We start from the raw sequence: 144,179 nt of genomic DNA on the forward strand, positions 1-144,179 counted from the left end.
ATGAATATTTGCTTCGCCTGCATAATTTATACACAGCTCACAGAATGCAATGAACTTTGTGCTCCCCCTAGTGGTAGGAGTTTTAATCTGAAAGCAAAAAATGGTGTTTAGCAAGTATTAATAAGTGACATTATTGCTCACCAAGTTGGTAAACCTGCTCTGGGCTGTGCCATCAATCTCCATCAAACATAAACCCCCACACATAGGAAAGTAGCTGTTCAGATTAAGGGTTCTAGCCCCTAATATATTTCCCCCTCATTTGCCAGAAGACACCAGGTTGTCACCTTGGTGAGAACTAGGGTGTAGTTGCTCCAGTTAGAATTGGGTTTGGGTATCCTTAGTCTCCTTAGTCATATGCTTGCCCAGTTCCCTGTGGTGAATGCCGCAACTGTGTCAGTGTGTGTGGGGTGGATCGTTTCGTGCCCAATCAAGAGGGCACCAAATACTTGGAAGGTCTTTAGGATGGTTAGCTGTTCATTGGTTTTTAGTCAGGGAAAGGTACTTTGCTCTCCGAGAATGGAAAAGCACACCAAGCTGAATCTAAAATGGGAAGTGGGTGGAAATTGGGAAGGATAAAAAGATCCCAATGCCAAGGAAGCCATAAGATGCCAGATCTCCGCATTTATTAATTAGCCTCCAACTAGAGTAGGGAGATGCCTAACCTTGGATCTCCAGATGTTGCTGGACAGACTACAACTCCCATCATCCCAACCATCATGGCCATCGGCAGGTACAGCCGCCAAAGGGGGCTAGCCTTTGGTGGCGGCCTTCTGAGCTGGGACTCAGGGCTGGGGCCAATTGATGGTTTTAGACTCCTTCCCTGCAGTTATTGTCCGGCTACATACAACTATATGTCAGGGCTCTGGTACAGGACAGGGAGCTGGGGGCACTTCTGGGGGTCTGGAATAGCTATTACAGTAGTGGCAGGGAATAGAAGGTTTGGTGTTGGCAGCTCTCAGGCTGGGGTAATGCTCAGAACCTGACTTTGCACCTTTGCAATGCCAGGTCAGTTCAAAATAAGACCAAAATAATACATGATTTGATCATGGATACAGGAGCCGACTTGGCTTGCATAACTGAGACCTGGTTGGGGCGGCTGGTGACCCAAAAATCTCACATTTGAGCCGAAGCCACTGTTATGGCAGGGTCGATTGTAGAGGTGCTGAGTTGTTACTCTGGTTCAATTAGAATGGGACAGCTTCAATTAGTGACTCCTGAGGATGTGGACAAGCTCCTTGGAAGTGTTTGGCCTACCACTAGTCCTTTGGACCCATCTTCAACATTGCCTATAACATCTATCGGAGGCTGTTAGAGGTAGCCTAGTTGACATAAATGCCCTGCTGAGGGAGGGGAGGATGCCAACATGTTTGAAGGAGGAAATTATGATACCTTTACTTAAGAAGCTTCAGTGGAGCCCTCAGTGATGGATAATTATATGCCCTGGTTGGGTGAGGTAGTTGAGAGGGTAGTGGTTGATCAACCCCAGGCAGTTTTGGATAATGCTGGTTATCTAGATCCATTTCAAACTGGCTTTAGAGTGGGCTATGGGATGGAGACAGCCTTGGTCATCCTGATGGCTGATCTCTACCAAAGAATGGGCAGAGGGAGTGTGACTCCGTAGGTTTTTGTTTGTTTGTTTTTAAATCTCTCTGTGGCTTTCAATACTATTGGCCATGGTATCCTTCTGGATCATTGGTAGGGATTTGGGAATAGGTGGTACTGCTTTGCAGTGGCTCTGTTCCTATCTCTCTGATAGATTCCAGATGGTGTCACTTGGAGATAGCTTCTCTCTGTAACAAGAGCTATTGCATGGTGTCCTTCAGGGCTCCATCCTATCTCTGATTTTTTTAACATCTACGTGAAACTGATGGGTGAGATCATCAGGAGGTTTGGAGCAGGGTGTTATCAATATGCTGATGACACTGAAATCTGTTACTCTATGACATCATCAGGAAATGGCCCCCCAACCCAAAGCCTTCCTACATGCAGTGATGGACTGGATGAGGGATAAAAAATTGAAAATGAATCCAAGCAAGACAGAGGTACTCATGGTAAGGGGTCATATCAAGGAAAGTGATAGAGTCGCACTCCTCCATGCATAGCTTGGGAGTGTTTCTGGACCCAGGCCTCACTCTGGTTGCTCAGGTTAAGGTTAAGGTCAGGAGCACCTTCTATCAACTTCAGATGATACGATAGCTACATCCATTCCTTGAAGATAATGATCTCAGTCTGTGGTGCACCCTGGTAACCTCTAGCCTTGACTACTCTAATTCACTCTACATGGGGTTACCTTTGTTTGTAGTTTGGAAACTTCAGTTGGTCCAAAAACTTCAGCGGCTAGATTGGTCTCTGGGATTTCTCAGAGTGAGAGACCATATTATGCCTGTCTTAAACAACTGCATTGGCTGCCAATTCTGTCTGATCTACGATCGTAATAAAGTTAATCTAATCTAATCTTGGCTGCCAATAGGTTTCCAGGCAAAAATACAAAATGCTGGTAATTACCTTTAAAGCCCTAACTGGCTTAGGACTGGGTTACCTAGGAGAGTGCCTTCTTCTGCATGATCCCCACTGCACGTTAAGGTCATCAGTAGAGGTCCGTCTCTGGATGCCGCCAGCTTGTCTGGGGGGGACGCAGGAGTGGACCTTCTCTGAAGTCACTCCCAGGCTGTGGAATGTGCTCCCTGTAGACTTTCGTGGCTTAACATCTTTAAAGGTAAAGTGTGCCATCAAGTCAATTTCAACTCCTGGCACCCACAGAGCCCTGTGGTTTTCTTTTTTGGTATAATACAGGAGGGGTTCACCATTGCCTCCTCCAGCACAGTGTGAAATGATGCCTTTCAGCATCTTCCTATATCGCTACTGCCTGATATAGTACCAGCAGGGATCCAAACTGGCAACTTTCTGCTTACTAGTCAAGCATTTCCCCACTGTGCCATTTAAGGTGACATTTTTACCCGCCTTCAAAAGAGCCCTTAAGATACATTATTTTAGCCAGGCTTTTAGTAATCTTTGGGTGTTTTAACCATTTGTCTTATTTTGTTTTTGTTGTGTTTATTTTTGCTCATCTCCTAGAGCCTTTGGAGTCAGGCGGTATATTAAATACATAGATTAAATATTTGGGGACCCAAGGTTGGAATCGCAGCTTTAGAGTTCAAACGCAGCATGGTGGAATTCTTCACCCAAAAGTTCTCAAAAATAATTGGGGGGGGGGGGGAGCCAAAGGGCATTGTGGCTGGGGATGATGAGAGCTGTAGTCAAACGACATCTGGAGACCCAAGTTTGAGAACCCATCTTCAAGCTAACAAGCATGCTCAAATCAGGGTTCAGATCTGCCTATTCACATGGACAGTTTGGGACAAGTTATCAAGAGAGAAGAGCTTTGGCTGAGTCAAATGAGGGCATTTGACTAGGAAGGTCAAGGAATTGTGTAAGGAAATGAGTGTTGAGCATCACAGTAGGGTTGGTTATATTTGGCATTATTATTAAGCATTTACAGCAACAAATATTTACAGCTTGGACATGATGCTGGAGGCCAGGAATCTCAGTTGACTGCTACCAACTGGACAGAACAGCACACCTGAAAAGTTGCATGAATTCCAGGTTCACCTGAAGCGGTCACTTGTACACCTGTTTTGCATGCAAGATTAGAGTCCAATCTAGCATTTTCAAGGCAGGACTGGGAGAGGCCCTACTGTGAAACCCTGGCAAGTTGCTGCTGGTCAATACAAGCAAGATTGACCTAGACGGGCCAATGGTCCAGCTTAGTACAAGACAGCTTCCTATGTCCATCTATCAGCTTAGAATGCACAGCTTCCACCTCTAATCCCAGCTGGATGAAGCATAGCTGCAATAATTCACTTGAGGGAAATGCAATCTGCTTGTGCTCAGAGGCTACATTATGGGCTGCTAAAACCAAGTTCCTGATCTGAGGCCTATTTTAGAACACACAGTTTAAGAACCAATAGAATGGTCAATGGACCATCCGTAACTCCCGATATCACTTTCAAACTGGTTCAAGAGACTATAATGAAAATCAAAATGCTGAAGTCAGAAGTCTCTTTCCTGTTTTCATCTGCTTCCTTCCAGCACCTATTTGCACTGCCTTAACAGGGGCAGAGTTCTCACTAAGATGGCAAACTCATAAGCTACATCACTTCAAGTTACAGGTGGAGGCTCACCTAACTGAATAATACTAAGGGTCCCCAACTCTGGGTTCCTTCTAGCAGTTGTTGAACTACAACTCCCATCATCGCCAATCAGAACAACCAAAGTGTATAAATATTACACGGTTCTGATCTCCATGGCGACAGGGTAGGTGAAACGTGTGAAAAGAATGATATGCAAATCATTTGCAGGAGTGGCAGTGAGGAGTCCTGCCTCAGAGCGCCCAATTCCCTTCCCCGACCTGAGCCTCCATGCAATTAGAGTATCATTTGTGGAAGGAAGGAAAGGGCTTAAAGGATGTGTGCTGTAGCACATGTGTCCTCTCTAAGCCAAATTCCTCCCCCATCGTGAAGGAAAGCATGAGGACAATGGCTCTCCACAGCCCTTTACCCGTTCAATATTAGTTAGCCTGTTCAGTGTTAGCAAGTGTAAAGTGATGCACATTGGGATGAAAAACCCCAACTTCAAGTATATGCTGATGGGATCCGAGCTGTTGGTGACTGACCAGGAGAGGGATCTTGGAGTTGTGGTGGACAGCTCGTTGAAAGTGTCGACTCAATGTGCGTCAGCTGTGAAAAAGGCAAATTCAATGCATTAGGAAGGGGATTGAAAATAAAACGGCTAATATTATAATGCCCTTATACAAAACTATGGTGTGACCACACTTCGAGTACTGCGTACAATTCTGGTCACCACATCTTAAAAAGGACATTGTTGAACTGGAGAAGGTACAGAAGAGGGCAACCAAGATGATCAGGGGCCTAGAGCACCTTTCTTATGAGGCAAGACTACCAACACCTGGGGCTTTTTAGTTTAGAAAAAAGACGACTGCGGGGAGACATGATAGAGGTCTATAAAATCATTCATGGTGTGGAGAAAGTGGAGAGAGAGAAATTCTTTTCCCTCTTACACAACACTAGAACCACGGGTCACTCCATGAAATTGATTGCCAGGAGGTCTAGGACAAACAAACGGAAGTACTCTTTCACACAACGCGTGATCCACTTATGGAACTCTCTGCCACAGCCAACAACCTGGATGGCTTTAAGGGGTTTGGATGACTTCATGGAGGAGAGGTCCATCAATGGCTACTAGTCGGAGGGCTGTGGGCCACCTCCAGTCTCAAAAGGCAGGATGGCTCTGAGAACCAGTTGCAGGGAAGTAATGGCAGGAGAGAGGGCACAACTCCTGCCTGCGGCTTCCAGCAGCATCTGGTGGGCCACTGTGAGAAACAGGATGCTGGACTAGATGGGCCTTGGGCCTGATCCAGCAGGGCTGTTCTTATGTTCCCCACCAATTTGAGGTGCTTCGGGGGAGTTGTGGAATCATTCAGTTCCCCTGCCCCAACCTTTCTACAACAGTAAGGGGTAAACTACTCTTCTCACCCCTGTTTAAACATCTAGGGATGCCTCTGGTATACACCACACTTGGAATGATGATAAATATTTTGGAGTAGTTAACAGAGAGAGAAGAGACACTTTTAGCAGCAATATCTCAGTTTATTGAAACAGATTGATTTTTGCAAGTATGTCTAAGCTAATCTCATGACAAGTCAATATATCAAAGAGGCAGGCCTCGGGCATGCCTAGACAGACCAGGGAGTGTGAAATCACCTAGAAAATAAGGTCATAGTTACCTGAACTACACTGACAGAAAAAATCAGTACAACACACAGTTGTTTCTCAACTGACTTCTGGGTACTAAAATCTCCCCATATCCCACCCCCCAAATATTAAACAATGTGAATACAAACACAGGTTTATAATAATATATAAAGTCAGTATAATATAGAATATTCCCAGCAAAAAAAAAAAAAAAGTTTAAACACTGTCCTTTTGTTTGCTTTAGTTATCTTTATTAGACGGATTTAAAGCACGCTGAAAAATAAATAAATATATATATATATTTATGAAAGCACACACGCACACATTCACACAGCACCCTCTACTATGAAGGAATTCTAAAAAAAAAAAAAGGCAGAAATCCAAACCACACAGTAGATAATCTAAAAAATAAAAAGTCATAAATTCAGTATGGCTTAAGATTTGCACATGTCACAGAATGAGCTAACATAAGATTATCTTTAGTAATATTCCAAAAAATTTCCCCCCTCCAGTCCTTGTATTTTTTTCCAAGGAGTTTCTCTTTAAAAAAATTTAAAGCAGGAATATGTGCAAAGCTGGAAGCATTAAAAACCCATGTTGGTAAGTCCAAGTTCTCCTCTGAAGGTGGCCATGTTTGATTCTCCATCTGGATTTAGCAAATCAGATCCAAACACATACAGGCTCTGGACACAAACTAGTGGCAATCTCTCCTGTGTTTGCCTCATTAAAATGAGAGATGCACTCTCCTAGGATTCCCACTTAATTATCACGCAAATGGATGCCCCAGTAGACCCTCTTTGTAAGTAAATAAATCCACATTATCAGCCTTGAAAAAAGTTATACTAGCCACTTCTGACCTTGTGCCTATCTATCTGTGGAATGATCAATGGCCTGAAAGAGGAAGGGGAGAAGCACAAACACACCCAAAAGACAGAAACTCCCCCTTGGAGGGCATGCCTACTCATCAAGGAGAGTGGCTATTTACAAGCTTGTGGTAGACTCTGCTTTCCCCCTCCCCCCAAGGCCCGAAGTAGATTGAGAGAGAAAATAAACCCCAATAATATATGATGCTAGCATGAGTCTCACTCAATGAAGATGACCAATAGAGTGCACACTCCACTAGGAAACCTTTGTGCTGAAGTCCCTTGCAGAAATGCAGAAGAGCTGTTCAAAAACATTGCATTACCTCTTCTGAAATAACACGCACGAAACCTTCCTGGTGGATTGTGCCCAAAGGCATTTTTGAAAAGATACACACTGCAGCAGATTCCTTTTTGTCATCAGAAAATGTTTCCTTAGTCTGCCCTTTTTTTGGTATGTAAAACAACAAAACCCTTTTTTTGGTATGTAAAACAAAATATGGATGATGTTAAATCCCTGATTAAAGCAAAAGCAAAAAACATTCAGTTGTTTTTTCTTAGCAATGCTAAATGCCAGTCTTTAATGTGGCAAGTGGCTGGAGCAGCTGCTCTCTGTGCAGAAGCAGGCGGAGTGTCAAACAGTAAGTGATCCTAAATGCATCATTAGGGTTTCTATTTCTTAACCCCCCAAAAATGGCCACAGGAGGGGTACAATCAGTATCACAGCACAGAGTATTTCACTCCTCCCCTCTGTGCTGCAGTCTTGATGAAAATTACTGCTTCTGAAGCTATTTGTCTTGGGGAGGAGAGCCCACAGCTCCTGGAGGAAAACTCTTGTAGGCATCAAATCAAATAGCAGAGTGTGTGTGTGGCGGGGGGGGGGGGAGGAGAGCAATTTTCTTCAGGACCTCTACAAGAGGGAACCAATTAAATGCCCCCTCTGCACACACTGGAGTCCTGATCCTGACCACACACCCCGCTTCACAGTTGCTATTTTCTTTTTAAAAAATACACATGGTAGCCCTGACACATTTTGCAATGTGTGACTGAATCCTTGGGATCTCTACTTTAAAAGGCTATCGGCTGCCTGAGGCCCTGGAGAGCCATTGCCAATTAGAGCAGAGGGGACCAGACTAAACTGACTTGGTATAAGGCAGTTTGATATGTTCAAAGAAGTAGGAATCAGTCTTTTTTTAAAAAAAGTACAGCCAAGTAATAAGAAAAAACTTCAGAGCAAATTGAAAAGGAATCCTCCAAGCACTTCTCATGTGCAACACTCAGTGAAATGAATTTTTGCAGATGCAGAACAAAATTTCTGCAAAATTCTCTGGGTGCTTGTTTGAAAGGTGCTTGTGTAAGAGAAGTTCCTGAAGTTATAATCTTAACATTTTCTTAAGAACTTTCCTTTCATCAGATGCAACAGGGCAGCTCCTGAAGCTATTTTGTATATTATTTACTTAGTATATGCAGGCAACACTGAAGTATCTGCTTGGTTATAATTTATATTAAAAATGTTCCTAATTTTTGTTGCTTCCCTGTAGCATCTTTAGCCAGAATAGCAAAGAAATGGCACTATTAAAGCTGTAGCAAAGCCTGATGGCTTATCTCCTATTTGGAAAAAAGAAAGCAGCAGCAATTAAGAAATATATATCCAAAATAAAGTTATACACACAGGGAGGAAACAAGAAAGGGGCAGGCAAATGGGGGAAGTCAGTCCAGAGTTAATGATACTTTCAGTTCTCTAGAACATGAAAGAGTCATCTACATGGGAATTTGGAAAGGGGCCAGGTTTGGATGTCCCATGAGTGAAGGTGCCTGTACTGCCCTGGGTTTCTGCCTCTCCTGGCAATCCACAATACAGAGGGGTCAATCGAGGGATAGACATGGAGTCAAAAGTGGCTATGGCGTCTACAGTGGCCAAATGTATTCAATAGGTAGGGTAAGGGCAGGGAGAAAGAAGATGGGCCAGGAAGGCTCCCTCCTGAAAAAGCACTACTTGCTTTCTCCTCCCCGCAAAAGGAGTCTTCCTGCATTTCTGATTCAAGTGGTAAACAAGTCAAACAGAGCATGCGGGCAGCCATGGGGCAGAAGTATCCCAAAATGACAGAAAGCATGAAACCTAACTTTCATGTCAGGGTGGGAAGAAAATGGAATGTTTCACAAACTCAAGAGGCACCCCCGCCACACACACACACTTTTAAAACAGCCTTATTAAATGCCAACCTGTTTGACTCCTCACATCCTGACCTTCTTGGCTCCAAGAAAGAGGTAATAAGTTAAAACAGAGCGAAATCCTCATCTCCACTCTTTACAAGACAGACCAGTGATAAATTGGCAAGCTGCTTTTTGACAGGCAGAAGACAGCAGAGAAGTACAAGACAAGGGTCTTTAGTCTGCAACGTGAGGGTAACTTGATTTCTCCTGCACTTAGAAAAAAGTATATAAAATAAGTCTTCCAAATAAAGTACAATAAAGCTTTACAACAAGCTAAAAATGCAAGAAGACTCTTACAGTTCTGTAAAAATTATTCTTCTCATCCTCACTGTCCCTTGAAGATACTGCAAGATTTGGTAGCCATTTTTGGTTGACTAAATAATAGCAAAGGTTCACACTGAAACATGCTCTTTATTCTGTTCTAGCAGCAGAGCATACCACAACTGTATAATAAAAAATTTCCTTTTGAGTTAACGAAGCACACATGGAATAATTTGGGGGTGGGGGAACAGTATGTGTCTGAAACAGCATCCTCCAGTGAATCTGGAAAGCTGGGAAGAAATAACACACATTGACAGAAAAGTGACCTGCATAGTCACAGTCTGTGAACTCATCTCTCGGTTCCTTTTATTAGGATAAATTCCATGGCACATGGGATAAAGGAAGATGAAAAATTAAATTAGTAAAGCAACAGCTGCAAATCCAGTAGGAACAATGGAGCTTATACCAGCAGAACGCTTTAAGGAAGCTGTTCATTAGTACAAGATATGCTGTAAATTCCTATTCTAAATACTATCACCTTTAAGCAGAAGGCATTTTAGCCCTGAAAGTTTGACAGCAGCGGGGACCCCAATGCAGATGACGTATTCCTTGCATTTGAAAAAGCTGGTTTTGATATTCCGCCAGGAGTGAAGCATGATGTCTATGCAGTAAAACTGCATGTTTTTGTTTGGTTTTGCAAATTCTGTCCTCAGGCTGTGTACACATGTTAACTTTCTGGAGTGTCTGAAGCAATACAGCAGTCACTGCCCCCCCCCCCCCCCGCACACACACTCCCTCACGGGCTTGCCCTTCCATGGTCTCTAGTCAAGCAACTTCTTGTTAACATTTTTATTGTGCATGTCCCAAAAATTGTTTTTGCAGGATTCAGGTTGTGCTTCAAATAGTGTGCACTTGGAAGCTGAAACTAACTCTGTGCAGTGTAACCAGCAGTGCTTCAATAAGGCATGTGCACAATTTTGTGCAACTGTCGTAGACACCTATTGGGTAATGCCAATCATAAGCACAAACACACATCAAATTGCTGGAGCAGTTTTGAAATCATTTACAATTTTGCTAGTACATTAAATGAGGAGTGTATCCACATATCTGCACATGTAACCCTTTCAAGAAGACAACAGACAGTGCAAGGCTACCTTGCCTGCTTGGCAGTGGCCCAGCACTCAAGAAATTCTCTTTTGGAGAAAGCTGATAAAGCCAGAAGTGTTCTCGTTCTCTCTCTCTCTCTCTCTGATTTAGTCAACTTCACATCTCCATTAACTCATATGGAAGAAGGGACTATGATAAGAAGTCAGGATAAGTGTAAGTAATTCACACACACTCCTCACAGTGATGGCCCTGCCTTCCCCCATTACATTATTACAGTTACCAAGATACCAATGCTGAACTGGGGAGAATGCCACGGGAGTGCTGCTCCACTGTTTTCCAGAAATGATCATCTGTACAGTATCAAAGGCCTGTCCTTTTTACTGCACCAAAAAATAGCACCTTTAAAAGTATCTGACTCCTGGTTCTGAAGCTTGCCACCTGTGGCAAGTTTTAGGCTTAATATTTAGCACACAGAGCATTCTGTATAAAATTCTGTTCCACAGGAAAGAACAATGATGGGTTTTTAAAAAAAAATTCTTCCGCCTCCTGACATAAAGCAGCGCAGGTGAAGTGTACAGGTAGGCATAGGCTAGTTGACTGTTTTCAGATTTTATCAGAAAAGCAATAGTAACCACTACAAGTCATATCATCCATCAGCTCTTCATCATGGCCCCAAGTACATCTTTGTAGATGCTACAGGGTACAAGCCTGCAGCCAGATATAGCAGATCCATGCAGAAAATCTACTTGGTTGCTTAAGTACAGAGACTGCTGATCCAAACTTAGGGGCAGAACTACACAGGTACACCCCAGTCTGGTGCTATACATGAAGTATAAGAGCATTAGCCAAAGGAGGAGGAACTTGTGGAATTTTGCAACACCCCTTTTCAGGACTCACCAAAGGCATTTGGGTGTCTGCCGTAGAAAATCAAATGGCAACCCAAATTAAGATGCAGGACTACCATGGCCTTGTGCAATTCTTCTAATTTTCAAAACAGATTTGCATAGGGCAACTTCCTGGTGCACTATGTCTATGGGGCAATATCTCTCCTCCCTCCCCATTCTTCTGGCCTTAATGGCATCCCCAAATCCTCAGCCACCTTTCATTGTTCCAGGGACTGTGCCATTGATGAAGGCCTCACAGTTTGCCTGGTCTGCTGAGCACCAACAAAAAGCCTACTCAGATATATCCTAGTAGAACCTGGCAAAACTTGGCAAACAAAGCAATACATTGGTTCCTCATATTGCCAGGACGCCCAATTCAAAATTGCATAAATTGTTAAACAAGAGAAAGATAAATACAGAAAAAGGAAGGTAAGTGTATTTATGTGACGCTGCCACAAGGGAGCACTTTTGCAGCAGATATTCCTGCATCTTCTAACATCATGAACCAAGCTGAAAATCTGGGCAATCTTATGTTACAAATGCCAGTGGGACAAATGAATCCTTTAATAAACTGCCCCATTCTAAGGAAGGCTGCAAACCTGAAAGGTTATTTGATCTCACCAGCTTATCAAAATAGTTGCATCATTAAGAGGGAAATCCTCCAACACCCAGACTGCTTTATTGCTGGTAATCTTGTTACCAAGTTCCTTGTTGGTGGACACAGAGTTATTTTAAAATATTTTGATGACGGTATGAAAAACAAGAGTTCCCCATGTTTAAAAGTAACAGTGTAGAAACATTTGAAGGCCAGAGGGACTTCAGGCTGCCTGCATGCAATCTGGCTGGCTCAGACGAAGAGACAAGGACAAATGTTTCAGACTACAGGAAGGGCAAAGGTCAAGAAAGAGGTACCATTAGGGGAAATGTTTACTGATACAGGATCTGGAGGAACAGATAAATAACTTGTTTGCTTTAAAACCCTGCAAAGATGAGGAGGGTTTTGTTTGGGGTATTTTTTTGCACACAAGGACAACCACAAGGCTACTTGAGCTTTTCCAAGACAACCTACCCTTCCCTGCCTCATCCCAAACAAACCAAGAATATACAAAATCCTATGAAATCCAAGTGAAATCCTTGTCGTTCTCCTCAGAATTCTCATGCTCCTGTGGAGAGTGAATGCCATCTTTGTCATCTTCCAAGATTATGTCATCATCTTGAGAATTTTCTATGTCGTCTTTCCACTTTATGTCATCGTCCTCGCCCATCTCTTCATCTCCTTCCACCTTGAGGTCATCAGGATCCTCCATGTAGGGGCCTTCTGTGCCATACAACTCATCGGGCGACCCGTCTCCTCCACTTGCATCCAAGTGACCAGCCATGCCTTGGCCAGAACAATCAGTGCAGATGCCATGGCGGCGGGAGCCGTGCTTGATCCCCACACTGGCGGCAGACATGAACACTCTGTTGCACACTTTACAGACGTATTTTTTGTCTTTGCTATGAACCTTGGGAAAAGCGGGGGGGGGGGGGGGGACAAAGTTAATGCAAGTCAGTCTAGGTTTTAGGGTGAAACAGCTGCTAGGCCACACTGTACCAGATACTGGAACTTTCTAAGCAGCTCCCCCTTATTTTCCATTCCAGATAACCTTTTTTCTGCCAGCATCAGGAATGGATGCAAGAAAGCTTGAAAGCAAAAAGACTCTCCACAGTGTTGCTTCAAAACTAAGGTGTAAGTTTCACCAGCTGTATTTTGTTGTTAAGGTATCCTTGCGGAGACTACTACACTAACACCTTTCCTTGACTTTTGGGAGGCTTATATCAAGGAGAGAGAATCCTGGTTTTGGACAAATTCCGACTTAGTGAGCTCCCTTAAGGCAAGTTGCCATCATGCCTCACATTTCATTAAGATGGGCAGAGCATGTTGTCAACAGTAGATGAAGTGTAGAGGGCTGGTGTAGTGATCAGCCACCCCTCCCTCTAAAGAGTCAATTGGAAGTGAACGCATCCTGACTGATAGGCTAGTGAACTCCAGGGCTCAGCCAATCAGCACTCCAGGCGGGTGGGATCTAGAGAGCTGTTGGGAGGAAGGCAGTTCTTTGTTAGAAGAGAGCAAGACATGTGGCCATGGAGGCTGGCTGCAGTAGAAGGAATGCAGCTCTTGGAAGATAGAACTGCAGGGGCTTGATTCTCAACCGGAGTTTGGAGAGTTCAAGAAAAAGGGAAGTTTATTCTAAGGAAAACTTTGTTTAGTCAGACTTTGCATTAGAATTTCTGTTTCTTTGGTGTGTGCTTTTGTATATCCCCGATACTAGCATTAATTACCTGCAACATAATTAAAATCCATTCTTCTTAGGGCATTGCAAAAGACTATAAACATTTAAACGCGCATTAAGACAACCTATTTTTGTAATCTTACTATGTATTCTTAACTGTATTTATAAGCTTGGAAAGCCGCAGACGGAGGCAGTCTGTAGTAAATGAAACTGGGTTTTTTAAAAGTTATTTTCTTTTTACCAGCCTCTCTGAGTTGTTTTTTAACTCAGGAAATGGTGTGTGTGTCTGTGGGGGGGGTGGGGGGTGGATTTTCTCTGGTGCAAACACGTCCTCAGACGTTCAGCAACTACCAGTTTTCTCACATGGAAGATTTTTGTACTTGTCCAAGAGCAAAATAGAGTTTTCCCTGGGATTCCAGCCCAAGCCCAGGGAGATTCAAGCTCTGTCGATAAGCGAGGTGGTGGGGGGAACATTTTGAACCTACTATATTACATAATAGTTTTAGGAGAAGCCTAGACAGGAAGCTCAGCACGCATGATTCAGCATTTCTTTCCCTCACGTGAGCTTGCTCTCAGACAAAGGTTTTAAACCACTACAGCTGGTTTTATCCACCTTCGAAAAGCATAATAAGAAATGTTGTTTTGTGTTGGGATTTGTTGCCTTGATTTAATCCAATACAGGTTTCATTTTAAATTTAATGGCATTTTATTTTTATTTTTTGTTAAACACTAAATGAGCAGAACACAAATGAAATAAAATACACCTTTACATATTTTGAAAAGCCACTAACAGTTTTGGAAGCACTTCATATTTGTGCCTTATGCTGTACCTTAAGCATTGGGGAATATCAAGTTCCAGTTTACACTCCCTGTAAATTTCAAGATAAATAAATGTAACTGAAATTCAAGCAGTATAACAAGGTGTCTACATTTGACAAAGAAGAACAGACTCTGCAGCATGTCTCTCTGTAGCTGGATTAAGCTCTGGGGCTATCAGATGGCATAAAACAAACCCACCTCGAAGGCTGCAAATCAAGGGACATCTCAGGGAGCAACCAGTCCCCTGACCAGATGGCTGGGCAGTCATCCGAAGTGGACAAGTATTCGCAGAAGGAAGGAGAAGGCAGTGGGGTTTTGGATACTATGGCAACAGATATCAGAAGCCCCCTCTACTTTGCTGTTAAAGTAGTCCAGGCTAGCTGCCATCTCTAGAAATGTTGCCATTTGGCAAATGGAGATGCGTTGCTCACACCTGCTGCAGGCAGACAGTGGCAAATCAGCGAGCGATATTGCACAAACTTCCCTGTAAAAGCGGAGAGAACTGCTCCAGGAGGCAGTTGTGGAGAAAGACTGGCAGTCTGCAAAATCTACTGCTTATTACACAATTAACACTGTGGCTAAGTCAGAAAGCTTTAGAGGCATAGCAGTAACAAGGGAAACTGCTACTGAGAAGTGTAGAAAAATGTTTCAGTTTTCCCCTCCTTTCATTAGAGTAGCTTGGAAATACTTCTAATGATAAGGGCACATGAAATTTCTCCTGGACCTTGAAACAATCTTTCAAGGGCATAAACATTCATTGGACAATAGAACCATATTAACCAACACCTTTCCAGAAAATGAGGAAACCTGCTGAATTTCCCTAGTAATGTAGCATTAGTGCATTCAGGGCTGAACACACAAATCTCTTGTGCTCATGTAATTGATAGGTGCATGTATTAGCCTTCCTGCAGGAGACTGCAAGTTCACAAAGAGGAGATGCATGCTTCAGTCTTGGCGAGGGAGGGCACACAGCCTAAAGACAAATTAGGAAGGAGGGAAAGGGGTTCCACAGAATGGCAGGGCAGTGCTAGGGAGAGTAGGTTGTGGTGTTTGTCGGATACATGACACAGATGCTTTTGCTGGAGTGGTACAATGTAGAGCATTAAACTTCTAAAAGGGCATTCAGACCCTCACCTGCTGTGCTGTCTAAAGTGGTACATGCCAGCAACAGACATATTGTGTGGGATTGCTGATCAGGTATCTTGGCTGTCATGGTGCAAGAATGTTTCTTTATATTGTGATAGATTTTTAATGACCCTGCCATGTACCAATATTGTGGGACATGTGGAAAATAAAGAGCTGTATAAGGTACACCTGATCCTTCTCAGACACTGGATTCATAACAACTGCTTCTCTTCTCTACAGTAACTGAGTTCATTAGAAAACCTCAGAGCTGAATGCACAGTGGATCAATGTGCACAACAGCAATCAGGATCTACCTTACCTTTCCATGGTACCGTAGAACATTTTCGTATTGACAGTGCTTAAGCACAGCCCATAGGATCAATGAATGGGAACAGACCCAGAGGGTAAGTTGGCCCAACCCACAGCCATAAGATAATTTTTAACTTCTCTTTTTAAAATGCCTCCTTACAAAGAAGGAGAGTCTACAGATTCCTTAAATAGCCAATTCCAATACTGAATTGTTCTAACAATTAAGAATTTCTTCCTCTTATTTTAATCTTTCCCCCCTTGTTTAAGCCAGGGTTTTCTAAACTTGGGTCCCCAGATGTTGCTGGACTATACCTCCCATCATCCTCAGCCGCAGTGGCTGAAGACCCATATGTAGTCCAACAACTGCGGATCCAAGGGAAGCCCTGACTTAAACCAACTGCTTCTTGCCCCTAAGTATCATCTCTGCTTTCTGACAACTTTTGAAGACCCTCTCCTAAAATATTAGTTTGCCCAACCTAAAGGATACATGTACTTTTATAGTTTTTAAATTAAATTTGTTTTATGTTTTTAGCTTAATATTTTAATTGTCATTTTCATTGTATGTTTTTTAACTTTTGTAAACCACATTGGGGTTGTTTTTAATGAAAGGAGGTATATAAATTCAACAATAAATAAATAAATAAATCTCTTATCCGACTCTTAAGCCTATTGCAAGCCCATCTTATAGTAGCCTCTTCTAACCAGGCAATGACTACAAAGATCACCACACAGTGGGAGGAAAGAAGTTTGTAGGTTCACACACACAGGCCAGCCATATTTCATTTTCTCCTTTCATCTGTATTTCCCAAGCAATATTCCTCCACCCGCCAAAACAGCTCCAAAAACTCACCAAGGTGTGCCGTTTCATATGCTCCCGGCGAGTGAATTTCTTCCCACAAATTTCACAAGGGTAGGGTCTTTCTCCTGTGTGGGATCGCATGTGCCTCTTCAGGATGCACTGATGCATAGCTGAGAAACTGCAGTAGGGACACCTGAACTTCTTTCTGATCACAGTGAATTCATTTACTGGAAGGAAACCACAGCACAGGTTACAACTCTGCATTTCCTTGCTTTTCAATAAATGGCATACATCACCAGTAATCTTGGAGAGGCACTCTGTTCTTTTCTGCTACTGGGAATATGTGCATCATTGACAAAGCTTCAGGAATTTTCTTTGCAACTGTATTTTAGAAGTGCCCATTACTCTCCCTACAATGTTGTGGTCACATTATGGACTGCAAGAGGAAGGGTGTGGAACTGCATATCACTTGCATTCCAATCTTGCCCAGGTTGAAGTCTCTAGGACCCCATGACAAATGCAATGATAGGGAGCAAGCAAGTATGGACTGACATCTTGTTTCTTTCATTCTATGTTGCCTTGGCTATTGTATAGAGAAATGACAGATACACTTCAGGGACAAATGTACACTGAGCAGTCTTCTCACTTATAAGGAAGCCTAGTCACTCCCCACAAAGACAAACTACCAAACTGCACTCGAGGTGTCCTATTAAAACAAAGGCTCCCTAAAGACTGCTTTCACAAAACATGGCATCCAATCTTACCCACCAGTCTAAAATACTCATTCACACTTAACCCTTCCAGGGTCCCTCAAAGAGAAGACTAATTATTGTAATCCATTTCAAGCTCACAGAGAGGCAGGGTACCATGGTTTGTGCCACACTGAGCCCTGGGGCAAGGCAGGGATCTGATCCCTCATCCCGCCAAAGGTGCACTGGCAACTCCTCCCATGGCTTATAGGGTGATGCAGCAGCAGCAGCTCCAGCTCCTTCCCGCTCAGAGGGGACAAAGAAGGACCACTGCTCAGCCCTTTGGGCAGTGACTTCTCTCTGTTCCTGCTCAGAGTGTCGGGACCAAGAGGAGCTGGAGCAGAGGCCTTCCATGGCAGATCCTCCTTGTTCCACTCTCCCAACCACTGGCCAGTGGAAACATCTCTCTTTTCTGAGTCTGCTCCCACTGGCCAAGCGGGGGTGCCCAGTGGTGATGGGAGTTGTCTTGCACTTTGCTGCCACCAGCTGCAAAGTGGTCAGTCAGTCCTATGCCCAACTTGGTCCACCTCTAACACAATATAATATGAATAAAATAAGAATATTTCTTATTAACATGAATAATTGTCATAATGGGACACAACTTTCCCTGAAAAGACACATTGTTCTGCATTATTGATCTTCCCAGCTACAACATGAAGCCCAGGATTGCACTGGGCATGTTCTAGAATGTGCTCTCTCTATTCAGGTAGGACAGCAGTGAGGCCCACCTAGCCTTGTCAGTCGCCTGTATCTCAGAATGAAAGAAGAGGTGGGCTTCAAACTGGTGTTAGAAGTCAACTCTTTATCCTGTGAGAAATGTTTACATTTAACTCAACTCACATTCAGCTTCTCAATGCTTCTGTTGGGGAAAGACTCATACAATTTCACTGTGTGTGTGACCACAGGGAGAAATGCCCAAAACAGCTTCATCAGAAAGGGGATTCCTTTTTGCTACAGTTGTCAGCTTGCTATAGTTGAGAAATATGTCAATATTTCCAAGGTCTACTGAGGCAGCAATAATCTGTGAAAGCATGTCCTCAACTATGCGTCCTACATACAGGTGAGGTGTTTGATGGTCAGGCAAAGCCTGCCAGCAACAATGACCCAGTGCCCGGAATCAGGCCATAAATATTCCACTGTGAACACATAAATGCAGCAGTTGGTTGCAGGAGTCCACTCCACGCTCTTGGACTAGCCCAATAGCAAAATGATGTTTGTGTGGCAATATTGCTATTAACCATCCGAAACAGAAATGCATCGAGTGAATAAAGGAGCTCAGCAATCATTCAAACGGCAACCATCTTTAAACCATTAGTCCTGTTGCAAGTTAGAGAGCATACCAACAATCAGATTGAGTTCAGAGTTTTCTCTCACCCTTCCTCACAATCCCAACTAAATATGCTTTTCTATAAAAGATTCAGTGTTTATATTTTGTGACTTTGACCCTCTTTTTAACCTTTTTATTTTGTTGTCAGTAGGCCTTCTCCCTGTTGCCATGCTTTTAGAGGAGAAGAGCACTCAGACAGATTCTAGGGAAACGTGCAGCAACAGCAGCCCTAGGGTCTAATTTGCCAGCAGAATGCACAGAGCAGCTGGGTAAATACTGTTCCCTCCAGACAAGATTGGAAATGGAATACACACTATCTAAACAGGTGAAAGCGGCAGTTTACCCCTTACTGAAAACCAACTGTGTATATTAGTGGCAGTACATCCTTCCTTGTAGTTACTCTGTTAAAACATAACCTGTTTAGCATTATAGTCACCAAATCTATTTTGCTGCTGACAATAATCTGGGTCCTAATACTCAAGAGCAGGGTTTTAAAGGATGATCTCAAATCTCTATAGAACTAATATGCCACTATTACTGGTAGAAAGACAAATGCATTTAAGACAGAGAAAACAAAAGCGGTCTTCTGACTAATATGAACTCTGCCGCCGCCCCCCAATCAACAAAACAAGGAACCCCAAAATTATCCCTTCAGGTAATTTTTTATACCTGAAGAATTACACATCAACAAAGCTTCAGAAATTTTCTTTGCAACAGTATTTACAAATGCCCATTACTCTCCCTACAATGTTGTGGTCACATTATGGACAGCAAGTAGAAAGGGTAACTTCAAGGTAAAGTTGCATATATGGTTCCAAATATTCTGGCTTGCAGAAGGTGCAGTTTCTTGGCAAGAATTGGTGTGCAAGAGAAGAATTGGAGAAGTGCACAGGGACTGGATGACTAGTAGCAGAAGAGCAGCAGAGCAAAGCAGCCAAGGGGAATAGCAGGTGTCCCAGGTCCACTTACAGATCTCTACATGATGCATATGTATTGCCATCGTGTTTGAAGCAGCTCCCATGCAGAAATGTGTATATGCTGTGAGAAAGATCAGTAAAGCAGCTTCAGACACAAGTATCCTTTTTAAACATTATGCTCCCAATGTCTGCTTACCATTTTGCAAGTTACTGCCCACACGCTTCAGTTGAGAGCAATTGCCTACCTCACATGGCTGTTTGGGGGAAAATCAAAATACAGGAAGGCCTGAAAACTGTCTTAAGTCAAACATAAGTTGGAACTGATTTCCCCATAGGAAACAATGTTATAAATGAGGGTTTGGTTACTGAACCAAGGCTGGATACCCCTTTTTTGTTGCTGTTGTTGCTGCTGCCATCAAAGCTGGTGGTGTTTTAGTCACAGACATGCAGCAGCGAAGTTGATGGTGAAGAATCAGAAATTGCTCACCCTTGCCACCCATTCCTTCCTGGCTCTCTCTCACTTTTCCATGGAAGGAAGGGAGGCAACAGGGTAGCTCATCTCCAGTTTCTCCTCCTCCAAGTGCTGTAAAGATGGGAACACAGTTGCAAAGTTGAAACAAGGCAGCAATTTGCAAACATCCTAAGTGCCATTCATCTTAACTCAAAACATATTAAGTAAAATACCTCCTGTAGTAATATTGTTAATACAGAGAAGAGCTACCACTTTTAGCAGGTAATTTTTGACTCCAGCCTAGAATTTGACTGTAAAATCCCTCCAAAACCAAATAATTCAGGTATCGAACAGGGGGATGGACTGGATGGCCTACAAAACCCTTCCAACATGACAATTCTAACATGAAGGGAGTACAGAAAGATCATTCCCTTCCTACTGAAAGTAGTTGATCTATGCCTCTCTCCCTCATCCTACCTTTTCTACCAGCCACTAAACTGGCAGTTGTTTAAAGCAGCTTTCAGAACTGTCATAACAGCTACTTAGTCCAGACAAACTGTTTTCTTTCACCTACAGCACAGCAGAGAACAGTGGGGAAACCAGATTAAGATGATTGTATGCTCCCATCAAATGCTACTGCAAGCAAGCAAGCAAGCAAATTTTGAAAGGCTGGTTACACGCAGATATATGGCACTGCCACATAGCCTGGGGGGGAAAGCTTTAAAAATATCCACCACTCTGTAAGCAAGTTCCCACCACAAGAGCTAATCTGACTGCCTGAAACTCAAGTGTTTAGCCTGCTTTTATTTCATGTTTAAGGGACTGACTGCTGTTTTGTCATCAAACCGGAAAGCACAAGTACGAAATGTATTTTGACTACACTCTGCAGGGGACACAATTTCTCCCTTTGGAACAATGAAACACCACTCAATTGATTCATCCTAAAAAAAAAAAAAAGTGCAGGCATCAGCAAATAAAGCCAATTTATAGCAGTTTAACCCACTTCCAGTTTGAATAGGGGCAGAAAAAGGATCTTTCCGCTGCCTGATCACTAGCAATAGGTTATGCAAACAAAATGGTTTGTACTCCGTAGGATCACCATAAACCAATTACTTCAGAATCTAGACAAGGTAAGCAAGACATAAGCTGCTCAAGAAAGGTCACCAAGGGGCACTTCTAAGCCTGCTCTTCAGCTTCAAAGCTATTTTCAACACTATTCAATTCCAAAAATAAAATCAAGAAACTTTTTAAAAAGTGCCTGCTATTTGATTGCCCCATTTCATAAAGCTTCATTATGAGAACAGAACTGAAGACAATTTAACAGAGCCACTGCTGTCCATGGTGTGCACCGTTTTCCCACCATCCTCTTGAACTCAGAGGGGTTTTCAGATTTTTATAGGATTTCAAAAAGTCTACAAACCCTGTCTGAGCACAAGTGCACACACCATAGACAGTGGCGGTTATAACTGTACTACCTTCAACAGTACTACCTCTCCAAAACTATTGTTGACTTCCAGCATGTTGAACTTGAGAACGTGGGGCTGCTGAAGTGGTTTTCCAGTCAGTAGGCAATAGTTTTAGGAGGCAATTCATGCTGTACTATAGTCTTCAGTGCAGAACTTGACTCCTGGCTCCACAGACAAATATAATATTTGCTTGCTGCTCATGACCTTCCAAGTGAAATTAGAGAGAAATTGTTTCTCCCATGGTTGATTTAGTGCTGTAGAGCCGGGTGGTGGGCGTAGAATGTCTTGATATGCTGGCACTGCCTTGGTTCTTGCCCCTTTGCAAGCACTGAGAAGTTCCAGAGGGCTTGCAGTATGCTTTGGATTCTGATTTCCTTCAGGAGGAGAATCTCTGCAGATTTACAGTTGCTTTGTAATACTTCACTTATTTACACAGATAAATAAGTGATGTGTTCCTATGATCCACAGGGTCATAGGAAGCGACCTTATACTGAGTCAGACCATTGGCTCACCTAGCTCAGTACTGTCTACACTGATTGGCAGAGGATCAACAATCAGGTTTCAGGCAGGCGTCTTTCCCAGCCCTACCTGGAGATGCTGCTAGGGACTGAACACTGGACCTTCTGCATTCAAGCAGATGTTCTACCACTAAGCTACAGCCCTATCCCCTAAGAGAATATCTTATAACAGACTGGGCTCACATATAGACATCCATCTGACTGCAAACCAAGGTAAGTTCTGCTTAGCAAAGGTAACAATTCATGTTTGCTACCACAAGACCAACTCTACCATTGCTGGTTCCCATCTCTTTGCTCATCTGACACTCAAAGCAGTTTGCACCTCGGAAATATAAGTTACAAAAGAAAATATGGAATCCAATATTAAAATGCAAACCAAGTGGAAATTAGGGCTGTGTAAAATGTTTCAAGCTCAAAATGGGCCATTTCAAGTGTTCTGAGCTTGAACCAAAATACCCTTCAAATGAAGGACCTGTTTCAAGCTTGAAATGGCCTGTTTTGAGTTGCAATTTTTCAAGTGTTCCGAGCACCATTTTCAAGGGTTGTTTTTCTGGGGAGAGCTGGTCTACCAATTAGGATCAGCAGGTAGACCAGTCCTCCAAGGCAGGCTGATGCCTCAAGTCCAGGGCAGGTGCCTAGTCTATCTGCCTCATGCAACGAGTATACCAGCCTGCCGAGGCAAGCCAACGAGCCGTCCAGAGTGGAGGCCTGGTTTACTCACCTACCTCAATCAGTAGACCAGCTCTCCCTGAAAAAACAGCCCTCCAAAATGGTGGTTGCAATGCTCAAAATGTTTTGTTGAAACAGACGGCTTGGCCGCTGTTTAGATGAAATGTTTCAAGCATTTTGCATTTCATTTAAAGCTCAAAACAAAATACAAAATCTGTTTCATTCACATCGCTAGTGGAAATTCCTGGAAGTAAAGGATAATTTGCTCTTCAACCAAACAGCCTGCATGCTGCTGTGTTTCAAGTGACTACCATACCAACGGATATGATCAGACACTAGTTAACTGAAAAGGCTACTATTGAGAGCAATTGCAGAACAACACCATTTCAAGGGATCATTCTGGTAGCTCAGTGGGATTTCCTAGTGTTGGAGTAACAAGAGAAAGTATAAAAGGATAGTTCCCAGAAAGAGAGCACAACCACAGTCCAGGGCAGAAAATGACAGACAATTTTCTATATTTGTTTAAATTATGAACCCTGCAAGTTGCTTCTCTATAAAAATACCTGAAGTTATATATAATACAAATATAGCAATGTACACAGCATCAACTAGTGCATGCTATAACTTTCAGGTCCAGAAAACTGAATTAAACAATTGCTCCTCTTTGTTGTTTAAAAAAATGTGGCATTTTGCTGGCCTTTGTTTAAAGATATGGATTATTAACAGCAAACAACCTGTCAGCTAGAAAACATTTCCTTAGTTCAGGCAACTTGTGACAATTCATTGGTCAAGAAGAGACAAAGGTCAACACATTTTGAAGTTAAAATTTTATTATTTAAAAGACATAGTTCTAGCTCTGTAAAATAGAGTACCACAAAAAAGTATATTCCACAACTTGTTTCTGAGTTTCACAGTACTGGAAAAATATACGCCTAGAAGCATTTAACTGTTTAGTGAAGATGCTATACCATAAGCATTATGACAGACCTTATAACTAATGGACACAATCAAAATATACAAATATTTTGTCCTAAATAAAAAGGTTAACTACTAACACACATGATGAACATAACAGCAGCATCTGTACCTTAAAGGTGATCACTAATAGCACATGGGGATGAAGGCAGACAACTATTTTTGAGTCAGAAGTATCATTTGGAAGATTCCTGACTGAGTTCAAACCATAACCTACTTTTTCCTCTAGAGGGCTGAGCTCTAAAAAAAAACACACTAGTTCTGCAAATTCACAGCAGAATTCAACTATGGATAGCACCAATTGACTGGTACTCATAAGGTCACCAAGAACATCCTTCCAATCCTAAAACTGTTTTTCACTTCTAAAAAAATGCATGTGCACGTATGTGTGCATACACTTTTAAAAATGTTTCTAGGACAATGAATTGACCAAAGCAGTGCTTGACTAAACAAAAGTAAACAGCCCACTTATACCATGAAAAGAGGAGACTCATAAGCTGAACAAACATTTGATTTGAATGACATCTCTGTCTTTCAAATTGCAAGAGGAAGAAGAATCCGAGCTCATCCTCTACATTATGTCTGTCTTCATCCAGGGTTGCTTTCAGAAGCCCTCGGAAAATGAATGGAAACTATATAAAAGCAGAATACATTAAGATTCGGCTTTTGCATTCCCTACCTAAATAGATAAGGGTGATTACCAGTGACACAAAGGATGGACAATGACACAGTAACACAGTACAAAGAATAGCACCATGATACGGAAGCAGTGCTGGCAATCTTTTAAAAATTTCAAAAATTCTTTACTTTGCAAATTTATTCACATAAAATGTTTGCTTCATATTTATTTTTAAGTGTTCTAGTTATCAAAGAAACTGGTTAGTTTGCTCAAGTAATGTTTTTGAGGTACTTTTTATGGCTTTAACATTTAAAAAATCTTTGGTATGAAAAGTTAAGCACATTTTACTACACTTCAGTATGGAGTTTTACCACAACTCAAAAACTATGTTCAGTTTCATCTACAAGCCACACTCCACAATTTTCACCCCAAATCCAGAATGATTATTGCTGTCAGAGGTTAACACAGCCTCCTTAGGAACATAGGAAGCTGCCATATACTGAGTCAGACCCTTGGTCCATCTAGCTCAGTATTGTTTACACAGACCGGCAGCAGCTCCTCCAAGGTTGCAGGCAGGAATCTCTCTCAGCCCTATCTTGGAGAAGCCAGGGAGGGAACTTGGAACCTTCTGCTCTTCCCAGAGTGGCTCCATCCCGAGGGGAATATTTTACAGTGCTCACATGTGGTCTCCCATACAAATGCAACCAGGGCAGACCCTGCTTAGCTAATGGGACAAGTCATGCTTGCTACCACAAGAAAGCTCTCCTCTCTTTATCTTCAAGGTGGTCTAATAGCACGAGACCTATCTAACAGCAGGTCTAATGGCACAAAACCCAGTTAAATTAGATTTGCACTAGAAGGCTGTTTCTGAGCTAAGACCTAAGACATTTTAAAATACAGCAGTCACAGGTGATGAACTTGAACAAAAATGCACTGGATATTGCAGATCAGAAACAACATCTCTGGCATGACCCACCTAAAGCTTCACTATGGAACTATAATGCTCACTATGCTCCCATCCATAATGCACACCTGCTTAATCAACTGGGAAAGCATTCATTGGATTTGCTGTAGTGAAATAAGCTCAGTAGTTATTTTTCTAACCTCAGCAACACAAAGGAAACCTGAGAAACAGATTAAGGTGTGTACTTGTGCTGGAGTTCAGCTTACTTGTTCCCCATTCATCCCAGCAAGTCCTTTCCAGTCCTGGAGGTACATTTTTCAGAACAGAAAATTTAGATTAAAACAAATAGATGCAGCATGAATCAAGAAATCTGTTTTTTCAGTTATCCGCCAAACACTGGATATTCTTGCTTATCAAGATGCCAAGTCAAACAATTGTTCAAGTTTTTAGGATTTAAAGTTTTATTTATTTATTTATTTATTTATTTATTTATTTATTTATTTATTTACACAGTCAAACAGGTGTTATTGACTGGTTTGTTTGATCCAGACATCGAGTCCTTCCCAAGGACCTGGGATGGCTGAATTCTATCATCAGTACTGTTGGTTATTATAGATATTGTCACAAAATATAAGCTGTTCCCAGTAAAGTTGCTTTTTGTAATTGGCTGATGGTAATTTCTGTGGCCCCTATGGTGTTGAGATGCTCTTCAAGGTCTTTTGGAACTGCACCCAGGGCGCCAATTACCACTGAGATTATTTTGGTCTTTTTCTGCCACAGCCTTTCAATTTCAATTTGCAGATCTTTGTATTTTGTTATTTTTTCTATTTTTTTTCCGTCTATTCTGCTATCCCTTGGTGGTGGTGGTAGTAATATAATAATAATAATAATAATAATAATAATAATAATAATAATAATAATAATAATAATAATAAATAAATAAATAATACTAAATACTAAACAAAACAGGCCTCGGATACCAAACATCTAAAACATCAAGCAAAATCAACCATCTGCTGTACATGGACGATCTGAAGCTGTATGGAAAGTCCCAGTCAGAAATCGAATCACTGCTAAGCACTGTCCGTATATTCAGTAGCGATATAGCAATGGAGTTTGGACTAGACAAGTGTGCTGCATTAATAATGAACAGAGGAAAAATAAGAAAAACAGAAGGAATAGAACTGCCCAATGGAAGCAAGATCAAGAACCTGGAAGAGAAAGAACATTACAAATACTTGGGCATTCTCCAGGCTGATAACATCGCACACACTGAAGTTAAAAGAAAAATTGGAAGTGAATACATCAGGAGAGTTAGAAAAATCCTCAAGTCCAAACTCAATGGTGGGAACATCATACAAGCCATAAACACCTGGGCTATACCTGTTATCAGATACACTGCAGGAATAATAGACTGGACCCAGGCAGAGCTAGAGACTCTGGATCGTAAGACCAGGAAAATAATGACCATCAATCATGCTCTGCACCCCCGCAGTGATGTCGATAGGCTATACCTCCCTCGCAGCTCAGGCGGAAGAGGAATGCTGCAAGTCCATCAAACAGTAGAGGAGGAGAAAAGAGGCCTTGAAGAATATATCAAGGACAGTGAAGAAGATGCACTTCAAATGGTCAATAACGCGAAACTATTCAACACCAATGAAACCAAGCAGGCCTACAAGAAAGAACAAGTCAAGAAACGAGCAGAAAAATGGAAAAAGAAGCCCCTGCATGGTCAATATTTGCACAATATAAGTGGAAAATCAGACATCACCAAGACCTGGCAATGGCTTAAGAATGGCAACTTGAAGAAAGAAACAGAGGGTTTAATACTGGCTATGCAAGAACAGGCACTAAGAACAAATGCAATAAGAGCAAAAGTAGAAAAGTCAACAACAAACAGCAAGTGCCGCCTTTGTAAAGAAGCAGATGAAACAGTGGACCACCTAATCAGCTGTTGTCAAAAGATCGCACAGACTGACTACAAACAAAGGCATGGCAAGGTAGCAGGGATGATACACTGGAACATCTGCAAAAAATACAAGCTACCTGTAGCCAAACATTGGTGGGACCATAAAATTGAAAAAGTTGAAGAAAATGAAGATGTAAAAATATTATGGGACTTCCGACTACAAACAGACAAACATCTGCCACACAATACACCAGATATAACTGTAGTTGAGAAGAAAGAAAAACAAGTGAAAATAATCGACATAGCAATACCAGGGGATAGCAGAATAGAAGAAAAAGAAATAGAAAAAATCACCAAATACAAAGATCTACAAATTGAAATTGAAAGGCTGTGGCAGAAGAAGACCAAAATAATCCCAGTGGTAATTGGCGCCTTGGGTGCAGTTCCAAAAGACCTTGAAGAGCATCTCAACACCATAGGGGCCACAGAAATCACCATCAGCCAATTACAAAAAGCAGCTTTACTGGGAACAGCCTATATTCTGCAACGATATCTATAACAACTGACAATAAAATTCTGGCATCCCAGGTCCTTGGGAAGGACTCGATGTCTGGATCAAACAAACCAGTCAATAACACCTGTCTTGTTACACAGTCAGACAGGTGTTACTGACTGGTTTGTTTTATGCAGACATCAAATCCTTCCTAAGAACCTGGGATGGGTGAATTTTATTATCAATGTTGTTGCTGTTATTATAGATATCGTTGCAGAATATAGGCTGTAAAGTTGCTTTTTGTAATTGGCTGATGGTGATTTCTGTGGCCCCGATGGTGTTGAAGTCCTCTTCAAGGTGTTCTGGAATTGCAACTAAGGCGCCAATTACTAATGGGATTATTTTCGTCTTCTTCTGCCACAGCCTTTCAATTTCAATCTGTAGATCTCTGTATTTTGTTATTTTTTCTATTTCTTTTTCTTCTATTCTGCTATTAATGAAGCAGAATAGAATGTATTAATGCTATTAATACTATCTTTTAATGAAGATAGTATAATACTAAATTCCCATATGGATTTTTTCTAATGAATAAACATGGCTGAAAACACCCCACCCGCAAATTCATGTTAGGTAAAGTGTGACGTCAAGTCAATTTTGACTCCTGGAGCCCACAGAGCCCTGTGGTTTTCTTTTGGTGGAATACAGGAGGGGTTTATCATTGCCTCCTTCTGTGCAGTATGAGATGATGCCTTTCAGCATCTTCCTATATTGCTGCTGCTTGATATTGTACCAGCGGGGATTTGAACCGGCAACCTTCTGCTTGTTAGTCAAGCATTTCCCCGCATGTTAGCTGCTTATTAACTACTAATATATGAATCTCTAATGAAACAAGATAAATCTTTCCCATTAAAACCATTCCTTTAACTATACTTTAAATATCCCTTGCGAGTGTCCTCAAAATGCAGTACAATCATTCCAGCCTACTGTTTGCTTTAAAAATTTAACTAAACTCTTCATAGCTATGCCAGAATAAAACAGTTGTCCAATAGTATAAACAAGCTACAGGGAAGCACAGAGAAGTATGAACCAAACTGAGAAATCAGCACCTTAGGAAGCAACTGGAGTTAGTGGAAGCCCAAGATCATTGTAACTGGTCCAATAGAAGCCAGTAAGTATAATGGAAACTAGCTTAACCCACGCAGAGCATCTGCGTGCTAGTACTTGATTGCTCCCCTCACCCCCTGCCACAGCCCCCCTCACCTCAAAGAACTCTCCATCCTCACCTGAGCTGCACTCCTGCTCCCCCTCCTCCATCCAGTTGCTTTCATCCCCCTCATCCATCTTGGTCACTCCTCCATCACTTTACTCCATGCCCCTCACCCCTCTTGGTCACAGCTGCAGCGTTGCTGGCGCCTATTGGCCAAGCGGCAGCCCCCCAACCCCAGAGCTCTCCCCACCCTCACTCTGCTCCTCCCCACAGGAGCAGCAGCAGTTGACCGGCCCTTCCTCACTGCCACCACCACACCACCTCATTCCCCTCAGGCCGCTGACAGGCCCTGGACCGTCCCTTGCCTGCCTCCCTCCCTCCCTCTGCCAATGGCCTGGGCAGCCCCAAACAGCAGCAGTGGTTCACTAGGCCCTTCCTTGCTGCCAATAGGCACCGCCATGGCCGCTCATTCCCCTCAGGCTGTTAACAGGCTTGGGCTCGTCCCTTGCCCTTCCTTCTTTTTTCTCTCTCCTCCACTCGCTCTTCCCTTCTATCTTTCGTTCCCTCCCTTCTTTTTTCTTTTTCTCTCTTTCTCTCTCTCTTCCTGAGTTAACAAATCTTGTACATATTGTTTCCTCATCTAATTCACACAACGGCAGCCTCCTTCTCCTGAAGGGGCTCTTTCCTCCCTCATGACCCCTCTCTTTGCAGACCCCTGCCCACTATCCTCTCTCTATATATTCCTCTCCTCTACAATCAAGAACATCTTCCAACTAGTAACAGTAGCATTCCAACTGACCTTAACCATCACAGGCTCCTCCTCCCTACAGGCTCCATATGAAATCCCCACTGCCCAATCACCATGGTGTTTCTGTTCTCACAGGCTTCTCTTCCCTATCTGCATATGGCATCTGCACCCACGGGATTAGCCATAGGTATGCCTTAGAGAATTATATTTATACTCTCTGGGTTAGAAACTGAGTAACTGTTCTAGAGGAGGTGTAAGTGTACTATACACACAGACAGATGAGCACCTGTCACACGTATCCAGATGAAGTTCAGAAATTGAAGCAGAGCAAAACAGAGATTCTAAGTAGGAATACACATTGCTTAAGAAGTGTTGCTGCAAAGGTGCTTGATGCTTTTGGATTTTTGGACGGTCAGCAGGAGAAGAATGTAGCCAGCTTTATTGTACTGGTAGGCATAGCCCATTGGGAATCTCTTGTACTAGCCCAAGACGTGCTGAGTTCATTTTAGTGGGATATGCACAGGGGATCTTCATGGATAGCCAGTGTTCTTTTGGCTCCAACACCTGATCCTCCACCTCCTTCTCAGCAACAACAACAACGAAATTTCTTCAAGGGTATATAGTTCCCCCCTTCTCTCTAAATTACTACTTGCTGATCTTTACCCTTCTTGCTGTGCTTTTCTTCTCTCCTCACCTACTGTTTGTCAAAGAGCAGTTTAAATTATTTAGCAGTTGCCAGATTGTAAAATGGCAGGCTAGCTGTGCTAATTGGAAGAGCAAAAGTATTTGCCTGCACACTCACATAATGCAAACATGAATTTTTGCTAGTCAATAAAGAGGACAAGAAAGTTTAGAAGGTTTTTGCTATTCAAAAGGAAAAGGTCCAAAGGCTGTTTTTCTGTTTTCAACTGGATTGTTCCTATAGCATCGCAAGAGAGGATGCTGTTACGAGGCCAATGTAACTTCGGGATTGGAAATCTAAAGGAATCTTTAAGCACGAATGATTATGAAGAATCAGTTTTAAAAGAATTCTGAGTTACTCAGCTTCAATTCCTCAAAACACCTGAAACCAGGGTGAAGATGGGTAAAGCTAACATTAACAGAGTCATGTCTCCAAGACTTGATAGAAATTTCTCTGCAGGTGAAGTTTCTTCACTAATTATTTCTACATGCTTTAACAATTGATCAAATGAAACATTTTCACCTGCTATTTTACAGGTACAGTATATGCAGCGAGACTTGCACAAATAATGGAGATTTGGTTCTTTACTTGTAAATCTCAATTTTTTCTTGATGGAGTTGAGCAGTAGCCTAGTTAGGTGGGAAGACGCTCCTTCTGGGGTGACAGGAAAGAGGCTCAAAATTGATGACTTCCACCCAGGGAGCAGCTTCCACACAAGGCCAGTGTGTGGAAAGTCAATTTTGGGAGAAAACACTGAACAACACATAACCTGAAACTGCTTACAAGTACAGAGAAGGAAAACTGTCCTCCAAGAGCTTACAACAGTATGAAATTCTAAATGGTTTGCCCCTGAACCTTAAGGCCTCAAAACTGACAGGGTGTGGTAAGCTGTCATCCTGTTCCTCTAAAAGAATATGAGGACTGATATTTCTCTCCCCCTCAGCCCTGTACACACTGTGAGACATTCAAATGCTATAATTACTATGTAGGGCTCTTCTCAAAGAGATAGATGTATCCTTCTCCCAGGGGCAGTTTCAGAAGATGACCAGGAGGTCAACTTTATAGTTAAATTTGTAGACAGCTGACCAAGCAACGTCCTTGCAATCTCCAAGGAATAGGCTGCAATATCTTCAAACATTTCCACCACCAGGTAATTGGCATGCATTTGCAATAACTGTCACAAGTCACCTAGACAAAACCGGATTTTGATACCCCCTTATCCTATGTACAAAAAATATAGAACGTATAAAGGATTTTAGACAAATTATGTAGAATTTCAACACCCTCTTAATGTTCAAGATACTGTATGCCACATATCTTTTGGATATTTGGGATCAGAACAGGAAAGAAAGAATCCACTCTCAAACTCCATGAACAGCTGAATTTACTTTTGGCATAAAAGGTAGATCTGGACATAGAATGACCTTGTGATAGTAGCAAACACATCTCACCAATAGCACCTCTAACTCAAAAACCCTGCAAGTACAACTAGAAGAACAATCTTCCACAACAGCTGTTTAAGATGAATTTTACAGAGTCAGAGAAGGATCTGGTAAAGAACCAGAATGAGATTCCAGGTCGGATAATGGTGAGCAACCAATAGACAGAGAAAGGAAGTCTCTAGGGCGGAGGCGGGTGGGGTGGGGAAATGTAGCATTGGAATGATTGCTAAGCCATTTCCTACATTTTCATGAGAGAAAAGTACTGACAGCAGTGGCTTGTCTTATGAATGCTAGCCTCACAACATTGCTTGAGTCTCTCTTGAAGCAACATCTCCCTCTTTTGAACCCCATTCAAATAAAGCAAGTTCAGCTGTTCTCAAAGTTGTTAGAAAATTTTTATCAACAGCTAGTATGGTGTGCAATACCTACTCAGGGTCAAGGAGGAGTGTTGCTGCGGTTCTTCATCTCCAAATAACTAACCACAGAAATTCCAATTTGGGATAAAGAACTGGTCCTTAAGTTAGAAGTTTGGTAAGCTGAGCAGGGATCATGAATTGCTAATGATAATTCCTTCAGGTGTGGAAACTAGCTGCTACCAGAATGGTACCTCCTTGCTTGTTGATCTACACTTTAGCAGTTGCATTATGCACAAATATTCTCAAAGATCTCCTTTAATGCATGAAACAAAAAACAGATGTCCAGAACCAGCAAATGTTCCAGTGCAATACATCAGCTTCAGTGCTATGCACTAGTGGTTGAAGCATGCTCTTAAATACAGTAGCTAAGCATCATGACTCAGCAGACTTGCAGCAAATAGCCAATCCTATTACAGATCTCATAATGAGAAAGTGAAAATACACAACCTTGCTCAACAGCCAATGAATTCCATAGTTTCCCTCATTTCCAATTTATTTATGGTGGGACAAAGCTGTTTTGTATACATTGCTTCCTTTATCTTCTGTTTCCTTACATCTGCCTCCACAGCCAAAACTGTATTTTATGTACTCCACAGCTACTGTATTTAAGAGCATGCTTCAACCACTAGTGCATAGCACTAAAGCTGATGTGTCACATCAAAAGGTTTGCTGGTTCTTGACATCGGTTTTTTTGTTTTATATATTAAAGGGGGTCTTTGAGAAAATTTGTGGATTTTGGAAAATGGGTATTTCATTGCCATTCAAAGTTGTATTATCTATAAGAATTAGACATGTCATTCAGAATTTGCTCCAGAAATAGACTAGGACAAGTAGTACAATTCATAACTTGAGCCATCTGCTGCTCCTTTTAGCCTTGATTATACTCATGTAGGTGACTAGCTTTTTGCAATACATTCCCCAGTTCATGAGATTCACACTTGTGGTTATCAACAGTCTTTTGGGTTCCACCAGAGGTACTTCCTAAGTAAGTATCTATGTCTCTGCCACTAGTCCAGCAACTTGTGAATCAGATGGGGAGATGGAATTGCAATTTTCACCAAGTTGGAGATCAAAGATTGGAATTGGAGAAGGAATCACAGTAGAGTTCAGCTGCATCTCCTCAACCACAAAATTACATCCATACAAGAGACCATCATGCTCATTACCTAGCACTAGCACCTAGAACTGTGTACCAAATTCTTTTAGGTGATAGGCTCATAAGGTCTTTTGAGTATCCAAGAACAGCCTCAGATGAACAAGCTATTTTCACCTGAACAAGCCTTTTCACAATCAAAAATTTGCTGCTACAGTCTGCCATCAAAATCTTCCTCCGTGACAGAGATCTCACCAAGAGGTCATTGAGGTATGAGCCTGTAAAGACCTTGGTGAAAACTCACAGTACTGAGGCAAAGTCATAAAGAAGGATACATTATTGGCAGGTCTTGCTGACACAATGTAAATGCAGATACTGCTTATGTGCATAATGGATGGAAACATGCAAGCAGGATTTTGCAAGAAGTCCCTTGGTTCCACTACCCTTACTGTGGATCCAAGAGTCTTCATTCTGAAGCATTCCCTCACCAGACATGTTGAGATACTTCAGATAAGGAATAGCCCAGAATCTTCTTTTCTTTCAGAATGGCAAAAAAACCCAGAGATCACCCAGGACAATGGATCTTGAAGCTGCCTGTATAATATGAATCTGCAACAGGCAGTTGTTGGAAAAGGAATTTCAGAAGGTGGAACTATGCTAGGAAAGGTTTTGCATACCACCCCTTGCAAAGATAATGAGATTACAAATAATCTTCTTAGCAAATTATCAAAAACCTCAGGACAGAAGAGTCTGATTTATTGGTGCTGTTCAGGCTCTTCCCATTCAGACCTAGGTAAGATAATCCCACAGCCTCCCTAGCTCAGGGAACAAGAGAAACTCCTTCAGAAACATTTGTGTAGTCTCTCTTCCCCCAACTACTGGAGGCACTGTTAAGATAATCATACTTTAAGTGTGGATGTAGAGAAAAGCTGATCCCAAGAACCTCCCAACTTGAGGGGAGAGGGCTATGTAGCATATGCTGGGGCACTGTGTAGCATATGCTGGGGCACTGTGCACCTTCCTCTCTGACAAGAGTCAGAGAGGCCCAACTATCTTCCTATGGACTTTTCCATGCTGTAGCTCCACCTCTGAGAGCACTGGCCCACTTATTTAAGTATATATATATTTATTTACATTTATATCCCACTCTTCCTCCAAGGGGCCCAAAGTGGTATACATGGTACAATAAGCCTGTGGGGTAGGTTAGGTTGAGAGATGTGACTGGCCACCCAGTGAGTTTCACAGCTGAATGAGGATTTGAACTTGTGTCTCCCTGCTCCTAGTCAAACACCCTCACCACTACACCATGTTGGCTTCCAGCATTCTTATGGCATTTATAAGAACACTCTTTGTCATTCAGATCAGGAACACCGTAGTTCCTAGAACACTCTTCCTGCTTTGTCTTTTTATTTGATCTCCATTCCTTTTGGGCTATTAGGCTTCTAGTTCAAGTCAAGGCCTAAGGGTGGATCCACCCCCACCCTTGGGAGAATGAGAACTCTTAAAGAACCTGGGATCTGGGGGGAGGGTACTTAAAGTGGTGGCTTCCCAGGTGTCCAACATACACCCAAAACACCGAGTGGGGCTCTTACAGCTTTGGTCTGCAAGACTGGTCACTTTGATGGGCGGCAGGGACATGTTCACTGGCTAGATATCTGTAGCTGGAGTTACTGTTGCCACTGCTGCTACCTCAAGAAAATGCCCCTGAACCTGCATGGGTTGGAATGACCATCTGGTACCCTTCTAGTCTTTATATGAGAAAATTCCCAGAACACTTACTGTCTGGCTCCTACCTTGCATATGTCCCATCAACTATATTAGGGTAGGGGGTGGAAGAGAAGAGGGAAAGAGAGTGTAAAAAAGAAACATTTTAAGAAGACTCAAGGTAGAGCTCAATTGAAATTCCACAGTCTCAAAGCAAGGAAACTGTTCAGCTTTGAGGGGAAGCCCACCATTTTTGGAGCAAGTAATTGCCTTCATATTTCTGCTATAATGAAAACAAAAACATTCCACAAAACATCAAAGTTTACAGTCATTTTCTGACAACCTGCAAGCCAAAGGTTCATTCTAGAGACATAAAAAACAATGCATTTGTAAATGCTTCACATGAGTTATCTTATAATCTTTACAACAGTTCTGTAAGGCAGGTATTATTACTACTACAAATATTTATATACTGATTTTTGACAAAAGTTCTCAAAGGGGTTTACATAGAAAAGCAGTAATAATTAAAGATGGCTCCCTGACCCCATATTACAGTTGGGTGGCTGAGGCTGAAAATAAAAAAGTTAATGCTTAATAATGCCAGTGAATTCACAACAAGATTTGAACCAGGCAAGTCCTGATTCAAAGCTCAGTTTCTTAGTCATGCTACACCAGCTTTCTATTCTCTTATAATACTTCCCATGACAGAAGATGTGTCATGTCTCAATACTAAAAAGCAGCACTCTGCTGAGTCACTAAGCTTATATTGCACTGGACTAAGACAAATTATCTTTCCCTTCTCCCTTGTTCTAGGCACTTTCATGCACTGACTGCAGCTAGTCTACAACTCCAGTGGGTGCAGGAGTCTGTTCCTGCTCCAGATTCCACCAGCCTTCTCAAAATAATTGCACACAACCCCTCTGCTGCCTTCTTTCTACACCTTCCTTACTAGGCTTATTCTAGGCTGCACAACAACTATATGTTATGCATGCATGCCCACACACCCCTCTCTCATGCTGGTCTCAGCTTTTCAAAGGATTTATTTTGAACACATTACCACTACCATCGTAGACATATTACTTCAATGTAATAGCAGCATAAGTGGCTTGGTTGTAAAATACCAAGTAAGTACAAAAAAGCTGAAAGCAAGCTAGTTTTCCAAAAGCCACTTTCATGGGTCTATTCACATCTTACTTTTCCCAGCTCTGTGTGTGTGTGTGTGTGTGTGTGTGTCATTTTTGTGAACAATTCCCAGATACAGATACCCATGAACTTATAATGCAGCACACAATATATTCTTTGTGATCTGTGTGCAGCCAGGGCCTGGTGTCCACGAATCATGTATGAGTGGAATCAATGAAAGAAATTGCTTTTCTGAAAACAAAGTGGAAATTTTATGAGCAGTCTTTATTTGTTCTCTGCACAGCAGTCCTCTCTCAGGCTCGGCTTCACCAACAGAAGAGGGAGAGGAGAAGCCCATCAGTATTTTGTGCAGCATGATGGAGTGCACAGTGTTCTCACCAGGAGATTACTTTGAAGGAAGGAAGCTGCTCAGCCTGCCATGATGAGCAGCAACCTGAAATGCTTCCTTATAGAAGATCCACCCAGGATCTCACAAAGCCTTCCTTCCCCACCTTACACTAGAGACTTTCCTCTTTAGCAACAGTTTTCTCTCTCATCAGCTCTGCCTATTTGTCAGAACTGAATGTTAGTCTTGCATTGGAGTGGGGCATGTTCAGTTTGGTCCAGAAGTCAGGTCTGGAATACTGTAGACAAGTCACACTTTTGGACAGTTTTGTTTCAAGGAAAATTACAGCCTGGATAGACCCCTGAAATCCAAACTTTTTCTACGGAAGACAATGCTTGCTTGCTGTCAATGCTTTATTCTACAAATGGCTGTAAATATCCTGTTTCTTTGTATGCACAAGGTCTGTGCCTGCCTTCTTATAGGATAAAAGTGAAACACAGTCTTGAGCATTGTTCTCTCTAATTTTTTTCCATCTATGTGCAGAATGAATTTTGTTCTGGGCAGCAGTATCAAGGCAGTGTGCGTGCACATGCATTCAGAGTGAGGCCCTCCTGATTCAACCTGATCAGGATCTAAAATTATCTGAGCAGACATCAAAAACGTATGAGTGTGTGCACATCTTAGAGGGAACACTGATCTTGAGTACCCCTTTACACATCCCATGGGCTTGCATGCACATGACAGGGCTTGTTAACATCACTCCCAAACATGAGCCTCCCACAGTATGCTGGAGGCAGCTTTTTAACTCCCAAGGAATATTAAAATCTATTTGTGATGTGACATAGCAGAGAGTTATGTGACAGTAAAAAGATCAGCTGAGTGTGCAGATCTGCATACATTGCCTGTAATTAACTGTATCAGGGACACAGAAAAAACAACTTCAAGACTGCCATCTTTATAAGAAATCTGATGGATAGTGTTTTGTGTAATGGTGCTTCTGGCCAAGGGTAAGAGCAAACAGCTCAATGGCTGTTACTAAGCTCTAACTTTCTATTGTCTTCTGCACAATCTCTCCATCAACACAGTTCTTCAAAGCTACTTTAAGTGAAGACATAACTGAGAAAAGCAGAACAAGTGTAATTAACAGAGTGAAGAAAGAGGTGGATTTGGATCATCATCAAGAAGCTAAGGAGTTTTTATAATCCTCAACATGCTCAAGACTAACTGTACTGAATACTTTGATAAGCCTGATTTACTAAATTTAGGACCTAATAGACTTTTGATCCTACACCTGGGATTTAGTTACAGTGAATCTGTTGCAATAAACACAACTCGCACTTACAGACCCGTAACCTTTTGACAGCAGAGTGATTTGTCTCCCTTTACAGCAACTTTGCAAATAATCATTTCAATAATGGTCACCCACCTCCTGCTCCACTTGTTATATGTAGTACACTTCACTGCCATCATGATGTTATATTCTCTCTTTCAGCCTTACATGGTTACTAGCTCTTTAATGCTAGAGATAAAAAGAAAGCAGGAATCCACGCAGGAAACTACATCAGTGCTGCATTGTATGAAGTATTGCAGATGTGGCTTGGGTTCTCTCCCTTCAAGCCAGCAGATTAGAAGAGACTTCCATGCAGCCAAATTCTGCATTAACATAGCACTGTGCTGCAGAACATGCAAGTGGAACTCCCCAGAGTGTGTGTTCAAGCATGAGCAAGCACATGCTCCCTCTCTTATAGGTGCAGTTCACCACTTGGGTCTCCACAACTACTACTTGTTCCAGGTAGGCAAAGTGCAAATGTATTAAACAGTTATCTTTAAGTACAGATAAAATGAATGGTTTATCCTTAGATCAACTGATGCCAGGGTCAGCCCACTGATGAGGTGCAGGGAGATGACTGCGTCAGGTGGTGGTGGATGGTGGAGGGGGCAGTGGGCACCACTACAGATTGTCTCATCTGATCTGCTAGTGGCAGGATGTGGCTACTGCTCCTCCCTCTCCCACATCCTGTCCTGCTTTTTCAAAAAGCCAAGGGCAGCAAATGGTTTGGCAAGGAGTTCTGCGTGCTTCCTGCCAACGCTTCCCCCTCTCTCTTTTCAAAAGGCAGGGCAGGAGAAGCATGCTGCCTCCAGCATGAGGGGGCTTTAGGCAAGGCCTGTTCAAAACTACTGTGAACATTTCAAAACACACATCTTTATAGAGTAGACACTGCTAATCGAACAAGACTACAGTACTTCTTTAGGATGTCCATAACAAACAGGTACAGTCTCTTAAACATCTTTAAAAACAGGATACAAAAATATTTTTAAATGTTTGGTCTTAAGACAATTATCCCTGAAAGATAGAAGCCTATCTGCTCTTGAGGCTTAAATTTTAATACTTTTTAGAACTGTAGCATCACTTGCTTCAGACATACAGGCTTGTATCCAAAGACTTATTCAAGCTCATGCAAGGGCTTGTGCTAGCCCAGTGGAATTCTTGACCTTTTTTTCTTTGAGCTGTTGATGCTGACACTATGTTAAACAACCTGTTCTGGAATATCCAGTTTCAAAAGCAGCTTTCCTGCTATTTGAGACAAAACAAGTCTAAAGCCCTCTTACTTGCATAATTCTTTCTATCATGGCCACAGAATCTGGAGAAAAGAGGGATATCTTGAAGTTGATCAGCATTCACAGTGTATTGGCACCGGAGTAGTTGACCAAACAGAATGCACTATTCAGTTTAGTTGCTAAGAAGTATTGTGTGCTTAATTTTGTGAACCCACTACTCAATAGCCTTCTAATTTTCTTACTCATCATCAGACTCCTGATTTTGATCAATACAGTTCAGAAACTCTTCAGCCACTGCTTGTGTAGAACCCAGATAGCAAACTTTCATATGTGTAGTGAGGTTTTTCTGTGTACCAAAGCCCTTGCCACAGAAGATGCATGTGAATGAACGTTCACTGGAGTGCACAGACATAAGATGTCGGTTTAAGTCCGTCTTGTCTCGGAACAATTTTAGGCAACGAGGACACTGCATCTTCTTTCGGTTGAAGTGGATTGTTTTTTCATGCCGATCCATATTTGATTTTAATGTGAAACTTGCGGGACACTTTGGACACTGGAAACGGGTAAACTGACCAGGGGTTATGTGCTCAGTAAGACCAGCCAGCACTGGCTGAGAATAGTCAATTACATCAAAAGGGACAATCATGGGGAAAGTATGCTTGTGCATATGTTCCTTTAGCTTTTCCACACATTCAAAAACTTTCCTGCAGAAAGCACAGGTCAGCCTTTTGGGAACAAGAGAATCCAAGAGCAAAGTATCATGACCCAAGTCCACATCTTCAGATTGTGAAGTGTTCAAATCTAAAAACAGGAATGTACAAAAATTAAATTTTATTTTTATATGTGGAATAATGAACTCTCAAGCTTTGTCCTTTCTATTTACCTGTGTCAGAGCTCTCTAACTGCCACAATGCTAAAAATCCATCATAGGTGACCTGAAAAATAAAAATAAAAGTTAATTAAGTTAATGGATATTCAGAGATTACTTTTATGTTAGACTTGACTTTTTTTACACACCTTACTAATACCAATGCAGAACTGAATCCAGTTATAATCATTTTCCTTTTGAATGTTTTCACTACCAAAGTTTAGATACTCCAGTCAGTTATTTATTATTTGCTTAATTAAAGCTAAGCTCCAAATAATGTACATATCTCAAAACATACCCAACCTCCTAATTTTTAATATGTCCCCTTTTCCACGATTATTCAATGTATCGGTACAGAATGAGGCAGCCAGACTGGTCTCTGGGATAATACTAAGAGACCACATTATACCGGTTTTGAAAGAACTGTACTAGCTGCCAATATGTTTCCGAGTGAATTACGAAGTGGTGGTTATTACCTATAAGGCCCTTAACGGCTTGGGTCCAAGCTATTTAATAGAGCACCTCCTTTGTCATGAACCCTCCCGCCTGTTATAATCTTCTGGAGAGGCCTGGTTATGGTTGCCACCAGCTCGTCTGGTGGCGACTCAGGACCAGGCTTTCTCTGTGGCTGCCCCAGGGCTTTGGAATATGCTCCCTGCTGAAATTAGAGCATCTCCTTTTCTGTTTGTTTTCAGGAAGACCCTCAAGACTCTCCTGTTCTTGTAAGCTTTTAATTAGAATTGATTATAATAATGTGTTCTATCTATTTTAATCTGTAATTTTTAATATTAAAATTTGTACACTGCCTAGAGAAGTACATATCAAGCAGTATAAAAATATAATTAATAAATAAAATAAAGTGTATGTAACTGAAGTGGACTCTAAAAGGTAAAGTGTGCCACCAAGTTGATTTCAACTCCTGGCGCCTACAGAGCCCTGTGGTTTTCTTTTGGTATAATACAGGAGTGGGGTTTACCATTGCCTCCTCCCACACAGTATGAGATGATGCCTTTCACCATATTCCTATATCTCTGCTGCCTGATATAGTACCAGTGGGGATTTGAACTGGCAACCTTCTGCTTGTTAGTCAAGCATTTCCCTGCTGCACCATTTGAGGTGACTGCAAAGTGGGCCCTAGTCACAAAAAAGCCATAATAAATGTGTTAGTTTTTAAGGCGCCACAAGACTTTGTTTTTTCCTCAGGAAAGGTCTTTGCTCAGGAGCCTCTGCAGAGAAACAAAGCTTCACACATTGCACTTCTACGTGAAAAATGTTTCCATGTAGAAAACAATGTGAAACCAGTGGAGAGATAATCATAAGCGATGACTACATAACTCAATTTTATATGGACAAGCTTCCAGTATAAAAAACCTATAGAATGTGGAACAGCCCTTCTTTTACACACAGACATAAGAGCATCAATCACAGTGTTGAAGCGGTTGGCTTGATCTATGACTTTGAGAGAAACTAGTGTTTGCTTCAAAGAAGAGCAAACTTTCCTTGGGCAGCAGAATATAAAGAGATCTCTGCACTCAGTTTTTAGACAGCCTAAAGTTTTCTTTAAAATTGAGTATTTCCAAAGTATAACCATATACCAAGTTATTTGGGTACAGGAAACAGAACCAACGAGTTTGCAAGGCCTTCTGGGGACTACTGTATCCCCCCTCCCCCCAATTATTACCATGCTTGATTGTTCTCTGCCATGGGGCATAACAGATGATATAGTCAGGTCAAGTCTTTTCAGAATTTGGGGCACAATGGAGGCACATTTATCCCTAAAAACATCCACCAAAGAGACTGCAAATAAATGACTGTTTCCTCTTTCAATTTTTGTTACATATGAACAGCCCTGCTGGATCACCTATCTAGTCCAGCATCCTGTTTCACACAGCGGCCCACCAGATGCCTCTGAGAAGCCCACAGCAAGAGGTGAGGGCATGCCCACTCCCCTGCAACTGCTATTTAGAGGCGTCTTGCCCCTGAGGTGGGAGGTGGCCTATAGCCACCAGACTAGTAGCCTTTGATTGAGCTGTCCTTTGTGAATTTGTCTAAGCCTCTTTTAAAGCCATCCAAGCTATTGGCCATCACCACATCCCCATGGCAGAGAACTCCACAGATTAATTATGTGCTGTGTGAAAAAGTACTTCCTTTTATTGGTCCTAAATTTCTCAGCCCTCAGTTTCATGGGATGACCACTGGTTCTAGTGCCTGCTCTGACTGCCAGAAATTTTGAAATATTTTTCTAGTTCTGCGTATACAGTACACTTTTATATTTTATTAAAATACTTTTTTTAAAAAAGTATTTATATTATAGAGCCAGAAGGGCTCTAAAGGTCATCTAGTCTAGTAACTGTACTACTGCAGGATTCACACTACAAGTTTCAGCTTCTGTTTGTGAAGGAAATCACCAACTGGTGTGTGCAGTTTTGTATTTTGACAGAATTCCATGATAGCAGTAAAGAGAGGTGAAAGCATTACGAAGGAACAAATGAAGCTAGCCCTGGCACAAATTTCAATAATTCTGCACTCTTAAATATGCTAGCAACCAGAGCTTGTGCTACTAGCTGGACACATCCTCATGCAGATATTTTATAGCCCTCAAAGGTCTCCTGACAACAAGCAGCATTTTAAAACATTACCTCACTCCACTATGATCTTACCTGAGATGAAGATGTTACTCTTTTAACAGCTTCTGGCAACATATCACCAGAAGAGGTGATGATGGCAGGGGGGCTCTGAGTGGCAAGGTGTGATGAAGACAGCAGAGGTGGTGGTACTTCCACACTGCCATCACATTCGCCCCTTGAACGATTCAAGTTGGTGCCAGGCCCTGAGGAACACAGGAAACGAGTCTCACCCACATGAACTAGCACCAGCCGGTGGTTTTACAAAAGGCAGGGAATGAACAGTTGTAGCTTAATCTTCTGTCAGTGGAAAGGGAACGTGGCAGCGGAGAGATTCCAGGCCCATGGTTTGTTTTAAATAGCTTCCCTACCCAAAAGTCTGGTGGGATTATATCAAACAGCAGCAAAATGGTCACTAAAGAAAATCAAACAGGAAAAAGAATACAAAGCAGCACAAATATGAGAGCAAAATGTCGAAGATACAGTGCATTCATAGTTGTATTTGATTACTCCATAGACACTTCCTGAAGCGTTTGATAAGCGTTTGATCAAGAAAGCTTCCAACTGCATCTCTCTTTGGAAGTTCTCCCAAAACATTTGAAAGTTATATATTTTAAATCATAACAGCAATGATTTCAATACACCTCATGTTCACATATTTTCCTTCAAATAAAAAGCAATCAATACAATTTTATTTATTTATTTTACTGTTAAATGTATATACCACCTTTTATTAAAACAACCCCAAGGTGGATTGTTAACACATAGGAATGAAGATTGCTTTAAAATACCAACTGAAATAAACCCAATTCAAAATAGTTACATCTTAAATGTTAATAAATAGAATATCAGCCACCTATTAAAAAGGTTATTAAAAAGCAACACCAGGGACAATCTTTTGCTCTGGCCGTCATAAAGCTGCCCCATTTGTAGCTACGGAAAGGAGAAAACTTGTGGAGCTCCACTACAGTCAGCATTGGGGTAGGCAGGGTGGACCCATGGGACTCCACTCACAGCTAGTGTATTTACGAATACGACAATTATTTATATACTGCTTTTCAAAAAAAGTTCCCAAAGCGGTTTACATAGTTATAACTAACTAACTAACTAAATAAAAGCAGCTCCATATCCCCAAAGGGCTCGCAATATTAAAAAGAAACATAAAATAGACACCAGCAACAGCCAGTGCTGGGGCCAGTTGCTCTCCTCCTGCTAAATCAAAAATCACTTTAAAAAGATGCCTCTTTGCTCAGTTAGAAAGGGCCTCAATTTATCAGAAATCTAATAAACAGTATCATTAGAACATAAGAACAGCCCTGCTGGATCAGGCACAAGGCCAACCTAGTCCAGCATCTGTTTCACACAGATGCCTCTGGAGAGCCCACAAGCAAGAGGCATGCACATGCCCTCTCTCCTGCTGTTGCTCTCCTGAAACTGGTATTGAGAGGCATCGTGCCTCTGAGGCTGGAGATGGCCCACAGCCACAAGACTAGTAGCCATTGATAGACCTGTCCACCATGGATCTGTCTAAGCTCCTTTTAAAGCCACCCAAGCTGGTGGCCATCACCACATCCCATGGCGAAGAATTCCACAGAATTGGAATTGCACTCTGTGAAGAAGTACTTCCTCTTGTCGGTCCTAAATTTCCTGACCTTCAGTTTCATGGGGTGACCCCTGGTTCTAGTGTTGTGAGAGAGGGAGAAAAATTTATCTCTGTCCACTCTGTCCACTCCATGCATAATTGTATACACCTCGATCATGTCTTCCCCTTAGCTGCCTCTTTTCCAAGGTAAAGAAGTTGGTGTTTTTTGCCCCAATGTGCATCACTTTACATTGAATTGCATTTGCCATTTTGTCGCCCAGTCCCCCAGTTTGGAGAGATCTCTTTGGAGTTCCTCACAATCCATTGTGGATTTCACTAACCTAAATAGTTTAATGTTATCTGCAAATCTGGACACTTCGCTGTTCACCCCAGCTTCTGGATTGTTTATAAGCAAGTTAAAGAGCACTGGTCCCAGTACCAATCACTGGGGGACCCTCCCTTCCTACCTACCTCATTGCAATGGGGCAGAAGAGGTAAGTAGTACAAAGCCCACAAGCTACATACACATAAAAACAAACATATCCCACAATTTCTGAAAATGCAAATAGATTACATGGAAATGATAATCAATACATATTGTTTACTGACTGGCAATAGTTGATACCACAACAAGGAACTGGCATAGTTGATGGAAAATGTCCCAGAAGGGCAGAATTTAACATATTACAGTAAGAAAATAGTCTTGATCTGAGTTAATTCAGAGTTCTGGAAACACTGCTAAAAGACAATCTTATACATGATCTGGAGGGCAAAACCCCTTGCATTCACAAATAACAAATGCTATATTTTCTTTTGCAGCGGGCACTGTAGCTCAACACACACAAAAGGATCACTATTGAGAGAATGGAATTAAGTATAACAGCTTATTTACAACACATGTAGGACTTAAGGACAAATCAGAATATTATGAGACACTTGGCTAAATTGGCTTGTAAGATCCTCTTTGGGCTTGATCCCAAGATGTGTAATGCTGGGGGTGGGGGAATAGGAGTAATATATGTAGAGTGAAAGTACTCATAATTTCAGATTCTGAGGTTCGAGAAGGCAGATTTAGCAACATTCATAAGCTTGTGAACTTATACTAATACAGTAAAAGCAGCATGAAAGATTTGAGCATTTCACACAGTTAATTGCTTAATATGTAGAAACATGGGCTGACAAGTTTTATAGGTGCCACACAGAGAAATAATCAAATGTTCTCAAACACCAGTATAGGAAAGAAGGGGACCTCACCACCATCTCCCTAGCTGGCATTCCTATAGAGACTGCTCCTGCATAGCTTCACAAAACAATACAATATGCTGTCAACAGATGCAAACCGACAGCTACGCCAATGTAAATTTTAAAGGATGTCAGCATTTCCCTGCCCCCCACTTCCAGAGCAAAGTTAACACTATTGGGTTTGAGTAGATATGCAACAGACCAGTAATAGTCACATCCTGCTATATGCTGTCCTCTCCCACCCTCCCAATAAAACTGATTTGGCACAGCTATGCTTGAACATCCCTAGATACATTTAAAGCAGTTTGTTGAGGGGGCGGGGAAGACTTGAAAAATCTGTAGAGTTCTGTGCTTATAGTCAGTTTTCACTTCTGCTAAAGTAGTTAACAGATGTGATTATACCCAATAGATACAATAGCACACACTCCCTATTTCTAAAAAAACCAAGAAGCAACTCCAATAACCACATACGAGTAGCAGAAGGACAAACAGCTAAGACTACTCAGTTGTACAAAAATCTGTAAGGATTTAATATGGTACAAATGCTCCACCATTATAAGCCTTGAAAATTCTATTGCTTAAAAAATCAAAACCCTTTGTCTGATCCGCCTGGTCATCAGCACACATTATATGTATATTCCCCAGGACCCAATTCACAACTATTTTACAACTGATCTTCAACTGATCTTGGGTTTTAAGAGGCAGAAAAGTGCATTTTTAGTGCTAACAGCAAGTTTGAAGTTACCGTGCCCACAGTGCAGCCCACAAAAACATGGTGGTTGACCATGAGGAGCTTTGCCCCTCCAGCTGCCCGACCCTGCAGACTGCTGCTGCCACTCCCACCTGGCGTTCCCTGCCAACTGCCCCAATCTCTGCCCCTAGGGCTCAGATGGCCTTGGTCCATGTGCAGACTCTGTACATGTGTGGAGGTCATCTGAGTCCTGGAGGTGGGGCAGCCAGCAGGGAATGCTGGCTTGCCAGGGACGAGAAGGAGCACACTGGAACATGGAGGAGGGGCACCTGCATGCGTGCCTGCAGGCAAAACGAAGTACTCATTTAAAGTGAACACAAATTACCTGCTTCTTGTTGTGTCCTTATTCACTGCTGAATAATCATGAGGTGGGATCATCACACTGTCATTATTACTCAATCCACTAATTTCATTTACTTGTGTTTTTTCAGGCGGTGGGGTGTAGGGAGTGCAACTTTATCTTAGTTGAAAGTTTTACAGTTTTTGGTTTTGAACACCAGGTTTTTTACCTTGTGGTTTGGGTAAGCTCTTCCCCAGTGTCTAATCATATTTTCCTTTTTAAAGTGCCTGGAAATTCAGAATTCCAAAAATCTTCAGTTTAAAATGAGCGCTAAGCTGCTTTACATTTTCACTCGTGCCCTAAAAAGAAAAGAAATGGCAAGTAAGGTACCCATCTTAACTTCGTTACTTAACTTTGTACAGTCTGGTATATGATGATGGCTTTAGAAATGAGTCTCGATGCACCCATACTTTGCCTTGATCCGAGGTGTATCAGGCAGAAATTCATCGGGGCATCTCTAGGAAGTGATTAGGAAAACTGTACCTGTTAAATGTCTGCCTGGATACATCCCTCCCCAGTCCAATGTCCAACTGAAAGACCAAGGCAAAGTGTGGGTGCATAGAACTTCATTTCTAAAGCCACCATCATATACAAAGTCTTTACAGCTTATATGGCGTGGAAGTTAAGATGGACATCTTAACTTTCAATTTCCATTCTTTTTAGGGCATGAGTGAAAATGTAAAGCACCTGAACTTTCATTTTAAACCAAAGGTTTTGGATTACTGAATATAGTTCACACTTTGCCAGATAACACATGTACTCTGAAATGAAATTATGCATGTGATCAATTTCTGAAAATAATCATTCTAGGCTAGCTATAATTTGATGTCTAGTACACACACAGTTTTAGAAATACATTATACCAGTAGTTTTTAACTGTGTTCCAGCAGGGTGGATCAATTTAAATCAAGTTTCCCATTACTTTTTTCACATACTACTTAAACTATGATGCAAATCTGATAAATAAAAAATGTTAATTTACAAGTTCAATGGGGCATTTACAATATCTAGTGCATACTCTGTAAGTTTTTAGGTTACTTTATTTAATGGATACCTTTACTCATTACCTAAGTTATTTGCAATTCCAGTAGTCTCCTGAATTGTCTAGGCTGTCCTTAAAACTTTTGTTTTAAATGTTTCTTTTTACTCTGCCTCCTTTCCTATATTGTCTGCCTGTCCCAGCCCCACCACAAACAGTCCTACTATACAGCTTATACCTTTGGCACAGGTGACTTTTGTCTGCTTAGAAACAGGGATGAAAAGCCCAGAAATTTCCAGAAGCAAGACCTGATAGATACTAGGCAATACTGGGCAAACTAGAATCATGTTCATAAGATGAAACTGAAAAGAATGCTCATGCTTGATTAGTAGGCAACTCATTTTGTGTTTGAGAACCATTAATTCATTTCTAAAAGACTAAGTTTATGTATTACACATGTGATGAGATTTAATTTCAGCATATTATTTTTTAAATGAGAATTTTAGTATTTTATTCCATTTTTAAAAAAAATCACCAGTTTTTATCCATCCTGTGTTTTGTGAAACTCTGGCGTTCCTCATTGGAAAGCTCAATAATGATACACAAGCTTCCCTAAAACACAGTTTGCCAACCACTACCCATCTTCCCATGTGGTGTACAGCTACAGAATAGCACTGGGTGTGTTTTCAATTCAAGCAGGAAACAATGAGGTTCAAAATGCCTGACACCATCCCCCACTCCAGCATTCTATGTGAATCTAGTCCATGCCCTACAATATATGCAGAACTGGAAGCTGATTTGGAATAAGGTCCCCTGAAGGTAAAAACTGAAAACCATTAAGTCATGGAAGACTCAATATTAGCTTATCAATATAGTGTGTGGGGGGTGGGGGGGAGTGGGGGGGGATTAGGGATGTAACAATTTATTAGGGCTGTGCATGGATGAAGTTATCAGCTCTGATGTAAGTAATTATCAAATCACGCATCCAGTAATTCTACTGGCCCAGATTGAAAAAATTTGATATGTTATCAGGTTGATACATCATCCCACAAAATATAACGGCCCATAGGAAATAATGAAAAATCATCAATACACGACAAATCAGAATTGCATTAAACTTTCAAGTATGGTAGACCTCTTTTAGCACTGATGGAGGATTCTCCTTAGGTCTTGATACTATCTCCATTTCATATAGCAGTGCCAAGGTTTCAGAGAAGCAGGCAAACCTCCCCCCGCCCCATCAACACTTTAGCTTTGAATAAATACATTCAGATGAGGTGAACAATATTCAATTGCAATTTTCCTTGGCAAGCAGTACTTTACCAATGCTTGTCTAAAGAGTAACTCACAGACAGATGGAGCTTTGGCTCAAATACCTTGCAATATACAAATCTGCATCCCTCCACTCAAGCACTGTGATTGGAAGAGAGATTAACCAACTGAAGCAAGTTTGGAGCAATTGGAAACCTGGTGTATTAAAGCACAGATGTCAATCGCATCACTGCTTCTTTCCCCTGCCCCGCCCCCACCTCAGCTTTTATCATATCCCCAAATCTGACAAGCAAGTTTTATGACATCAGCAACAGAGAAAAAGCATTCAAACATCCAACTGTTAATCAGATGGAGTTTGATACAGCCCAATATAATACAGAAAACATATTGGTGCCACTGCAAGCAATTTTGCACCACACACATGATTTCAAGGGGTTGGAGAACAACTTAAAAAGTATTTTAAATCCTTGCCTCAGAAAGTATTTAATTCATTCTAAAAAGGAGAAAATGGTTATCAAGAAGGTTGTTTATAATTACCCAAATATTCATTTTTTTCTATTGGAAAAACAGGAGCAACCCAAGAAATCATGCACTTTCACCCAATTTTTTAAGCCCCCACCCCCAGATCTTCACATCTCTAGGGCCTAACAACCTGTTTTAAACCAGATTAGTAATTTGCCAAACACCTAGTGTGTTCCAAGCAGGAACTGACTACCCTTCTGTCAGGCAGTGCATGCAGCTCCCTCTGTCTGATAACCTAATAAAATATTGAAACCAGTGTTACATGCACAGGTCGACACAGTGCTAATCATACCCAGCTCTCTCCCTGCATATATCCCCTGCCACTGTCATTTCTGTAACATTCCTGCATCCAAAAATAGCAGCATGCAACCTGGACCTGTGCCCACAGGAGGAGCACAAGTAACAGATGCCCCACTGCTTAAAAAAAATCAAAAAAATCTGGGAGCCCCATGAATCCAAGGGAAGCAACTGTGGTGACAGCTGCTTAATTGGCTTCTTCTCTGCCCTCTGACTTTGAGGCCAGGTGGTAGAAAGGGATCTTCAAAATCAACTGCATTACAGAAATATGAAGCTGTCTTATACCAAGTCAGAATATTGGTCAATCTAGTTCAGTATTATCTACACTGGCTGGCAGTAGTTCTCCAGCATCTTAGAAGTCTTTCCCTGCTACCTGATGTCTTTAAACTGGGAGATACCAGAGACAGAACCTGGAACATACCTCATACAAAACAAATGCTCTACCACGGAGCTATAGACCATGAAATGCACCATAAAAAAGAGCTGCAGCACATTGTTATGATGGTTGCTCATTTTGAGAAGCAGAAATGATTTCAGTGGGCCTCTCACAAACTGCAAGGCTAGCTTAACAAGAGTTGAAAATCTGGTATACACAGGCTAATTCCATGCTGAGCTTCAGTTAATCTATCAGCATCATTATTTACTGAAGTTAATGTGCCTTTTTTGTATTTAAGTGTATTTTGAGACCTCTGTATCATCAACATGAACCACTTCACTTGTTAAGCTATCAAGCAATATTTGAAAACTAAAATAAACTTATACATTAAGATGATAAATGATCTTAAGATGATAAATGATACATTTTATCCTGAATTGCAGAATCAAGGAAGAAGCATAATCGTATTGAAATCCTAGACCAAGATATCAGTATCTTGGCAACAGGATATACACTCTTCTAAATCTTGGTCTACTAGGGCATAATTTTTATATTTTTTATTTATTTGATTTTTATACCACCCTTCCAAAATGGCTCAGATAATGTCCATGCATAACATGAAATATCTTCTAGGATAACTATCTGTTGGAAATGATACAGGAAACGCATTACCTTAGCTTTTAGAAGTATGTATTATTGGGCTTCACTGAAGTTTTATGCACCAATGACTGTGTCTTAGTCTAGAACAAAAAGGCCAAGCTAACTATAATTTTTTACACAAGATATCGCCATAAATAGTTTAGTGTCGGAATGTGGGGCCTAGTCTAGATGTTACGTGGAACCCCTGCCTCAGAAGCACACACTCCTCTCTCCTACGCCTGTGCAAGTCTCCCAGGAATTCTACTTTCAGTTGTTCAGAACAAACCAAGATTGGTCTGTTCAGCTGTCATGACCAATTTTGTTTTATTCTAGCCAGCTAGCTCGAAATTAACTGAACCCAAAGTATGACGTTGGTTTCAAAGCTAGGTTTATTTCAAGCAAATTTAAGTTTGTTTCTAACCTAGATCAGAAGCAGAATTTCTGGGAAGCTTGCATGGGCAGGAGAGGAAAGTGCACATGCTCTGAAGGCTTGGAGACATAATGCCAGAGCCAGGACTGAACTGTGGTTCTGCGTGGAATCTAAACCACCTCTGTGTGCGCACACACGTGTGTGACAGAGAGAGAATGGGAACAAACTTATATCACAATGCTATGCTAAAAGGATGTGGAAAGTGTTCAAGAGCTCATTTGGCAACACTGTTTCCTCAGCTCATTCATCTTCACAACAATCCAGAAAGATACACTGTTCCTTCCATTTTACAGAAGTAGGCCGAAGAGAACTGGGTTGCCTGCAGCCTCTCAGCAAGGACGAGATAATTCAAGCCTAGGTCTCCAAAATGCATTGGGCTTACAGCGATTTGGTATATTTTATTCCAACAGGTTTCCAATCAAATCTTATGTGATTTCTGAGTGTTCTAATATTGTAGTTTGTTGCAAATTCATTTAAAAGTGATTCCATGCCTCACTTCCAGTCTAGTATAAAGTGAAGTCCTTTTGAAGAAGCAAGATAGGAAAAGTATTGACACTTTTGAACTTTGGTGCTGGAGAAGACTTTTGAGGATATCATGGACAGCCAGGAAAACAAACAAATGGATCATAGAACAAATCAATCCAGAATTTTCACTTGAGGCACAAATGACCAGGCTCAAACTATCATACTTGGGCTGCATTATGCAAAGATCCAGCTCCCCTGAGGAGCTCACAATTGAAGTTGAAGGGAAAAGTTGAAGGAAAGAGAAGAAGAGGATGACCAGCAGCAAGGATGGACTCGAATATGATACCACTGAGAGACCTTAAAGGTCAAGTTGAAGACAGATCATCCTGGAGAGAATCTATCTATATGGTCGCTAAGAGTTGACAATGACTTGACGGCACTTAATCAATCAATCACCATGCTTAGCTATCAAGACCTCTGTCAACAATTTCCCAATACAATTCCAATTAATGCTGAATACCGTCTGAAGCCTTTTTAATGATCTTTTGCTATAGTACAAGAGATCAGCTGAATTCTTTGAAGAAAAATGCAATAAGGTAAAATAATCACAGGGTTATCTATAGCAACAAAGATATACCACAGCTACTATACCTTTGTTTAATGTGTTTCAGTGGATTATATTATCAAATTAAAAAATATATATTGGTGATTTTTTTCCAGGACATCAACAAAAGCAACATTGTGCTAGATTCTTGATTAGTCCCAGAGATCATAAGTCAAGAAAGATTGCACAAACCTTTTCTCTTCTGCTACAGTTAAACAAAAATCTACCAACCTTCTCAGTTTATTTGAAGCACTAAAAATCATAAGCAGCCCATGTACTGCTCCCCTTCTAACTGAGAGGGTTGAGTTCCACCTTCATGGACTCTCCCCACAACATTCATTTTCTGGGTGCATCATTTCAGAGCACCAATCAACATCTACTATGGACTGAATTCCATTTTAAAGACTCATATTCTAGATATAGATTCATATTCTTGATGGTGGTTTTATAAAAGAGGCAGCCAAATAATTGGTAGTCATACATTAAACTTCTTAATTATGTAATAAGTTGGGCACTTAGAGAGCCTCCTCTAAGTACAAACACCTTTCCAAGGTTATTAGTGCTTCCAAGCTGTTAGACACAAAAGGCAGTTTTTTAGTGCATTTATAATTCTATTCCCAACTTTCCCTAGAAAAGAATATTTTAACTGTACATTATGACAATGCAGGTGCACTCCCTATGACATACTGCTGTTTTAGCCAAGGTTCATACAATAAAGATGGACGAGGATAGTGAGCAGATTTCAGTTATCTACTGAGGAATGCCACTTTACCAGCAACAATCAATATACTCAGTTCTCCCAGAATGATAAGGTAATAAACCCATGTCCTGACTGTACTACTATAGGTTGTGGGCTCATATGATTGAGTGATTCCCCCATGAGGGGGGGAAATCCGCACAAAGAAAGCTAGTATTTCAAGGAGAATAGTACAACCTCTCCCCCTGACATCTAGTCCCACACCTGCCCTCTGAAATGCTACAGTCAAAGCAAGGTTACCATCTCATCCACAGTTTGAGAGAAAAGGACTTGAGCTTCCCGGCCAAACAACCCTTTGTTAAGGATCTACATGCATGCCACTCAAAATAACTGAGACTGCATCACTTGGAGATGCACCACAGATGAACACAAATTTAGAGTGTCCTGAATTATATTTAATAACCACTTTATGAATGCTATTAAACTTTAAATAATGAATACTAGGAACAGCAACTTACAAGATAACGAATGTGTGCCTTTGGGTAAGTATTCAAAAAGCAGAGAACTCTCTTCTCCCAGCATGTCAGCTTTCAAGGATAACAAGCTGTTCTTGCTCATAAAGGCTGCCCGCAAGTTAGCAACTGCCACAGCCTGAAGTGCATCTTCCTTCTCTGGAGTTAGAGGCTGAGAGAGATAACTAGCTTCACCTCCTAGGAGTGCTTCATCAACATTTGCATAAAGGTCCACTCTCTCTATTCTGTTGTCAGAGCTGTTTGGATCTGCCCCAGTCAAGTCCACACCTACATGAAAAAAAGCAACATTAGTTAATGTTCTACAATAGAAACCTCACAGCAACATGTACATTTGCAGTGTTCCCCATAGCCCTCATCCAGTTAGCACTAATATTACTGATAAAAAAGGAATTGAGTCTAGATTACTTGCTTTCCCAGAGTTAATTCTAGTAAGTCTTATGGAGGAGAAATTTCTAGAGCACTATAATGAAATACTTTGGTTGTAATAGTACACAAACATTAAATATATCAAGCCATCTCCTCTCCTAGTTAACTGATTACATATGCCACCTGCTTTAACTAAGTATTATTCAAGAATGTATATGGTGGTGTATGACTGGTTGTGTTTAGGGATTTCTTTGAGTGTTGGGTTTTAAATATATTTTCCTTATCCAGAAAAGAGTTTTGAGAGTTAGTTTTCTACAGGAACAGAACACAAAGTGACAGACTCTCATCCCTCCTCTTTGTATAGTTTTAAATTTCCAACTCAAGTCAATGACACTATCAAATTATATCAACAGTAAAAAGGAAACAGAAGCTTTCAACTAGAGGCGAACATGTTTAGAGTAAAACTAGCCAGTTAGAAGCCAATTCAAAATGCAATAGCATAGAACCTAGGAACACAGTATTACTAATGACACTTTGGAACAGTCACATCTGTTCAGCTTCTTAAAGCATAATAGTAGCATCCGTGGCAACAAACATTCTTCCATACCTCATTAAACACATTTAGTGAATTTACTTGCTCAAAATAGGATGATTTTTAAGACATACTAGTAAGCAGAGGTGAATTTTCTGGAAAAATTATTGCAACATTTAAGTAATAGAACATTTCCAATGGAAAAATAAAGTATGGGGGGAAATCCATTTTGGAAAGTTTTCCATAGAAATATTTCCACCATATCACTCTGCTAGTAACTGAACTTCATATTGGGGTATACAACACAAGATTTCTCCATGGGGCATAACAAGGCTGGAGTGGGCCCAGAGACAAAATTTTAAAATGGGCCCCTCGCTGATACAAACACAAGGAGGGAGGCAGGGAGGGAGGATCGAGAGACAGAGAGAGAGATACTAGCCAGGTCGAAGGAAGAAATACGAAGGATCATAATGAAGGAAGCTCTGCGGGTGTTGGGGAGTCGTGACTTGCCTCTGGGGGGCCCCTCAAGGCGTGGGGGCCTGCAGGCAGCCGCCTCCCCTTGCCTAATAGTAGTTACGCCCAGGGGCGTAGCAAGGTTGGAGTGGGCCCAAAGACAAGATTTTAAAATGCCCCCCCCCCACTGAAGTTCAGCTCAAAAGTTCTGTAAATTGTTGAAGGGAATTCTTGAGGAGCCACCAAGTACAAAAAAGGTTTAAATAAAAGATAACTCATACTGAAAGGTCAGCTGCAGAGACAGCAACTGCTTTCCATCAGTCTCTCTTTGGACTCATAATATTATTCACATGTCTAGTAAATAAATACCAGTCCAGTGCAGCATTTATAAGCGAAGTGAGGTATAATGTGTAGTGGTTATAGAGTGCTTAGAGAGCCAGTGTGGTGTAGTGGTTAGAGTGCTGGACTAGGACAGGAGAGACCTGAGTTCAAATCCCCATTCAGCCAAGAGACTTGCTGGGTGACTCTGGGCCAGTCACTTCTCTTTCAGCCTAACCTACTTCACAGGGTTGTTGTGAGGAGAAACCTAAGTATGTAGTACACTGCTCTGGGCTCCTTGGAGGGATATAAAAAATGATTAAAAATAATCATCATCATCCCAAAATGCAGGCAGCATCACTTTTCAGGGGAGGCTTGTTTACACAGCCTGTTTTGCAAAGCAAGGAGAAAATGCTGGCTTTCCCAGTTCTCGTTTTCCAGAAAAACGACCGGCCACATTTGTTGTGTTGTCTTGCGGGAGGTGCGGTTGGCTGGCTGGCTGGCTGCTTGGTTTTTTGGCGGAGATTCCTTTGTGCGTGCACCCTTCCCCCCTCCCCAAGGCTTTCCCTTTCCCTGCCAGCCCGCTTGAGCAGAGCAGCCTTCAGCTGAATGGCATGAAGTTTCCATCCAGATCTAGAAGGGCGCCGCTGCCTCTCCTTGCCTGCCTGCCACAAAAGAGAGAAGCTAGTCCTTGCCTCGAGGTAGCAGCTTCGGGAAGAGTTCCCAGCTCCTCGAGCAGCTCTCCCTACTAGCAGCTGCCTGCCTCCTCGCCCCTTGCAGCCCCGCTTCTCTTGCTCTGGCCACCCCCTTCTCCTACCAGCCCACTCTTCTCCTCCTGCTGGTCTCTCCCTTTCCCTGCCAGCTCCTCCATGACGCCCCTGGCGTGTGTGCCCTGCTCGTCCGCTCCTTGCCTTCCATGCACGCCACGCTCGCGTGCGTTGCTGCCCCTCTCTTCGGCTGCCAGCGCTGCTGGCAGTGGAGTTCCCGCAGCCCATCTCCGCGCACTGGTTGCTCGCTGCGAGGGGAAGCCGAGAGAGGAAAGCCGCCCTGCCTCCACCTCGCTCCCCCAGGCAAGAAGCCTCGGAAAAGGAGGATGCAGCCGACTCGAAGGCATCTCTAGGTGCTGCTGCTGGTGGAGGCGAAGCAGGGGGAGCACTGAGGAGAGCTGCGGGGTTTCAACGGAGGAGGAGCCTACAAGGGGAAAGGGTGGAGAAGGAGGGAGGGACGGCAAGGAAATATGGCACGCACGCTCGCACGCATGGAGGAAAAGAAAAAAGAAAATAATTCAAACTGAAGGCGCTTCAACGCGGCAGGCGCTGGGTGGGGGGAGGCACGTGACATGTCTCTGGAGGGGCCCCCAGAGGCCAGGGCCCCTAGACAGCTGCCTCCCCTTGCCCGATCATTGTTACGCCCCTGGTTATGCCCCTGATTCAGTTACTCAATAAACAGTAATCATCATAAGTCTAAACCCCCAGCAGAGAGAAAACTTTCCTTGACAGGTGAGGGAAAGAAAGAACTGTGCCAGAATGAATGCTTTCTGACCTGCTGCCCACATGCAATCATGTCATCAAAAATGTTGCGCTCACTCTCTCTCTGTATACACACTATGCTTCTCCCTCCTCAGCTCTGTGTCTTATCTCTTTGAAAACAGATTTCTAGTGTCTGCAGTGGGGGACAAAACTGGGATTGGTGAGGTAGGTTGGATGGGTGTTGTAGGCCATGGCAGGTCAGGGTGTAGCAAGCTTAAGCTGTGATCCATAAGATGCAATGTTGTAGGCAGTAAGGCTTCTTTCAAACAGGGTGGGGGCGCAGCATGGTCAACTCTCTCTCCTTCAGGTCCGACAGCGGTAGTTCGGGCATAGATATGGTAGCCACCTGGTTAGCAGCATTGGAAGCACCATCATGTGTGAGCAGAGAAGGTGGGCAAGCGGTAGGGCTTTCGTTCTAGGCAAACTGCTCGTAAAAGCAAGCACCCACTAAGCCGCATTTCAGAGGCTGTAGGCTTCTTTTTGAGAGGCTTCTGGGGCTTTTCTAGAAGGAGCTTCATCTTTTTTGCAGTTTTTTTTTTGGTGAGGTCTGTTTAAGAGGGGCTAGTTGTGAGGTAGTTGCCATGGTCACCCAAGAGGGGGATGCAGATTGGGGGCATTTTGAGCTCAAGGGGTTTTGTTGAATTTTCTGCCCTATCCTCTGATTGTGGGACTTCAGAAAGGGAATCCATGATATCCCCTGTTTGAGAGAACTCCATGGAGGGGATCACATTAAAAATGTGAAATGAAACCAAGTAAAAGATCCAGTTAGCCAAATCAGAACTTTAAAAAAACGGTTAGAATTTGTAGAAAATAAAGACTACTATCAAACAACTCCCTTCCCACCTTGGCACACTAGAAGAGTTAAAGAGGAGAAATGGAAAGTGAGAAAACTAGCCTGGTGGTGACAAGAAAATGGAGCTCTTTCACAGAGCTGTCTCTCGGAGTAAGACAGGAGAGGAACTGGGGTTTTTGGTGCCATCTAACTAATTACTGGAAACTAGCCTGCTATAATTTCAATTGGATTTGGTCTCTCATTGGGTCCACAACCCACAATGAGTGGATGACCTTTTTACACTGTGGAAAAAATTGAACCCTGCAAGCCAAAGCCCATGGGAGTGAACAACATTCTGCAGCACCATTTTCTGAAACCAGAAAATGGCTTCTCCAGAAGTAAACAGAACCACTGTAAAAGAGTGCCTCTAATTAGTCCTAGTCAAATAATGCAGCATTGGCTGAAGAAGACCATGACATATTAATAGGCTATTTCAGTTTGCTAGAATCATTAATGTACTTTCATTTATATGTAATTTTTAGCAGAAAATGACTTAAGGTGTCAGCTTCTGGGCAATTTACCCTATAAAATATAACTGTGTTAAGATTAATGAAAAAAATAATAAAGATGTATCTCATTTCCAGTGCCAAGTACATACATGTAAAAGTTCATTCTATTCTAGATGCCTCATTTTTCTTTGTATTGAATGGGGGTGGGGTGGAATGCCTAAGGTACCAAAAAATCCTGGGCTGGCCCTGTCCAAGACCCATCTTTGCCAAGTAGTCCAGAAGGACACAAAAATTGATAGTATTGAAAGCTGAGAGATCATGCAAAACTGAACTATTCTTCCTTCCTAGCTCTCATAAGGTCAGCCAATCAGGACGACCAGGACCATTACCATACCAGAACCGGGTTGGAAAGATAGAAGAGGCTCTAGCTAATCAGTCTCATTCAGGAATTCCTGAACCAACTCAGTGACGTTTCCTTAATCCTTTTAGCAAGTAGAAAGCAAAGAGTTTTCAAATGCTTGGTAAATGGCAACCAATCATGGTGACTGAGCAGCAAAATGGTTTTCAGATTTTGTTATCCTGTCTCAGCATTCTTCTTCCACACCCACATCATGGAGCTGATGAACCAACAACTGTACTGCCCAAGATTAAATTTACTGCTGCAATATGAAGAAGGGCAAGTCCATGAACTATGATACAATGCTGATAGAAGTTGACACAGATAAATGAAAAACTTAATTAAATTGTGGGAGCTGTATCTGAGACATGGCAGGAATATGAATTAAAAACCCTCCTCCATCTTCTACAATAAGGAGTCAGTACAGTTATTAACAAGAAACTCAGATTTAATAACCTTAAAAATAAAGCTCAATTTTTTTTAAATGGGCCATTCAGAAAAATGCATTTCTACTAACTGCCAAATTAAAAACAAAATTTAATACAGTAATATAAATGCAGACAAAATCTATCAAAAATAGAAAAGAACCCTGGTTTACTATAAATCTGCACGTTTCCCAAAGATGACATGGAAGCATTTTGTGCAATTGCCTCTCTGTGTGGTAGGAAGTACAGTCATCCCTTGACAACCCTGGTTTTGAGTATCCGCGACTGGGAAATTGTGACTGGTCTTGCCTAACGTGACCCAAATATCCGTGATTTAGCTTGCAAGAGATGGGGGGGCAGGAGAGGGGGGAGAGAAAAGTGAAGGAAAGAGAGACATGGAAGAGAGACAGAAGAGCAGAGGAAAGAGATAAAGAGAGAGAGGGAGAGTAGAGGAGATGAGAAAGAAATGTGTGTGTTTGTGTGTACATACTGTAATGTATTGCAGGCGACTGAGGAAGCAGATATAGTGCAGATTGTGAGACTGGGGCTGCAGATGTAGTGTCCTGAGATAGGCAGATTTGCTTGTGACAACACTTTGATTGCATTTAAGTGATTTTGGAGGTTAGCTTTCCCTCCCCCCAAGAGGTTCAATCTTGGTGACTTTTTGCTAACTCTTGGTGATGCTTAGGGATTTTTTTTAGCTATTTTAAATCTTTTCCCCTTTGATTTTGCAGTGCTTTCATGACCACAGCTCCCCTAACCCCCTCATTCCCATGGTTTCCTATTGCTCGCCATCTGCAAATTTGCAAACTGCAGGGTTTTGCGAGAACGTAACCCTCGCAGATCTATAATTCAGTGGTTTGGGGCCCCATGGGGAAAGGGGGTTGCCTGGAGCCCCACGGTGGGGGAGCTGCCACAGGACCTGCCATTCGCCACCTGAGCAGAGGCCCCCGCACCAACCCACCATTCACTGTTCACGGCCTGGGGCCTGACAAACCCTCCCCCACCCTGTCTTGCTCACTGGCCTCCATCCAGCGCAGTCCAGTGTTTCTGCACAGGACATTGCCAAACTTAATGTCCCCCCACCTCCACAGTCAGAAGTGCCCACATGTTTAAATGAATAAGGAACTGATGATACAAAGTGAGCCCTGGGCTACTTCAAACCATCTTCATCACATCCAGAAGACTCTCCCCTATGAGATACAGTAGCACAGCAGAAACAAAGCTTTGTATCAGACACTACGCTACACAGGAGAGTCTTCTGGTTGTGGGTGGGTGTGGTCTGAGGCCCAAGGCTTATCTGGGGTTTTGCAGCACCAGCTCCTTTGCATTAAAACATACCATATACTGGAGATTTCTGCATATTTGGACTATTCATATGCTATTTGAGATAGCATCTTAGCTTTACAATACAATCAATAACTATTTTATCTTAATCTGACATAAGTTTTAGGCTCTGCAAGTAACTTTTAAGGGCCCAGATATATGCAGTTTCCTAAGTTGATGATGTTCTCCCAAAACAGAAAATGTGGCCCTACCTAGCAATAGTTATCTTAAGGAAAAAGGAAGGGAATTACAGTTTGCAAAAGGTAAAAGAAAACATCTAGATTTTTATTTTATTATTTATTTTATTATTTATGTATTTATTTATTTATTATTATTTGTTTTTTAAAGTGAGGAAATCTGAGGAATAGTCTCCAGGGAGGTCTGGTCCAAAGTGATCAGCACAGCAGACCAAGAAAAACTGAGGAGAAATGGGCAGTGCCCTGCGATACCATCAGGAAGGGGCTGAGCTACTGCCAAAATAAACAAGAAAAAGCAATGCTGGGGATGGTTCCCAGTGCTGTCTCTACGTATGTGCACAGACCATTGGTGTGAAGCACAAAGACCATGATGAAGAATTACAGCTTGCAACAGGTTAAAAGAGGACACCTAACTACTTAAAACTAATTTAAGTCTTCACGGCCAGCCAAATTACATCCCACAATACTAAAGGAATTTGCAGTAGTGACCTCAGAGCCACAATCTGTCACTTTTGAGAACTCCTGGAGAATGGGTGAAGTGCCAGAAAACTGGACACCACCAAATGTCATCTGCCATCTTCAAAAAAGGGGAAAGGAGAGGAACCGGGCAGCTACAGACCTGTCAGCATCATATCAACACCTAGCAAACTCCTAGAACAGATTATTAAGCAGTTGGTCAATGAACACTTAGAAAAAAACATGGCGATTAGAGCCAGCATGGTGTAGTGGTTAGAGTGCTGGACTAGGACCAGGGAGACCCGAGTTCAAATCCCCATTCAGCCAGGATACTAGCTGGGTGACTCTGGGCCAATCACTTCTCTCTCAGCCTAACCTAATTCACAGGGTTGTTGTGAGGAGAAACCTAAGTATGTAGTACACCGCTCTGGGCTCCTTGGAGGAAGAGCGGGATATAAAATGTAAAAAATGAAATAAATAAAATAAACAAAAAAAAAATAGTAGGAGCCAGCATGGATTTGTCAAGAACAAGTCATGCCAGACTAATCTTGGCTCCTTTTTGAATAGAGTTAACTAGTTTATGTCCATGCAATCCCATAATCTACTAATTTGGCATGAAAAAGTCTCCCATATTATTGTTGGCAAGATGGTAAAATGAAGGCTAGATAGGTGGAGACCTGACTTGGCAGCCAAAAACATGAAAAGGATCTAGGTATCTCAGTGGACCACAATGAGCCAGCAGTGTAAGGTAGCTGGTCCATTAATGAGCCAGCAGTATGATGTAGCTGCTAGAGTGAATATATTCTTGGACTGCAATAACAGAGGTAGTCTCAAGTTCACTAATAGTAACAGTTCCACTCCAGTGAGATCTGACCAGTACTGAGTTCTGGGCATCGTATTTTATGCTTAGCATGGACAAAGGAAAACTAAGTGGGAAACATGATCATAGCTTTCAAATATCTGAAGGCCTATCACATCAAAAGAGTGGACTTGTTCTCTGTTGTTCCGTGGGCAGAATTAGAACCAATGGGTTGAAACTGCAAGGAAGCAGATTCAGGTTAGATATTAGGAAGAACTTCCTAACTGTAAGAGCTATTTTAGGAGGAGAGCTGGTCTTGTGGTAGCAAGCATGACTTGTCCCCTTCACTAAGCAGGGTCCACCCTGGTTGCAGATGAATGGGAGACTACATATGTGAGCACTATAAGATATTCCCTTTAAGGGATGGATCCGCTCTGGGAAGAGCATCTAGGTTGCAAGTTCCCTCCCTAGCATCTCCAAAATAGGGCTGAAAGAGATTCCTGCCTATAACCTTGGAGAAGCCGCTGCCAGTCTGTGTAGACAATACTAAGCTAGATGGACCAATGGTCTGACTAAGTATAAGGCAACTTCCTATGTTCCTATGACAATGGAACAGTCTGCCTTGCACAGTGGTATTCTCTCCTTCTCTAGCAGTTTTCAAACACAGGCTAGGCAGCCATCTGTCAGGGATGCTGTAGCAAGGGGCTAGACTAGAAGACCTCTAAGGTAGCTTCCATTCAGCCAGTATGTGAAGTGAAGTTGAATCACAGAATGCAGACATTTGCCCCGCTGGAATATTCTCAGGTCAAGAGAATTCCCAGAGGTTTACAAATTTTAGAAGAACCTGGCATGTTTAAGGAAAATGAGTACTGTTTTTTAAAAATGGTGTGCCATTCTGAGGACTTCAGTAGAATATACTCACAAGCATCTTGAGACACACGGCCTCTCCTTGTTGGCATTTTGATGTTTCCTGGGGGGTTTTGTGCTTTCCAAAGTTAAATAAACCATGTAAGCTACACAGGTTATAGAATATCTCTGTCTAATTGGAGAAGAAAATGTGCAATATTGAATGCTAGAATATGAGAGCTGTATGAAACTGAAGACTTCTGTTTGCTTTAAGAATTGGTATAAAAGATGTTTGAACACTGACAGCCACTCTCCTGTTTATAAAGTTCCATGATCGGATGCAAGATGAGGTGAGGGAGGGAAGAGAGCATGGTGGGGCGGGCGGTGGAGAGATCTGCCTGATATAGAAATCTCCAGGCGGTGTATAAGTTAAGACATAATACAAAAACAATATAAAAATTAAAAATATACACACCACCACCCCCATCTTATCACTTTACAAATTGACCACTGCAAGCCAATCGAGAAAAGGGAGCGAAGAAAAACACAGAAGTTTTAAATTTTACTAAACTCTTGGAAGATTTTAATGATCAGGAGATACTATAATTAAGAAGAATGGCTGGATTACAGCCATTAGAATGGCTACTAGCAGTTTGTTTTAAATAGAGGACATAAATAGATTAGTGAAGAGTATAGTCTGACTCAAGCAAATAATTAAAGCGAGCGAAGCACTCAAAATAGAGGGGAAGTGAGCTCCAATATATGGAGTTAAGCAGATTATAGCAGGAAAGGCTGTTTCGATGGGGAAGAGGAGAAGAATGATAGCACTGGAGCCTGGGGAAAATGGAATGCAGGGTGGGGAAGGGAAACAGACCATAGTTAAAAGCTGGGTTAGGGTGGAGCCATTTTAAAACCAGGGTGTAGCCGGTGAGAAGGCTGAGCTTCTTCAATCAATTCAGCTTCCTAGGACTTTTTAAAAATAAACTTGACCTAACCCTTTAATAAAGGAAGCCTGAACACACACAGCTATTCCCATAATCTCATCACTTTAGTTAACCTATAACTGTACTGTAAAACCTGATTATAGTCTACCAATTATTCCTGTAGTTACTCAGGGCCAGATCTATTCATTTTAATAGTTCCTTCACTCAGCTTTTGGTATATACCAAGTGTTCTGTACATGGGAAAGCATGTCCATGTGTGCCACATATACACACAGCAAGAATCTGATATATTAATTCAGTCAGCTTTAGAACAAAACTGGTTAGATTCCAAGAAGACAATTTTTTAAATATTAGAATTGTAAATAGTTTAGGAGTAGGAGAGCAATAGCTAGATTCTGTCAACAGTTAACTTGTTGCACAAGTTTATAAGATATTTCTAGAGATACACAGTTAATAACAGGGAGACATTTTCAACATGTTTATCCCACCTTTCTATAACATACTCAAGGCAGCAAAGTATAAAGTGTGATGCAGTAAGATATGAGAAGCTTCCTGCTGCTTAAAGCTGTGTGTGGCAGGTGAGCTCAGCAGGAGCTCAAGCAGCGGTTGCCACTGCCACCGTCACCACCAGCAAGTAAAGGAAGATGGTGGGGGCAGTTATTGTTTGGAGCCCTGTAGACCACAGGGATGTAGTTGTGGCTCAGTGTTTTGACCCTGGATCCAGGATTCCCCCATTGAGGGCTGGGCATAGTGTAAGGACCCTATGAGAACCCAGCACTGCTGGAACCACCACAACAAGGGTTCCACACTCAGCACTCCCAGTTATAATCTGAGGACACCCTGCCTTCATCCTCTGACACCTCTTGCATTTCCAAGAAGAGGTCCCCTAGTGGTGCCAGAGCTTAAAAAAATTGGTCAACCCCTTTTAAACTAGAAGGGTTTTCTCTGGATGAGGGGGAGAGCCAATTCACTCTACCTGAGCAACAGCCCTATAAACCAGCTGCTTTATTCCAAATATAAATTTGGAAATAATTATTAATAATAATAATATATAAATTTGGAATAAAGGCTAGGGCTTTTTCTAAATTAAGAAGTAATTAACTGGAATACAGTTACCTGCCCTTGCAGCAAGACTCCCCTTCACGCCACCCTTTCCATTATGTGAAGATACTATATCATCCTATCAATACTAGATCAGCAGTAGAGTGTGTACAATAACAAGATGATATTTTTATTATGGTGGCCCTAAAGGGGCCCTCAGCCAGAACTGTGTAGCATTACTTCAAAAATTAGCAAACGTTCTGCCAAAAGTGAACCAATCCTGCAGAATAACTTAAAACAAAGAGCATTAACTTCATATTAAGCAATATCTCTGAAGGATCAGAGAGTAAAAAGATAGTTGAAGCACAAACTATCACATATAAATATCATTGCTTTATAGAAATATCATTGGTCACTCTAAAAACTGTTTTGTCTACAGTTTCAAGCAGTATTCAGGCCTTAAACAAAACCACATAATTTAATATGGCAAAACTTTTAAAAAATGTGATTAGCCAAGCTCATATTTAGCTGGTGTCACACCTTCTGTCCAAGACATTTTAAAACTGTGGTTTCTGTAATGTTCTGTTCTGCAATGAATGTAAGTTTTGGGCGGTATACAAATATGTTAAATAAATAAAATAATAACTACAGAACTGTATTATGGATATGCATGTCAGTCCTTAAAGCCAGACAACATTTATTTGCACTCCTGAAAAGTAGGGATGGGTCCAGACCGGTCCGGATCGTCCAGACCGGTCCGGACCTGGCCGGTTCGGGTAGAGGGGGTTCCTTTAAGAGCGGGGAGGGTTTACTTACCCCTCCCGCCGCTTTGCCCCCTCCAGCGCTCATATTTATTGTAAAAATTGGGGCGGCAGGATACCTCTCTGCTGCCCCTTCTTGCTCTTCACTGCAAAAGGCTCCGACAAGCCTTTTGCGTATGCGCACGCCACGCGCGAGCTTCAGATCTCCCCGACGTGCGCCGGGGAGTCAGGGGCAATTCTTTTTCTTTACCTTGTTTTTTGCCCTTCCACGACCGTGAATCCCCTAACCCTGTTTTCAATGATACCCTATTGCTTGCCTTCCACAAACTCGCCAACCGCAAGGTTTTCCAGGAACAGAACCCTTGCAGTTGGCAAGGGACAATTATATATACACCAAGTTCAATATGACTAGTGGCCTAATTTATTAGCATTCTGTTTGATGTTGAGCAGCTCTAACAAGATTGTAAGCAATATTAACAGCAAAGAGTCCTAAATAACATACTTGCTGTTCATTCTCAGATTTGCGATGTATTGACCACCACACATCAATGTTCAAAGTAACCCAGAAGAAATATTAACAGCTACCATAATTTCCTTTAAAGCACAATTACATTAATCAGCTGGTTCTGTTTACATTGGTCGACTGCCCTATAAGCCTTTCTCAAATGTACAGGACAGTATTTTGATAGTCTGTTGTAATATTTGTAAGTATTGATTGTAGATGTTGAACCAAAAGTAACAAAACAACAACAATCTACTATAGTTCAAATCATGAGACAGGATCACAAACCCAATCAACCCTATTATACCACAAAGAGAAGATATAATCAGAGGTATGGGGTGAAATTTCCCCCCGTACTTTAATTTTCAATAGAAATCTATTTTTATGATTTCTACTTGGCTACTTGAAACATGTTTGAGATACAGTGAGGGAAAACTAATGTGGGAGGTCCCCCCACTCCCCTTTCAAAGATGCATGCCAGGTCAAACAACATGCCAAATTGGATCACAATGGATTTAGCATAGTTCATTAGCCAGTCCCACAAATTATGGCCATCCATACCATCTCAGAGGACAAGTGCTCATAGTGATTTCTAGCAACATTTGCCCCCCGGCCAAGAGATGGAAAACAGGTGACAGCATTATTGCATTTTCAGCTTTCTGCATGTTATCACCCCTTCTTTATCCAGACAATTACAGTAAAATTGCAGTCATTTTTGAACAGACAAAAGGGTTAGCTAAGGTTAGGGTAACAATTAAACTACTGTACTCTTTGCATAGAGTAAGCTTTGGAGGACATTCCTGTCAATTGTCACTTCCATCCTTCTGATAATGTAACATTTCACAGTATATTTTGGTTTTTCAGGACTTTTTAAAGCTTTTAAAACACCACTGCAAATTTGACCACTGCAAGCCTGATGGCACCTAATGGCACAGCGGGGAAATCCTTGACTAAGAAGCAGAAGGTTGCCAGTTCAAATCTCCACTGGTACTATATCGGGCAGCAGCGATATAGGAAGATGCTGAAAGGCATAATCTCATACTGCGCAGGAGGCGGCAATGGTAAACCCCTCCTATATTCTACCAAAAAGTAAACCAAGGGTGGACCAAGGGTCTGAATCAGTATATGGCAGCTTCCTATGTTCCTATGTCAAATGCAGACCTTGTCCAAAATCACAATGAGCATTCATCCCCCTAGATGGTACCAACCACCCCAGCTGACTCATGTGTGATCAGGAAAATCTGAGGGGAAAATACAAATTTTATGCAGATGAGGGGCAAATTTGCATGGAAGATTTTTCCTGGATGTTTTCCAATTTATACGTTTCCAGAAGACCCAATACCTACTAGGGTAGATTCAGAGAAGTAAGCTGTATACACACACACACACACACACCCCTCATAAAGAGAAGATTTAAAAGGCACCCATCCCCTCTAGTTAATTGTATCTGGAACAGTTACTAGATATGATTGGGTCTCACACCATAACTCTACACTCAAATAACTCCTCTCCTTTTCAAAGTGGCAAAGCCTGCATTATCCTTTCACATCATCCACAATTTTACTGGGATGTCAAAGAACTCCATTATGCAGACATTAGAACTGTAATGAACTAGAGACTGCTACACATAACCCACATATCGGGTTATTCTTCCAGACCTCTACTCTAATGAGACCCCATACCCCACCCCAGTTTAAGTAAGGATTCTCAGCAGTTAGCTACTATGTATGCCTAACAGGAGGCTTTCTAGTTAAGTTCTCTCTAGTATACGAATTGGGGAATTGGCAGGGGGTGGGGAGAAGAATTGCAGCAGCAGACTCCACTGGTGGACTGGGCTAACTGTACTGTCTGGACATACCCCACGTATGTACAAACTATACACATGAAGGTAAATCCTACAACAAGCAGGTGTCATGATTGTGCAGATAAGCCTATGCACATAAGGTCTGAGCAGACAGTGCACTGAATGGGCTTATGTCGAGGGCACAGGCTGCCACTTTCCACCTGTCTATAAGTTCACAGGATACTCGTGGAATATCTGCAAAGAACTAGCCGTTTGCAGTTCCCACCCCGGCTACAATAGTCTCACATTTGCCTCTAACCTTTTCATCGATTCGGATTTGAGATATTAACTGCATGTTTTTATTAACATTTATATAGTACCATCTGTGTTGGTGCACATCTCACTACTTCTGAAGGACATCCATTTTGGAAATAATTTGGCATCTATGAAATAGAGCCTTGGGGGTCTGCACAGGCAGATGAAAGATGTTAAGATTATTGTTTCTTCTTAACCAATGCTCTTACACAGCCATCAAATAGAACTGTGCACAAAGTCTCTTGTGTGCTACGTGAATAATTATGTATATTGGTTGCTGAAAACTAGTTGTAACTGTTTTGAAAATTAAACTGTGTAGCACAGGGATTCCCAACCTGCTGTACTCCTGATGTTGCTGAACTACAACTCCCATCATCACTAGCCACAACAAATTGTAGCTGGGCATGAGGGGAGTTATAGTTAAGCAACATCTGGAGGACTTACTACAGGGTTGGGAACCCCTGGTATTTATTTATTTTTACACTTATATCCCACTTTTACTCCAAGGAGCTCAGAGCTGTGTACATGGTTATTTTTATCCTCACAACAACCCTGTGAGGTAAGCTATACATGAGGTATAACACATGCTAATAGGCAAAGAATCATTCCAAGCTTTAATGTGCAAAAAAAGAGAGAGTGGATATGTTTACATAAATTAAATTCCCAAAGCACACTTGCTGTGTTTCTTTTAACACATATTAGAAAACAATTGAACATTTAAAGCAAAAAAGAAAAGGAACTCGTGTCCCTAAGGAAGGAGAAATTTTAACACACACCATCTGTTTTGTAACTGTTCCAGTTCTTCCTGTGAAGGTAATTGACCTCTACAAGGCCAAACTTTAATACCACAAAATCCTATGACCCAGTGGTTCAGTCTTACTTAATCCTATAGAACTATGTTGCTAACACAACTGAATGACCAAAGAAAAAAATATACTAATAAATACTATTATTTCAGCTATTCTAAATTCTTATTTTAGTGCATACCAATCACGTAAAAAGAAAGTTGTATATCTTTGTTAACCCTGAAAAGATGGATAAGGTGAAAAATAAGCCAGCTAAATCCTCAGCTAGTTTTATGAAGAAAACTTTTACTCTAGCAACTACTTCTTTGGCTTTCCAATTTTACTGTGAAAGAGACTCAGAGAAAGAATACTCCACTCTAGTCATATTACCTGATCTACCTGCTGAAAAAACATGAATATATCACAGGTTCAAACAACATTCAAGTTCTCTCTTTGTTCTATAAGCAAGGGCCCATATTTCAGCTTAACTCAGTAGCCAAGATATTATTTGTGGCCACTGACCTTTCCATCTCCAGAATCCTCACACTACTACTGCTTATACTGCTCCAAAGCCCAATAGGATGTAAAAATCCTCAAAGTCCTCTGCAGGGCCATTCTTAGGGTGGGGCGACTGTCCCCAGCCCAAGGCTGGCACAGGACCCACGTTGGGCACACTGCAGCCTGCCCTGCTCTCTCTCCCAGACCCAACAATTTATCTTTCTCCAGCAGCACAAACTGAGAGTCAACCTTTTCTTTATTATTGGCACCTTGCAGGCTTGCCTGATATTTAAAGGCTCTCTGACTGAGCCCCTTCCCTCTCCACTGCCGCCTCTCAGCTGTTCAGCGGGTGGGCAGTGTTTCCAGAGAGACCTCTAGCTCCGAGCCTCCCTGAAGCCTGAAGCTCTCCAGTGGTGGCTGGCAGACATGCTGCCTGCTGCAGGAAAGGAAGAAAGGAGTGGCCAGCGCTGGCTGCCCATGCCCACCACTGTGCTGTGCAGACCCTCTGCCCTGCCTGTGCCTGCTGACAGTCCTAGACCTAGTAATGGAGATACAATGTAATTTCCTTTTTGTGATTATCCCCCCCCCATTTATTTATTTATTTATTTATTTGGGGAACAGCTTCCCATTGGGCACAGATGTAGGGCAGATTGGGAAGGCTCTGAATATTTAATTTGCCCAATCCATTTCAATTGGTTGATTTTTTAAAAATTAAAAACATCAAAAAATGCCCTATATAAGTGGCTTGTTTCATGGCAGAAAATTACAAAGATGGCTGGAACTGAAGCCCCTACCCCTTTGACCATCATTCCACCCTCAAATGGAGGAATTTGCCCTTTGCCTTCATAAAAAAGGATAAAATACCTCCTTTCTGCCCCAGAATTCATTCAATTTTTAAATTTAAAAAAAATCAAAAGAGTCATAAACAATCAAAAGATCTTGTTTCATGGCAGAAAGTTACAAAAACTTCTGGAACAAGCCCCTGGTGGTGCAGTGGTAAAACTGCTCCCCTGTAACCAGAAGGTTACAAGTTTGATCCTAACCAAGGGCTCAAGGTTGACTCAGCCTTCCATCCTTCTGAGGTATGTTAAGGAAGCCCCACACATGCTGATTCACCCCCAGCCCTGCACCCCCACCCCCACCCCCAGGACAGCCCTGGTCCTCTGAGCATGTCAGAAAATGCAGGGAAAATTAGGTATTTACTGAATTAAGGAATAAATATATCTTCTCCAAAACTTGAGATAGGTTAACACTTTCCTGAATGTTTGGCAATTTACAGAGACCCATATGTTCATATCATCTGTGAAGAAACATACATGTAGAATGTTGGAGGGAGAGAGAAAGAGAGAGAGAGAGAGAGAGAAAGGGCGCAGAGGTATCAGGGGAACCATATGGAATGTTTAGGGAACTTAGAGCAAGAGTGGTTCTGTGCAATGACTGAACAAGGGAAATTGTTCAGTTTTTGTGAGAGTGCTTGGTCAGTGGATGTACAGAGACTGAATAGCCAGTGGTGCACTGGTATAGTAGTCTTGGAGTCTGCAGTAATAAGCCTGAGGGGGAATCCTGTGAGTGAAAGGTGCCCAGAGGCAAAAACTCCTGGTAAAAGAGACTAAAAAGGCCTGGGCCTTTACACCAAGTCCCACAAAGGTTAAAATACATCTGTCACAAGTTATTTAACATTCCTAAGAGCTACACTTGTAAAGAAGGTCAAAACACTCAGAGAGTCTAAAAGCTGACTTATTTGGCAACATTGTAGTGAAGTAGATGTGCCCTGCTTTGCAGAGATAGTTATTTCAATTTCTTGTAAATAATAAACTTGTTATTTTTTCTACACTTTAAGCTTGGTTTCTTTTTATGCACTGAACATACATGCCGATCTTGCGCACTCGTGACGCTATGTGACCAAAGAGTTAATTACTAAGAGCAGGATAATAAACAATCAGATGGTGTCAGCGAAAGAAAGTAATAATTTGATATAAAAATCATAAAACAAATCACCTCCCTGGATTTGGGAGGGGCATCAGGGTAGGTTCCTGACAGAGCAGTGGCAAACGAGGTGGGATTTGAATTCAATTCGAATGAAATACAAAGTATTGGTTATTACCTATAAAGCCCTTAGGCTTAGCCCCAGAGTACTTAAGAGAGCACCTTCTCTGTCATGAACCCTGTCGCCTATTAAGATTATCTGGAGAGGTCTGCTTATGGTTGCCACCAATTTGTTTGGTGGCAACTCGGGACCGAGCCTTCTCTGTGGCTGCCCCGGGGCTTTGGAACACGCTCCCTGCTGAAATAAGAGCATCTCCTTCTCTGTTTGTTTTTAGGAGGACCCTGAAGATGTACCTGTTTTCCCAGGCTTTTAACTGAAATCTAATTTTAAAATTCTGATGTGTTATCTATGATGATGTTTATCTTTTTAAGAATTTTAAATGTTTATATTTTGTATTGTGCTTTTAATTGTACATGGCCTAGAAATTTTATATTAGGTGATATATAAATTCAATTCAATAAATAAATACATAAATAGGATTAGTTAGAGCACTTAATGAGGCAAAGTTGCTTGAAACAAGTAAAACATCAGTTGGAAAGTAAAGATAACAATATAAACACTTTTGTGCGGCAAAGGGTTTTAGATATGGCTACCAGATATATATCTATGGGCAAAGCAGGCCTGATCAAGGAATGTGAAGAGCTAGGTTTGGAGTATGGTGGTGCAAGTGTTGAAGAGTTGAAAGTGCTTTTAATATCTTATACCACAATTCAAGAAAAGGCTGTTGTGGAACCTAGTTTACCAAGTTCACCAAGCGATAAACACTTGGAATTTTTAAAAGAAAAAATTTTTATGGAACAAGAGAGGCTGGGAGCCTAGTTAAGAGATAGAGAAGCTCAAAGAGATTTTGTGAAAAATAGAGAGACTTAGAGAGAATTTGAGGAGAGGAAGCTTCAGCTTGAATTAAAAGATAGAGAAGCTCAAAGAAAGCTTGAGGAGAAAGATAAAGAAGTTAAAAGAGAATTCAAGGAAAGGAGGTTTCAGCTTGAGGAAGCAAGGTTTAAGCATGACAGAGAAGTGGCTGAATTTAAGGAACAACATAAGAATAAAGTAACACCAAAAGATTTTGTTATGTATTCCATAGGGGCGGATCCCTATATATTTCTTTCAGATTTTGAAAAAGCAGCTAAAAGATGTCAGGCTTAGGGCCGGGGTACCTGTCGGACCGCATTCGCCCATATGAATCTGCCAGGGCCCTCCACTCGCCATCTCAGGCCCTGCTCATGACCCCACCACTAACAGAGATCCAGTTGGCAGGGACTAGAGAGAGAACTTTTCGGTTGTGGCCCCTCTGCTTTGGAACGCCCTCCCTGAAGAGCTTCACCATGCTCCCTCACTCAGTGTTTTTAAAAAAACATCTTAAAACGCACCTTTTAAAGGAAGCTTTTTAATGCTTTTTTATTTTTTTATTTTTGTTATATCTGGTAAGTTCTTTAGCTTTTTATAATTTTCAGTTTTAATTTGAATGAACCTAATAATGATTGTGGTTTTTAATCTGACAACTTTTTTGTTTTTGTTTAATTTAATTAATTTTATTACTTTTATTGTATCTCGTGTCTATCTTATTGTTGTGAGCCACCCCAAGCAGTAGTGCACTGGAGGGGCGGGGTATAAATATTTTAAATAAATAAATAAAATTTATCAAATATATACACATTGTTGTCAGGGGAGACCTGGCAGAGATCTGTGATGGTTAACTGAAGAAATGGCAGACTCTTGTGAAGCATTTAAACAGGTTGTATACAAGAGATTCCGTATGGGACTAGAATTTTTCAGGAAGAGGTTTGGAACTTTACACCCTAAACCTGGAAAATCATATGCTTTGCAGTGGTTCTGTTCCTATCTCTCAAGTAGAACTTAGATGGTGGAGCTTAGTGACAGTCGCTCCTCAAAGCAGGAGCTGTTATATAGAATCCCACAAGGCTCCATTCTGTCACCAATGCTTTTCAATGTCTACATGAAACCGCTGGGTGAGGTCATCAGGAGATTTGATGCTGGGTGTTATCAGTATGCTGACACCACCAATATCTACTTCTCCCTATCTTCCAGGAAATGGCACTCATTCTCTAAATGCCTGCCTACAGGCAGTAATGGACTGGATGAGGGATAACAAATTGAAGCTGAATCCAAACAAGATGGAGATGCTTATTGTGGGGGCTCAGAATCTGAGGGGCAAGTTAGATCGTCCTGTGCTGGATGAGGTTACACTCCCCCAGAAGGAGCAGGTGTGCAGCTTGGGAGTACTCCTGGACACAGGCCTCACCTTGGTATCTCAGGTAAAGGCCATGGCCAGGAGTGCTTTCTATCCACTTCGGCTGATTCGACAGCTGCGCCCATTCCTTGAAGAGGATGTCCTCAAAACAGTGGTACACCAGCTGGTAACTTCCCGGCTTGAATATTGCAATGCACTCTATGTGGGGCTGCCTTTGTATGTAGTTCGGAAACTTCAATTAGTTCAGAGTGAGGCAGCCAGACTGGTCTCTGGGGTAAACAGGAGATACCATATTATGCCTGTTTTGAAACAATTGCACTGGCTGCTGATATGTTTCCGGGCAAAATACAAAGTGCTGGTTGTTTCCTTTAAAGCCCTGAATGGCTTAGGCCTGAGTTACCTCAGAGAAAGCCTCGTTCTGTGTGACCCCCACCGCACATTAAGGTCATCTGAGGAGGTTCGTCTCCAGTTACCACCAGCTCATCTGGTGGCGACTCAGAGGCGGGCCTTCTCTATAGCTGCTCCAGGGCTGTGGAATACACTCCCTGTGGAAATCCGTAATTTGAATTTTCTATTAGCCTTCAGGAGAGCCCTTAAAACATATCTGTTTGGCCTGGCTTTCCAGGATTTTTAAAATCGGTTTTAATATTTTAACCCGGTTTCAGGGTTTTTAATTACTGTGATTGTTTAATTGTTGTTTTAAAATGTTTTAAAATTGTTAATTGTTGTTATATTATTTTTAATTTTTGTTTTAGCTCTTTACTGTTTAAATGGTTTGTTTTAATTGTAAACCGCCCTGAGCCATTTTGGAAGGGCAGTATAAAAATCAAATCAAATCAAATTAAATGAATAAATAAATAAATAAAATATACTGAGTTTGCCTCACAGTTATTACAGTTTTTGAGGAACTGGGTTGAGGAGGCAAAAGCAGATTCAGTTCAAAAGATTATGGAACTGGTGGGATTAGATCAGTTCTATTATCAGTTATCAAGGGATTTCAAAAGTGAATGACTTGGCTGTTATGAAAGCTGTTATGAAGTGGCAGAGAATGCTGATCAACTGGTTTTAAATAGAGAAGTGTCCCCATATAGGTTCTGAACTCTTGTTTCACCAATCTTATGCATGTTTATTAGGAAACAGGTTTCATTTTATTTAGTGGGATTTATTTCCAAAAACCATGCATAAGACCTTGGCCTTCAAATACTACCTTTCTTAGTATTCTTAAATGTGTACATATCTTGTCCATAAGCAGACTTTTTAAAAATACAAAAGGCATGTGGGCTACATGGCCAAATGTTCTGAATTACACCTTGGTTACATAAAGGCTGTAACTGCAAACCAATATGTTAGACTCAACAATCAAATAGAATGCATTCTTGCTCAGGAAATATATTATTTTTTTATTCAATTTCTATACTGCCCTTTTTATTCAATTTCTATACTGCCAAAAAAGGCTCAGGGCAGTTTACACAGAGAAATAACAAACAAATAAAATGGATATATGCATTTCAAAATGGGAAACTTGAATTAAAGCAGCAATTTTACTTGTTCTTTTCTCTTGGTGTTTGGAGAAGGAGCACCTGGAATATCACCCTAAGTCAGTAACAGGTGCCCCATGACTACTGCCTTGAGCTGTATCTTATGCCGATGAAGGAGTAAAATACTCCTCCAAATCTTACTTCAGATCCAAATCGGAAGTAAGTAGACTTGAACAGCAGCTCTCTCCAATATAAAGCAGTTCTATGGAGAAGCAATCACATGAAATTGCTTCACTGGCATCACAGTGAAGAATAATTCATTTCAACTGATACAGCAGAAAATAACCCCCTGTGGGCTTCTGCCCCGGTCAACTGGAAATCTAAAACCCCTCCCCGGTAGTGTTTGCAACAATCCTAACTAACTTGGATATCTAATGTAATGAAAGCATGGAGGAGTTTTAAAAAGGCTTCCATCATAATTAAGGTAATAAATTCAGAACAAGAGGGGCTGAAATGTTGTAATGGAATTATACACATAACAGCTATTACCACAAGGCATGGTATGTTCAGAGTAAGAACTTGCATGTGCTTTTAAAAATTACATCTTCCAGCCTGGGCCCAGTTCTCATTATGTCTTTGAAGAGCATAGCTCATTTATCATTTTTTTAAAACCAAGTTGTCCATTACTGACAACATGCAGTTCTGGACAGCTACCAAAAGGTTTCCATCCACCTGTTCAAACTGGAAGAAAGCATTCCATTAAGCAGCTTCTGTCACTTAAAAGAGCCATCATGAAACATTTGCTACATAAATTACATGGCGGTAGCTGGCGTTTTATATGAACACCATATGTTTGCATTCTTATAAAACATAAAACTTGACTCGAATCCGACAGATTACGACATAGAGTACATTTAAAGATCTATGCTCTGGCTATACGTTCAGCAAAGAAGTGTTTCTTTTCTGCCCGTATTGCTTCCGCAGGCTCTCGTCCAGCGGAGCTATTTAGGGTTGTGAGGGGTCTAGTAGGGCCCCCTACTCCCCTGAATCCGAATTTGGAACCATCAGTTGCCCACTGTGATGCTTTTAATGAGTTTTTTGTGGACACAGTCTCTCGTATTCGGGTCGATCTAGATCTAGATTTAGACTCCACAGTTATCGCGGTATCAGATGCAGAGGTATCCAGCAACTCCTCTTGTGTGGTTAGACTGGATCAATTTCAGTTTGTGACTCCTGAGGATGTGGACAAGCTGCTCGGAACGGTGCGTCCTACCACCTGTCTGCTTGATCCTTGCCCGACGTGGCTTATACTATCTGGCAAGGGGGTTGTTGTGGAGAGCCTGGTGGCAATTATAAATACCTCTCTGAGGGAGGGCAGGATGCCTCCTTGTTTAAAGGAGACAATTATTAGACCTATTCTTAAGAAGCCTGCCTTGGACCCCTCAGAGTTTAATAGCTACAGGCCTATCTCCAACCTCCCATGGTTGGGCAAGGTGATTGAGAGAGTGGTGGCCTCCCAGCTCCAGGCGGTCTTGGAGGAAACTGATTATCTAGACCCATTTCAAACTGGTTTTCGGGCGGGCTATGGGGTGGAGACTGCCTTGGTCAGCCTGATGGATGATCTCCAATTGGGAATGGACAGAGGAAGTGTGACTGTTGGTCCTTTTGGATCTCTCGGCGGCTTTCAATACTATCGACCATAGTATCCTTCTGGAACGTCTGAGAGTGTTGGGGGTGGGAGGCACTGCTTTGCAGTGGTTCCGCTCCTACCTTTCTGGCAGATTCCAGATGGTGTCGCTTGGAGGCTGCTGCTCTTCAAAATCTGAGCTTTTATATGGGGTCCCTCAGGGCTCCATACTGTCTCCAACGCTTTTTAATATCTACATGAAACCATTGGGAGAGATCATCCTGAGATTTGGTGCTGGGTGTTATCAGTATGCTGATGACACCCAAATCTATTTCTCCATGTCAACATCATCAGGAGAAGGCATATCCTCCCTGAATGCCTGCTTGGAAGCAGTAATGGGATGGATGAGGGATAACAAACTGAGATTGAATCCAGACAAGACGGAGGTACTCATTGTGCGCGGTCGTCACTCGGGAAGCAATATTGATCTACCTGTTCTAGATGGGGTCACACTTCCTCAGAAGGAACAGGTACGCAGTCTGGGAGTGCTTCTGGATCCACACCTCTCCCTGGTTTCCCAGGTTGAGGAAGTGGCCAGAAGCGCTTTCTATCAGCTTCGGTTGATATGCCAGCTGCGTCCGTTTCTTGAAGTTCATGATCTCAAAAAAGTAGTACACTTGCTGGTAACCTCCAGACTTGATTACTGCAATGTGCTCTATGTGGGGCTGCCTTTGTACATAGTCCGGAAACTACAATTAGTACAAAATGCGGCAGCCAGGTTGGTCTCCGGGTCATCTCGAAGAGACCATATTACTCCTATATTACAGGAGTTGCACTGGCTACTGATAGGTTTCCGGGCAAAATACAAAGTGCTGGTTATAACCTATAAAGCCCTAAACAGCTTAGGCCCACAGTACTTAAGAGAGCGTCTTCTTCTGCATGATCCCCATCGTCCACTACGTTCATCAGGGGAGGCTCGTCTGTGGCTACCTTCATGTCATTTGGTGGCCACCCAGGGACGGGCCTTCTCTGTTGTCGCCCCGAGACTCTGGAACGCACTTCCCATGGGAATAAGAGTCTCCCCATCTCTAGTGGCTTTTAAAAGGGGTCTAAAGACTTATCTTTTTACCCAAGCTTTTTAGCTTTTTAACTTTTAATTTTTTAAACTTTTGATTGTTTATTATACTTTTGATTGTTTATTATTTGTTTAAAATTGTTTTTAGTATTTGTTTGTTGTGAACCTCCCTGAGACCTTGGGTTAGGGTGGTATAAAAATGTGCTAAATACATACATAAAATAAAACTATTTTATATTTGTGAATTTCATAAATAAAACAAAGCTGCAGAAATACAAACAATACAGATTTGAAGAAAATCTTCAGAAATTGAGATGTGCGCTACTGCATAGCTGGAACGTTGCTCTTTATTTTGCATTAAATGGATTTTCATATTCAAGGATCCTTGGTAGAGCTGTCACTTTAGAGAATATGGAGTAAAACTTTTAAAAGCCTCTTTTTGGTATTTCAGAACTAAATTGTACTAGCTTAGCCCACACAGAGTATCTGCGCTCTAGTACTTGATTGCTCCCCTCACCCCCTGCCACAGCCCCCTCACCTCAGAGACCTCTCCACCCTCACCTGAACCACGCTCCTGCTCCTTCTCCTTCATCCCGTTGCTCTATCCCCCCTACCACTCTTGGTCGCGGCTACAGCGTTGCTGGTACCTACTGTCCAAGCTGCAGCACCCTAAACCCAGTGACATCCCCACCCTCACCCCACTCCTGTTTCTCCCCACAGGAGCAGCAGAGGCAGTTGAGTGGGCCCTTTCTTGCTGCCACAGCCACTACCATGGCCACTTATTCCCCTCAAGACGCTGACAGGTCCGGGCCCATCCCTTGCCTTTCCTTCTTTCTCTCTCTCTCCTCTTTCCGGAGTTAACTGACCTTGTTATTTTATTATTATTATTATTATTATTATTATTATTATTATTATTTTACATTTATATCCCGCTCTTCCTCCATGGAGCCCAGAGCGATGTACTACATACTTAAGTTTCTCTTTCACAACAACCCTGTGAAGTAGGTTAGGCAGAGAGAGAAGTGACTGGCCCAAAGTCACCCAGCTAGTTTCATGGCTGAATGGGGATTTGAACTCAGGTCTCCCCGGTCCTAGTCCAGCACTCCAACCACTACACCACGCTGGCTCATCTTGTTTCCTCATCCAATTCACACAGTGGCAACCTCCTTCTCCTGAAGGGGCTCTTTCCTCCCTCACAACCCCTCTCTTTGCAGATCCCTGCCCACTATCTTTATTTTTATATATATATATATATATATATATATATATATATATATATATATATATATACACACACACACACACACACACACACACTAGCCAACCCGCACAGAGCATCTGGGTGCTCTTTGGGGCTGGCTGTTCCCTTCTCTCTCCTGCCCCACTCTCCCTCCCTCACTTCTGCCCCACACTCTTGCCTCTCTTCCCCTCCCTCCCACCCCACTCTCTCTCACCCTCCCCTCCCTCTCACCCTCCTGCCCCAGTCTCTTCTGCCCTCCCCCTCACCCCACTCCCTCTTGCCCTCCCCCTCCCCCTGCCCCACTCCCTCTTGCCCTCCCCCTCCCCCTGCCCCACTCCCCCTCCCCCCTGCCCTCCCCCTCCCTCTTGCCCTCCCCCTCCATTCTACTTACCGGGCTGCCGCTCCTCCTCCCAGGTGGCGAACAGGAAAGTCCCGCTGCCCGGTTCCCTCCCACCCCAGTCTCCCACGGGCTCCTCCTGGCCTTGGTGGCTGGTCCCGGCGCCGCCTGGCCAAGAGCCGCATCAGCGGCCTGTCCCACCAGCGGGCCCACCACGCCAAGTGCCACCTCCGTGGCCTGTCGTGCCTGCTGCCGCTGCTTGCCAACCTTTGTGGCTGGCCCCAGGCCAGCCACCTCTCCCCCCACTCCCACCTTCTGCACCGGTATCGGAGCCCTCAGCTGGGCCCGCCACTGCTTCACCACGGCTGGGCCCATGGTCACCACCCGTCACCAGGCCGGGCCCGCCAGCGGCCTTGGCCCACAGCCAGCTAATTCTCCTCCTCCTGGGTGTGCCAGCCAATCAGGTGCCTCCTCAGCCCAGCCAATCAGCTGGGCTGCTGGGACGCATTTTCCCTGGCACACCTAGGAGAAATATAGATAGATAGATAGATTCTTCTCTTCTCTACAATCAAGCACATCTTCCAACCAGTAACAGTTGCATTCCAACTGACCTTAACCATTGCAGGCTCCTCCTCTCTATCTGCATATAGAATCCCCACTGCCCAATCACCACGGTGCTTCTGCTCTCACAGACTCCTCCTCCCTATCTGCATAAGGAATCCCCATTGCCCAATTACCACAGTGCTTCTGCTCTGTTACCTCCAATTGGTAAAGCACTGTGTGGAAGAGGCTTGCCATGTATGCCCTTAGCCTTTTAGGTAGAAAGAGAAATTAATAGGAACACACAAGTCCTAACTTTTTAAAAGCTGTCAGAGATGGGGAGGCTCTTATTTCAGACGGGAGCACATTCTTAGGGCAGCATCAGAGAAAGCCCATCCCCGAGTAGCCACCGGACAAACTGGTGGAAACTGCATGTGGACCTCTCCGGACCATGGGGCTCATAGTGAAGAGGATCTTTTCTTAAATAACCTGGGCCTAAGCCATTTAGGTCTTTATAGGTTATAACCAGCACCTTGTATTTTGCCCAGAAACATACCAGCCAGTGTAGGTTTTTTAAAATATAGGAGCAATATAGTCTCTTCAAGATGACCTGGAGACCAGCCTGGGTGCTGCATTCTGTAGCAACTGCAGTTTCTGGCCTACATACAAAGGCAGCCCCAGATAAAGTGCACTATAGTAGTCAAGTCTGCACTATTGTTCTGAGGTCATTTATCTCAAGAAATTGATGGAGCTGGCGTATCAGCTGAAGCTGATAGAACACACCTCTGGCCACTGCCATTTTAAATTTAGGACAGAAGGAAAACAGTGCATGGGGGAAGAGTCTCCTGTATGTATGCATGCATGTCTGCATGTGTGTGTGCTGCAGTCCCCGATTCGTGCTCCCCCACTTACCATAGAAGGGTTTTTTGGGTGGGGGGTGGGGTTTAATAGTCAGATTGATCCTGACTATTGATCTCCTGCATCATGTCTAGTTGTGCCCTACATCTTAAACTTGATAAGAGATTTATTTTGTATAGACAAATACAGGTAATATTTACCAAAAGTATTACCAGATTACCTTTGGCCATTATTTGCTAGAGTAAATTTGAATAAGAAACCATAAAGTGTTTTCAAAACTTCCAGGAAATTTTTTTTCCAGCAGTAAAATATAACAGTCAGTCAGTGAGTCATTTGTCTGGCACAAGTAACAATTGCTTCTAGGTAAGATGCATTCCAGACACTTCAAGGTGGTATTTAACAAGCAGATGGATAGACTGGCACAAATGTAACAGAGAACTGGGGCTGGTGTCTTTATAGTTATCTGAAAGCCTCCCCCCCCCCAATAAAGAATTACTTACTGGTTTATCTATTAGTCATGTTTTAGCATGACCAAGAAACAGAAGCCACACAGGTATAGTGTCTATACCTCTCATATTGTCTGTAGAGGTAGTGTCTGTACCTCTCATATTGCAGAGACCAACACCATTCTGGTTAAGGGAAAACACACGGCCTACAATGTGTAAGGCCAAACGACCTTAAGTGGCATCGTGGGGAAATGTTTGACTAACAAGCAGAAGGTTGCCGGTTCAAATCCCCGCTGGTACATATCAGGCAGCAGCAATATAGGTAGATGCTGAAAGGCATAATCTCATACTGTATGGGAGAAGGCAATGGTAAACCCCTCCTGTATTCTACCAAGGAAAAGCACAGGGCTCTGTGGGCACCAGGAGTCAAAACTGATTTGTTGGCAGACTTTACCTTTAGGTATCTTACATTACTTCCACCATCAGTTTCAGGGCCAAATGACACATGATGCAGGAAATCCGATTACAAATATGCTGCATTTTTGTTTTTATTTACACCATGGGCACTAGACTTTTAATTAATTAATTAATTAATTAATTAATTAAACACCTCATCTACCAGCAGCAGCACTGCCCCAGATTCAGAGTCCCCTGAAGACGAAGCTTTTTTTCTTAAAACACTTTTTTTTAAAACCAAAAGATTCACAAAACTCCTGCCTCATATGTGGTTTGGCCCTAAAGGAAGGCAAGACCTTGGCAGGAAAGGAGCGGACCTCTAATATAGGTGGGGTAGGATGGAATTACAAGAAACATACTGAAGGGAAGAGCTAAAGCCATCCCTCCCTTACTGTATACACTGGTGAGCTTTTAACTAGTATACCATGAATAGAATTCTATATTTATGTTGCACAGTTTTACAGAGACTAAAGGAAAGAGCTCTTACTTGCTTCTCGACTGTTGTACGGCCATCCTGAAGCAGACAGAAAAGGTGGCACTGGAGAACTTGCCCTGCTATCATTCCCCAGCTGCTGCGTAATGTGACGCACAGTATCCTTATTTTTCCTGTTCTTTCTGCGCCCCGTAGGTTGCCATCCATCTGCCACACCTTGTTCTGAATAAGCATTCTGCATTGCACTATCTTTAGCAGACTGCAGCTCATTCTCTCCATAGCGAGATGGGGAGATCTGCTCTTCTTTGATACGCAAAGATTCATAGCCCATATCACTGGGCCAAAGAGACTGGGATGAAACGTCATCATGACTATCTGTTTTTGGTTCTTGATCCTCTTTCCCATATGTGCTTCCTCCTTCATGACAGCTAGCAATGGCTGAATCTCCAGAAGAGTTTGCTGGACTTGTTCGTCGAGCTAGCCAGGGAGATATGCTCCTACCAGCTACTACTGCTGAAATCAAAGCATCTGTACTACTGCCAGAGGGAGCTCCAAGTTCATAATCAATAAGATCATCTGATGCATCAGACTTTATACTTATGTCAAGAGCAGCCTTTATGAAATTATGACAAGCTTGCACAATATCAGTCATCTGGAGATAACTAGCAGCTGACATCACCTCAATGACATTCCTGCTGGTCAACGCGAGGTGTGCTGAGTACATGAAGTCAATTATTGCTTTAAAGCCCTGTGCTGTTACAATGTCTAGATGAGTGACTGTTGCCTGGTCAGAAGTCTTCTGCACCTGACAATACAATGTCTTAAAGTAGCGGCTGCTCCCAAGAAGAATGTTTTTGTGAGCCTTGAAAATCTTTCCCTCCACTATAATGCAAACATCACAGAGGATTCCATGTTGTCTTTGTTCATTGAGTTCTTGAAGCAGATGACGATAATGGGAGGCAATCTCCATGTCTTCCTTTCGATTATTCATTTAGGAATATTTGTGCTACCGCTGCCACACACACTGTGAGAGAGAAACAGAGGTGTTAAAATATTAAGTGGATCATACTCTGCATATCACTGAAGAAAATTCCAAAAAGTCTTCCCAAGAATAGCATACCCTTCAAACAGAGCAATATTCTCAGAACAGTGTTTATTCCTTGTGTAACATACACTTACTGGTAACTAAGAGGGATATCTTGCAATGAATATGAAAGTGTGATTCATCAATATGCAATAGTTTATCAAAGACACCATTACTGTATATTAAAAACTGTAAATTCTGAACTTTGGCCTTATATACATAAATACAGATAAATATTTGTTAAAAATATTCCCAGCCACCTGAATTGACTGGAAATTAACCACAGAGTGTAATTTACGTATTTTTAGAAAGCTTTGTCTTTGAGGTACGTTATAGTATTAAACTTTCAAATTAATCAAAAGAAAGCATGGTGTAGTTACTACTATGTTGCCCTTGGGGAAAATGTAAAATTAACATCTAAAAAGGTGTCAGAGTTTAAGATCAAGCAAGCAAGCACTGAAATTATGTTTGTAGATGCAATGCCCTTCAAAGCATCCTATGGTAGTAATTCCTCAGGAAAGTAAGAATCCTTAGACTGCACTGAAAAACATTATATCCTGAGAGAACAAACCCCAAGTTCTCTCCAACCTCAGCTAGTTTACACATTCAATATGAGAACTGGAGATTGTAGCAAATACAAACCAACAATTCCTAGCAAAATCATCTACACTTGTAATTTGCCACTTAAATTGTAATGCTTACTTGGAGATGGCATGGCAAATTTAGACCACACATTCACATGAGTCATATGGCTAGTTTCCAGTATATCAACTGGATCAGATATTTAATACAAGGGGGGGGGGGGTAACATCCATGTTGCCCTAAGACTGGAAAATAAGATCTTACTCTAGAGTAAGCACTCCTGTTATATATCAAAGACATAAAGAACATAAAGAACAGCCCTGCTGGATCAGGCCCAAGGCCCATCTGTCCAGCATCCTGTTTCACACAGTGGCACACCAGATGCTGCTGGAAGCCACAGGCAGGAGCTGAGGGCGTGCCTTCTCTCCTGCCATTACTCCCCTGCAACTGGTTCTCAGAGCCATCCTGCCTTTTGAGACTGGAGGTGGCCCACAGCCCTCCGACTAGTAGCCATTGATAGACCTCTCCTCCATGAAGTCATCCAAACCCTTCTTAAAGCCATCCAGGTTGTTGGCTGTCACTATGTCCTGTGGCAGAGAGTTCCACAAGTGGATCACGCGTTGTGTGAAAAAGTACTTCCGTTTGTTGGTCCTAGACCTCCTGGCAATCAATTTCATGGAGTGACCCCTGGTTCTAGTGTTGTGTGAGAGGGAAAAGAATTTCTCTCTCTCCAAATTCTCCAAACCATGCATGATTTTATAGACCTCTATCAGGTCTCCCCGCAGTCGTCTTTTTTTCTAAGCTAAAAAGCCCCAGGTGTTGTAGTCTTGCCTCATAAGAAAGGTGCTCTAGGCCCCTGATCATCTTGGTTGCCCTCTTCTGCACCTTTTCCAGTTCAACAATGTCCTTTTTAAGCTGTGGTGACCAGAATTGTACGTAGTACTCCAAGTGTGGTTGCACCATAGTTTTGTATAAGGGCATTATAATAATAGACGTTTTATTTTCAATTCCCTTTCTAATGATCCCTAGCATGGAATTTGCCTTTTTCACAGCTGCCACACACTGAGTCGACACTTTCAATGAGCTGTCCACCACAACCCCAAGATCCCTCTCCTGGTCAGTCACCGACAGCTCGGATCCCATCATCATATACTTGAAGTTGGGGTTTTTCGTCCCAATGTGCATCACTTTACACTTGCTAACATTGAACTGCCTTTGCCATTTTGTCACCCACTACCCCAGTTTGGGGAGATCCTTTTGGAGCTGCTCACAATCCGTTTTGGATTTCACTACCCGGAAGAGTTTGGTATCATCTGTGAATTTGGCCACATCGCTACTTACCCCTGCTTCTAGATCATTTATGAATAAATTAAAAAGCACCGGACCCAGTACAGATACTGGGGGACCCCACTTCTTACTTCTCTCCATTGTGAAAACTCTCCATTTATACCTATCCTCTGTTTCCTGTCTTTCAGCCAGTTAGCAAGCCACACATGTACTTGTCCCCTTATCCCATGACAGCTAAGTTTTCTCAGAGGTCATTGATGAGGAACTTTGTCAAAAGCTTTTTGGAAGTCCAGGTATACTATGTCAACTGGATCACCTTGATCCACACACTCATTGACACTCTCAAAGAAGTCCAAAAGGTTGGTGAGGCAAGATTTACCTTTGCGGAAGCCATGCTGGCTCACTCCCAGCAGGGCCTGTTCTTCTAGGTGCTTTACAATTTTATCCTTGAGGATGCTTTCCATCAATTTGCCTGGAACGGACGTTAGGCTAACCGGCCTGTAATTTCCCGGATCGCCCCTGGGTCCCTTTTTGAAAAACGGTGTTTCATTTGCTACTCTCCAGTCCTCTGGTACAGAGCCCGATTTCAGGGATAAGTTATATATTTCAGCAAGGAGGTTGGCAATTTCACATTTGAGTTCTTTGAGGACTCTTGGATGGATGCCATCCGGCCCTGGTGATTTGTTAGCTTTCAGTTTTTCTAGACAGTTTAGTACATCATCCCTTGTCACTACTATCTGACTCAGCTCTCTAGCCTCCATCCCTAAAAAGCCTGGATCAGAAACAGGTATATGCTCAGTATCCTCTGCCGTGAAGACAGATGCAAAGAACTCATTCAGCTTCTCTGCAACCACCATATCCTCCTTAATAATCCCTTTCACTCCCTCATTGTCTAATGGCCCAACTGCCTCCCTGGCAGGTTTCCTGCTTCTGATGTATTTAAAGAAGTTTTTGTTATTCCCCTTGATACTTTTAGCTAAATGTTCCTCAAACTCTCCTTTTGCCTCCCTTATTGTCACCTTGCATTTCTTTTGCCAGAGTTTGTGTTCCTTTCTGTTCTTTTCATTTGGACAGGCCTTCCAATTTCAGAAGGAAGTCTTCTTCCCTTTGATGGCTTCTTTGACGGTACCCGTGAGCCATGCTGGCATCCTCCTGGACTTAGTGATATCTTTCCTCCTTTTGGGTATATAATCTAACTGGGCTTCTAGTATTGTGGTTTTGAGTAAACTCCATTCACTCTGGAGCAAAGTGACTCTCCTGATTTTCCCTTTCAGCTTTCTTTTCACCATACTCCTCATTTTGGAGAAGTTTCCTCCTCTGAAATTCAAAATGTCCGTGTTAGACATCCTTGGTGATTCTCTCCCCGCATGTAAGCTGAATTTGATGGCACTGTGGTCACTGTTCCCTAAAGGGTCGATGACACTGACATCATGCACCAGATCCTGGGTGTCACTCAGAATTAGGTCCAAGGTCGCCTTCTCTCTGGTCGGTTCCATGACCAACTGTTCTAGGGCACAGTCATTTAGTATATCTAGAAATTTGACCTCTTTGTCCTGACCTGACTGTGAATTTACCCAGTCTATGTGTGGTTAATTGAAGTTGCCCATTTTTACAGCCCTGCCTCTCCTTGACGTCTCCCTGATTTCTCCCTGCAACTCCCAGTCACTGTCGGCGTTTTGATCCGGAGGGAGATAGCACATCCCTAGTAGCACATTCCCTTTCCAGCCTTGTATAGTCACCCACAGGGTTTCTGTGGAGGACTCCAGTCCACCTAGGTTTTCAAGCTTTTTAGATTCTATCCCTTCTTTAACATACAGTGCTACTCCACCTCCAATGTGCTCCTCCCTGTCCTTTCTGTAGAGTTTATACCCAGGGATGACTGTGTCCCACTGGTCCTCACTGTTCCACCATGTTTCTGTTATGCCCACTATATCTATTTCTGCGTTAGCAACCAAGCACTCCAGCTCACCCATCTTGGCTCGGAGGCTTCTGGCATTGGCATACAGGCACCTATACACCGAATCTCTCCCCTGATGTATGCTATTCTTTGACTCTTTGACCTGCTGGCACAGGCTCCCATCTGCTCTTTATGCGGTTCTGCACTGTCACCTTCTGTTTTATTTGAATTCTTTGCAGCCTCACACTTTAAAGGATGGCTTTTGCCAAACGGGATACTGTCCACCTCCCATCAGCTGTTCCCCAGGTGTCATTTTAAAAGCTGCTCTGCAACCTTTTTGATTTTAAGCGCCAGCAGTCTGGTTCCATCTTGGTTCAAGTGCAGCCCGTCCCTTTTGTACAGGCCTTGCTTGCCCCAAAATGTGTCCCAGTGCCTAACAAATCTAAACCCCTCCTCCCGGCATGAACGTCTCATCCACACATAGAAACCCCTCAGCTCTGCCTGTCTCACTGTACCTGCGCATGGAACAGGTAGCATTTCTGAGACAACATAGATCGCTTCTATAAATTTCCTTTCTTGACTTTCTGAATTGATTGAGTCTAACATTTTTGCTAGGCCTGAAGGTATGGACTCAGATGGGCCTCTACCAAGATATTGTGTGGATAAAAATGGCACCCTCCCTGAAGCTGTTTACAGTTCCCTCATTAGGTAGGCATTCATAGCAATAGCAATAGCACTTACATTTATATACCAATCTATAGCCGGAGCTCTCTAAGAGGTTTACAATGATTTTAGCATATTGCCCCCAACATTCTGGGTCCATCTCTGTCCATTTTTCCTCCCATTACATTTTGTGAACAGATAGGCACACCTATCCCAATGAATTAAATCATTTTTAAGGTAATTAATAAGCATGTTCTATTGCAATTCATATGAATTAGGTTCATCTAACTTTCTCTGAATTTTAGCCATTAACAGTCCTCAGGCAGAACCATTTCTACCATTTTGCTGAAATCCAAGCAGTCTTCATATCCTATGAATTCCTCTACTACTGAATAACGGCTCCCCACTGCCACACTTCACGGTAAAGCGGGGGTGGAGTTATGCGCCTGGCCCCATCAACAGGCATAGGGCCACCATTTTCTTTTCTCCAGCACATGATGGTGGCTGGCTAATGGGAGCGGTGGTGCAACTGCATAAGCAGCTGCCTCCCTTTGCTCAGGCTCAGTTGCTCTGGGGCAAGGCACCCACCCATCCTGTTTCAATGAGGTTGCTTTTTTGGAGCCAAGTAGGAATTTTTTGGGTCACACCCGATTGGCTTTGGGGGTGGCCTTTTTTCACCTACTTTTCATAGATTTTCCTGGTAGGGTTTCATTGTTTAGGGTGTTTGGCCACTTTGTAGGTAAATGTGGGTTAGGGTAGGTTGTCTCATATTGGTGTTTGACTGGAGGACCAATTAAGGCAAGTTGGAAGCAGAGGAACAGCCCTTGCAGGTTTTGCGGCCCTTGGGCTGGGATCTTTTTATTATGTTCCTAGTTGCAGGTTAATTGTACAATTAATTAATAAAAGTGGCCCTAGTTCTTCCAACTGGAGAAAAATCTATCTATGTGGTCACTAAGAGTCAACACTGACTTGACGACACTTAGTTCTTCCAATCTTACGTGTCCTGTCATTACTGGGATCTGGGTGTGCAAGAACCAGTTGATAAAACAAGCAGCAGAAACATCAGTGTTCGGCCCCATCTCATTTTTTGAATGGTCTAAACCTTTTAGACAGAAAGCTTTGAGGTACAGCTTGATGTTTTGCCAATTGTAAAGCATCTAGTTGCAGAAACCAATAAACAATTTTGAAAAGTGAAGTGTCTAAGAGCCAGCGTGGTGTAGTGGTTAGAGTGCTGGACTAGGACCAGGGAGACCTGAGTTCAAATCCCATTTAGCCATGATACTAGCTGGGTGACTCTGGGCCAGTCACTTCTCTCTCAGCCTAACCGACTTCACAGGTTTGTTGTGAGGAGAAACTCAATTATGTAGTACACAGCTCTGGGCTCCTTGAAGGAAGAGTGGGATATAAAATGTAAAGAATAAAAGAATAAAAAATATCTAGCTAAAAGCCATCTTCACAGTCCAGCTACTTCTGCATAATTAGTATAAAAATTGCAGAGATACATCATTCACTATAGTGCCTATTCTGAATAAGAATCGCATAAGCTGCATATTGCTGTGTAGTTTCTTACACCTGGTTGCATGTGGATGCAGTTAAGAAGCTTCCATACTACACAGCTTTATGATCCAATTTATTTTTCTATTATGCTGTCATGAGTTATGCTTGTTATTAATTCAGCTTCCATCAAAGGTGCAGTGTCCTTCCAATGTCTTCAGATAATTCTTTGTTGACATTAGACTCATTATCTTAGTCTCCCTCTCCTCCCCCTTGATAATTTTTCTGTGAACAGAACATCAGCTAATCACACAATGCAATCATTCCTCCTGGCCTCAGAATTCATCAGTTTTACATTTGGTCCACAGAAACTGGCTGCCTGGATGTCTTTTGGCTAAGCAAGTGATGCTAGCAAAGTTGAAACTCTTATGTCAAGGTGTTTGTGTTTGCTTCATCAGGTATTGTATCTACATTTGAATTTGCTTGCTCTTGTTTTATTATTTTTTGCTTTATTCATCATATTTATATATTTCCTGATATGTGTATCTCTAGGCAGTGTACACTATTATCCCAGAGATCCATTACATATGGCTTTGCTGTTTAGACAACGCACAATAGAAAAGTAGAAACAGCAGCCATGACTAACTAGTCACATTAGTTTCAATGTAAAATGAGCGCAACTACATTCAATGACAAACATTGAATCCACTCTCATTCCTACCAGAAAATCTACTCCCAGAACACCACAGCAAATCAAAAACTCAGTGCCCCATGGGCTTGTCATTTTGGGGGTGGCTGGCACCCTATGTGCACTACACCATATCCCGCTCTGGGCCACCCTGGTGCCCCCCAAGTGGAGTTATGGGGGAAAAGCTTAAAGATGCACAAACTTCAGAAATTCTTTAAAAATCACCCCTTTCAACAATTTCTTTGAAATCTGGATGGTAGCAGGCACCCATTGGGGCTCTACCACCTGACCCACTCTTCTGCCCCCAAAACCCCTTTCCTGCCCCAAATCTGCCCCCAAAACATGCCAACTTCAAAAATCTGATTCAGAAATCAGGGAGGTGTCGAGGAGAGGCAGGACTGTAATAATGGGTGACTTCAATTACCCACACATAGACTGGTAAATTCATAGTCAGGTCAGGACAAAGGGGTCAAATTTCTAGATACGCTGAATGACTGTGCCCTAGAACAGTTGGTCTTGGAACCAACCAGAGAGAAGGTGGATTCTGAGTGGCACGCAGGACCTGGTGCGTGATGTCAGTGTCATCGACCCTTTAGGGAACAGTAACCATAATGCCATCAAATTCAGCATACATGCGGGGAAAGAATCACCAAGGATGTCAAACACAGACATTTTGAATTTCAGAAGAGGAAACTTCTCCAAAATGAGGAGTAAGGTAAAAGAAAAGCTGAAAAGGAAAATCAGGAGAGTCACTTCGCTCCAGAGTGCATGGAGTTTACTAAACCACAATACTAGAAGCCCAGTTAGATTGTATTCCCAAAAGGAGGAAAGGTACCACTAAGTCCAGGAGGATGCCAGCATGGCTAACAGGTACCATCAAGGAAGCCATAAAATAGAAGAAGACTTCCTTCTTAAATTGGAAGGCCTGTCTAAATGAAGAGAACAGAAAGGAACACAAACTCTGGCAAAAGAAATGCAAGGTGACAATAAGGGAGGCAAAAGGAGAGTTTGAGGAACATTTAGCTAAAAGTATCAAGGGGAATAACAAAAACTTCTTTAAAAACATCAGAAGCAGGAAACCTGCCAGGGAGGCAGTTGGACCATTAGACAATGAGGGAGTGAAAGGAATTTTTAAGGAGGATATTGAGGTTGCAGAGAAGCTAAATGAGTTCTTTGCATCCACCTTCATGGCAGAGAATACTGAGCATATACCTGTTCCTGAACCAGGCTTTTCGGGGATGGAGGCTAAAGAACTGGGTCAGATAGAAGTGACAAGAGATGATATTCTAAACTGTCTGGAAAAAATGAAAACTAACAAATTGCCAGGTCCTCAAAGAATTCAAATGAGAAATTGCCGACCTCCTTGCTAAAATATATAACTTATCCCTGCAATTGGGCTCTGTACCGGAGGACTAGAAAGTAGCAAATGGAACACCGATTTTCAAAAGGGGATCCAGGGGCGATCCGGGAAATTACAGGCCGGTTAGCCTAACGTCCGTTCCAGGCAAATTAATGGAAAGCATCCTCAAGGATAAAATTGTAAAGCACATAGAAGAACAGGGCCTGCTGGGAATGAACCAGCATGGCTTCCGCAAAGGTAAGTCTTCCCTCACCAACCTTTTGGAGTTATTTGAGAATGTCAGCAAATGTGTGGATAAAGGTGATCCAGTTGACATAGTATACCTGGACTTCCAAAAAGCTTTTGACAAAGATCCTCATCAAAGACTTCTGAGGAAACTTGGCGGTCATGGGATAAGAGGACAAGTACATATGTGGATTGCTAACTGGTTGAAAGACCGGAAACAGAGGATAGGTATAAATGGAGAGTTTTCACAATGGAGGGAAGTAAGAAGTGGGGTCCCCCCAGGAATCTGTAAGCAGCGAGGTGGCCAAATTTGCAAATGATACCAAACTTTTTCAGGTAGTGAAATCAAAATGGATTTAAGTACATCAGAAGCAGGAAACCTGCCAGGGAAGCAGTTGGGCCATTAGACAATGAGGGAGTGAAAGGGATTATTAAGGAGGATATGGAGGCTGCAGAGAAGCTGAATGAGTTCTTTGCATCTGTCTTGACGGCAGAGGATACCGAGCATATACCTGCTCCTGAACGAGGCTTTTTAGGGATGGAGGCTAGAGAGCTGAGTCGGATAGAAGTGACAAGGGATGATGTTCTAAACTGTCTGGAAAAACTGAAAGCTAACAAATCACCAGGGCCGGATGGCATCCATCCAAGAGTCCTCAAAGAACTCAAATGTGAAATTGCCGACTTCCTTGCCAAAATATTTAACTTATCCCTGAAATCGGGCTCTGTACCAGAGGACTGGAGAGTAGCAAATGAAACACCAATTTTCAAAAAGGGATCCAGGAGCGATCCGGGAAATTACAGGCCAGTTAGCCTAACGTCCATTCCAGGCAAATTGATGGAAAGCATCCTCAAGGATAAAATTGTAAAGCACCTAGAAGAACAAGCCCTGCTGGGAGTGAGCCAGCATGGCTTCCGCAAAGGTAAATCTTGCCTCACCAACCTTTTGGACTTCTTTCAGAGTGTCAACGAGTGTGTGGATCAAGGTGATCCAGTTGGCATAGTCTACCTGGACTTCCAAAAAGCTTTTGACAATGTTCCTCATCAAAGACTCCTGAGAAAACTTAGCTGTCATGGGATAAAGGGACAAGTACATGTGTGGCTTGCTAACTGGCTGAAAGACAGGAAACAGAGGATAGGTATAAATGGAGAGTTTTCACAATGGAGGGAAGTAAGAAGTGGGGTCCCCCAGGGATCTCTACTTGGACCAGTGCTTTTTAATTTATTCATAAATGATCTAGAAGCAGGGGTAAGCAGCGATGTGGCCAAATTTGCAGATGATACCAAACTCTTCCTGGTAGTGAAATCCAAAACGGATTGTGAGCAGCTCCAAAAGGATCTCTCCAAACTGGGGAAGTGAGCAACAAAATGGCAAATGCTGTCGGTGACGGACCAGGAGAGGGATCTTGGGGTTGTGGTGGACAGCTCGTTGAAAGTGTCGACTCAATGTGCGGCAGCTGTGAAAAAGGCAAATTCCGTGCTAGGGATCATTAGAAAGGGGATTGAAAATAAAACGGCTAACATTATAATGCCCTTATACAAAACTATGGTGCGACCACACTTGGAGTTGTGCGTACAATTCTGGTCACCACAGCTTAAAAAGGACATTGTTGAACTGGAGAAGGTACAGAAGAGGGCAACCAAGATGATCAGGGGCCTAGAGCACCTTTCTTATGAGGCAAGACTACAACACCTGGGGCTTTTTAGCTTAGAAAAAAAGACGACTGCGTGGAGACATGGTAGAGGTCTACAAAATCATGCATGGTGTGGAGAAAGTGGAGAGAGAGAAATTCTTTTCCCTCTCACACAACACTAGAACCAGGGGTCACTCCATGAAATTGATTGCCAGGAGGTCTAGGACCAACAAACGGAAGTACTTTTTCACACAACGCGTGATCCACTTGTGGAACTCTCTGCCACAGGACGTGGTGACGGCCAACAATCTGGATGACTTTAAGAGGGGTTTGGATGACTTCATGGAGGAGAGGTCTATCAATGGCTACTAGTCGGAGGGCTGTGGGCCACCTCCAGCATCAAGGGCAGGGTGCCTCTGAGTACCTGTTGCAGGGGAGTAATAGCAGGAGAGAGGGCATGCCCTCAACTCCTGTCTGTGGCTTCCAGCGGCATCTGGTGGGCCACTGTGCGAAACAGGATGCTGGACTAGATGGGCCTTGGGCCTGATCCAGCAGGGCTGTTCTTATGTACCCAAGAACACAATTGTGCTACGCGGTATATGCTGGGGTTGGGGGAGAGAAGAGGTGTGGTTAAACCAAAAACCATAAATCTACGCTAGTTTACTAGTTTGTGTTCCACCCTGTTATAATATACTAATGTCCATCATTGTACTGGCACAGTACTACCAGTATAGTCAAGATGAGCTGTTTGTTTCATCATTTTATTTATTATTATTTATTTACACAGTCAGGCAGGTGTTATTGACTGGTTTGTTTGATCCAGACATCAAGTCCTTCCCAAGGACCTGGGATGCCAGAATTTTATTGTCAATGTTGTTGCTGTTGTTATAGATATCGTCGCAGAATATAGGCTGTTCCCAGTAAAGCTGCTTTTTGTAATTGGCTGATGGTGATTTCTGTGGCCCCTATGGTGTTGAGGTGCTCTTCAAGGTCTTTTGGAACTGCACCCAGGGCGCCAGTTACCACTGGGATTATTTGGGTCTTTTTCTGTCACAGCCTTTCCATTTGGTGATTTTTTCTATTTCTTTTTCTTCTATTCTGCTATCCCCTGGTATTCCTATGTCGATTATTTTAACTTGTTTTTCTTTCTTCTCAGCCACAGTTATATCTGGTGTATTGTGTGGCAGATGTTTGTCTGTTTGTAGTCGAAAGTCCCATAATATTCTTGCACCTTCATTTTCTACAACTTTTTCAATTTTATGGTCCCACCAATTTTTGGCTACAGGTAGCTTGCATGTTTTGCAGATGTTCCAGTGTATCATCCCTGCTACCTTGTCATGCCTTTGTTTGTAGTCAGTCTATGCGATCTTTTTACAACAGCTGATTAGGTGGTCCACAGTTTCATCTGCTTCTTTACAAAGGCGGCACTTGCTGTTTGTTGTGGATTTTTCAACTTTGGCTCTTATTGCCTATTTATTATTATTATTATTATTATTTTTATTATTATTAGCCTTGAACATGCCATTGGCAATATAATCAGAATTGCCTGTCAGATCTCCCTAATCACATACTGATATCAACTAGGAGAGACAAGAGACACCACCCCTCCAAATTTGGTGGTTCCATTGAAAATTTGCTGAGAAACCACAGTTTAAACATCACCTCCTAAAAAGAGCATATTCACGATTGCTTGCTCGTTTGCCATCAGATAACTTATGTTTTAATGCCCCTTTAAATGTTTTTTTTTTTAATTCAGGTATATGCTGAAGTATAATCCTTTTATGGAAAAAAAGTCAATGCAGATTTTCCTGAGTTATTAGCCTCTGAAATGCCCATAACAAGATAAAATCAACTAGAGGTTATCTAGGTTTTAAATTTTTTTTAATAGAGATTATTTTTATATTTACATTAATAGCTCTACTTTCTGTATTTTAATTGTGTATTTTAAATATGCAGAATTGTAAACCACTGAGATAATTTTAATCAAAAGTAGTATATAAATAGAATAAATTCTATTATCTAGTGATGTACGTATCAGGTGGTATAGAAATATGATTAAATTTATTTATTTATTTATTTATTCGATTTCTATACTGCCCTTCCAAAAATGGCTCAGGGCGGTTCACACAGAGAAATAACAAATAAATAAGATAAACAAAATGGATCCCTATCCCCAAAGGGCTCACAATCTAAAAAGAAACGTAAGACAGACACCAGCAACAGTCACTGGAATAGAAACTAAGAGTTCCTATCATCTGATTTAGCCACAGAGGTTAGGAGGGGCAGATCCTGGCAAGTTCTGGAGAGTGACATCATGACAAATTATGCCCTTGAGGTTTCCCCATATGCCCCTACAGCTGTAGCAAATTTGGTTCAAATTGGTTAGGTGGTTCAAAAGTTAGCCTACTTGCGCCTCAAAAGTTTACACGTCCACCATCTTGAACCAGTGTGGATGACATTATCACAGGCAATGCCATGGAGGTGTCCCTGTGTGTCACTCACTGCAACTGTACCTAATTTGTTTCAAATCAGTTAGACAGTCCACAAATTAGCTCACTTGCGCTATGTTCACACGGGCACCATCTTGAACTGGAGTGGATGACATCATCACACACCACGTCATTAGGGCATCCCTATGTGTCCCTACAGCTGTATCAAATTTGGATCAAATTGGTTAGGCGGTACTCGCTTCGGCAACACATATACTAAAACTAGAATGATACAGAGAATATTAGCATGGCCCCTGAGCAAGAGTGGCATGCAAATTTGTGAAGCATTCTATTTTTTAAAAAACCCAAAAATAAATTGTAGGTGGTTCACAAGTTAGCCTACTTGCACCTCAAAATTTTATGCATCCACCATCCTGAATCAGGGTGAATGACATCACGAACTATGCCATTGAGGTGTCCCTACAACTGTACCTGATTGGTTCATAATGGTTCAGGCGTTGCAAAATTGATGGGGGGGTGGTGACGGACACGTGGACACACACACACACAGAATGCCAGGTGATCTCATAAGCCTACTGGAAAATAGGCTATAAAGAGTGTGAATTGCAAGTTAAAGTGCCCATCTTAACTTTCGCACCATATAAACTGACTTTGAACAATGCCATATATTATGCGGCTTTAGAAGTGAGGCTCTGTGTATTCACACTTTGCCTTGATCTTTCAGCTCAAGAATGGGCAAGGGAGGGGTCATCCAGGCAATTTTCAAGTTTCCCCTTCATGAAATCCTGCCTGATATACAAAGCACAGTGCTTCCCCAAAATGCTACCAGTATAGTAAATGTCCAACCAGAAATTCAACATGCCCAATCCAGCTTACTTCCTACTGATACTCCTTATGCTTTCCTGTCTAATGCATCTCTATAAGGCACAGTTCTTTCCCCAAATGCTATGTACTACAGCATGGCCTGAATCCTTACACAAGAGTAGACCCCTAACTTTGCTTATGACCATCTACTCTTGAGAAAGGATGCAAGACTCACTTCTGAGTAAGGCTGTAGGTCACTCACAAGTAAGGGTGCAGTCGACCCATAAGTGAAGGTGGGGCTTCACTGGTACAGAAGGCCAATGCACAAGTAGACTATCACTTATGGATCATGTTCAATACTACTTGTAAGTGTGACCTTCACTCATACAGATGCAAAGTCTACTCACAAGTAAGAGTAGGTGGTCTTGAAACCAAGCATGAACCATTTGCTTAGGAGTAAAGCTGTGGGTCTACTTGAAAGTAAGGACATGCAGTGAGGAGGGTAGGTCTACTCATGTGTAAAGGTGTGGGTGCATGGAGCCTCATTTCTAAAGCAGCATAATATATTAGAATGTATGAAGTATTTACAGTTGCTTGCATTTGGCACAGAAGTTGGGCACCTTAATTTGCAATTTATTCTCTTTTTAGAGCACAATTGAAAGCATCTTCTCATCTTAAACCGAAGTTTTTGGAAATGAATTATTTCTCTCTGCACAGTCAATTTCTGTATTCCTTTTCCAGGAGAAAGAAACATTGGTAGACTTACCGTGAAGGGTTCTTTTTCAGGTATGGGGAGGGCATCCATGACGTACTGGGTTGTTCAGTTCTGCATGCTCCAAGACAGGGCCAATGAGCTTTTAGCAGGCAGTGTACTCCGTCTGTTCCGCCCCTTCTTGCCCAGTTCTGGTCTCGTGGAGCGACAGGAGAGAAAAAACACTAAAACGCCTGCAATTAACTGCGACAAATGCACTATGCAATGCTGGACCTCAGAAAGGATACATTGAAGGAAAACAGATTGGAATACACAGGGGATAGTAGACACTAAAACCCTAGAAGTTGCTCCGTCACCCACATAGAATACAACCCCCCCCTTTTTTATCCGCGGGAGGGCAGGATGCCCTCCCCATACCTGAAAAAGAACCCTTCACGGTAAGTCTACCAATGTTTCTTTTTCCAGTGTATGGGGAGGGCATCCATGACGTACTGGGACATACCCAAGCCAACTATCTAGGGTGGGAGAGGATGAGAACAAAATTATAACACCTTCTGTAGAACCGTACGAGCCACGGCAGCCTGTGGTTCATAGAAAGAAGGGATCTTATAGTGCTTTACGAAAGGTGACAAGGAAGTCCATGTTGCTGCTTTGCATATGTCTTCCAGTGGAACCCTGGCTGAAAAGGCCGCTGAAGTGGCTACACTTCTGGTGGAGTGTGCTGTAATGTTAGAGGGAGCCTTCAAGTGAAGAGACTCATAAGCACTGGCAATAGTAGATCTTAGCCATCTAGCTAGTATATGCTTAGACACCTTTTTGCCCAAAGACGCCGGAAGGAAAGAAACAAAAAGGGCATCTGATTTTCTGAATGCGCTCGTTCTCTGAATATAAACGCGCAAGGCCCTCCTGACGTCCAAGGTGTGCCAAACCCGTTCTTTTCTATGTTTGGGTTTGGGACAGAATGAAGGTAGAACAATTTCTTGTCCTCTGTGAAAAATAGTATTGACCTTTGGGATAAAGATGGGGTCCAATTTTAAGACTACGGAGTCCCTCTGGAAAATGCACAATTCATCCCTGATAGACAGAGCCGCTAATTCTGACACACGTCTGGCGGAAGTAATAGCGATGAGGAAAAGGACTTTGAATGATAGTAATCGTAAAGGCACTGTGTGCAGGGGTTCGAACGGCGGACCGGTCAATGCGTTCAGAACCTTGTTTAGATTCCACGTTGGAAACCTCTGAACACGCGGAGGATGTAAATTGACGGCCCCCCTTAGAAAACGGCGAATATAGGGGTGGAGATGTGTGGTGTCCTCGGAGGACATATTTAGAATGGACGACAAAGCGGAAGTTTGACGTCTCATTGTGTTAGGTCGAAGCCCTTTGTCGATGCCCGCTTGCAAAAAACCAAGTACCTCTGGAACCCCTGCCTGCAGAGGGTCTGTGCCGTTCTTTCTAGCCCAGGCGCAAAAGGTAGCCCAAGTAGCCTGATAAATTCTAGATGTGGAAGGACGCCTAGCTGCTAGGATAGTGTCCTGGACCTTAGCCGAGTACCCTTTGGTCACCAGTGCCGAGTGTTCAACCTCCAAACGTGGAGGTGTAGCCACGCTGGGTCTGGATGCAGCACCGGACCTTGACACAGGAGGTCTCTCCTCACTGGCAGTGGCCACGGTTCTTGGATCGATAGGGTCACCAGATCCGAGAACCATGGCCTCCTTGGCCAATAGGGAGCTATCAGCACCAAGTTGGCCTCCTCTATAATCATTTTTCTGATCACTGCCCCTAGGATTGACAATGGTGGAAAAACGTAAAGAAGGCCCTCCGGCCACTTTGAAATCAGTGAGTCCTGCCCCTCCGCCTGCGGGCATAGGAACCTTGAATAGAATCTGGGGAGCTTGTGATTTCGGGGCGAAGTGAACAAGTCCACCGTCGGTCTGCCCCATAGGTGTGTAATCTGATTGAATACCTCCGGGTGGAGTTCCCACTCTGCAGGGTCCAACTCCTGGCGACTTAGCCAGTCTGCTTGAACATTGAGTACTCCTGCGAGGTGTTCCGCTGTGATCGAGCTGAGGTGAGTCTCCGCCCAGGCGAATAATAGATACGTTTCCTTCATCAGGGAACGGGACTTCGTCCCGCCCTGTTGATTTATATGTGCTTTTACTGTGGTGTTGTCTGTCTGAACCAGAATGTGTCGTCCCGCTACTAGGCCTACAAAACTTTCTAGAGCCAGACAGACCGCCTTCAACTCTAACCAGTTGATATTGTGGCGTAGGTCGGACTGAGTCCACTTTCCCTGAGCCTGGGTTGTGAGGCAGTGCGCTCCCCATCCCAAGAGGCTTGCATCTGTGGTCACTATGACCTTCTGTGGTACCAACAGGGGGAGTCCCTTCCTGACTGCTGATGATGTCCACCAATTTAGGGAGTTCTTCACCCCGCCCGGAAGAGGAACCCATATCTTTTTCTTGTCCATTATGTGTTCCTGATAAGGTAGGAGGTGCCATTGAAGGGGCCTTAAATGCCATCGAGCCCATGGCACACAGTCTAAGCATGAGATCATGAGACCTAGAATGTGGGCCAGGTGCATCAGAGGGGCCCTTGATCGCTTGAAGTAAGGAAAGACTGCCCTTAGAATTTTTAATCTCCTTTCCTTCGGTAGGCTCACGAGAGCCTGTTCCGTATCGATATGTGCAGATATGCTTCTGATAAGTCTAACGATGCCAGCCAGTCTCCTGGTAGTATGGCCGATTTTATAGACCGGAAGGACTCCATGCGAAAAGGCTTCTTCCGCACATACCGATTCAACCTTTTTAGGTTGAGGACCGCTCTCCAAGAGTCGTCCTTTTTTTTTTTTTTTTTTTTTTTTTTTTTTTGGGCACAAGGAATAAACGGGAAAACACTCCCCCTGGGTTTGGGGACGCCGGAACAGGTTCTATGGCCTGTATATCTAGAAGGTGCCTTATGGCTTCCTGCATCAATGACTGTTTTTCCCGGTCCGCCGGCATAGGAGTTTTGAAATAAAAATCTGGGGGGTCGTTGAACAAGTCTATACGGTGGCCGTGAGAAACCGTCTGTAAAACCCAGCGGTCCGAAGTGGTTTCCCCCCATATATGTGCAAAAACTCGTAACCTGCCGCCGACTGGGTACGAGTCATTGCTTACAGTTTCGTAGGTCTTGTTGGTTTCCAAAGGCTCCAGGCTTCCTCCCTGAACCCCTTGGTTTGAAGTTCCAAGGCTGACGCCACTGTCTGCCTTGCGCCCCTCTGGGTTCTCTGTCTCTGTCTCTGAAACCGCCTCGGTAGTTAGGTGCCCCCATCCGGCCGAAGGACCTGTAGGAACGAAAGGAACTCTGATAGCCTGGACTAGCTCTAAACTGCCTCCTGTCTCCCCGTCCCACAGGCATGGCTTTCTTTTTGTCGTGCGTCTCTACCAATACAGGCTCGAGAGCCTCTCCAAAAAGCTTAGTTCCCCGAAAGGGGGCAACGGACAAAGTTGATTTAGACTTTGAATCCGCCCTCCAATGCCTAAGCCATAAGCCCCTTCTAATGGCCACGCCCGCAGACATTGCACGGGATGCGTGTTGCAGGCAGTCCAAGCTGGAATCTGCCATAAGGGCCGAAGCCCTAGCTATCTTGTTTAGGCCTTGTCTGAGCTTGACATTCTCTGGAGGAACCAGTTTAGCTAACTCCTTGGTCCATAATATGGTTGCCCTGGCGAAAACCGAGTTGGTTGCCGCTGCTCTAATAACCGTGGCAGAAGCCTCGTGGCCTTTTCGTAAAAGATGTTCTGTCTTCTTTTCCTCAGGTGATTTGAGGAACTCATCGCCTTCTTTGCTGACCAAGGCGCTAGTCACCAACTGTGCCACCGGGGCGTCGACCACGGGAACTGTTAGTAACGACATAATGTTATGAGGTAAATTATACAGCTTCTTTGGGAAATTCTGAGTTGGCTTGGAAGCTCCCGGAACCCCCCACTCAGCCAACATGACCTCCTTGAACATGTTGGGGAAGGGAACTGTGGCAGGTGAGGAAGAAGTGGAGGGGAACACCTTCTGATCCAAGCCCGCAACAGGTGTGGTGTCTGATTCATTAGAAACATCCTTTATTGCTCTCTTAGCTTTAGCTAACGGTATTTCAAATTCTGCCACGGAAAAGAGTCTGGCAGTGCTAGGTTTATCTGATGGGGTTTGCTCGTCAGAGAGCTCCCCCTCTTCCTTCTCAGACCCTTCTGAATCAGAGCCCGAGCCCCGCGGGGGTGCTATAGCATGGGACACACCAGAATGTTCCGCTCCCCTGCCCACTGGCGGATGAATTGTGCCATGTGCAGTATTTCCCTTGGGGTCAAGGTGGGACTGATTAACGACTGTAGAAAACCGGGGAGCAGTGGAAACGGTACTTTGTTCTACTGTTAAACGAGCACGTTTCTCTAAAGGAAAAAAGTCTTCTGGTAAAACTCCCTCCTCAGAAGAGGAATCAGAGTAAAGGCCTTGCAAGCGACGCTTTCTCCTCCGCCTGGCCATCCAAACCCGCTCCCCCAACGGAATTGATTGTCTGACAGGACTGGAACCAGGGGAGGAAGAAAAGGATGGACGACGGCCCCTACGCTGAGTAGCCACGGGTGCCCCAGAAACCTGATTTCCCCTGGGTACTAGGGGGTCAGCAGGTGCATGAGGTGGTACTTGTATAGCTGCCCCCCTGTCAGCTTGAGGGAGCAAAGGGGAGATTACCGCCATGCACTGTTTCTGTACAAGACTGCTTAGCCAGGATAGCTCTCTTTCAGAAAGAAGTTCCCCACTGGGGCCTGAAACTGTTCCCATAGTTGCAAAGGAATTTGTCTCCCCAGCAGACCCAGGCGCAATATGGGGCTGATTTGGCATTGAGCCAGGTGCCTCCAACACAGTACTAGGCCCCACATTAGCACCAGACCTGGCCGATCGTTTCTGGGGAGCAGAGAGCTGATCGGCTCGCAACAAAATGTCAGGCGCGATTTCGGCGGGAAAAGCCGTTAGAGTTGTTTCCCACTGTTGCTTTTTTACTGCCCGGAGCTGCAGCCGTTCACTCAGAGGAGCCTTGACCGAAGACTGAATTTTAACCTTCTTTTTCTTTTTCAGTTTGGTGCCCTCTGCACCCTTCAGGTGCTTAGCCTTCTTCAGTGCCTTTGCAGGCTTATCAGGCAAAGCGAGTTCCACTTTTTTACTCTCGGGCGCCTTAGATATGGTCGAGGTGTTGCTGGCGCTTTGTTCCCCAACTCCCGAGGGAGTTATTGGGGCATTAGGTCTTGATTCCCCAACTCCCGAAGGAGTTATTGGGGACTGAACAGGCGCATCGGATAGAGGACCCTCGGAAAGGGAGCCTCTCAGCATATCGCTGGTATGGGCGATCTCCATTACAGAAGCTAATGCGAAGTAAAGGAGGGGGGAGGAGGAGCGGTAAGGGCTAGGGCGGGGAGATTACTCACGAGGAAAATCACCAACAAACAGAGGAAACAACAATAGGAGAAGTAATTAAGGATCGAGTGCAACTCCTTTCCCCCCTTCGCACACAGAGAAAAAACAGCGAGGTCCAGCAGAAACGTCTGTCCTGGAGCGAAGACAGGACCAGAACTGGGCAAGAAGGGGCGGAACAGACGGAGTACACTGCCTGCTAAAAGCTCATTGGCCCTGTCTTGGAGCATGCAGAACTGAACAACCCAGTACGTCATGGATGCCCTCCCCATACACTGGAAAACAAACATACAACTCTCTCTTCCATTAGGTTAATATCATCATGACTAATAGTAAAGTTCCATACATGCGCGCGCACACACACACACACCCCTCAACCTATCTAGATAAGCTTTTACACTGCTGTCCCCCACAGACGTAACTACATAACTTCCTCAGAAAAGTATCACTTTACTACAGTCATAAGTAAAACTTGTGCTAGAAATCTGAAGAGATTTAACAATCAAGAGCCAGTGCCCAGCCATCACAAACATCATGACTGGCAAGAGAAGAATGAAAACTACTTAACTAGCTCTTACCTGAGGCCCACACATTCTCACTTCATGAGCATTATAACATTGTGTTCAGATTTAAATTATAATGTTTGAACATTTTGTTTTATTTTGTAGTGCTTGATTGTCAACAATGCAGATATATAAGTTTTGGGAGATATAGAAGTATGTTAAATAAATAATACTTTACCATCTCACCACCAGCATATCACTTGTGTGAAGAGACCTAAAGTACATTTTGCATATGTGCTGAGTACCACAGCCCTATATGAACATACAAGTGTAACCACCCCAGTGAGACTATTCTTCCAAGCTTAATTACGACATATTTTGGAAGAGAGGAAATACACTCATCATCGCCTTCCTTGTTTACATAACTATAGTTTACAACATTAAAATTGATACAAACTATGGCAAGCAGGAAAGAGTAAGGAAGGATATCCATGCAACCTGAAAGATGGTAGGTTTTTCCAGAATCCCAGCCCCTAGAATCTGCGTAACATCAGTCCCACAGATTTTGGTAGCATATTTTATTATAATATTAAGATTTGGTAGTTAATTTTTACCCACTCATACAACAATTCTACACCTACATATTTTATTTATATAAAATAAATATCTCATTAAAAAAAAACCCACACTGTTATTAGAACTACTGTTTCCCATAGGAATAAGATCCCAAAAGGGACACATAATTATAACTGGGCATCATGAATTTCCAAAACCAAGAGTATCAAAATGTCAGGGGCATTGTTAATGAATTTTCACTATGATCTGCAAACCAAATACTTCTCATCTGAAAACCTTTAAAAACAACATTTTACCTAGAAAGCAAGTTACTTTCAGAGAAGCAAGTTTAAATGAATGGCCCCCTTTTCTGCACAGCAACAAGACCACTGAATACAGATCAAAATATAAGCCATCTTTCATTACAATTATGGACAAGATAAGAATACTAAATTAAAGGCTAAACATCCATATCTTAGCAGAAGTTGCTAAATACTGGGGACGGTGGGTGGGGGGACAGGATAGAAGAAAGATGTTTAAAAGATATGTTTGAACTAGGATTATGCATTGCATTCATTAGCACTAGTGATACTGTAGCTGGAATGATGAACAAAGATTTTTTTTTCATAAAATCAGAAATAATGCCTTCAGAACCTTGTTAATCATGGACCTAGCATCCACAGTTTTGCCTAACCATGGTCGGGTAATTACCACCCTCAGTATATGCGAAAAAATTAGGCAATTAAAGGGTTAAGTCTCATGTATCTGCAGGTTGGAGATGGGTGGAAGTGACCTCTGAGGTCATTTCTGCCCACCATTTTGCAGACAGGAGGCATTTTATGGCTCATTTTTGTAAAAAGATAAAGAAAAGAAAAAGTGATTTTTCGCAAAAAACAAAACACCATGATTTTTTTTTTAAACTTTGGAGGGCATTGCTGGACAGCTGGGGACACAGAGCATAGTAGGGCACTTCTCCCCACCACCAATTTCCGTCCATTTTCATCAGCCCTTTTGCCCCGTTTTTGTCCTTTTATCCTGCTGCCTCAGGAACCTAACCCCCCAATTCCCATTGCCCTAATGCCCCGTTACCCGCAGTTTCACTATCCCTGCAGAAAAGAACCCCTGCAGATAACTGGGTTCTCCTGTATGGTCATGTAAGAATGCAACACTCAAGTGATGCTTCCCGATCATTTTCAAATCAGCTTGTCTCTGAATCACATTCTCTTCTGACTACCTTTCATTACATGCTGCAAAAAGATTGCATCTTCCATCCTTCTAGAACCAAGTAGCATTGGTCTGCACAATAGGATACATACAGAAGAACCACCACAACAGCATTCATGTTGCTAGTTGAAGCCAAGGACAAGAGAATTAATCAAGTATGCAAAGAGGTGGTATGCTATAGGTGTAGAAACAAAGTACCAGAAACCTGTAAGAAGAAAAAGCAATCACTGAAAGATCCAATTGCCCCTGGCAGCAAGCTTACCCAGGCAAGCACTACCAACTTTTGCTGGACAAATCAGTTTTCTAGTTCTTACCCTTTCCCCCAATTCTAATACACGAATATGGAGACAACTTCCAGTTTCTCAGACAGAGGCTTAACAGAGGATGATCCCTCAAGAAGAAACCTTTAAAGAAGATACTGTATAGTAGTTATTTGCAATGCTAATGTGAAAAGAGCTTCACTTTGATCCTATAGAATTGTTATAGCATGGGCAGGTACAAGGAGATTTTCAAATCTTCCTCCATCTGCATTGACCATGAAAGCCTTACTAGGAGAAAAATGGCCAAGGATAAGCAGTTTCATGAAAACTGTACTAGTAGTAGAAGAGTTCAGCACCCCCTGCTCTCCCTCCCCATCTCTTAAGAAAATCAGCAGTAACCCGATTTTTACACTCTGGTCTGCTGCTATCATGTCCAGTATGCCCCAGAAAACTGTAGCACACTTAGTGCTTGCTTCCAAATTCCATTATTCCAGTTTCATACACCACTAACATTTTGTTCATAAATCAAAATTAGCTCAAGAATATTAAGTTTGTTCATCGTTTGAATAAGAATATATTGCTACACTGAAATTTTAAAAGTGTTGTGAGAGCCAATCATAGACTGTAGTTTGGCCTTTTGCTCAGCACATCTGGTTGCAACAGGTTGGGAAAGTTGGTACAAACCAAAACATTTCTGAGAGACAATTCTTTGCAGACTCAGTAATTGTAGATGTAAGACAAAGATCTTTAAATCTGATATTATGAAGATGCATGTCTAAGATATCTCTTATAGTAACACAAGCATTACTGAGCATAAATGCAGCCTTAGTTTTCATTAACATCTGAGCAAAAGGTGTCTCTAAAAAGAACCCAACAATATAATTTCCAAAAGCATGAATCAAGGCTACTCAAGTGTTAATACTACACCCTTTACAGTATGAAGACAAGTTCTCAGACTAAGAGACATACCTTTCTGGAGACATGTCTTTCTAGTGAAGTTTTGACTGCTGACAGAGATGTATGTGAGATCCTTCTCAAGAACCACCCGCCCTATGGGCCAGGTATGCCAACCCACAATCTCCATCCTTGTATAGGAAGGACAAGGTTCAGTACGGTTAACCAACTGATCAACAATAATCTGTTTTCCTAAAACAGATTCAAACAATGCACATGTTTCTTTTACTTTTCCAATAAAGATAGGGGTGAGGGGGGAGAATGTTTAATCTATCTATCCTTTAAAAACTGTATAATAAACATAGTACAGAATACAACTGCAATCCTGTGCACAAAATTAAGCTGGAATTTGACTGGATATTTCAAAACCTATCATTTTGCATTGGTTTACATTTGGTTAGGCTTAAAAGAGTTCAGCTGATTTACTTTGGGAGGATTGCTGTGTTACCTTAAACTCCTTGGTCTGAAAGGTAAGCTAATAGCTATTTGAGCACACAGCAAATATTATACTAATCCTATTGTGCAAAGTGTCAGAATTTTCTGTCAAAAATGCAAAGTAATAGAGTTCAGGGAATTATGAGTGTAAAGGATAGCAATTAGAATTTCGGGGAGCCTTTCAAAGATTTAAACTAAGCTCCTTTTATCCTTTTATTTACCAATTAAATTAAGAATACAGCAACAAGGATTAGTTCACACTACAAATAATGCCGGAAAGTCATTTATGGTCTAGAAGAGGCTGCTGAAAGAGGCCAACAGAACAGAGTTTGATGCAAAAGAAATTGTGCATGGGAGATGTGAGCTGTTCTTGAAAATAATTTTGATGCAAGTAACTAGAAGGACAAAACGTTACCAAAGTATATAATTTCATATTCATCAGAAGTTGAACACTGAGAAAAAGTGGAATACTGCAATAAAAGGTGTTTGTGACAAAAGAATGGCAAAAGATATGCCCTTTAAACTATGTCTATCCAATTTCAATCAAGTACTAGAACAAAAACAAAAAACACTCCTCTACAATGAGTAGGTCTTATCCTCTTTCCCCTCCCACAATGTATGCAAAGGTTATTTTAGTAGATTATGCAAAAACCGTCTTAAAAGTTTCTCTCTCTCTCTCTCACTCTCACACACACAAGCTCACTCCAATTGGAAGAGAACATAGGCACCACTGTATAGATGCCCTAAAAATACAAGCCATAGGGACAACATGGCCCACTTCCTCTGTTCTCTGAAATGCAATATACAGGTCAGATCTTTGAGAGATTTATTTAGATAGTTATTTGCTCATTAGATAACATAATAATGTCCTTTTTAAAAAAGGACACACAAGTAGAAGTCATTCTGAACTTAAAATTAATTGGATCATACTTTCAGTATTAGACATGGCTATATAAGACATAGTCTGAAGTAAAGCCATTTATCAACAGCAGCAAGATTTTAAATAAGTGATCTACCAACAACAAAATATAGCATCTTATCTTCCATTTAAGTGGCAGCCACCATTAGTCTCTTAGCCTTGCTCATTCAACGCTTGTTCCAGTAAATCAAGACCTGAATATTGTTTCGTAGAGCCTGCCCCGTGAGACCCTCTCCTTTGTTGACTCCTTATGCACCCAAGTGATAATGTCTCAGTACATGTGGAAAACTTTGTGACCAACAGCAAACTCTAGCCATGCACACATATACCATATCACAAAAGGATTTCAATTTGAGAACCCAAGAAGCAATAGTTGTATTCAACTGCTATTAATTCAGTTCAGTATAGCTGATCGATAAAACAAAATTGACTTTCAAAGTGTTTCCATTTATTAAAATGGTAGTATAAAAAGCCAAGCTTTAGTGCACATGAAAAAAACCTGAGGTTTTGAAAGTTTTTGGGGTAAAACTGCAGCTTGTCTGTCTCACAGCAATAGTCTCATATCACTTTTTACCAAGATAGTGCCTCTCTCTCTCTCTTGAAAGTATCTTAAAATAGAAGTGGGGGAGTAGGAAACTGGGTTACAAATTATATAGTTAAAATACTAATATACGATACATATTTAGAAGAGTAAACAAATCTGAAATGATACAAGTACTGTACTGCAATTAAAATGCATGCAAGAACTTAAGCACAGGTGCCTGCAAGTGAACTGTTTCCAAACACATTTCCTTATTAGCATATCTTTAAACAATACTTATAATAATCTTGTTTCGGTAATCCATGCCACATAAATCCTATGGATTGCAGAACTGAATGCACAGAGGAAATACATTTTAAAGTCTCCTAGAATACCTTCCCTTTGCTTATACATTTCTTGACATTATTATATTGCTCTATCTTTTTAGATCATATAAAATTGTTCCTTTTTATTATTGACTCTTTAGCAGTACAGTGAGCAATAAAGAACTGTCTTTAAAATGAAGAAATCCCCTCACTGTTACAGTCCTGGAAATGTGCTTCATTCCTTATTTGTCATATGGGATTGAGTTATCAGACGCTGCTTGCATTACTTTTGTGAAACTGACATATCTATTTACAGACACAAAAAGGCAATCTATCACTTACAAGCCTCTTCCCTGGTGCCACCACCCCAATTTCTTTAAAGAAAATATTTTAAGATAGAAAACCTCTTTACTTCCTACACAAATTATTATTTTGGGGTGGCAGACCTCTCAATTGATTTTCTCTACCTGCATACAATATTGTCAAGTCAATTCCTTCGCTTACTTGTTACAAGCATATTGGAATTACAGCTATAGAAAGCATTATTTTGAAAGGTTGAGTTTTAAAAATATTTGTCTATTGGGTCACTTCCCATATTTCACCTTGCAATTAAAATGGAGGCAAGACCAGGCGATCTATGCCTGGCTTTAGGGGAGACAATAACCCCAAACAGGCCTGACTTTAAAGAGGCAGAAAGAGAAAGCAAAAGAAGAATAAATATACAAAACATGTTTCACCAACAGTATTACCTCATCCCTTTCTTCCAAGCAGTTATGAGCCACTCTCCCTTGACAAACTCTTGGTCCAACTTGCACAGATACTTAATTTTTAAGGCTTTTTGTTTTAAGTACTCAGAACAGAATGGAAGGGCTTGTTATTTTGTGGAGCTGCTGTTAAAATGCCCCCTTGTCTCCTCTCCACTCCCTTGAGCTGGGTGTTGACGCAGCAGAAATTACCAGCTGGAAAATTCCCCTTTTGGAGGTTAGGGGGGTGGGGGGAGAGAGGAAGGAGGAGAACAGAGGGGAGGGGGTGGGAGAGAGGCAGGGGGTTAAACCCTGCCAGTCACTGAGCTGTCCCCATTTATCCACCCACCTAGTCCCAAATAAGGCATCGTGTCCTGGGGTGAAGGAAGCTCGGAGAAGCTCCCTGCCTCTTCCACTCAGAGGGGAGGGGGTTAGCTTACCCCCTCCAGTTAAGAGTCTGCCCAGCAGCTGCCCTCGAGGGTCTCTGAGAAGACACTCACGAGGGACTCTTATCCCACAACATATCCATGGGTTGCGAGGGGCTAAGCTCCATTGGCTGAATACTTAGCACTTCGCATGGTGGGTGGGGTGGGGGTGGTTTAGGAAAAGAGGGACCTACTTCCAAAGAACCCCCCTTGGGGGGGAAGAGATGAATGCACGTGGTTGCCCCTCACTTTATGACCCCATTGTGCGGGAAACTGCCCTGACTTGACGCCCCCCCCCCAATGAGCGGGGTGGGGCAATTTCTCCGACCCTCGTGCCCCAAAGGAAATCAAGACCACTCCCTTGCCTAGAGAAGGCGAGAGAGGGAAAGGGATTCAATGCCCCCGAAATGGTGATGATTGGGGGGGGAGAGTTCTCAGGGCTTTCTCCCCCGCAAAAAAGAGGAAACAAGACGCGGAACAAGGGACGCCACTCAAGGTTGTGAAAGGTAAGAAATAAGTTGGAGAGAGCCAAGGGGGCGGGGAGCAAGAGTGTCCCAGTCCCCTCAGGACGGCGCACCCTCCCCGCTCAGGGAGACCATGGTGGGGGTTAATGATGCCCCCCCTTCTCTCGCTCTTACCTGGGAGTCATGAGGGGGGCAGCCGGACCGGAGCGCTGGCTCCACTCGGTCACTCAGTATCTCTCTTCTCAGGTTGTGAGGGGGGCAGGGGGGGGCGAGAGGGTGCGGGGCGCGCTCCCGCCTCCCCCTCCCTCAGGGGGGCGCGCGCGCGCGCCGGTTCCCTCACTCAACTTGGCCAAACCACTCGCCGGCCAAAGTGGGGGGGGAGTAGGTGGGCGTGACCAAGTGGGCGCGCGTGCCAGAGAAGAGGGGGAGAGGAGAACACCCATCTCCTCTCTGATTGGGTGTGACTGGACACAGGCCTCCCTAAGCCACGCCCCCGCGCTCTTCCTTCGGTGACGGCTCCGCCCCCCACCCTCCTGCTGGTCCTCGCGCTGGCAGGAGGAGAAGGCAAGAGAGCGCGCGAGGTGGGAGCGCAACTGTCAAGCAGCTGGACACACCGGGGGCGGGCGGAGAGAGGCCGAACGCTGAGCATTATGGGAGAAAGCAACCCTGACAAGACTGTTGCCAAGGGCAAGCTGGGGCTTCTGTCGTCCTGGCAACGGTCAGGGCCTTTTCTCCCCCCCCCCACCTTGCCGCCGTTCGTGCCCTCCAACATTACAGCAAGCAATATTATACGGACAGTTATTTCACAGGGAGAGAAGAATTTAGTTCATGCAGTTGCTTTTCTCCTAAGGTCCCCCCCCCCTTTTAAATTGCCCAGAGTGCTCAACTGTGCTAGAAGAAGGATCCAGCATAGTTTCAACATAAACCAGCACAGAATTCAGACACAGTCCAATAAAGATGATCTCTGGGCTCTTTTGTTTTGTTGTTGTTTAATTCCTGGAAGTCTGCTGAGTTTCACATAATTCAGTCTTCAGTGCTCACTGCAAATGAGGCAGGTGTGATATAGTGAAATAGAATAGAATAAAATAAATAAATAAAATAAAGCATCTGTGTTTGACCAGGAAAGCTGGGTTCCAACCACTGACCAGACACTGGGTAACCTACCTATGTCAGCTCTTAGCCTAGCCTACTTCACATTCACAAAGTTGTTGTAAGAATAAAATGGCAAGAGGATAAATGGTGTGTGTTCCCCTGAACTCCGTGGAGGATGGGCGCACAGAATAAAAATAAATGGTAAGGAATATATGTATACATAGTTTTAAAAACAAACAAACTTGCCAGTTTAAGACCTGAGTTAAGACTATCCCATTTTGGCCCAAGCTCCACACAGCTGGGAAGTCAGAACCTAAGACTGATGCCTAAGTGAGCAAATATGCTCAGATTGGAAGCATATAATCTAACTATGTAGCTGAACAATGTAGTTTCACCATTTGCAGACCTCCTTGTTTGAATTTAATCATGTGCCCCTTTTGCACCTGCATTTTTGTTGAGAATGTGGGATCACCCTAATATGATCCCACTGGGAAAGTGGGGTCACCCAAATATAAATGGTACAAGAACACACCAGTCTACTCAAGACTAGATTGAGTCAATGCAGCCACCACTGTTAAATAAAGCACAAAGGCTAGGTCATTTCTGACCAGTTTCTGCCCAATTGGCAATCCCATGTTCTAGAGCATTTTTGTTTTTCGTGCTTTCTGCAGCTGAGCTTAGCACTATAAGTAGATTCTGGTACATGGGCCTGGTTCACAGGTAACCCTGTTGTTACTGTGGCTAGATGGGCAGAGCCAGGTCCTGTCTAGGGCACTCATAGATATATATGCCTGGTGCTGGCTCTGGCATTCTGCTGGTCTGGAGGAAGTGATCTAAAGATTGTAACTCTAGGAGAACATGTGGTCCCAGTGGATCAATACCAGTTCAAGAGTGAAGAGACACTGTTTCACAGAAGTAGCTTTACAGCTAAAGTGAATGGCAAAAAAGATCTTTCAATCAACAGACATCCCAGTCAAATAGAGCTCGTTTTTTCTATTGTGCATTCTAAAAACAAATAGGATCTTCTCTTTCCACTCAGAACCTCTTTATTTTAGGAAAAGATTGTCAATACAAATTGATTAATGCAACGAAGTTCTGTCTTCCAAGGCTAACATAGTTCTCAGCTGCCTTTCCTGTCAAGTAGCTGAAGGCAACACTTGTTAGCGAGTTCAGTTGCGCCGTTCAGATAAATAATAGTTTGCAATAGTCATGTACTTGTGCAAATCTGAAAGTGCAATCTAGAAAAAGAAAAAGACAATTTATTAGATTGCAGCATCCCAGCTAACAGCTCTTCCAAAGTCAGGAGGAGGAGCTATGCTGTGGTCTGGACCACCAGTGTGCTTTATTGTAAAACGACTGAAGTGCCTCCCTTTGAGACGTGCTACATGGCTTCCCACATGGACCGAGTGTAGGGAGGGGAGCACTCACATCCATACAGGGCACACTGCCCAGTGGCAGCTGGTGCCACTGGACTTTTTTGGTGTAAAAGGGAGTGGCTTGGCCCTTCCAAACCACTCCCATTATAACTCTGTTAGCACCACTACCCAAAGCTCCTCCTACTTGCTCCACCCAGCTTTGCAATGGAACCCCCTTCATCAGCCAAGGCAGCAATCCTGAATCTCTCTTTTAGAGGCAATTTAGAATTGCCTGCAGAATGGCAGCTTGGAACTTGCTGTGTAGGTGGGTGCAAAAGGGGGCTACTGTGGAGTAATAGAATTCACCCCATAGGGTGAAGAAAGTATGTTAACAAAGACCTTCCAGGGTCCATCCTGGGCAGGATGGGGTCCCTCCTTTGTGTTTGGTGTGTTACTGTTTTATATAGGTTTTTAAAACTTTTAAATAGATATATTTTAAATATATATTTAATATCTGTACCTTTTGTATTTTATCCACCCACAGCACAGTATCTCCAGTGACTGTTGCTGGTGTCTATCTTATGTTTCTTTTTAGATTGTGACTTGAGCCCTTTGGGGACAGGGATCCATCTTCTATATATTTAATTCTCGTAGCTGGCATGCGTGTCTTCCTGGATTTGGCGGCGGAACTCTTGCGACACATTGCGAGTGTTCCAGCCTTGGGCGAAAAAATGGAGGCAGCGGTGGCAGCGAGCCGCAAAACGGCCAGAGGAGGTGGCGGCGGCCTCTGTTGGGCGCTGGAAGGCGCAGGAGGCAGCGACGGGATGGTCAGGCTAGGGGAGAGGAGGAGAGCTGGCGAGAGGGCAAGGGGCTGGGTAAGCAGGTGGGGCAGCTGCCCTGTGGCAAGCATGGGGAAGGGGGGAGGGGAGAGGGAAAGAGAGTGGGGCAGGGGGAGGGGAGGGGGAAAGGGAGGGGGGAGGGGAGGGAAAAAGAGGGGGAGGGGCAGGAGGAAGGGGGGCAAGAGAGAGTGGGGACAGAATGTGGGGGGAACAGCCGGCCCCAAAGAGCGCACAGATGCTCTGTGAGGGTCGGCTAGTATTTATTTATTATTTCTCTGTGTAAACCGCCCTGAGCCATTTTTGGACGGGCGATATAGAAATCGAATAAATAATAATAATAATAATAAATATTTTCATTATATTGTAAATTATATTGTATATTGTAAATATGTTTATAAACAAATAAAACAAATAAAAATGTGCCACTTGAAGTGGCCACTTCACTCTTCTGAATGGTAGGATTGGCCATGTCTAGTGGTCTCCAACCACCAGTGAAGCTACCAGCAAGCTGAATCCAAAGGAATATGCAAGCAAAGCTGCATGGGGGAGAGCAGGCACTGGTGCCGCACAGTCTCTCTCTTCATGCCTAGTTTTTACCTGGTCTGTTGGGGTGATGCAGAGATGCGCTGTTTCCCCGGTATCATGGTGGCAATGGCAGGAATGTAGCTATAATTGAGCAGATGGGTTCAGAGAACCTGGGCCTGTGGCTCCTGAAGGCCCTCCAGCTCCACCCCTCTCTGTTTTCTTCATTATCTCTCTCACTCCTTGGGGCTGCCAGGGAGAGGGGTGAACTGAACACGGCCCACCTTTCCCCTAGCTATGTCCCTGGGCGATCGGCTGCCATTATGTGAACACCCAAGAATACAGGAAGTATTACACCACAGGTATTGCACCAAAAAACTAATTTAACCTGGAGAAATAAGCCAGGAATGGCCTATTATTTATTTTCTACATTTTTATCCCATTTTCCAGACAAAACGGTCTCTCAAAACAGCTTACATCATATAAGAACATTCTGGCAGCAAGCATTGTGCATAAATAAAAATAAGACACAGGCCCTACTGTTGGGCTTACAAACTAAAAAGATACGGTGCACAAGAGAAGGGTGTGGTGGGGGGAAAAACAGGAGGGAAGTCAGCTTGACAATGCCGGAACAAAGTGGTGAATTGTAAACAGGCATCTAAATCCAGTGGGGGAGGGGCAGGCTGATTTTCCCTTGGGAATGTTCTTCTTGCTTGGATAAAAATGATGCATGTATTGCTACTGCTGCTGCTGCTACTACTACTACTACACATGTTAATTTATAAACCACCTTCCAACAAAAATTCTCTATGCAGTTTCCATTGAAAAAAATATATAATAAGATGATTCACTGTCCCCAAAGAACTCACAATCTAAAAATAAGCACAAGGTAGATTCCAGCAAGAGCCACTGGAAGGATACTGCCCTGGGATTGGAAAGGGACAGTTGCTCTCAGGGTTAGAAAGGGACAGTTGCTCTCCCACTGCTACATATAAGAGAGCCGCTATTTTAAAAAAGTGCCTCTTTGCTCAGTTAGCAGGGATCAGCTACCCGATGACCCTTGTTCCTTAGACCGGTGATAGAGGCTAGAGTATAGCAGGTGCAGCTCGTGAACACGCCCCTGGGTGGGGGTGGGGGTGGGGGTGGCGGGCGGCTTCTTTAAGGTAAACGGAGCTGGTGTTCTGTGCTGCCCAGCGAGCCCCCGCCAGTGGCCAGGTGAGTGGCGTAGGCGATTCCCCCGCGGGGCCTGATGGGCAGCACGGAGCACACCGCCCCCCGCCCCCCCCGGAGGAGAGGTCACGAGCCGCGCCTGGAGTATAGGGGTGTGTAAGCTGGCTCGACTCTAAGGATTTGGGTAAAACTGAACCGGGCTCGGTAAACTTACTGGTAAACGTAAGAGACATAAGTTTTGGGCGGTATAAAAATATGTTAAATAAATAAATAAAAATAAAAATAAATAAACTGGAATCTGGTAAGGATTTCCCTTTACCAGTAAAGGGGGGACCCGGGGGCTTCCCTAAAAGTTGGGGCAGGAGGGGAGTCAAGTTTTACCTTAAAAGTGCTGGCGACAGCTGCGGTGGTGGTGGGGATGGTGATGGTGGCTCCCTCCCCACCCCCGCCAGAGCAAGCAGGGCCAGTTCGAGCCTTTGGGCAGGCATGGAGGTCACTAAAATGACCTCCACACATGTGCAGAAGCCATTTTAGTGACTTCCATGCCTGTGCAAAGGCCCTAACTGGGCCGAACCAGCCCTGCCTGACCTGGAGGGGGTGGGGGAGCTGCCCTTGCCCCCCCCCCGCTGCAGCCACCACCACTGCCAGCAGCACTTTTAATGTAAAACTTTACTCCCCACTTCCTCCCCAGCTAGTTTTAGTAAAGCCCCTTGGTCTCCCCTTCCCCTTTACTGGTAATGGAGAATCCTTACTGGATTCCCCTTTACCAGTAGAGCTCTGAGCCCATTCAAAGTGGTTCAGTTCAAACCGAACTGGTCCTGGCTCAAGCATGCACAGAACCAGACCAGACCTGGTTCAGTTCAAATCTGGTTCGATCCAAGCCAAACCGGGTTTTCCGGTTTTGTGCACATGCCTCCTGAAGTGTCCTTCTTTCCCTTGTTCCCACAGTCCCAGATCAACTGGCAGCTGCAGGAGAGGAGAGAAAAGCTCCCTGCACTTGCTTATTCTCTTGCCATCATCTGGGACCAAGCTGGTTGTCATTTGCCATAGGAAGGAGGGGGTGCAGCTTCCCAGTAAACCCCACCACCACCACATAGTCCCTCTTGTCAGTTGCAGAAAACAGTGTCCTGGGACAACTGGCCACTGAAGCTGAGTTGTTTTGGGGGGAAAGTTGGGGAGGAAGATTGATGTATGGAGCCTGGCTGGTCTTCCCTTTGTTGTGATATCCTTTATAGAAGGGAGGGGTGCAACCTCCCCGTGTCTTTTGTTCCTCAGGCTCATGGCTGAGACCACAGTATGCTTCTTGTGATAAATGGCACAGACACCTAGTTACAAGTGTGTGAAATTTCACAGTTTAGGACATGTGGTTTTTTGTGGGGGTTTTTGGAGGGAGGCCCTCTATCCTTCTCCTCTTACCTTCCTTGCTGCAGGCCCTGCCCAACTCAGCACACCCCTCTCCAACTTTCCCCTTCCCCAGTTATTCTGTGACCCTGCTGGGCACCCCAGTGCACCTCACCTTATTCACCACTAGTTTCTTCACTCGTATCACATGCTTCAAGTTGTAGGCACCTCTTCTCCACCCCACCCCATGTGCTTGCTCTCTTCTTCCCAGTTTCCTACTCTGTACCTTTGTCTGTCCCAATTCATCTCCCTGTACCTGTGTGCATAAACACCTACAGAACTTACTTAGCACAGGTATAGTGGAGGGGGAACAGACAGGGACAGAGCGCTGGTACTTCTCGGCTGCTCTGGCTGTTGGGTGGGCATAGCCATGGGGGCTGTCATGGGGGGGGGGTGCAACTACATCATTGCTAGTTAGTAGCTACTTCATAACATTTGAAGAGTTGGGCTCCATACTTGCCAACTTACCCCTGTATTCCCATTCACTTACCCATGTTGGCAGGTATGGTAACTCATGAATGACAAATGCTACAATATATTAGCGAGTCATTAAAGTGCCACAGAAATTCTGATCCTCTGGAATTGGTTCCCCTTGTTGTTATTGTTTTTAAAAAAACAAAAATAGTAAAATCGTGATGAATGAAGTAATTTTACAGACTCCAGCATGGCAGCTTCAGTGAGCATACTGGCAAGTAAGTGGTTTCTGAATTGCAATTTTAAGGTCTTCTCATTCCAACCTCTTATGACTCTATATATTCTCTGTCAACTCCTCCACTTCTGGGAATGAATTCCTCCATCGCCCTTGCATGTCTTTGATTTCAGGCATGCATGCCCTAGTTCCCACCCCGCAACCCCCAGAATGTCTTCCTCCTCTCTCTGTTGGAAGAAGGTATTTATTTATTTAGCTGTGTGTCAAGCTGGACTCACTCCCCTGTGAGTTGCAGCAGCTGCAGCTTGCCTTCTGCCTTGGGGAATGTGCTCTGAGATGGGGAGGGCAGATACAGGCAGAATCCCCTTCAAAGGACCTGGGGAAAGCTAAAAGGGTCACGGACCGTCACCCCTAGCCCCGTTTGGCAGTGCTGGATTCAACTAGCAGAAGTCGCTCATAATTTATTGCCACTCTGGCACTTCATAATTTACATATTGCTGACTTTAGGCAGATTACTTTGCAAACAATGGCAGGGCAGTTCAGGGCTGTGCTTTGCACCCTGGCCTATGATACGCCCCGCAGGATCTCTTCTGACATGACATTTGGCACTCAACAATAATTGTACATATATATTTAAAATATTTAATTTGATAAACCACCTTTCAGACTTCAGGTCTCCCAAGGCACTGTGAGCAGTTCCTCCTTCCACGGCAGGGTTGGTCCACATCAGGATGTTCAGGGTAGCGACTGGTATTCATACAGCAACAGAACAACTCACAAACCAAGGGGGTGCTTTGCACTGGGTTTATTATTTGTAGAAGGACTCAGGCAGTAGTTTATTTCACCCCACCAAGTTCAGGGTCCATTCCCCTTGGTCAGTCCCAATAAAGTGCCCTCATCAGTTTCACAGGAAGCAGCAGCAGTCTTTTCCAAGTAGCTAGTAGCCTTTCACAAGGTCTCACAGCACACTATCCCTACCAATTGCTCCTATTATGGCCCCTTCCAGTGGACTAACTTCATAGTTGTAGTGGGGTGTGGCCTTGGCTGCACACTGCTCATCAATTCCAGGTGTCACCACACCTGGGAATAACAGCTCAGCTGGGATCAGTTCCTTTCCCCAGCTTTCCACTCATTACAGTCTGTCAACCCCAGTGGTGGTAGAGCAGCTCTTCTGACAAATTTTCCTTGGCTTTGGCAAGCCCCCCCCCCCCGCCCCCCAGGTAAACTCTGGGTCACAAGCAGCTCACAAAATACAAAGGTAAAAAGAAGCCACAACAAAACAAATATCCGTACAACTCTAATAGCAGCAGTAAGGTAAGAATGGTAGCAATCCAAACACTAAAAGCAGTCAATTAAAAGCTTTACATAAAAGAGACATTTTAATGGCTTTTTCGGAAAATACTATATCTATAGATAGTCCTGTATCTACATTTTGGAACCAACAAGAATTCACAAGTGAAGGGTGGGGGGACTGGGCTCAAAGGACCTGCTAGACCAATGCCCCCTCTCTTTATGTCCCTTTAAGGCAAGTGACAGTCCACTATGTGATGGATTCTTTGGGAGGGAATCTAGGCTCTGAGCATGCATCCTCCAAGACTGATCCTCCCTTCTTTGTGTGCCAGTCTGAAAGGAAGGAAACACCTGGCCACTTGCTTCCTTTCATCCATCTGGACTTCCAGCTCTGCCAGCCAAGAACTCAGAACTTGGCAGTGTTGGTTCTGCTGCCAGGGATGTGCTTCAGAGGCAGGAATGTATAGTCCTACTACATGCACAACCTGTGGGCAGGCCCAGATTTGGGGATTTGAAAGGAGGCATAGTGTGTGTGGACCCTCCTCCATACACACTAATGTTCTATAAAGTCAGGGCATCTTTGCCTTACAGACAATTTCCTACCCACAGGGAAGCACAGGGGATATATGCATGTGGACACACCACTCTACAATTACAGAGAATGATGATGTAACTTTAAATCATCAGATGATGTACAAAATAGATTTAAAAGTCATAGCACCCCTCTTGCATAGAGTATACTAATTGAACAGGTTGTTCTAGTAAGAACTAATCTACCTACTTTCCTTTCACTATCCCTACAACTGGACTAAATTTGATCCAAATCGGTGAGGCAGATCATAGGTTAGCCCACTTATGCCTCATAAGTTAATGTGTCCACCATCTTGAATTGGGGTGGATGTATCTGAGGTGTCCCTGCAGCAGTGGGGAAATGAGTTGATTAGCAAGCCAAAGGTTGCCGGTTCGAAATCGAATCCCCACTGGTATGTTTCCCAGACTATGGGAAACACGAATATCAGGCAGCAGCGATATAGGAAATATGCTGAAAGGCATCATCTCATACTGCACAGAATGTGACAATGGTAAACCACTCCTGTATTCTACCAAAAACAACCACAGGGCTCTGTGGTCACCAGGAGTCAATAACGACTCAACAACACGCTTTATGTGTCCCTTTAGCTGTACCAAATTTGGTCCAAATTGGTTCTCACTTGCAGCACAAATGTCCACATGCCCACCACCTTGAATCAGGATGGATAACATTTTTACAAACTACACCTTTGAGCCATTCCTATGTGTCCCTACACCTGTACCAAATTTTGGTTCATATCGGTTAGGCGGTTCACAAGTTAGCCCAATGACACCTCAAATGTTCACATGTCTGCCATCTTGAATTGGGGTGCATGAAATCATCACAAGCCACATTGTTGAGTTGTCCCTGTGTGTCACTCACTACAACTGTACCAAATTTGGTTCAAATCAGACGGTCCACAAGTTAGCTCACTTGCACCTCAAATGTTTACGCCTCTGCCATCTTGGATCAGGGTGGATGAAATAATCACAAACTATGCCATTGAGTGTGTCTCTGTGTGTCACTTACTACAACTGTACCAAATTAGATTCAAATCGGTTAGACAGTCCATAGGCTAGCCCACTTGTGCCTCAAATGTTTACACATCCGCCATCTTGGATTGGGGTGGATGACATCCTTACAAACTACGCCACTGAGATTTCCCTATGTGTCATTCACTACAACTGTAGTAAATTTGGTTCAAATCAGTTAGATGGTTCACAAGTTAGCCCACGCGCCTCAAACATGTATGTGTCTGCCATCTTGAATTGGGGTGGATGATATCATCACAAACTATGCCATTGAGCTGTCCCTATGTGTCCCTACAACTGTACCCAATTTGGTCCATATTGGTCCAGGCATTGCAAAGTTGATAGGGGGACACAGACACACGGGGTGGAGCCACCATTGGGTGAACTGGTTCAAAGAACTCGGGCCGCCACCAATCAGGGGCCACAAGTGCGGCTCCAGACACACACCCTGCATCTGACGTCAGACACTGGGGTGTTATTTTGGTCCCAAACGGGGCCACGCGGCCAGAGCAACTTTCCTTCCTGCCTGCCTTTCCTTAAAGGCAGGAAGAGCCGCTCCTGGTCTCACTGCCAATGCAGTGGGGCCAATCTATCTCCCTTCCAAATGGGGCCACATGGCCCCATTTAGGAGAGTGACCGGCCTGCACTGCATTGGCAGCACAACCGGAACAGCTCTTCCTGCCTTTAAGGCAGGTGAGAGTTGCTCCGGCCCACGCTGCCCAATGCGGCACGGGCTGATCTCCCTTTCAAATGGGGTCATGCTGGCATCAGATGTGGGGGCGTGGCTAGCCGGGTCCCCACATCTGACATCAGACACGGGGGGGCGGGACCAGGCGGCCGCGTTGGCAGCCGCACACAGGCTGCCTCCAGCCTCCCTATGCTCCTGCACACACACACATGGAATGTTGGGTGTCATGAATCACACCATGCTGCTACCACTTGTCACAACCCAATCTCAACTCAGCCCGGTCTTCACTCCCAGCACAGTACCTCCAGTGTCTGTTGCTGGTGTCTATCTTATGCTTCTTTTTAGATTGTGAGCCCTTTGGGGACAGGGAGCCATCTTATTTATTTATTATTTCTCTGTGTAAACTGCCCTGAGCCATTTTTGGAAGGGCGGTATAGAAATCGAATGAATGAATGAATGAATGAATGAATGAATGAATGATTAAATAAACTTGTCCCGTGACGTTTAAGTTTAACCACTGCCACCAAGTAGACTTTTAGGCTTTCTCAATAGCCTTCCAAATCTCTGTTGTATCAAACAACAACAACAACAATAAAACCTATAGTAGAGCGGTAAAGGCTTTAGGCATGGAGTGGAGAAAACAAACAGAAACTACAGATACAAACAAGAAATTTTACTTTGAAAATAGTTCAGTTTAAACCAATAGTTTCTTTGAAAGGGTTAGCAACAAAACAGTAACCAAAAGAGCATAAGGATGAAATGAATTGTGATCAAAACACATCCAAACTGATCAGAGGCGTATCTAGGGAAAATATCACCTAGGGCAAGCACTGAAATTGCGCCCCCTGTCCAAACATCTGACACCCATCTTTCAGATAACTTTACCATAATATCAGCTGAAAAATACAAGTCAAGCTCATTAATCTTTTAATATTTCAAAAACTATTTAGCAGTGGACGTAGCAAGACCAAAAAATGCTAGAAAACTACAAATTTCAGTATGCTGGGGCTCATGAAATACCCAAATAATATGTGGAAGTGTACTTGGAAAACTAATGTCTAATTCTCTACTATGCATTGTAGCATCACTATTACATAAGTTTTAAAAATAAATGGAGAATTTGATTTTTCCCAGATACTCTGAAAATAATGAAAGGATATGCAGAGTAAACTGTGTCACTGCTTGGAATATATTCTAGTATTTCAGAAAGACAGTTAAAAGGAGAGAAAGAGAGCAAGAAACTCCCAGTGGGCCTTAATACTAAGGATTTCACACTGATTCAAATACAAATTCTCCATTAAATAGCCATATTATTAAAGCATCACATTTAACTCACTTATCACAAGAAGCAAAGTAAGAGCAAATGAATACAATCCTAGCTGATAAGCTTCAGCTCATTATTCACAAGCCCTGATTCTCTGTACATAGTGCCAAACTGAATATGTATACAGTGACATATTATATTATATTTTTTAAAAAATACCTGTAGCCCCTTCGAGGGCTTCCTAAAGGCTGTGGGGTGGGTCTGCAAAGGTTCCCCCTCCCCTCACTGGCCTCTAGGGCTTTGAAGGGACCATTTGAGCAGGTGTGGTGGCCATTAAAAAAAAAAAATTTAATGGCTGCTGAAAACAAAATGGTTGCCGTGCATGCTCAAATGGCCTCTGTGAGGCCTGGCATGGCCTAGGGCCTCACAGAGGCCATTTGAGCATGCAGAGTGGCCTTTTTCCCCCTTCGGTGGCCATTTTTAAATGGTTTTTTTAATTTTTAAAAATGGCACACACACCCCTTCAAGTGGCGCCTGGGGCACGTGCCCTGCCTGCCTTGCCATAGATACACCCCTTAAACTGATCTAACTCTGGGTCCTAACTCAAGGTCATCTGCAGTCACCTCAGCTTTTCCAGCAAACTTGGCTTGTCCTTTGTTCAGCCTCAGGTCCTGCTCTCCTTCACAATTCTGGGGTTTCAGCTTCTTGCTGGTGAATGATTTAGTTTTCCAGAGAGTTTCCACTCTCCGCCAGCCCCAGCTCTGATTCTCTGTCAGACTGTGCCAGCACTTCCTTCACTTGGGCTTTTCAATTCTGAACTTATTCTTCCAACTTGAACTGCACATGGGCTCTTAGGAACATAAGAACAGCCCTGCTGGATCAGGCTCAAGGCCCATCTAGTACAGCAGTTTCACACAGTGGCCCAACAGATGCCTCCAAGAAGCCCACAGGCAGGGAGTGAAGGCTTTCCCCCTCTTCTGCCATTGTTGCCCTGAATGTGCCAGGAAAATTGATGGAAAGCATACTTAAGGACAAAATTGTTAAACCGTAAAATAACAGACCTTGCTGAAGGAGAACCAGCATGGCTTCTGCAAGGGCAAGGCTTGCCTCACTAATCTTCTGGAGTTCTTTAAGAGTGTTTACAAGCATGTGGATAAAAGTGATCTGGTTACCATAGTATACTTGGACTTGCAAAAAGCTTTTGATAAAGTGTACATGTGTATATACAAAAAGAAGAGGTTTAGGCCTCATTCCGTCATATAAGCCTACTGGAAAGTAGCCTAAAGGCAGGCAGGAAGGAAGGATGTCTTTTCAAGTGAGCTTATGCACACATAGAGACAGATAATCCATACAGTTTAGTTGGAACTGCTGCTGCTGCTACTACTACATTTATATATCACTTTTCAACTGTTCTCAAAGTGCTTTATATAGAATAATCAATAAGATGGTTCCCTATCCCAAAAAAGCTCACAGTCTAAAAAGAAATATAAAGTAGACACCAGCAACAGCTGCTGGAGGAACGCTTTGCTGAGGCTGAGGGTGGAATTAGCTGGGGTATAAACCGTGTTCCCAGGATCACATCCAAGGCAGAGGTATCAAGCAAATGCAAAGGCTCAAGAAGAAGGGACAGGATTGGGTGTCGGAAGACAAGGGAAAGCAGGCAGGAAGGAGGCAAGGCTGAGAAGGGGAAGCAGAGGCCGTTCACAGGACTAGGCTCAAAGCAGAGGCAATACAAAGAGTGGCAGGGTTGATGCACCCCACCATCACTCAAGTGCAGGAAGAAACCATGCAGGCAGGTTGTTCTCAGGTACAGAGGCTGACCAACCTGCCAGTATTCTTTTCCTGCTTCTTTTTGCAGGAGCTGCTGGGAAGTTACCAGCACCTGTGGTCTTGTGGTAGTGAGCATGAATTGTCCTGTTTGCTATACAGGGTCTGCCTTGGTTAGTTTGCATTTGCATGGGAGACATGTGAGCAGTGTAAGATATTCCCCTTTGGGGATGGGCCATAGCTCAGTGGTAGAGCATCTGCACTTGCATGCCAAAGGTTCGTTCTCTTACATCTCCAGGTAGGGCTGGGAGAGATTCCTGCCTGAAACCTTGGAGAGCCACTGCCAGTCAGTGTAGATCATGAACTTGATGGACCCTTTGTGTGACTCGGTATAAGGCAGCTTCCTATGGAGGACAATCCCAGTTATTCTAGTTCGAATGTTCCACACACTTGAAGCACTGAGATCACCATACTGTATATACCCTCCTTTCCCATGAACAAAGTTTTTGGGATATCTTCACACAAAAAAGTGGGAGGTGGGAAAGCACACCCCACCCCCAGAAATAACAGTGTAGATGTGTTCTAGTTGTAGGCTTCCTGGAAGTTTTCTGGCTGGTCACTACTGATGAACTGGATACAGAGTTCCAGCAGAGTTCTTATGTTCTCATGGGGATTCTCTGCTTCCAATGTTCCCTAACGGCATCCCATCTGTATGGCAGAGAGATATGTATACAGTCAATATGAGCTCAAGTACATTAATGGTATTGTTGGATATAAGCAACTTTTATGGCCTGGTCATGCTTATTGCCATGGTATGCCTTCACTAATTCATGCCCTCAGCGAGTGATTTAATACTAAACCAATTTAAATCTGTAGTGACTATAGGTGGGGTCTTTTCCTCCCCCACTTTAAGAAAAATACAATGAGATAACTAAATGTGTTAACTGCAGTTATTATTTTTACATGATCATATTGCACATTTGGTTATCTCATTGTATGTTTTTTTAAGAGGAAAGATAAGGAAAAGACCATACCTATTGTCACTGCAGATTTAAATTGGTTTAGTATTAAATCATTCACTTTCCCAGGGAACCATGGGAACAGTAGTCTCAATACCGTCACCATACTACAATTCCCAGGATTATTTGGGGGAAAGCTATGACAGCTCTACTGATTAAAAAGCAATCTACGTTTGCTGAGCAGACGTGTCTTTAGAGACCATACCTCTGATTTCCAAGATGTCTCTCTGGTGGCCTTTTCTCAGTGCTGTTGTTTTATTGTGTTCTCTCTGTGGTTAGCTCATCTTTCTTTTTCTGTTTTCTTCTGCTGATATGATGCAAGCAGACAAACATTACACATGAGGAAGTGAAAGGAAAGATGTAACTTCTGCCCCTAACATCATGGGGGGAAATGTGGAAGGTCAGTGCTTTTCTGAGACTGCTGCAGCCATTTCATGATGTCTGTCTGAGACTTTCCAATACCCACAGTTATTGTTGGCTTATTAAGGCTTTCATATTCTGATTCCAGCTGCTCAAAATCATTTGGGGAGGCTACTTGGGTAATTCTAAATGAAATAGCTCAGATAATTCCCTGCCATAAGATACATTACTTACTTTCCAAGAAAACTTGGGAAATGAGATGTCTTCATTTGTGCTGGGAAATGTAATGTTTCTTCCTTAAAGCAGGTGTGGGGGGGGGACCACCCATAGAAACACAACCTATGCAGCTAAGCTTAAATACTTTGACTTAATCCCATTTTTTTATTTCCATTAATTTAAATCCAGACTAAGGTAGAAAGGGTTTAGAAAATAAGAAGGAACAATTGTTTGTTTTCTTATAGTGTGTTTGAGAATGCCCATAGAATCTTTGTTGAAGGGTGGTGTATAAATCAAACAATTTATTAAGTAATTAATTTACATGGCAGTACAACTTTTTGATCAAAACCGATGCCTTTTTCAGTCCTACAGTGAAAGAAACTGAGGTCAGCACCAAGAGTTAAAGAGCCTACATTCCACATTCCTAGTCCATATTTCACAGGATCAAAGGTCATCTGATGTCTTTATGAGGAGACTCTGGATTTGGGGCACAGAGTGCACAAATGAAACATTGATGGGGAACTTCTCCAAAGGTCACATTAGGAGTAAAGTGTTTTTAAAACAAGCTATTGAAAAAATGACTTGCATCTGCTTTCCTCTCATAGGCACACTCCCGGCCTGTGCTTGGTGAATTAGAATTCTTTCAATGGTGGGAGCTGACAAGTTGATTGTAATTTTTTCCATGATGTGAAACAAGGCATTTGTTTAATTGTGGGAGGAAGCACTCTGGGGAATTATCTCAGAGTGAGCAAGGACAAGTCAAAAGGCTACAAGACATTGGTGGGGTGGGGGGAGAGATATCCCAGAGATGAAAACAAATTGCTTCCTGATCCCTCACTGCCTTGCTACCTAATACCAAACATTTACTTCCATGTTTACTTGGTAGTAAATACAACTAAAGTCAATGGATCTTGTGTTCTAGTACAGGGATTCTCAACGTTGGGTCCCCAGATGTTATTGGACTTCAACTCCCATAATCCCCAACCAAAGGCCACTAGGGCTGGGATTATGGAAGGTGAAGTCCAATAACATCTGGGGACCCAACGTTGAGAATCCCTGTTCTAGTACATCCACTTTGGAATTCAGCCTTCTGATTAGTTCCTCCATCATCTGGTCATAGAAAATATTTTTTCGTGGAATTACTACACCCATCTTGTTTCACTTCAGTTCTCTTGATGGCAGAATTGTGGGCGTGTTGAGCTGGTTTATTCACTAGATCACACGTCATGTCCTCCTGTTTAGAATGAAACAAACGTATTCAATATTTTTAACAATGAGGAACAACAGAAAGGTTTTCTGGTTGGGAAATGCCATTGAGCATGGGAAGAGATAATAGGGCCTTTCACACAACCATATGAGGGTGGGTTTGGGGTTAGAGAGCTCTTACCCTGGTAGCAACAGATGATCAGAACCTCTGTTTGGGTCAGCAAACCCAGGAAACACAAGAGTCTTCCAGGTGAGACATCCAGTGATTAAATTGGGAGCTGGAAGCATAGAGAGTCTTCCAAAAGACTTGCAGGTCTTCCCAGCATGCTTTGCACTGCCAGTAGACTAGAAAGCCTCATTGCAGCAGCAGCTACCTTCTGATTTGCCATGAAGGGGCAGGAGGCGGGCCCAGGCTCCTGGAAGTATAGGATCATACAGTTCTGCAGAGTGGCACATTCACACATGTTAGTGGTACTTATGTATTTCCCAACAAGGACTACATACTCTGTAACCATACCCCAAAAGCTTGGGAGTTACATCTGAGGAATCCTCTCTTGTGGGAGGCATGGTTTTAAGAACAATTCTAAGTATACAATTGGGATGAGTCTAGCCTGACTGGGCCATGATTTGTATATGACTTGGCCATCTTAACATTCCTGGCATTAAAAGGCAAAACTACATTTTGGGAGTCAGTAAAGGTTGTAAAACAGTCAGTTTCAATGGATATGCACATAGCTTGTGTTGCTTTTGTCCTTTATTTAGCATCATCCAAAGTGAGCAAGTTTATGGACGCCAGCATGCCTGCACAGGAGTTTGAAATGAAATGAATTTTTTAACTGACAGAATTATTTATTTATTATTTATTTTTATTTATTAATAAAATTTGTACACCGCCCCAAACTTTTGTCTCTGGGTGGTTATGACTACCCAACTCCGGTGCAGTAGTCATTCACGACTTGCCCAGCTCTAACTGGCCCAGGGAAGTGGGTGTGTGAAGGATCTAGTTACCAGTGTGGTGGGTTTTAGGTTTTAAAAGAGGCAGGTTTGGTGGCGTTTTCTTCTGAATGACTGTGTATGGGACACATCACATGGCATGGCTAGAGCCGTTCCAGTTTGAGGGTGGCAGAAGTTATGTTGTCATTGCCAACTAAGACTCTTTGGACAAACCGTTCTTGGAATGTGTAAGTTGGTACATATGAAGCTGCCTACACCAAGTCTATCTGTTCCAGTATTGTCTCTACACACTGACCCAACAGTTCTCCGGGGTTCTAGAAAAGGGTGTTTCCCAGCCTTACCTGAGGATGTTGAGGATTGAACCTGGGACCTGGTACATGCAAAGCATGCCTTCTACCACTGGACTAGCACCCCTCCCCTATTGACCCTTGCTTGGTTATTCTGTCTTAGCCGAGCTGTCAAGCACTGAAGAAAGCCATCTGCCTAAGAAATCCTTTATTTCACTATTTTAATGATATTTCCGTCAAGTTTTGCACTCACATCTTTACAAAAGAGACTGCTTAGATTACTTGGTCAAGTATTTTATTTAAAAGAGCTTCATTGTGTCCAAATTAGTAAGAATCTAGAACCCTGGCTGGGAGAGAAAGGGACTAGAACCACATTAAAGCAGTTCTTCTTCTCCATGGCTGGCATTCTTTCTGGGACATCCAGGTAGCCCTTTCTTACATCTTGGGGTGGGATGGCAGGTGTTTAGAATAGCCTGTACTTGAAATAGAATTACAAGTCATCAGTGGTCTTGGGTCCACAAGTATTACTCTTCAGATATTATGAAAATATTAGAAAATCAGATGGGGATATCATCTCTAAAGTAATAATGGTTTTAAAGACAGAAATAGCAAAGAGATGGAAATCTCCAGTATGCCATTGCACTGTGAGAACCTTGAAGAAGATAATGAATAATCCTTGGGAAACAAATAATTTAATTACAATTAAGACTCCTAGTGAGATTGCAGAAATTAGATAGATTTACAATATATTTCAAACCAGGAGGAAATGTATACGGTTTTGCAATATGCTTTATAGACAAAGCGATAGGATTAGGTACTTTGCCTTCTCTGTAAGTATTATAAAGCCAATGTATTGTGAACATTTATTATAAGCAATGAGATAATTGAGTACTACATTAAAGCATATGTCTCAGTTTTTCTAATTGGCTGCTGTAGTGGTGAGGTTTTAATGGTTTGCCCTCCTCACAACCCTGCTCTGTACTGGGCTCCCTCATAGGTACTATTTCACTTGGAAAAAATAGTAAAATAGTAAATTTAGTAAAATAGTAATAATGATAGTAAAATTGTAAATAGTAAAATTGTAATTTTGGGGCAAAACATGTTTTGAAGGTAACGTGCATGTTGACCCTCATACAGGAAGAACTGCATTTCAAATATGTTGGCCTCTATGACACATGCATGCATCCTCCCAAAACAAAAGGCGCATATTTCTTGCCTCAGAACTATTGTTTGTACCCATATGCAAATGTATGCACATGTGATACATTAATTCATCAGTTGATTGACTTGTGCTTCCTCCATTGTGTGACAGTCCCGCTGAAGCACTGACCCCCACAAAGAGAGGAAGCATCCAGAATCAGAAGCAGCTTTCTCTATAGAAGTTCACATCACACATGTTTGTGTATTGACGGGTTAAGCTTTGGACAAGGTTTCTATTTGTCCAGCTATTGAACAGAAGCAGCAATTGGTGTCGCTCTCCATGTTTTGGGTTTGTGGGAAGACCACGTCCCCTCTAATCAAACCTTTTCCTCTCAGCAAATTTTATTTCATGTGCACTCAGAGTATATCTGGAGAGTACAAGGGCCTGGGGCATTTCCCCCCTCCTTAAGTCTCACAGTGAAAGGTTGACATGCTCCGAATAATTTCAGATCTCTCATTTCTATCTGCTGTGAAGGCTTTTAAAACCTGGCAGGCTGTGACCGAGTTGACCGTATTGGCTGCAGCACTAAGCTTGTTTCCTTGGAATTTCATCCAATGAAATCAATAAAGCCTCCTTCTGAGTAAACTTGTTGAGGAGCAGCATGATCAAAATATGGAGGCACACTTCAGTTGCTCAAAAATACAAACAGAACCTTGGCACTGAATTGATTCATATTGCCTTTCAAAGTAAGTCCCACTGAATCCCATGGGACCTATTCCCTAGCATGTGTGTTTAGGAAACCTAAATTAGGATTTCAGCCTTAATAAATCCTAAGCACACATGCTAGGGAGTAAGTCCCATGGGATTCAGTGGGACTTACTTCTGAGTAAACATCCATGATGGCAAGCTTTGCTATGCACTCTCATACCACAGGAGGCGACATCTTCAGGAATAGTAGTAGTAGTAGTAGTAGTAGTAGTAAGACCAGGAAAATAATGACCATCAATCATGCTCTGCACCCCCGCAGTGATGTAGATAGGCTATACCTCCCTCGCAGCTCAGGTGGAAGAAGAATGCTGCAAATCCATCAAATAGTAGAGGAGGAGAAAAGAGGCCTTGAAGAATATATCAAGGACAGTGAAGAAGATGCACTGAAAATGGTCAATAATGAGAAACTATTCAACACTAATGAAACAAAGCAGGCCTACAAGAAAGAACAAGTCAAGAACCGAGCAGAAAAATGGAAAAAAATAAGCCACTGCATGGTCAATATTTGCACAATATAAGTGGAAAATCAGACATCACCAAGACCTGGCAATGGCTTAAGAATGGCAACTTGAAGAAAGAAACAGAGGGTTTAATACTGGCTGCACAAGAACAGGCACTAAGAACAAATGCAATCAGAACAAAAGTCGAAAAATCCACAACAAACAGCAAGTGCCACCTTTATAAAGAAGCAGATGAAACCGTGGACCACCTAATCAGCTGTTGTAAAAAGATCGCACAGACTGACTACAAACAAAGGCATGGCAAAGTAGCAGGGATGATACACTGGAACATCTGTAAAAAATACAAGCTACCTGTAGCCAAAAATTGGTGGGACCATACAATTGAAAAAGTTGTCAAAAATGAAGATGCAAAAATATTATGGGACTTCCAACTACAGACAGACAAACATCTGCCACACAATACACCAGATATAACTGTAGTTGAGAAGAAAGAAAAACAAGTTAAAATAATCGACATAGCAATACCAGGGGATAGCAGAAGAAAAAGAAATAGAAAAAATCACCAAATGCAAAGATCTACAAATTGAAACTGAAAGGCTGTGGCAGAAAAAGACCAAAATAATCGCAGTGGTAATTGGCACCCTAGGTGCAATTCCAAAAGACCTTGAAGAGCACCTCAACACCATAGGGGCCACAGAAATCACCACCAGCCAATTACAAAAAGCAACTTTACTGGGAACAGCCTATATTCTGTGACAACAGTATTGATGATAAAGTTCAGCCATCCCAGGTCCTTGGGAAGGACTCGATGTCTGGATCAAACAAACCAGTCAATAACACCTGTCTGACTGTGTAAACAAGAAATAATAATAATAATAAATATAATAAATAATATTATTTTAATAAATAATAAATATTTATTTTATTAATAAATAAATTTATTAAATTTATTTATTAATATAAATTTATTAAATAATAAATAAATAAATAAATAAATATAATTAAAATATCCCACATTTATGTAAAAAGGCTCTCAAAGCAGTTTACATAATAAAGGAATGAGCGGATGGGTTCCCATCCCAAAGGGGCTCGCAATCAAAAAAAGAATCACAAGGGAGACGCCAGTAAGCAGCCCGCAAAGAGACGCTGTGTGCTGAGCTGAAGAGGTAGAGTTGCTCTCCCGCTGATAAATGCCAAGTCACCACTTTAAGAGGTACCCCTTTGCCCAACTAGCAGCAGTTGCTCACTCGTCCTCCTGCTTTTCTGCTCCATATCCATCTTCTACTTCCTTCTTCCATCATGCCCAGTTGTGTCTCTCTCACTGTCATGCATGGTGGGGAGAAACCCCCTTTCTGCTCCCTGGCTTTAGTTACTGCATGCTAGTTTTAGCTGCCTGTGGCTCTCCAGGGACTGCTGATATTGAACACACATAGACTTAACGGCAGCCTGTTTGAGTTTGGGGTGGCTGGTGTGCATCATTCTTAATTCCTCTGAGCCATAAAATGGGAACAAGGTTAGCTGAAGAGGACAAACAGATAAAATATTCTTCACAATTCTTCACTATTCTTTGATACACAATGTACTGTGGGGTATAGGGTTTTGTTTAAAGATAGCCTATTGTAGTAAAAATACTAAGAGAAACTGATAGCACTATGTGGACTGTCAAGATGTTTTAATGATATACTGGCTGGGCCAAGCACAGAGCATCTGTGTCTCCACCGGCCCGCTTCTCCCCCACGCCTACTTCTTCCCCCCACCGGCCCACTTCTTCCTTCCCGCCCAGCGCTTTCTGGCTGGCGGGCTGGCTGGCCCGTCGCCACCTCCCACCTGCCAGCCAATTCCCGCCGGCCTGCCACTGCCTCCTGTTCTCAGCGGCCGGGCCAGGCCAGCCTGCCACCCCCTGTTCCCAGCGGCAGCTGCCGCAGCCTCCTCTTTCTGGCGCGGCCGTCCTGGCCCGACGCCACCGCTATTGTCTCCCCATCCCCGGCACTATCTCCCAGGCAGCTGCTCTCGCGAGAGCTGCCACACATGGGATTAGCGACGGGTACGCCTAGGAGAAATACATATATAGATTCGGAAACTTCAGTTAGTTCAAAATGCGGCAGCAAGGCTGGACTCCAGGGCTACCCAGAGAGACCATATTATGCCTGTTTTGAAACAGCTGCACTGGCTGCCGATATGTTTTCAAGCAAAATACAAAGTGCTGGTTATTACCTTTAAAGCCCTGAATGGCTTAGATCCAGGTTACTTTAGAGAGCACCTTCTTCAGTCTGATCCCCACCGCACACTAAGATCATCTGAGGAGGTCCGGCTCCAGTTGCCACCAGCTCGTCTGGTGGCGACCCAGAGGCGGGCCTTCTCTGTAGCCGCTCTTGGACTCTGGAATGCGCTCCCTGCAGACATCCGTAATTTGAATTCTTTATTGGAATTTAGGAGAGCCCTAAAAACCTACCTGTTCGGCCTGGCCTTCCAGTGCTCTTAAAGTGTTTTAAAGGGTCTTTGATGTTTGTGAACCGCCCTGAGCTATTTTGTAAGGGTGGTCTAAAAACCGAACAAACAAACAAATAAATAATAGATATTTACGCTTTCACGGGCAAAAGCCCACTTCATCAGAAGCAAAGCAGGAACTGGTTGAAGCACAGAGAAATAGGTTAAAAGCACTCTAAAAATTATTAAAGGGACAGAAATAATATAGATTAAACGAAATATTTGTATTGTGTGAAAGTAAACCATAATTCATATTAAGTCCCTGGTTGATAGCGTCAGTTTCAGGTGTAGGGGACGGAACAACTCCTGCTGAGCTATTTTCCATTCCACCTGAATTGGTCTTGGTAACAGTAGAACTGTTACTCCCGGGGGGGTGTGATGCAGTGCCCCTGTCGACAGAAATGATCCCGACTGGCTTCATGGGCCTCCACAAGACCTTTCCCGGTTGGCGGCGGTGGGTGGGTGGGTGGGGAGCTGCAATCTATGCCCACTTACCTGGGAGTAAGCCCCAATGGGGGTGGGGAACTGCTCCCCCCTTGTCCCCCAGTCCGAACACCCATGACTGGCTTCTTGATATTACTGCTGTTGATATTAAATGTGTGACAGATTTGCCACAGTGTTCAGTCCTGTTTGTCCTATGCAGACGGCCGGGGGATGTTTGGAGCATGATGTGCAGTAGACCACATTGCTACTTGTGCCGGCATTGATCCCATGTGTTTGGTAGATGAGGCCCTTAGATCTGCAGCCAGTGTTATTTTTGCAGATTAAAGGGCATCGCTGGCATCTAGGCTTATTACATGCTCTTGTGCCTCATTGTGAATTAGATGAGAAGGGTTTGCAGCCGAAAGCAGCGTCCTTGGTGTTCTTCAGTCAGAATCAATACTTCAAGCTGCTCCCACTTACTGATCTCAGGGTGGAAAAATGCTCACTGGTGGACACTCCTTAGCCAAACACTTCTGCAGAGGAATCTCCCACCCTTGTATTGGGTGAATCATTTTAAAAACAACACTGGCCTCCTCAGAGGGTTGGGGTGTTGCCTAGAGGACCTTTTCCCTTTTGGGCTGTTCCTAAGTCACATCGCCAAATTCCACATGAAACTGGGCTTCCTCGCTTGCAGCAGATGTGAGGGAGGGAGAATCCCAGCCGATGCAACTTCTCTCATTATAGTACTTGCTTAAATGCCCCCATTTGTATACTAATGCTAATATTAGCCAATAGTTATTTATTAAGTGCCTGTAAGGGGGGCTGCCAGTGCCTGCAGGCTGCTGCTACACAAAATTGTAGATTGCTTAATTTGCATCCATGGGTGACAATGACATCAAATTGATGTTGGTCTGCTGAGTATCTTTGTTCTGCTCCATCTGGACTGGATGTCATACAACACACAGGGAGAGCACAGCACTTGTTTTCAGGCTGCCATGATGATTTTGTACTTCTTTGGGCGTTAGCAGGGAAATGTATGAATAATGATAACAATGCTTCTTAGCATTTATCTACCCATCTGTACAGTGCTGGCCTAAGACCTTGGCATTCCTGAGGAGGGGGTGCACCAAATGCTGCCTCCCTGCCCCGCCCCATCCCATCCTCTCACGTGCCTCTCTATGCAAAAGAGGTCGGAAGGTACGCACTGGGCTTGTAGGTGGAGGTGGTGGAGAGGGCGGCAGCAGCAGCAGCAGAGGGCCATCTTAGGGTGTTCTTGGGAAAGAGCTGCTCCGGATTGTGGTGGGAAGCAGGCAGCAGAAGCTGATGGGTTTGCAGATTGCCACCCTGCTGGTGCTCCAAAGATCTGCTGCTTGAGGCAACGACCTCACCTTGCTTCACAAAAAAGACCTCCCCTGCATCTGCAGCACCTTCTGCTTTTCTCAGGACGGGCTCCAGGTTTCCAGGGGCCCTTGGCTGCCCTCTCTTAACTAGGTAGGCCCAGCAGAGTTACTCCAGCACCATCACACAAAGGCTATGGACACAGAGGTGGTCTCAGGGATCGGCCTGGGACCACTTGGCCTCAGGATGGCATTGCTCTTGTCAGCTGCTCAGCAATGCCAACCCCTGACACCAGCCCTGGCCTCCCTCCCTCCGGAGGGAAGAGCCTGGAGGAGCCTGGACTATGATGATTATCCAAAACCTTGTGGGGTCTCGGAGACAATATATTGAAACACAAAGAGCCCCCTTGAGCACAGATGTCGTATTATATCTTTATCTATGTCTGTTAATATGTTTATATTTGGAATTAAAGCTACCTGAAATCACAAATCTGTATTATTTTATAAAAGGCAGGTAGCGTATGGTCTAAAAGTGATCTGAATAAAACCTGTATAAATTCAGATAAAAAGCAACCAGCAAAAGAGATGCAAGTTTTGGGGCAGTAATAAATGAAATAAACATGCTCCCCAAAGTAAAAATGCATCAAACATATATAAAGAAATCCATAGGAGTGTGTGTGTATAGACAGATAGACAGACAGACAGATAAAAAGGGGTATAGCACCAGTCCAAGGTTCCACGGAAGTTACCAAGTTTCTATAGCCAATCCATAGTGTGGAGTGAACTGTTCTGTGCGTGTGGCTTTTCCTCTAATAGTGAAACACAGAGCAAGGAGGTACTTGTCCACTTATGCCAAATGCGTTTCAACCGTGGCAGTCTTCGTCAATGGCATCAGTATTAAAGAATCATAGTCCCTGTATTTCCACGTAATGCTTTAGACATTCAGCATTTGGGTCTATTTCCAACCAGGTCTGTAGCTGTGAGTTGCCTCTCTCAATGGTGCCTGGACTAGGACATCAATTGCTAGCGACCAGAAGGCTCTGCAGATCAGTGGAGTGGCTCCTTCTGGCACTTCACCTCTACCCATTCCCTGAATCCCCCTGCGGTGCCTTCTGCCCCCTCCCACTGGAGGTAAAAGCGTGGAAACAGGACGATGCCATTAGCTGCCAAGGACCAGAAAAGAATGCCCCCCCCCCCGACACACACCCCTGATTATAACATACCCATGTGTGAATTTAAGTGAGGAGCCAATCTTGGCTGAAATGCAGAGCATAACTATAATAAGCAGACTGTGCTATTAGTCTCTTCAGAGCACTACACGCCTTCACTCTCAGCCTTAAAACGACCCTGTAAGAAATATCATTATAATTGCTCCCATAATGCAGATTTTAGGAGGCGGAGGTGATAGTGGCTTACCCAAGGGCACCTAGTGGTTAATGGCAGAGGTGAGATCCAAAATGGGTAAAGGTAAAGTGTGCCGTCGAGTTGGTGTCGACTCCTAGCGACCCCAGAACCCTGAGGTTGTCTTTGGTAGAATACAGGAGGGGTTTGCCATTGCCTCCTCCAGCGCAGTATGAGATGATGCCTTTATAGCTCTGTTTCGTAGCCACTGCTTTCCACTAGCCCTCAAAGTGCTAGTGTAATAACAATGAAACTGTGTAATAACAATAGTGTAATAACAATGAAACAAGTGTTTTGGTGCATGTACAGAGGGCCTTTCCCCCATTAAATAACAGGAGCTATGTGGGGCTTATTTGTGCTGGAGCTTTGCAGGGCTCAACCCTGGCACTGGAAATAATAATAATAATAAACATGAAAGTATCTAATAATAATACTATATTGAGCATTCATATAGCATCTTTTGAAGCAGGGGTTCTTTAGCTTGGGTCCCCAGGGAGTTATCCATACATGGCTTCATGCTTCAGGGTAAATGTTGAGCGAAGCCACTTCGAATTACACTCATGGCATTGAGGGAAGCAACCCCTCCCCTCTGCTCTCGGGTTTTGTTTTGGTGCAAGTTCACATGGCATGCCTCTGTGTTTTCCTTCTAGCCAATGGTGGGGGGAGGATACACACACACACACACACACACACACACACACACACGAGCTATATCTGCATTTCTAAAGAGAGTGTCCCTCTTATCATGCTAATGATTCTACCTCAGTGCCTCTCCCTATTTGCACCAGAGTTTTCAGAAAAAGTATCTTAAAACCCCGGAAATACACCAAGATAAGCTAGAATTTGCAAGACAAAGCCTGATTTTGCAAGACAAAGCCTGATTTGTGTGAAGTCTCAAAGGGACTTCGGGCTAAGTTTGGCTGGTGTGTGAACGCACACACTCTCTTCCGAAGGAGATTCAGGGTAACAGCCCTGTCTGTAAAGACTCCAGCTGTTGTTGGAGACAACTCCCATCATTTCCATCCAGCTGCAATGGCTTATTGCCATTGTGGCTGGGGATGATGGGAATTGTAGTTGAACAACATCTGGGGACCCAAGCTGGGAACCCTGGTTTTAGAGTGTCAAAAGCACTTCAGGCACATCATCTCAGAGTAACTCTTACAGCAATCCTGTAAGGCAGGTCAGTGGCTTGCCTAATGTTACGAACCAGGAAGTTCAGAGCAGAAGTCAGATTCAAACCTAGATTTGTTGCTCTTTCCTAGCCACGGCACTACCATTAAGTTACTCTCGAAGCAGCAGCAATGGAATGACAAATAAGCAAGAGGTCCAGTGTGCATGTACAGAGTGCCCTATCATGGCTGGCCTTCCAGCCACTGGGACTGGTGGAGAAACCTCTTTCCTTGCGGTGGGTGTGACCCACTTGGGAGCCACCCAGATCTGCTCCACTGTGTCATGCTTCCTTCCGTGGCTGGGTGCAGTAACAGTTCCCGCTCCATTCAGCCCCAGCCTGACCTGCCTGCTGACATGCTCTTTGGGGAGCACTGAGTTCTTTTGCACAGGAAACGCTGACTCCCACTGTGGCGGCAGCTTGCAGGGGTGGGGTGAGGGAAAAAGAGGTGAGAGGAAGACACAGGGAGGGGGTCAAGAGAGAGCTGTCAACTGGCGTCCGCATGGAAACAGCCGGGCGGATGCAGGCCTGCATTTGGGATCAGCCCCGCGGGCCAGCCATTTCCCTTGTGTATGGCCCAAGTGCAGAGCAGGGAGCTGTCACAGGATCCAAGCGATGAAATTCCATCCAGGCTTGCACAGCACCTGAGCTCTGTGAGCGGCGGGCTCGGGCGCAGATGGGAGGGTTGCTCTATAAAACATCCATCACACAGGCAGCAGGAAATTCCTGCCTGACCCCATTATTCCTCTACAAGACGTGTTTCCTCTCCCCAGAAAAGGAGGAGGATTTGCAGGTATATTTCAGGAAGCAGTATGGTGTGAGGAATGAGGGTCACAGGGAGGAGGGGAGGAGGGAGAGAGGTGGCTGCAAGGGCTGGCTGGCTGGAGGCTTGGGCTCCTGCCTCATTGCCTCATTGTATATACCTCTCCAAGGACAGACTCATGGCTGAGCCTCCAGCGGCCAGCCCACTGCCAGAGCCACTTCCATGTGGAAGTCGTGTGTGGGCTCCGTCGTCTTTCTTGTGTTGTGTCTATGCCAGAAGCTTTGGCTTTGTTAGCCGAGTGGCTTCTGAAGAATCCAGGCCAAGTCATCAGTCATAACTGTAACAAACTTTACTTTAAGCTTACATAAAAATAACAAAAACTTACCCAAACCTAATCATGTTGGATGAGAAAGCTAGATGACATGTAGGAACATAGGAAGCTTGCCTTCTACCAAGTCAGACCATAGGTCCAGCATCTAGCTCAGTATTGTCTACACCAGGGTTTCTTAACCTTGGGCCCCCAGATGTTGTTGGACTACAACTCCCAGAATCCCCAGCCACAAAGACCATGTCTGGGGATTCTGGGAGTTGTAGTCCAACAACATCTGGGGGCCCAAGGTTAAGAAACCCCGGTCTACACAGACTGGCAGCGGCTTCTCCAAGGTTGCTGGCAGGAATCTCTCTCAGCCCTTTCTTGGAAATGCCAGGGAGGGAACTTGGAACCTAGATGTCCTTCCCAGAGCAGCCCCATCGCCTAAGGGGAATATCTTACAGTGCTCACAGATCAAGTCTCCCATTCATATGCAACCAGGGTGGGCCCTGCTTAGCTAAGGGGACACGTCATGCTTGCTACCACAAGACCAGCTCTCCTCTCCTGATTGGGGTGGAGAGAAAAGAGTCAGTGTGTACATGCTGGTATGCAGGAAATGATGAACCCATCAATTCCCGCACCCCCAGGAGTTAAAGGTAACATTAACCCTTTACTCTCCAACCAGAAATAATCCAATTGCTATTCTAATCCCAACAGGCTTCACATTAATTTAAAGTGAGAAATCTAGTCCACATTTCCCCCCTTCTCCATCCTAAGATCGGACTATTAACCTAGAATCAAGCCTCTGTGCTCAGCAGCAGTATACCTCAGGTTACCAGTTGCTGGGGCTGGACAATCTAGCTCATGCCATGGTGAAGCATGGGCTAGTTTGTGCATCTCCAGTGAAAGGGGTGCAAGTAGCCAGTCTGGGACTGTGAAGAGGTGCTGATGAGAGCAGGAGGCTAGGTGGACTGTGCACTGGACTCCATGTATAAACAGCTCCCTGTGTCCAAGTCCGTGTGGCCACTCCATTCTTGTGCATGCCCCCATTCAAGTAGAGCATTGGACATTGGGCTTACCACTGAGCACCCCAGCAATCTCTATTTTCATAAATAGGTAGGGCATGATGGAGATCGTTGTCCCCAGCAATGAGTAATTTCAGATTTAGTGCCTTTGAACAGGAGTGGCTCATCCTAATGACCCGGGGGGGGGGGGAACCAAAGGAGGCACAGCTGCCACTGCTTCCCGGATCTCTGTTTGCTCCTCTCTCTCCTGCCCCGCGGCAGTGTTCATGAGAGCTGTCCTGCCTGCAGGCTGGCCATTTGTCAGATAGAGCTGCATCGTTAGCTGCACAGCTCTACCTGTCAAATGGCCAGCCTATAGGTGGCATGGCTCTCATTAATTCTAGGACTGGGCGGGGTAGGAGAGAGAGGAGCAAATGGAGCTCTGGGAAGCAGAGGCAGCTGTGCCTCCTGTGGTGCTCCCTCCCCATACCCATCCTGGGCTCATAGGACAAGCCGCTCCTGAACTGGGAGGCTCCATTCTCAGCTAGTAATCAAAACACAGAATCGAGTTCAGGCTACAGTGGCATATGTCCCTGTCTGTGCCACTCTGGATTAAGCCGATCCATGACTTAAGCGGATTAGACCACCTCATTTCCAGGACTGTGCCTGCAAGCAGCCCAGCCTCTTTGAAATTCAAAGTATAGACAGGTTTTCCTTTTTGAACTGGGCAGAAGGTAATGTCTTGATTGGATTTTTTTTTTAACCCAGGAATCCTTTTTATTAGCATGAAGTCAAAGTGGGCTTCAGCCTTGCCTGCAAGAGTTCATTTAGTGTTGGATTCGATGCGGTGATCACAAGCCCTCATGTTAGGAAACCCCCGAGGCTTCGTAAGAGTGCATTGAGGAACTGTGGATGAATCTGAGATGATGTGGCTGAAACAGCATTGCTAACCAGAGCAATTGCCAGTGGGCAAGGGAGCAAAACGGGCCACACATCCAGCGTGCAGCAGCACACAATCCCACTCAGTCTGGGGCTGAGCAGCGGGCAGAGCGGAGGGGATAGCATGTGTCTTCCTCTTTCAGAGTCAGTGGGAGGGTGCTGCTTCCTCTGAGAAATGAAACTGACCTGGCACCTGATAGTTAGGAGACCACATGCAATGGAGGACTATTGACTCATTTATGTATTCAAGACATTTATTTCATTTCCTTTCCATATATAGAATGGTGTTTTCACGGTTTTAATTCATTTAAATGAATCTTATTATATTAACTTTTGTAAACCACCTTGGGATAAGTTTTATGAACGGTGGTATATAAATCAGAAGATAGATAAATAGATAGATTCTATAGCCCATCATTCACTCCAGAAGGAATCCAAAGCAGCTAATAATAAACTCTCAGAAAGCAGTAGATCCATATAAAATAATTTAGCAACAAAGGATCAACATCAATCTATGCATAAGCAAATAGACAACAATTTAAAAATTCAATTAATAAACAGATTCATAAACTTTATCAATATACAATAAAACAATCTATAAAAAACAGGGTGCTAGTTTTTTTTTTAAAAGCAGATAATCGAGTCAGAAAAATGCTTATTAACCCCAATGCAGCTGTCAATATGTCAGAGAGTAGCCTTAAACACAGTACTGAGGTGAGGGAGACATAGTAGAAGAGCACTGTTGGGGTCTTGGTGGAAGAGAAGCTGCTTTGCAGGCAGAAATTTCCAGATTCCCTAGCATCTCCAGATGGGGCTGGGAAATACCCCTCTCTGAGATGCTGGAGTGTTACTACCAGTTAGTATAGACCAGGGATTCTCAACGTTGGGCCCCCAGATGTTATTGGACTTCAACTCCCATAATCCCCAGCCCCAGTGGCCTTTGGCTGGGGATTATGGGAGTTGAAGTCCAATAACATCCGGGGACCCAATGTTGAGAATCCCTGGTATAGACAATAAGCTTCATTTGTGCCATGATCCTAGACCCTGGAACACCCAGGTGGGGACGGAGTATAGAATCCAGAGGAAGCAACCAAATGGGAAACATCTGCAATCCAGGCACAAGGTGGCCCCACATTGCTAGGATCCCTGCACTGGGTGAACCAGGGTATCTCCAACCAGCAACCCCATCAAAACCGGAGGGCCATCTCCATCTCTTTGCCCATCCCCCCTGATTTGGAGGAGTCCTCTGAGGACCTCCTGGTCATGGTAGACTCCTGCAAAGAACAGTAGTTTGCAAGCATTGTGAGATTCATTAGTAAATCCTTTTTGGTATAAACTTGGATTCAGGCATTCTCTAAGCAAGTTAATTCATAAGGAGAATGAAACTCATATATTATTGTCACTGAAGGAAACCAAGAGTTGGTTGAAATGCATTTGGCATCGGCTAAATGTTTCTATATTCTCCTCCAATATGTCCTAATATGTTCACCAGTCTAATGGTAACCAAAGAGGAATAAGTATGCTCCCAAGAGCATCCCTTTCAATCAATTGTTACATCTTTTTTTATCTCTTCAAGGGGTGGACTTTACTACCAATTAACTGCAGCTAGTTATCCTACAAGGACTTCATTGAACAGTCACGTATACCTTCTCATATGCTTTTTTATATTTTTATGTTCTTGAAATGTATGATTATAATCTTGAAATCTAATGCATACAATCTTTTATATTTACTACAACCTTAGGATTGAATTCATTCGCATGTTGATTTTGATTTATCTTGGGTCTGCTCATAGTATCATTGAATCCCATATTTCAAGGTTTCTCTTATTTTCTTTGTTATCCGAGGTGTGGTGCTAGTGCAGCTGCCTTGTCCCATGAGAGGTGCTCCTTGTCCAGCTTGCAAGGGCCAGTCCGATCCCAAAAAGCTGCTCTGATGGGAGTGGGAGGGGCATCTTGCTGCCCGGCTGCACCCCAATAATTTTGACCACTGTAATGCACTCTAGTAACGCGGGGCTACCTTTGTACATAGTTTGGAAACTACAATTGATACGGAATGCGGCAGCCAGATTGGTCTCTGGGTTTACCCGAAGGGGCCATATCACACCAATTCTAAAATAATTGCACTGGCTCAGGCCTGTCACCAGCTGCAAAATTTGGGGAGGGGGGATTGTAGAAGTCAGGGGAGGCAGGTTATAAAATGTTCAGTGAAAACAGTCAGTGAGGCTGAGGAAGAAAGAGAATTTTTTGGTGTGGCAGGTACACACCATGCCACCAGCGGGCTATGGGCCTGCACTGGCTGCCAATGTTTCAGTCTGCAATGCAAAGTGCTGGTTACTACTTATAAAGCCCTTAATACAGGGGCGTAACTATAATAGGGCAAGGGGAGACAGTTGTCTGGGGGCCCTCTGCCTTGTGGGGGCCCCCCAGAGGCAAGTCACATGACTGACTCCCCCAGCCACACACCTGCCCGGGCTTCCTTCAGCTGTATTCATCCTCCGAAACTGATGTGCGTGTTAAGACCTGGAGCTACCAGAACAGCATGTCTTTCTCTAGCGCCATTAAATGACTTGCATTGTCCGCAATTTACAAAACCTTTTAAAACATAATTTTGGATGATGTTCTATTGTGGCACATAGGTTTTAGATATAGATATAGATAACTATGCTTTTTGTTACCACTATTCAGCCTCATTTAAGATTTATTTTTCATGAGCTAAGCTTCAGTGAGGGGGGCCCCCATTTTAAAATCTTGTCTCAGGCCTACTCCAACCTTGCTACGCCCATGCCTTAATGGCTTGGGTCTAGGGTACTTAAGAAAGCACCTTCACTGTCATGCACCCTGTCGCCGTTTAAGATCATCTGGAGAGGTCCAGTTACAGTTGCCATTGACTCGTTTGGTGGCAACTCGGGACTGAGCCTTCTCTGTGGCTGCCTTGGGGCTTTGGAACACGCTCCCTGCTGAAATAACAGCATCTCCTTCTCTGCTTCTTTTTAGGAGGACCCTGAAGACGTACCTGTTTTCCCAGGCTTTTAACTGAAATTTTAATGTTTCTTATCTGTTTTATGAATTTTACCTGTTTTATATAGTTTTTATATTATGTCTTAACTTGTACACTGCCTGGAGATTTCTATATCAGATGGTATAGAAATCCAGTAAATACATACATACATACATAATCAATCAATCTGCCACCTGAGGCAACTGCCTAACCTCGCCTCATGAAAGGGCCGCCCCTGTTCAGGGTATTACCCACATTACTGGAAATGTTTACCTTGTCTACCAAACCGCTCAGTGCAGTATGTGCACAGGTTTATCTCACTGTTCTGCTCACAAGGTTATGGAGCAATAGCACAGGAGCAAAGTAGAAGGTCCCAGGTTCAGTCCTTGGCAGCATCTCCCAGTGGGGCTGGTGGACTGGAAAGAGGCTTACCTTGGCAGTGGCCTTCAGCTGTGGCACCAGTGGCCGTTATCTCCCCACACACCCTATAATGCAATGCCCTCGCTCCCCTTGCTGTGCCCAGAGATGCGATGGTGGGAGCTATTGCATTATAGATAAAGAAAGATGGCAGCCACCAGTGCAGCTGCCAAAGAGCACTCCAAGCTGCCGCTGCCACTAAAGTAAGCCCCCACAAGAGTCTGGAGAGACTAACCTTGGTGGTGATAGCCTGGAGCTCTCTTTGGCAGCTGTGCTGATGGCCAGCATCCTTTCAAATAATGCAACATCCCTGCCATTGATTGCACCCACAGGCACAATGGGGGTATCAAATTATCTTGTAGGTAAAAAAGATGGTGTCCGTGAGTTCAAATTCCTTCTCAGCTGCTAAGGACCCACAAAATTTCCCTTGGCCAAAAGCCCCCACGAACCTGGTGCTGGCATTGTGGGACTTGGCCACCCACCTTTTTCTCTTGTGGGGCAGTGTTTGCTTTTTGTGCAAGAGGCTTGTTGTTTGCTCTTACCAGATAGTTTGGTGACTTTTATCAGATCACTGGTTTTCCTGAGGAAGGAAGGGTGAGTCTGAGTCACTGACATGGGGAGCTTTCGTCTCTTAATATGACAAGCTGGGCAGACCGTCAAGGGATGCTGTGAGAAGTCAGCTTCTGGTGTCCCGGGCCAAGGAGCATTCATTCCAGTACGCTGCATTTTCCCTTTAATTCCTTGCCAAGCATGATAAGAGAGCTGGCTTGGTTGAAATGCAGGGCTCGTCCAGACACCGCTCATTTTCTCGATAAGGGGACGGTTTCAGGCAGGCTCTGTGATTCAGAAGCTCGCCAACCGTAGTGGCCAAACACCCAGATCCTCTGCAGGGATGCTTGACAGTAAATCCCATTGCCTCCATGGGAGTTAGCCCCATGCCTAGGACGGTCTGCTAAGAATATGTGCCAAAAATCAAGGCCTCGAATCTCACTACAGCCATTAATGCTTGAGAGTGAAGGGGAAAAAAGAAAACAAGGAAAAAATGATCTCAGCCTCCGATCTTCAGTCTGAGGATAACAGTACTGCATGGCAGTGTTTCCATGACAGAGATTCCCAGATGTTGGGGACTACAACTCCCACGATCCCCCGCTGCAATGGGACCTTCTGCCACCACCACACAGCCCCCTCCACCTACCTCTGGGGAAAAGGGTGACGGGCGGCACTTTCATGGCCTGTCACCGGCTGTGCCCCCTGCGCCAGCATTAAAAGCACGTCAACACAGGAAGTGGGGCTGCCATCAGAGCATGCCCATGCGGCCCTTTGCTCCCTCCCAGTCAGCGAGCGGTTCCTTCACTGGCTGGGTGCTTCTTTTCTCTCCACCTTTACTCCTCACTCCGAGTAAGGGGGCATCCAGCCACTGAAGGAACTGCTCGCCAAGCCAACTGGAAGGGGGTTGGCCATGGGCATCCCTTGCATGCTCCAAGGCAGGCCATGCCCCCCTGCATCCACGCCCTTCTGGTGCTGGCACAAAGAGTGTGTCTGCTGGCACTGAAACGCAGAGGCACTGCTCCTCCCAGATGACGAGTGGTTCATTTTCCGGCTGGGTGCTTTGCGGGGACATCATGGGCCCACAGACATCTGTCCTCCTTGCTGTTCAGTGGTGGCTACACCACGGCTACGTACACAGGCCTTATACCGAGTCAGACTGTTGGCCCATCTCGCTCAGTATTGTCTCTACATGTAGACTGCTCTGGGCTCCTCCTTGGAGGAAGAACCGGACATAAATGTAAAAACAAATACAGCTTTACCCACTCAACCCCTTGCAGAGCTGTTATGCACAACTAGTGTTGTGCATAACATGTGTGCTGCTGTCAGTTCTAGGCTAGGCCCGTTTTTTGTCCTGCGTAATCCCCCTTGAGGCATTCCTGTTTGAGTTGCCAGAGAGACAGAACTGTCCTTTTCCTCCTTCCCCA

The 144,179-nt window shown here is 43.4% G+C and overlaps 1 protein-coding gene, 1 long non-coding RNA gene and 1 other non-coding gene across 10 annotated transcripts; 1 reads left to right on the forward strand and 2 right to left on the reverse strand.

Moving 5' to 3' along the window:
- Positions 1-5,645: 5,645 nt before the first annotated feature.
- Positions 5,646-109,214, reverse strand: ZBTB46 (zinc finger and BTB domain containing 46). Of its 8 annotated transcripts, none has more exons than XM_053244758.1 (7): positions 109,081-109,214; positions 81,317-82,286; positions 52,945-53,226; positions 42,267-42,436; positions 39,622-39,673; positions 16,474-16,649; positions 5,646-12,602 (listed from the first exon to the last, which is right to left on the reverse strand). In XM_053244758.1, the coding sequence occupies exons 2-7, from the start codon at positions 82,251-82,253 to the stop codon at positions 12,210-12,212; spliced, it is 2,010 nt and encodes a 669-aa protein (XP_053100733.1). In that variant the 5' UTR covers positions 82,254-82,286; positions 109,081-109,214; the 3' UTR covers positions 5,646-12,209. The 8 variants fall into 8 exon arrangements, with proteins under 8 accessions (XP_053100733.1, XP_053100736.1, XP_053100735.1 ...); XM_053244761.1 differs by lacking the exon at positions 109,081-109,214 and adding an exon at positions 108,367-108,590; XM_053244760.1 differs by lacking the exon at positions 109,081-109,214 and adding an exon at positions 108,024-108,316.
- Positions 77,170-78,634, reverse strand: LOC128322791 (uncharacterized). Its single transcript, XR_008305996.1, has 2 exons — positions 78,584-78,634; positions 77,170-77,352 (listed from the first exon to the last, which is right to left on the reverse strand). It is a non-coding gene; the product is annotated as an uncharacterized LOC128322791 (long non-coding RNA).
- Positions 94,855-94,961, forward strand: LOC128325531 (U6 spliceosomal RNA). Its single transcript, XR_008307513.1, has one exon. It is a non-coding gene; the product is annotated as a U6 spliceosomal RNA (small nuclear RNA).
- Positions 109,215-144,179: the final 34,965 nt, after the last annotated feature.

Source organism: Hemicordylus capensis, chromosome 4, assembly GCF_027244095.1.
Source record: "Hemicordylus capensis ecotype Gifberg chromosome 4, rHemCap1.1.pri, whole genome shotgun sequence".
Lineage (NCBI taxonomy): Eukaryota > Metazoa > Chordata > Lepidosauria > Squamata > Cordylidae > Hemicordylus > Hemicordylus capensis.

Coding starts and splice junctions, on each gene's coding strand:
- ZBTB46 (XM_053244758.1), bottom strand. CDS start 82,253: ATGAATAATCGAAAGGAAGACATGGAGATTGCCTCCCATTATCGTCAT. Junction 53,227..81,316: donor GTACAACAGTCGAGAAGCAA/GTAAGAGCTCTT, acceptor TTTTTCATGTAG/GTGTGGACTTGACTGGGGCA. Junction 39,674..42,266: donor GAGTAACATCTTCATCTCAG/GTAAGATCATAG, acceptor TTTATTTTTCAG/GTCACCTATGATGGATTTTT.